Genomic DNA, 144,179 nt, shown 5'->3' on the forward strand with positions numbered 1-144,179 from the left:
AGAATCAGAATCTAGAATATAGGTTACTAGGGGATGGGGTGGGGATAGGGAATGGGAAGTTAAGACTTAAAATGTACAGGGGTCCTATTTGGAATGATGGAAATGTTTCGGTAATGGATAGTAGTGATGGTAACACAACGTTGTAAATGTAATTAACAGCACTAAGAAATTTTATATATATATATTTATTAATTAAAAATAAAGAAACAAAATAAAACAACATACATAATCAGTAATTCACAGTATCATCACTTGGTTGCATATTCATCATTTCTTAGAACATTTGCATTAATTCAGAAAAAGAAATAAAAAGACAATAGAAAAAGAAATAAAACGAACACAGGAAAGGAAAAAAAAAGATTATACCTACCATACCCCTTACCCCTCGCTTTGATTGATTACTAGCATTTCAAACTAAATTTATTTTAGCATTTGTTCCCCCTATTATTTATTTTTATTCCATATGTTCTACTCCTTTGTTGACAAGGTAGATAAAAGGAGCATCAGACACAAGGTTTGCACAATCACACAGTCACATTGTGACAGCTGTATCATTATTCAATCATCCTCAAGAAACATGGCTACTGGAACACAGCTCTACATTTTCAGGCAGTTCCCTCCAGCCTCTCCATTACATCTTGAATAACAAGATGATATCTACTTGATGCATAAAAATAACCTCCAGGATAACCTCTCGACTCTGTTTGGAATCTCTTAGTCATTGACACTTCGACAGCACTAATATTTTTATCGTAATAGATTGAAAGGGGAAATTTTAGATAGTATATATGGCAACAGAATAAAAATTAAAAAGAAGTCCACAGAATTACATTACAGAATTATTGAGCCCTAAGTTAAACCATGGACTTTAATTAGTGATATAATTGTAAAAATGTGTTATCATCAATTGTACTGTTACCTATTGTCCGTGGTTTCACCCATTTCAGGGTGTTGGTGTTGGGATGGTGGATGGGTGCCCTATATTTTATACATGATTTTTCTGGAAACCCACAACTTCTTTAACAAAAGGTGTTCTGGATAATTCATTCAATATTGTCCTAACAATAAAATAAAACTTGGCTCTGTAAGGTTTCTTATTCATGCTTTATAATGCACTGATCTCTGATAACTTTTTTCCTATACTATATTGTTAAAAATTATTTCTTTCCTGATTTTTTTTTAAAGGAATTAACCATGACCCAAATAAATTGGAGCCCTTGATATAACCTTTTAAAAATTGATAATGGTAAAATGGATATATAACATAAAATCTGCATTTAAGACATTTCAAGTGTATAATTCAATGATCTTAACTACATTCACAGTGTCAGACAAGCATCACAACTGTTTTCCAAAATTTTTCATCACCCCAAATAGAAAGCTCTGTATCCATTAGGGAGTAATTCCCCATTAACCCCTGCCTCCAACCCTTGGTAACCTCTAATTTATTTTCTGTCTGTATGCATTTGCCTATTCTAGAGATTCTTTCTATGTGGAATCCTACAATATTTGTCTTCTGTGCTTCACTTAAATTACTGAGCATAATATTTTCAAGGTTCATTCACATTGTAGTATGAGACCAACATTTTGGGGGCTTTTGTTCAAATATTATTTATTGAGTGATTACTATATGCCCATATTTTTGTAGGCTCTGAGAATATAGCAGTGAACAAAACAGCATGGTCTCTGCTTCAAAGGAGTTGTTAGTTTAATAAAGGAATTAGCCAATAAATTCATATGCAAGTATGTCATCAGAATAATCTCAGATGGTGCTGCTATAAATGCTATGAAAAGGCTTAAATGCCTTTCCTGGGGTGGGGGTTAGACCATGCACCCCTCTTTAAGGTTGTGCGGCCGTGATTCTCCATGATTGGGTCATAAACTCATTAATTTCTGCCCACCTGGGCAGAGGCAGGGAAAGCCTCTGTAGCCAATTAACAAAACTGTTACTCTTCTACTTTTGCTTCTCTTTTCCCTGTTAACTCACACTCTTTACTTTTTCTATTCCTTTTCAGCTCATTTCTAAGACTATGTCAATGATGGGCGAAAGAAGAAAGTTCAGAAAAATTTAAATGAAGTTAATCTCTTTGTTCAGCTTGTTTAATCCCTTGAGATGACTGTCATTTAATGCAAAGAATGTAAAATATGAAGTCAGAAAACCTGGATTTAAGTCCCTTTTTTTCCTACTTATTAGCTCTTATTTAATCTGAGTCATTGTCTTCTTGCCTCCAAATATTGTAGAAAAAATCTTTATGACCAAACGTTGCAAGATTTTACATTAGAAGAAATACTTAACAGCAGCCAGCTCAGAGCAGGGGACATACTGCTTCATTCACTTTACATCAGCAACCAAGATCTGATGTTGCCATCCCAGTAACTAAAAAACAACAAACAAACAATAAAATTCCCATTAATACAAGCATTCAGATTCTACAGACAGCACAAAGGTCATGTTTGGATGAAGCAATAGCTCAGGGATAAAATGTAATCGTTTAGTTGGGTGGAGTATGTTCATACTCTGTTGATGAGAAAGTACACAAAAAACAAATCCTTACATAGGAAAAAGTCAAAACACCTTGACTCACTGGAATCTAGGAGTCATCCTTGACCATCTCCCTCCCTTAGCGCCCACAGCCTATGGATCACCAAATCCCATGGATTCTGCCTCCTTGGGGACTCTACTCTTCTTGAAGGCCGTTCTTGCTCACACTGAAACCACCGGATCTGGGCAACTAAGCAATCTCTTCTCGGCATCCTTCTGCTCTTTAATCCCCACATCCTCTTCCTCTTGCCAACACCAAACAAGCAGACATCTTAACCCTATCCCAAGATCGAGTTTGCTTAATGCAAGCCTGAATATGTTATGTTGCTGCCTAAAGCCACATAAAGCTTTTAATGGTAAAATCCATTCTTCAGTGGGACTTACAGGAACCCTTACTTATTTCCACTGCCACTGTACATCTTGGGATGCAGCCAGGATGAGCTGCCGGCTGTTGGCTCTCGTACTTCTGAGCCTTCAGGCATGCACCTCCTTTTGCCTCGATCAGTGCCCTTTTCCCCCTGTTCACTCTCCTAGCCCCTCCTCATTTAGGCAGCTCTAAAGATGATGGTCTTATTGACCCTCTTCTCCTACTTGCCCACACCCCACACAGGTTGGGTGCAGGACTGACTACATAATTTGTAGGGTCCAAGGCAAAATGAATATGGGCTCATTCAGGAGGGTAACATGAGCTTAAACCAAGTGTTTGGCCCTTCTAAGTGCTGAGTCTGGTGCGACTGCATGGTTGCTTGTCTGGAAACCAGCCCCCATTGGGTTCTGTGCTAGCAGTTGCCATAGACTGCTCAGCGCCCTTTACAATACATTTTTTTAATTATCATTTTTTAATGGTTCACCATATCATCATACAGTTGTGCGTTTATCATCAGAATCATTTGTTTTCTTTTGTGTCAAAAATAACATATATACCAAAAAGCAACAAATTTCAAGTTAAATTGCAACAAATAATTGTAGAACAGATTTCAGAGTTTTGTATGGGTTACAATTCCATAATTTTAGATTTTTACTTCTAGCTGTTCTAAGATATCAGAGACTAAAAGAAATAGCAATATAATGATTCAGCAATCATACTCATTTGTTAAGCCTGACCCTCTCTGTATAAATCCTTCACCACCTTTGACCTTTCTCCCATTCTTTAGGGATATCTGGACCATGCCCATTCCAACTTCCTCATGTTGAAAAGGGCTGTTGACAACATGGGATAAGAAGATGGAACTAACTGATGCTCTGCAGAGGCTGGGCCCTCTGCATTTCAGGACCTATGTGGTCAAGGGACCCATCTTGGAGGTTGTAGGCCCCTGGAAAGTCACCTTAGCACATGGAACCTTTGTAGAATCTTATATAATGCCCTGGGTGTTCCTCAGGATTGGTAGGAATGGTTTTGGTTGGGGTTTGGCAAGCCATTTACCACACATTTTAACTATTGGTTTACATTTTTGTCTCCTCTTCTCAGCTGCCCTCCTTTAGGAAAGGAGCTATGCCTGATTAATTCATTCATTCATCTACTAAAACATTTACCAAGGCACTGATTTGTCAAGCACTGTCAGAGGGACTAGAGACACTTGTGAGTGCAGGTTGGAGGTTTACCACAGGAAATGACAGGTGCACGGAGGAAGCTCCAGTAACTGGGCCAAGGAGTAGGTGTGCCAGGATTTCAGGTTAGGCTTCCTGTATGCGCAATTGATATTTGACACCTAAAGCCTGGAGAGGAGTTAAACAATGTCATCCCAGAGTTTGGAATGAGCAAAAGAACGGAGGTATCAAGGCATTTGGTGCTGCTGGCGGTGGTTGGTAGGGTCAGGGAGGGGTGTTTTCCACAGTTTGGAGAGATGAGGGCCTGTGCCTGTCTGGGCTACGATAGCGTAGTACCACAAACTGAGGGGCTTAAAACAATAGAAATTTATTCTTTCATAGCTCTGGGGGTTAGAAGTCTGAAATCAAGATGTCTGCAGGGCTGTGCTTCCTCCCAAGTTTCCAGGGGAGCATCCTTCTTGGCCTCTTCCAGCTACTGGTGGCCCCTGGTGTTCCTTGGCTTGTGGTCACATCGCTTCAATCTCTGACTCTGCCTTCACATGGCCTTCTCCTCTGTGCATGTCTGTCTCTTATTGTAAGGACATTTGCCATACTGGTTTAGGGGCCCACTGTACTCGAGTATGACCTCATCTTACTTAACTAATTCCATCCATAGCAACCTTATTTCCAAATAAGGTTACATTGTTAGGTAAAGGGGTGTGGTGGTTTGCAACTGTATGTACCCCAGAAATACATTTTCTGAAATTTAATCCATTTCTGTTGTTATTAGCCCATTGAAAGTAAGATCTTTTGATGAGGCTACTTTGTTAAGGTGTGGCCCACCTCAATCAAAATGGGTCTTAATGCTTTTACTGGAGTCCTTTATAAGCCCAAAGAAATTCAGACAAAGAGAGGAAAGGCCACAGGAAGCAGGAAGCTGAAACAGAATCTGGAAGAGAATGGGAGCGAAGAGGTGACACCACCATGTGCATTTCATGGAGTTAAGGATCACCAATAGCCAGCCCCAGAATACCGGTCTTTAAGAAGAAGGAATTGCCTTGATGATGCCTTGACTGTGACATTTTCTTGGCCTCAAAACTGTGAGTGAATAAACTCCCGTCATTTAAGCCAAACCATTTCATGGTATTTGCTTGAGCCACCTATGAAACTAAAACAAGAAGGTTAGGACCTCAACATATCTTTCAACCTCTAATAGTCTACAACCCTTAAAATGAGATGGCGACACTGTTTGAAGGATTTCAGAGAAGGGATGTAGAGAAGTATTTCCTTGGGGTCTGAATAATGTTAGTGATGCGATGGATGTTTAGGGTTTTGAATTGTCTGTACCAGTGCTAAGCACTGTATCCTAAGGGAACAGAGGCCCTATGGAGCCCTCAACAATTGTGTGTGTGTGTGTGTGAGATATGCAGATTCCTCCATAGCACAGGACCCAGGAGAAAGGCCTCTCTTTCCAAATCTCCAGGCAGCACTGCAGGGGTGATGAAGTTTTCCTGGTTGTGGAGCAGAAATAGGGGAAGGGGGAGGAGAGGATGCTTTGAACAATATTTACAGAAGGCAAACTCTGTAGAATATGTACTTAGGAGTGAGAAAGAAAAAAGACTCAAGAATGATTTCCTGGGGTCTCTCTTGAGTTATTAAGTGAATGGTAATATCACCAACAAATAGAGAGACTCTAGAGGAATTCTAGCTCTTTTAAGAGAAAAGATGAGCTGCATTTTGGGTATTGGAATTCTACAAACAATTTCTATCAGCTACAATTCCTCAAGCTCACATTTTAGCCATATTCACAGCCTGGTCAATTATGCCAGCTGTCAGAACTTGGTTTATAAACTATGGTGGTAGTTGGTATGCTAATTAATAATCAGCATAAATCAACTGAAATGTGAATTAGAGTTTATTAACAAGAACAAAACCATGATTAAAAGTACAGAGGAAAAAAGGAATGAGACAAGGGCATAACATTTAAAAGAGTTATACAAAAACAAAAACAAACATAAATAAACTAACAACAGAAACAAGCATTCCTGGAAGAATGCTGCCTGTTCAGCTGTGACTTGGCCTTCAAAGCTCCTTCTGATGATGTCATTGACACAAAATTGACTGATTCATTTCTGGCATCTTTACTTCATCCGTGTCAAATAATAGGCACCATGCTAATTATAATTAAGCCAGGGTTTGTATCCCAGGGACGTTCACACACTTCTGTTTTTCTTTTTTTAAAGAATTTACACCGTGCAATTTTGAGCATACAATAGGGATGCATAATCCATAGTTTTCCCTCTTAAGGAACATGGTCTAGTGCACTGAAAACAATTGAACCCAAATAAAAGTAGAAGTGAACTTATGCCTCAATTACTCATTATGGGATTCAACAGGATTCCCAAGTATAACAATTTTCAGTTTAATAAATACTATCACTTGAAATAAGGTTTTTGGGTCATCAGCTCATTCGTGAGGTAAGAAATCTGAGCAACTTTGGAGATAAGCTCCTCTGGGTCATTCTCACTTGTCAGATTCATAGGGAGTGCCCTACTTTTAAATTTTAGAAGACATTAAAAAAAACCTACAAGATTTCTTATTAGAAAAAATGTTTTATACCCTGAATGAAGCAAAATTCTCAATAATCTCTTTTCCTCATGTTGGCAAAGCATTTTTTTCCTTAAAGTATAAGATCTATTTTCCCCTACTTCATTTATTTCACTTTTAAAAATAAACTTTTAGCTTAGAATAATTTTGAGTTTACTGAAACGTGAAGAAAACAGTTTCCACGTACCTCACTCTCTATTTTCCCTGTTGTTCATAATAGTGTGGTGCATTTTCACAATTAATGAGCCAATATTAATACAGTATTATTAGCTAAAGGTCATCCATTATTCAGATGTCCTTGAAGTTTACCTAATGTCTGTCTTCTGCTCCAGGATCCCATCCAGAATACAATATTGCATTTAGTCATCATGTCTCCTTAGATTCCTCTAGCTGTGCCACTTTTCTTATTTGTGATGACCTTGACAATCCTCAAGAGTGCTGGCTAGGTGCTTTGTTGAGGTTCTCTCAACTGGACGTGTCTGTTTTTCTCATGATCAGACTCGGGTATGGGTTTTTGGGAAGAAGACCACAGAGGTGAAATGCTATTCCCATCCCATCACATCAAGAGTACATACTATCCACAAGAATTATCACTGGGGATATTCACCATACTCACCTGGCTGAGGAGTGTTTGTCTGGTTGAGTAAAGTTACTCAACCTCTTCTCTAGGATTCTCTAGAGAAACAGAATCAACAGGGAACACTTGCAAATATAAAATTTATGGAAGTGTCTCATGTGACCGCGGGAATGCAGAGTCCAAAATCCACAGGGCAGGCTGTGAAGCTGATGATTCCGATGGAAGGTCTGGACGAACTCCACAGGAGAGGCTCACCAACCGAAGCAGAAAGAGAGCCTGTCTTTTCTGAATCCTCCTTAAGAGGCTTCCAGTGATTAGATTAAGCATCATTCATTGCAGAAGACGCTCCCCTTTGGCTGATTACCAATGGAATCAGCTGTGGACGCTGCTGACATGATCATGATTTAATTCTATGAAATGTCCTCCTCGCAACAGACAGTCCAGCACTTGCCCAACCAGACAAACAGGTACCACCACTTGGCCAAGTTGACACATGAATCTGACCATGGCACCTTCTTTCCATACTGTTCTCTTTGGAAATAAGTCACTGGGCAGCTCACACTTAATGTGGGGAATTATGTTTCACCTCCTTGAGGGGAGAGTAGAAATTCACAGCTCAAAAAGTGAACCTGAATACATGCAAAGTTTACATTCCAGGATGGAATGTAGATTGTGATGAAAGAATCTAATGGTATTCCAAATGTATGGTATAATCTTACTGAATGAAATGGTGGGAAGTTGCTGACTGAAGTAAGACCTATATATAAGCACTGTACTTTGGTTGATAACGTTGTTTACCATATGGGTACAGGGTAACAATTCTGAAACCACTATGCATGAATACTGGAATTTGAACAATTAAGTAAATGGATGGCAGATAGTGAGAGCCAGCTTCCTCACTGTTTGAAGGAAAGGTTACGGACAAGCAAGGAAAAAAGCCGAGAATGACCCATGTGGTACTGGGTCAGATTTGAAAACATTAGTATCTTTAGCTTAATAGAGATACAGATGGGCACATATAGAAATTCATATATATCACCAAGGACCTCTTGGTTACTGATACCATTTTCCAATAAAAGGAGCCAAGGCTTTATTTCACAGTAAGTTACTGTGTTTCTCAGAAATAGGCACCACACGGTGGCTTATTTTGAAAAACTAAACAAATACCATGAGAGCAACTGCTGAAAAACATGCTTAATTTTTTTGGCTAGGAAAATTTTGTCAGCCTGAGGTGATTGCAATGGTAGCAATGCATTGTTCAATCTCATTATTTTTCCTGGCATGTTCCGTGTCGCAGCACATGTGTCCTGCTTCAGCCCTCCCAGGTGGTGTGAATGACAGCCCTCCCCAGAGGACCTTGTAGGAATGAGAAGGGCATTTCACACCAGCTCCTTTCTTCAAAGAAATGGCAGGTCACTGGGAGCACTTCTATCTGCTGAAGTAACAATCTCTTTTTTTTCCCTTCTTTTACGGATGTAGCAAATGTTAGGATAAATATGAGCCTGAAATAAGGGTAATTCATAAGGAACCCAAATGAGCTTAAATTATATATAACAGCTGTGCCTTTAAAAATAACTAATCCCTTTTTAAAAAGCCAGATAGGGCAGATATGGATTGTCACATAAGATCCACAAAGTGTAGGCATACATAAACAGATCACAGCTGGGTGAGAATGCTCCTTTTCCAAATCTTACTGCCTCTTGGAAGTCAACACTGAACCGATGTGCCTGGAAAGGACCAATGACAAAGATTTTTCAGTGGGTTTAATTAAATAAAAGACCAAAAAATGTTCACATATAAGATTAATTAACCCCTGTCCCTAACCAACATTTTACAATGGTTCTGAAATTGGTAACTATGACAAAATGGTGCAATATTGGAATTAATTACTCTGGAGAGTTTGGATGTGCCACTTTTGTAATTTCCTTTATGTAATGGAAATATTTCCTTTTCCAGGGCCGTACAAACACCTGAAGAAAGGACAAGGTCAGGGTGACAGATTGTAGAATTTAGACTCTAAGCTATCTGGAGTGGCACTCATGGTAACCTTGAATATTTGCACCTGCTCTGGTGTAAACCTACGTCCTTGGGTGCCTTACGAGTTTCAGCTTATGCACAAGTTGGAAAGAAGGAGGCAGGGAGAGTTACTCCCTTCCCAATCCACTCCTCCCTTTCTCCATCTCCTTCAAGGCACCCTGCCCACCATGGCATTTTATTTACATCAATAGCAAAGACATGAGTTATCTTCTATGTCTTATCTGTGAATGACCCCTGACCCACAGCTGTGACTAGCGTTTAAATGCCGACATAATCTTCCCTGTTGTTGGGGTCCACTTCCACATTTTATACTGCTGTGGATGATGGGAATTTGGGGATATTCTTCTCTGCTGGCCGTGAGAATATCCACTGGCTTCTGTTTCTCTCTGTAGAAATATATGTGGTGATTGTTAACTCTATTAGAAATTCTGCTGTTGCAAATTCCAGAAATTAAGTTCTGTATTATTATTATTTTTTTTTGGCACAAGCAGGCACCAGGAAGTGAACCCATGTCTCTGGCATGGCAGGGGAGCATTCTGCCACTGAGCCACCGTTTGCACTGCCCAAGTTATATATTTTTTAAAAATTATTCTTTATAAAAATAATTTTCTTTCTATACTAGATACCTTATAATAAGGGTAACCAGATCTCCAAAATGTGGGTGGAGAGGAAGGGAGAGGTGGAGGGAGGACAAAAAGTGCCAGAAAGGCAATATTCACAAACAAAGGATACAGGTGAAAAATAGTACAAACCAGGATTAACCTCCCCTGCCCCCCGCCCCCCCAAAAGCGTTCTTCTCACCTTGCAAGGATCTATGAAAATTAGAAGTTACCTGGATAGGAACTGGAAATTTAGAGAGAGAACTGATCTTACAATACCACTTTCTGGCCTCATGTAGCCACTGTTTTGCATTTGAGGCAAAATGAAAGTACTCATTGTTTCTGTCCATGTTTATAAAAAGAGAATAACTCCTGCTCCCCAAGGTAACTAAAACAATGATATTTTTTTTTAAAAAAAGTAAAAGAGAAATGCTATATCTGATCATCTTACTCTTTATTTCATACCTTCTTATGACTGAAATTCCAGGGTGAAAAATCAGGAGGCTTGTTTTGTACTGTAATCAGCAATCTGGTAAAACCTTTTTTTACTTATTTCCTCTGTATCATTGCTTCCTTATTGGGATAAAAATGATCACCTACTTTCTAATTTCTAACATAAGACTTAGAAATCTCTTTCAATTCTTCTGGAAAAAATCTGTACTGAAGCATAAAATGCACTTGTATTTTAGAATGAACCCATTTGTGGGTGCCAGTAAAGAATTAATAAAGGATAGTAATGAATGCATCCACAAATATTCAGGGCATTAGTCTTGTACATTTATTTCATCATATGCTAGCAGATCACATGTAAGATTTGGCCAAGAGAGGAAAGAACAGTGAAGAAGAGGTGAATGGGGGTAGAGGATCAAATTAGTAAGATAGCAGAGCATACCAGGACCCCTGTCGATTTCTACCCCTCAAAAATACTCAAAAGTTCTGAAATTTCATGAAGGAATGTCTCAGATTTTTCAGATATAAAATTGTTGAGTATTAGTAGAGAAAAATGGAGGAAAACAGAATAAGGTCTATGGAGTCATTCAAATGTATCCATTTGAATTACAAAGCTCAAGGTATTTAGAAAATTACATTAAATTTATCAAGTTAAAAGTATATCTTGTAGTGCATGATACTAAACTAAGTACATGAAATTATGGGGATCTGAAAGATTTTTGAAGGACTCACTGATTTTTCTTTGGATCAATAACAATGCAGTGAATTGTAGGATTAAGGAAGGAAGCCAGAGAACTGAACCTGGCATTTGGGGATCACTTTTCCCCTTGAGATGATTGTCAATTCCAACAATAGACAAGCCCTCAAAGAGATGGAAGTTATTTTGAATCATCTTAATCCATAATTGGGTTAATACCAATTTCAGATAGCTAGTGACTCAAGGCTAGCTACTTGCGATGAGCAAAAGGAAATCATTTTTGGAAAAAGATGATGTCATTAAGAGCTTAAAACAATTTCCATAATTCTTTGTAGATAATGTCCAGCACTCAGTCAAAAATAACCAAGCACAAAAAGAGACAATACCATATAACCACATACCTAAAAGAAATGGATCATAGACACAAACCCATAAAGATCCAGATAATACACCTATCAGACTTTTTTTTAACAGTTTTATTCACACACCTTACAATCCATGCAAAGTGTACAATCAATGGCTCTCAGTGTAATCACAGAGTTGTACATTCATCACCACAATCCAGACATTTATTTCCAAATGCTATATTTATATGCTTAAGGAATTAAAAGAAAGGACTGAAAATATTGACAAAGAACTATAGAAAAGAACTGAATGGAAATTCTAGAACTGAGAAAATACAATACTTAAAATTAGACATCATAGGAAGGGTTTCTAGATTTGATTAACAGAGGAACTTAGAGGCTGGACCCAAAATTTTACTGTGATTACGAGACTCCATATGTTGTAAATAATCTAGAATATATGTGCATAGAGGAATATTTGGCTTTGGTTTCTTTATAGACAAATGGATAAACAATGCATACATTCAAACAAAAAAATACATAGATATTTCAAGACAAATATAGAAGCCCTCTATTGTGACTTGTGTTTCTCATTCAAGGGCCATTCTAAGTCAACAAGTGATTCACATTATTTTTATCCAACCCAACTGTTAGATAATATAACTTTTTTTTTTACCCTCTGAAGCCAAATCTAAGGAGATCTCAAAACTTGGATTTATTTCTTTCCCTTGGGTCAAATGCTCTAGAGAAAATGCTTGATTAAGAGTTAGGAATCTGTCCAGGACCAGACGGCTTCACATGTGAATTCTACCAAACATTCCAGAAAGAATTAGTACCAATCCTGCTCAAACTCTTCAAAAAAATTGAAGTGGAGGGAAAGCTACCTAATTCATTCTATGAAGCCAACATCACCCTCATACCAAAACCAGGCAAAGATATTGCAAAAAAAGAAAACTACAGCCCAATCTCTCTAATGAATATAGATGCAAAAATCCTCAACAAAATTCTAACAAATCGAATCCAGCAACACATTAAAAGAATTATACATCATGACCAAGTAGGATTCATCCCAGGTATGCAAGGATGATTCAACATAAGAAAATCAATTAATGTAATGTACCATATCAACAAATCAAAGCAGAAAAATCACATGATCATCTCAATTGATGTAGAGAAGGCATTTGACAAAATTCAACATCCTTTCGTGTTGAAAACACTTCAGAGGATAGGAATACAAGGGAATTTCCTTAAAATGATAAAGGGAATATATGAAAAACCCACAGCTAATATCGTCCTCAATGGGGAAAAACTGAAAACTTTCCCCCAAGATCAGGAACAAGACAACGATGTCCACTATCACCACTGTTATTCAACATTGTGTTGGAAGTTCTAGCCAGAGAAATTAGACAAGAAAAAGAAATACAAGGCATCAAAATTGGAAAGGAAGAAGTAAAACTATCACTGTTTGCAGATGATATGACACTATATGTCGAAAACCCTGAAAAATCCACAGCAAGACTACTAGAGCTAATAAACGAGTACAGCAAAGTGGCAGGTTACAAGATCAACATTCAAAAATCTGTAGTGTTTCTATACACTAGTAATGAACAATCTGAGGGGGAAATCAAGAAACGAATTCCATTTACAATTGCAACTAAAAGAATAAAATACTTAGGAATAAATTTAACTAAAGAGACAAAAGACCTATACAAAGAAAACTACAAGAAACTGTTAAAAGAAATCACAGAAGACCTAAATAGATGGAAGGGCATACCGTGTTCATGGATTGGAAGACTAGATATAGTTAAGATGTCAATTCTACCTAAATTGATTTACAGATTCAATGCAATACCAATCAAAATCCCAACAACTTACTTTTCAGAAATAGAAAAACCAATAAGCAAATTTATCTGGAAGGGAAAGGTGCCCCAAATTGCTAAAAGTATCTTAAGGAAAAAAAATGAACCTGGAGGTCTCACGCTGCCTGACTTTAAGGCATATTATGAAGCCACAGTGGTCAAAACAGCATGGTACTGGCATAAAGATAGATATATTGACCAATGGAATTGAATAGAGTGCTCAAATATAGACCCTCTCATCTATGGACATTTGATCTTTGATAAGGCAGTCAAGCCAACTCACCTGGGACAGAACAGTCTCTTCAATAAATGGTGCCTAGAGAACTGGATATCCATATGCAAAAGAATGAAAGAGGACCCGTATCTCACACCCTATACACAAGTTAACTCAAAATCGATCAAAGATCTAAACATCAGGTCTAAGACCATAAAACAGTTAGAGGAAAATGTAGGGAAATATCTTATAAATCTTATAATTGGAGGAAGTTTTATAGACCTTGCACCTAAAGCAAGAGCACTGAAGAAAGAAATAAATAAATGGGAATGCCACAAAATTAAACACTTTTGTGCATCAAAGAACTTCATCAAGAAAGTAAAAAGGCAGCCTACACAATGGGAGACAATATTTGGAAACAACATATCAATTAAAGGTCTAGTATCCAGAATTTATAAAGAGATTGTTCAACTCAACAACAAAAAGACAGCCAATCCAATTACAAAATGGGAAAAAGACTTGAACAGACACTTCTTGGAAGAGGAAATACAAATGGCCAAAAGGCACATGAAGAGATGCTCAACGTCCCTGGCCATTAGAGAAATGCAAATCAAAACCACAATGAGATATCACCTCGCACCAACCAGAATGGCCATTATCAACAAAACAGAAAATGACAAGTGCTGGAGAGGATGTGGAGAAAGAGACACACTTATTCACTGTTGGTGGGACTGTCAAATGGTGCAACCACTGTGGAAGGCAGTTTGGCGGTTCCTCAAAAAGCTGAATATAGAATTGCCATATGACCCAGCAATACCATTGCTAGGTATCTACTCAGAAGACATAAGGGTAAAGACACAAACAGACATTTGCACACCAATGTTTATAGCAGCATTATTTACAATTGCAAGGAGATGGAAACAGCCAAAATGTCCATCAACAGACGAGTGGCTAAACAAACTGTGGTATATACATACGATGGAATATTATGCAGCTTTAAGACAGAATAAACTTATGAAGTATGTAACAACATGGATGGACCTTGTGAACATTATGCTGAGTAAGACTAGCCAAAAACTAAAGGACAAATACTGTATGATCTCATTGATATGAACTGACATTAGTGAATAAACTTGGAATATTTTGTTCGTAACAGAGACCATCAGGAGATAGAAATAGGGTAAGATATTGGGTAATTGGAGCTGAAGGGATACAGACTGTGCAACAGGACTGGATACAAAAACTCAGAAATGGGCAGCACAATACTACCTAACTATAATATAATTATGTTAAAACACTGAATGAAGCTACATGTGAGAATGATAGAGGGAGGAGGGTTGGGGACCTATTGAAATCAGAAAGGAAGATAGATGTTAAAGATTGAGATGGTATAATCTAGGAATGCCTAGAGTGTATAACAATAGTGAAATGTACAAATTTTAAAAATGTTTTTGCATGAGGAAGAACAAAGGAATGTCATTATTGCAGGGTACTGAAAATAGATGGTAATTAATATTTTAAAATGTCACCTTCTGCGTGAGAGTAAAGCAAAAAATGTTTATTTGTTACAAAATTTATATTCTGACTATGCATTTCCTAATACAACTTATGTAGATAGTTTGATTGAATGCCATAAGTACTTGGAATCTCAGGTAGGACATGAGATTTTGTTGGTTTGTCCAGAGTAAAAAAAAAAAAAAAAAGAAAGAATTAGGAATCTGGGTTTTAGCCTTCTTTACCACTGTCTCTGACTGGCATTACCTTGTAGGACCTCAGTTTCTCCATTTGTGACATGAAGGGATGGTTGGATGAGCTCAAGGCTCTATCCCTTTCAGCCATAAAAGACAAGATAAAAATCATGGTAATGGTTATCGAGTTTTCTGTGGAAGGGAGAGCACTTAAGAAAAGAAAGAGAGGAAAAGAGAGAGAGAGAGAGAGAGGTAAAGCAAAAAGATTCTGAAAAGTAAAGGCAAAATATAATCCTTACCATGGAGAGAAGGTGCAAATCACTCAAACTAACTGTGGAAAATAAATAGCCAGATACTGAACCAATTTTAATGTTTTCTGGAAGGAGAGAAACACCTTTTCATATTATGAGCTGCTCAGAAGTTAACCCTGTAGATTTCTGTGTAACTTGTCATAATTACCCTTTTCTGCTATATGGTGCTTTGAATTCACAAAGTGCTCCATATGTTCCATCTACTCTGATACTCATCACCCACCCATTAAATTTGGATCTGGAAGAGTCTGAGGCTGACAAAAATGTTCTGCCCTTTGTCCAGGACCTGAGCTCTAGCTGTGATCCATATTTTGAGGATGGGATGCTGTTGGATTCACATTCTCTCACCTATCTCTATCGTAGTCAAAATAGTTAAGGATTTCTTAATTGTCAGGGGTGTATATTAGGGGCAATATTGGAGCCATTTTCTAAGTCAACTGAATTAACCTGTTGTAGGGTAAAAGTTAGATCATGGCTCAAATTAATTCTTAACACAGTCCTGATATTCAAAATGAGCAGAAATTCCTTCTGCATCCCCAGTATCACGTGTGCTTGTATCTGCAACGCCTTGCCCAACACCTTGCACTCAGTAAGTGCTCAATGAATATTTATTGAAATAGACCCATGAATTAAATTGGCATTCCATACGCATCACATTAAACCTCTGGGAGTTACCAGGAAGGCTGAAGACAAACCTTCAAGGAGTTTACAATGTAATGTCCAGATGCTAAATGAAGAGATTTGGAATCATTCATTTTAGGTTCTGCTTACATGTTTTGTAGAAACATGGTCACTTTAAAATGGCCTTCTATTGCTAACCTATAGGCTTAGATTTTGCTAAATGTAGCTTAAAAAAAGATTTCTCCTTGGATTCTCTTCCGCTTTTCAGCTTGTCACACTGAACTACAGGGATTGATAACAAAAGAAAAGCCATCACCCTTATCTCCGGTGTCCTGTTCCCTTGTAGCATGTACTAAATATAGGTGCTGAGAAAAAATCAAACTTTTCCCCAAGAGCGCGGTGCTAACATTTAGCTGAAGAGTGGGGACAATTTTTTTTTTAGCTGGTAAATAGAATTTTTATTAGGGAGAGAGACTAATTTTTATTAGGGTGAGAATGGGAATTTAAGAGAAAGACAACAAGGTCATTTCTGTTAGAAATAAACATATCTGAACGTCCTCCATGTTGAAAGACCACATTTTTGTTCCTTTTCTCTCTTTTACTTACTCGCATTGTTTTGCTAATTATGAGGGAAAATAATACTTCTAATGTAACTTTTCACCATTCGTAATGCAACGTGATTTAAGTGCTTTATGACGTAATAATGTTCTGTTTGTCCTGCTTTGTATGACTTACGTCTGAGCACCGCAAACCTTCTGGCGGAAGGACGTCAATCACTGTTCCACACAATGTCATCTGCCGTGCCCCGCCATGTGGCGTGTCTCTAGAATGGTATACACTGCTTAATAATAGTGATTCTCATTCAACAGAGAACTTTTAATTCTTAAAATGCCCATAAACTGTTTGTGGCCAGTGACATGCAGCCGACCCCGGCGCTGGCACAGGGGACTGTTTCTCTCGTGTTCCCTAGTGGTTCCCCCTGCAGAATGGACTTATACTAGAAAAAAGGGGGGGGGGGGGGAATTACAAGAGCATATAAAAATAAAATCCAGCCGCCAAGACCTATTTGAGTGTCCTGAACACAGGAGGCCCTCACTCTACAGTATTTACTTGAACCGAAAATTGATCCAGAGGGTTTTTTGGGTGATATTTTGATTAAATGAAAGCATCCATCTATGCACATGTCCACTTTTGGATTAATCAGTTTAAAATAAACTTTTATTTTTTGTTTTTCGTCTCTTTGGCTCTTTTATAAGCAGACCTTTTTTTTTTTTTTTTCTCTATTATCTCTCCTCTCTTCTTTTTCATTTTCATTGCTAATACACAAGCAATACATCTTTCCAGTAGCACCAGAGGCTGACTCTCTCAAAAAGCAATTGTACGGGGGTAGGCGGTGGTTCAGCGGTGGAATGCTCCCCCCGCCACACGGTCCGTACATCTCCCCCTCCACCCCCAAAACGAAGTAAAAAGTACTGTTCCTGTTTCTTCTCTTAGGCCCTTTGCGGTCGGCTGCAGCAGTGACACCCGGCGGGCTTCAGTGGGGTGGGAGCTGGCCGCCGCGGTGCGCCCGCGGTTGTGCGCAGCTCTTCCACCTCCGCCATCAGCAGCCTGCGCTTGGAAGCTTCATATTGGCCACGCTGGGAGTATTCACACCATGGAAACTAGCAACCTCCACAAATGGGGGATTTTTTTTTCTTCTTCTTCCCTTCAGAGAGCCAGTGGTGAAATATTTACCACCACCTTGCAGGCCAGCTATGGAGGCGGGGAGAGGTGGAGAATGGGATGGCAACCCATTTAAAGCATCCATAATAAAAACGAAAGTATAGCCTCATGCCCTCCAGGCCTCAATGCTAACAGACCTCACATTCCTGGGACAGATTCCGGCTCCCCTCAGCCAGGGCTTTCCTTACTGGGGAGGGCTCTGGCCTGGGAAGGGAAGGACGGAGGCAAACGGGTCCTTTCCTGCCCCACTTGCACCTGCACCTCTCCCAGGCTCGTTTTCTCCGCCACAGCACACCCTGGAGGTGGCATGTGACTCAGAGCTCTGCTACTGAAGCAGGAGCATGGGCTTCACCCCGCAGGACTTACTGAAACCAAATCTGCATTTCAGCGACACCCCCAGGTGATTTGTGTGCGCATTTGGAGAGACACTGGTTAGTGGTTCCTAAGCGTGGAGGAGTTTTTGGAAGGATTAGAAAAGAAGGTATTTTTGACCTTCACTCCTAACTTATTGGATCCGGATTTCCGGGGGTGGGGTGAATCTCAGAAATTCTGTTTTTTTAAAAAACAAACAACAAACACAGAAGAGTTCGAGGGTCACCCCATGATAGGCTCTGCTAGCCTAGGTGGCTCCTTCCAGTTCTCATCATCTGGCTGTTATGACAAAAGCTGCAGCCTGTGAGATATGGTATCTTGGAACCCCTTGGCTCTGCTCCCAGTTATTAGAATAGCTGAAAAAATAGTTTTTGAAGGGTTTAGGGGCTACAGACTTTTAAGCCACCTTTATTTCATGAAATATGAGAAGATACTGTAAAAGGATTAGATTTTGGAGTAGATAAAGAACCCTCTAAATATGAAGAAAAAAAAAAAGCCAGGAGAGAGAAATTATTTCAAGGAGTTAGAAGAGAAACCAAGGGGAAAGAAATGACACAGCAAATTTATCTGTCCCTTGAAATCCTAGCTGACTTATTATATTCATGGACACGAAGAGGATTTTCGATGTGCTTGTCTGAGATACTGAAGCTTAATGGACTAAATGTGGCCAAAGGCTCGGATAATCTATATTTAGCTATAAATTATAAAATGGATATAGGTAATTACGTACATTCTATTCTCCAAATTGATCAACTTGAAAGTGATAAAGCACTCACTACCTTGTGAAATAATCCTATGATCGGGTGCATTTTATTTTAAAATTAGCCTTCACGGATGTAACTGTAATATGGGCATCTTGTCGCTCATCCAAGATCCACCTAGAATATCAATCAGGCTGCAAATAATAGAAAATGCGACCTATAGTCAACAGAGGGTTTTTTTTTTGTCACATTGAGGAAGAGACACTGAGATGTCAGGGCCAGCATCTCAGGATCCTCTGGCCTCTCCTTCAGGGGCGAAGATGCTGTCACAGCGGCAAATCTCATGACCGTGTTTTTCCAAGCCTGAAGGATGGGTGAAGACAGTTGGAGCTGGCTGTGTCTACCTCTTTCCACAGGGACAGCAAAGCTTTTGCATTTACCTCACAGGGATCTGCTGACTTGTGGGCCAGAACGAAGCCAACCAAAGGGCTTTCTGAAATAGATGAGTTTTAAGTTTCACACTACACAGCCAGGGCTTTTGCTTTCTCTTCTTTTACTTTTGCTCTTTCTCTACCACTCAGACGGCATTCTTTCTATTTTGCCAAACGACATCTCATAGCTCCTGCAATGGTCTGCCTTGTAATTAGATGCATAGTTAGGTCTTCTGAGAATATGTCCGTTTAATAGTTCCCTCCTTTTCTAAGCATTTGTGCGCCCATTTTATGCCACCGCAGCATGTATTTGTGTGTCTACTATTCGATCGTGGGTCCAGGTTTTTTCCCATTGCTTATCAAGAATACCGCTGTGACTGTCACGCCTACTAAGCTGAAAAATGCAAGCTGTGTATTTCTCCTTCTTGGCTGTGCAGAGGAGCATGTGCTGAGCTCTGCCTGCCACACAAACCCAAAATACCATTGGTGCCTTTGTGTGCACAGTGAACTCTTTCTGACACTTTGCAAGCTTATCCTTAATACAAATCACAAGGACCACAAATATAAATCAGGTCCTGTTACATTTGGTTATCCTTAGTGAAGCGCTGGATTTGAGCAGTTTGTCCAGCACCCCTGAGATTTTCCCAAGGATCTTTGTGATTTCAATGAACCTACACCATTCCTTTTCTAAGAAGACATGTCAGGAAATGTGCATGGGCTGCCACTGATGAGCGTGAATCCTGAGAGTCACAGCCTGGGACTCACAGGGGGCTTCTGAAGGGCAGACACTGGGTAAACCCTATGGCAGGTTGTCACATGTGGGTTCAGGTATGAGGGAAAGAATCAACAAACTAATTATGTTTATTTCCTCTCCTCCCACACCTCAACCTTCTGTTTCAAGTTATTTTTTGCACTCATCTCACATTTTCTGTATTTTTCAGACATGTATTTAACAAATTAGAGAGATGATTCTCACAGGCACTTGCATACTTTTCTCCTGCTGGATGTATCTCTGGAATGTACGTGTGAAGTACATTAGTTTGAAAACAATTCCAAAGGGTGAAATGGTGATTTAGGACTTAAAGGAGAGGAAAACAAGGAAGGAGCCGAGAGAGAACTGAACACCCTACAGGAATAAGACTAAGACAGCATACATGGAGAGTGACAAAAGCAAATTACAACAGTTAAGTTGAAAAGTGAAACATATACCTTCCAGGGGGTGCAAGGATACTTCAGTGGTAGAATTCTTGGGTGCCATGAGGGAGACCCGGGTTTGATTTCTGGTCCATGTACTTCCCCCAAAACAAAAACAAACAAGCAAAATGAACGAAAAATAAGCAAACAAAAATTCAACGAATGGTGCTGCAGTAACAGGATACTCACATGGAAAAATAACGAAATGTGACCCTGCCATACAGCATACAGATATAGATACCTTCCCACTTTCTGCATGGCATAATGATTTCAGAGTACACATTCTGTCCTTCAAAAAATATCCATGTCGACAAAATACGTTTGAGAGGGGATATGCTACCAAAAATAACTCTAGGTAATTATTTTTAAATGCCCTGATGCTCAATTCTGCATGTGATTGAATTTTTCGCTTTCAGCTAGGTGGTGTATAGTCAGGTTCAGCTGTTTAAATGGAAAGAAGCAAAATGGACATCTTCTTACCTATTATCATGCCTCATGTATGCCTCTATTCTTTTATTATTTTTGTTAAATTGTGGAAAATAACTGTATACAAAAAGCAATAAATTTCAAAACACAACCATAACAATTAGTTGTAGAACAAATTTCAGAGTTTGATGTGGGTTACAATTCTACAATTTTAGGTTTTCCTTTCTAGCTGCTCCAAGACACTGGAGACTAAAAGAAATAGCAATATTAATGATTGAGCAGTCATTCTTTTGTTAAATCCTATGTTCTCTACTATAACTCCACCTTCTTCTTTGATCTTTCTCTCTTTAGGGGTATTTGGGCTATGGGCATTCTAACTTTTTCATGTTGGAGGGTTATGCCTCCATTCTTGATCCTCATTGAGAAGAGGTGAAGATGGCTCCCACACGTGGTAAGAGGCGGTACCTATTTTGCAAGTTATGGTGTTAATTTGATCTTCAGGGCCCTAGAGCTCTATCAGGAGATTCATACATGGCCAAACCAGAACATGTTGCCAAGTTTCCACTTTGACCATTTCCAATAGATTAGTAGTTGTTGGATATGCTGGTTTGAACCTGTTATGTGCCCCAGAAAAGCCATGTTCTTTTAATCTAATCTTATGGGAGCAGACCTGCTGGGTGGGAACTTCTGATTAAATTGTTTCCATGGAGATGTTACCCCGCCCATTCAAGGTGGGTCTTAATCCACTTGCTGGAGTCCTTTAAGAGTACCAAGAGAGTTTAGAGAAACTAAGAAAGAAAATGACCCAGGGAGAAGCTAGAAGGACTCACAGGAGCTGAGAGAGACATTTTGATACTAGAAGCCAGGAAAGAAAAAGGAGCACACTTTGCCATGTGCCTTCTCATGTGACAGAGGAACCCCAGATGCCAGCTGCCTTTCCTCCAAGAAGGTATCTTCCTCTTGATGCCTTAATTTGGACATTTTCACAGCTTTAGAACCATCAATTTGTAACTTAATAAGTGCCCTTTGTTAAAGTCAGTCCATTTCTGGTATATTGCATTCCAGTAGCTTTAGCAAACCAAAACATCAGAGGCTTGGAGAAAGGTAGGAATAGGAGTGACTGCAGTTGGGCATGAGGTTTCTCTTGGGGGTGATGAAATGTTGTGGAATTTGACAGTAATGACAGTTGCACAACTTTGTGAATATATTAAAAACCACTCAAGTGTTCCCTTTAAAAGGGTGAATTTTATGATATCTGAATGTTTTCTCAATTAAAAAAATATTAAAAGATAGACCCTTCATATCAAATGGCTTTTAACATAAAACTTATCTTACCACATAGATGTTTCTGAGATGTATCTCCCAAATTCCACTGGTTTTAAAAGGAAAGGAACCAAACAGGCACAAATTTCAATATGGTGAGAATTTTCATTGATGTCCATTCTGTATAGATAGGCTCCTTTCCAGCCAATTAAAACAAACCTACCTAAATTGAAATTACAGGTTCTGTGGTTGGCATGTCTATGAAGAGGGTTCAACAGTCTTAATCCTTCTGGTCTTATGTTGGGAAATTCCTGCCCCTTTCTTTGGAGGGCTCTGCAGGAACCCAGGCCCCTTTTGAAATGTTGCAAGTCTTCTCTCCTTGCTTGCATCTGCCCTCCCATCATCTCTGAGAAGGATGCCTCTGCTCTCAGCTAACTAAAGTTTGAAAGATAGGACTCCATATCTCAGCTGTGCCAGTTCAACCCAAAGACTGAGCCTCTTGAAGTGGAATTTCCAACTCACAGTTAGGTCTTCTTGGACAAGAGGAAGACTCCTTGTGCTTGTCGACGACAGCACATGGGGGACAGCTGCTAGAGACCCCTCTTAGTCCACCACATAGCTTCTCATCCACACTCCAATCTCAACTGGTCATACTCCATAGTCATATGAAAGTCACACAGATATTTCATTGGGATTAAGTTTTTGAAAACTGACTTTTATCTAAAAGCCCAGGGAGCTTTGGATAGCATCAGATGCTGTTCACGAATAAGTGTTGGTTTCAATGTGGCTGCACATTACGTCATGATACATGATCAATTTAAGGGTGGACGCTATACTTTCCTCACAGTCATCCCTTCAACTAGAGTATGAGACCCCATTGGGTCAACCTTCTCTCCCTCATACCCTCTTCCTTTATAGTGCTTCCTGCCTCAAGGGTCCTCAGGCCCTCTCCCTGAAGCAGGTGTAGCCCCCACATTTCCAGGCCGGGGCAGGAAGACAAATGGAGGTCCCACCTCTCCAGACCATGGCCTCCCCTTTTGTCTTCTCACCCTCTGCTCAGTCCTAAAACTTGAGGGTTCTAGCACACACTCACTTGTAGGAATGTGGATATCCCAGCCCAAGCAGAGAGGGCCTGAAAGAGCTGCACCTCCAGGCTAGGGGGTGCAGTGAACAGTTGTGATGCTGCAATTGGATGAAGAAGCCCACTCAGGCTCTGGCTACAGAAAACTTAGGAAGAAGATTTCTGGCCCCATGGTCTCCAAAGCATGGACTAGAAGGGAACACTGGTTCTGGGTAGGCATGTCACAGACTTTGTTCCACCTAAACTGTAGCATGGGACTAAGGCTGGGTCTAAGTGCAGAATTGATTGGAGATCCTATACCACCCACCTTCCAGACAGACCCTGACATGCACATATGTCTTAACTCCTATAGGAAGCAAGCTTTGCCTTCAGCCATCCCTTTACCTACTCCTTCTTTTCTACAAAGACACACATTTAATGTGAATCCTTGAGAAGATAATTCACTCCTTCCAGGAAGCCAAGAAACCCTCATGATTTGGAGTATTCCCAGTGGAGGTGGAGGTTCTGAAGAGGCTTCCTTAGAACATGCAGACACACACACACACACACACACACACACACACACACCCTTGATTAATTGCTGCATTCACTCTTGTTTGTTATCGCTAAGACACTCAGCGGAACTTAGAAGTTTAATAAATCTTTTCACTTTCATTGAGCATCCAGCACTGTAATTCTGTGGGAGCAATTTGGAAATTTTTGTGAAATATAATTGATTTTATAAATATACATGTATTTTATGCATTAATAAAAGCACTTGGATTGCGATTTGTCTGTGCATGTTTCCTCTTTACTCCCCAGTAGTCCTAATGAACAAAGTGTTATAGCACGCTTTCAAAAAAAGTCATGATTATTTGCATTTAAATAAATTATCTGTTTTCTCCAAATGGGAACAATAAAAAGCTGTTGGAAAGATAATTCCCAGAAAGAAAGGTGAAATCAGCTCTTCTTTACGATTGTGCTTTTCCTTCCGACATTGTTTAGCCAAAACTAAGGAACTTGTCAGTTATACTCCTAATACTTTCTCTAATTGGTTCTGGTTTCATATGTATTTTTTTTTTAATATTTAGACTAATTGTTTGAACTAGATATAATTAACCAGTCCTGGTCTACAGTCACTAGAGACTCCCTTCTGAGAAATCGCTCCTTCTCATTTAATCTCATAATTTATTCTGCAGCGTTATCCTTTCAAAGGATCCTTCTTGGATCCCAAAGAAAACCTTCTTGGGAAGGTTTTCTCAGACCAGAAGCACCTACCAGGGGAAGAACCTTTTCCAATGAACCTTCCCTCTCAAAGATTTGGTTTGTGTCTGTAGGTTCCTCATAGCCCTGGAATTCCTTTTGGGTACTGGCTACCTAATTTTGGGAGGCCCAGTGGGAAATAAAAATGCAGGGGCAAGAGCTGGAAAGCTATACATCTATCCTTTCTTGGTGTCTCGCGGTCTGCAGGGTGTATTTGCTGTAACGTTGCACTCTCGGGGCACACTGGCGGATGCTGGTGGGGTGAGCGCAGAGCCTGAAAGGCGAGGGGGCCCCACCCCCCACCCCGGGTCTAAGCACACTTACCTTGGACCCTGCCTGGGGGGTGGTGGTGGAATGTTGCAAGCTCTAGTACTCCCCCTTTGCCATTGGACTTCACTTTCCAAACCCAAGACAAAAGTCTGAGTTCGTGCATGTCCTTGTTCCCCACCTCCTCTCCTCGTCTCCACAACCCAGACAGCTGGAGGACCCAGGATGGACGGTGAATATGTACCCGCTGAAAGCAATTCTTTTCCTGTAAGTTCATCAGGAGACGCTTCACTTTGCACTCCGATCGGTTGGGCTGGGCGCATTTCCCGTGGGATTGCCTACAGCTGATGCCCCGTTAGGTCCCTGCCAGTGATGCCAAAGGGTCCCTCAGGGGTCTGGACGAGAGAGTCATCTGCGATTTACACCTGGGCTCTGGCTTCGGGAAGGACCTCATCCACATCACCCCCTAAGCAGGAGCCTCTCCTATCATTAAAGAACTCCACTGGAGACTCCAATTCTGTGCCCAGAGGACTTGCGCAGGTTTCCTTTCTTTCTGTCCCCAGCTGTCACCTGGGGAATAGTGTCGCCAGGCATCCCGGCTGCCCACCCTGACTGATGGACCTCAGAACTTCCTCTGTGGCCTCTGGGCCCAGCCAAGGGGTGGGAGGAGGGAAGGCAATGGTTTCCAGCCTGCTCCTGAACCACTCCCCACTCCCCAGCACACTTAAAGTGTGTTTGCTTTACTGTTCACCTGGGTCTTGATTTGTGTCATTTTAATTGTTTTCCTGTTTCCTATGTCCACAGGTGTCTACAGCAGAGTTTTCTATCCTTGGGTGTAAAATATAAAGTATCCACTCCATAGTTCAGTGACTTGTGCTCTATGTGCTTTTTGAAATAACGTTGCTTTTCTTATTGAAAAAGTTAAACACATGAGAGAAAATGGGGCAACTATAGCACAGAAGGAAAAATTTAAAAAACCCTAGAATAAAAAAAAAATTCTAGAGTGATTACCACCCTACCACCTTGTGATAGCTACTTGATATTTAGGATAAATATGTACACAGCACATATGTTATTGAGGTAACTGCAAATGTTGCCTTGCAATATGATTTTTTTCCTCTTGATAACATACCAACTTCCCAAATTATTCGTCTAAAACATAATTCTCAAATTTTTGCATGCATAAGAGTCACTAGGGAGTATGTGGCAAATGAAAATTCTAAGGTGCCTCCTTCCCAGAGTTTCTAATTAAATCTGAGGTGGGGACCAGGAATCTGAATTTTGCAGAAGCATTCCAGATGATTCTGATTTAGCTGAGTCTCGACCTGCGCTGTAAGAGACTTCAGCCTACAATGTGATTCTTAACTGCTGTACATTGTGCCAGAATTTACTAACCCAATCCCACCTTGTTCATTTAACTTTAGTTTGTTTCCAGTTTTTCATCAACATGACAAATTCCTCAATGAATAACCAACTATGTAAATCTTTCTGAACATCTTTGATTATTTCTTGAGGAAAATTCTGTAAAATGGAATGATGGGTCAAAGGGAATGCATACTTGTGCCAAGTGGATAATACTTTGGGTGGGAAAGCAACTTTTTAAGCTGCAGAGTACAAGGCCAGTGTAAAGACACCATTTAATGCGGGACTTTCACATGCTAGAATATTACTTCTCAAAGAAGCTGATGCTGCTGGCCTGGATCACACTTTGAGAACTACCTCACTGAACATTCTTCTAGGAGGGTTATATAAGTTATTTAAGCTTCACAGCATATTTTCCAGTTGAGGACTGAGACTCAAGGAGAGTCTGAGGCCCTGAAGTTAATGATGGCAGAGCTGGCTTTTGAATCTCAGTTTGATCATTTAAAGCCTGATACTTTTCTCATAAGGTCACCTGCTTTCTCACTTCATGTCACTGTCCACCAACAAAATATTCTGGATGTCTTTAAGACCTGCAAGGAAATTTTCAGGGTAAAATATCCCCCAATCTAGTAGGGGGTGTGTGGAGGGGGAGGGAGTTTAGGAAGTATTTGGCTAAGAAATTTCTTAGGGGAAACTGGTGGATGAGTTTCACCCTTCCATTCACATTAAAAAGGAGGCTGCTTCCCAGCTCTTCTGGGGCTTCTCTGATATATAAAAGAATCACTTCTCACCAGTTAAAGCTACTACCTAATAATCCTTTCTTGGGAAGGAACTCTTTCCTCTCCAAAATCCACCTCTGGGTTCTCCACATGATGACTTAAACAACATGTTTATTTCGGCAACTTACGAAATAAATCACATCAGTGCAAAAACAAACAAGTCCGGTTAAACCTGTTGGCTGATAACACCCAGTAAAGCAAACACCCATGGGGTTGGTGGAAGGAGAGGCCAATCTGGCCTCTAGCAGACCCAGCTTAAGGGAGGTGAACATTTTCTAACCCACCTCTGGCATCAACAAGTGACTCACACACGTTTCACAATTAAAGAAGCTCTAAGATTTAATTATGCAAAGGTTGGCATGTTCATTATGCCGGACTCTTGCTGCCGCCTCCTGCCTCTTACTGTGTTGTGTTGATAATTCCGTGTCTGAATGGTATATTTGTGCCTCTTTTGGTTTTCATTTATTGACCCTGTGAACCTAGGATTCTGCTAGGCACTCTAAAAAGAAACAGTTGGAATGTTGTATTCTTAAAATGCATTTTACGTGGCATCTAACATGATATCATTGGATGTAGGTATCTAGCAACAATCCATTCTTAGCATTCAGTTGTATAATGCAAAACATTACTTCCATCCACATTAAAAATAAACTTAGTCTGGGATGTTCTGTCATATCAGAGAAGGCAATCCATTTCAATAGCTGTTTGGTCCAGAGGTTGTAAAATGCCTTGCACAGCCTAGGGCTTTATCATAGTGGGTAAGGAAGGGTCTTAGGTAGAGAAGACTTGGGAAGGCTGTTTGAAGGGTGGTTGCCTATAATTGGATTTGCTCTGGGTACCGAAACTAGTATCCAATTAAACCTACTGTTTAGGTGGCAGTAAAATGACAGCAGTTGGAATTGTCTGACAAAGGAAAGGATATCCATGGACAGACAGAAGAAGTTACTGATCAGTGAAATAATTACTATTCATTGGGTTCTCCTTGGCCAGGAATTCCCTCAAAAGCAATTCTAAACTAGCTATGAAACTTGAGCTGACTCTTGAGGCTCCTGTAACACACACTCTCTCTAGTAAGTGGACTTAAGGAGAATTTAAGGGGGGAGGGGGGGAGGCCAGACTCACCCCTTCCTGTCTTCCGGGGAGCATTTGGATGAGAAGTGAGGGGGGGCAGGGAGGAATAGGCGTGCTGTAGAAGCATCCTGCGCTCCATTTTGCAAAGGATGCCTTGAGTCTTTGTGCCGCACTTAGTATTTCTCACTGCAAAGCTTTCTCCACCAAGTAATTCAGGAACTCTGCATTTGTGGGACTTTGGAAACATCAGCATGTAGTCAGACCTTATTAACTGAAATCTGATTAGCTAGAGCCACTTTGAAAATTCTGTTTTTAGGAAACATGAGGATATTACCTAAAACAAACCCATATTAATGATGTAAAAAAGAACATGTTCAGAATGCAAATGTTCATTTTAAATATAAATTCAGCTTAATTTGGTTTTAATATAAAATCAGTTTCAATATAAATTTCAATGTATATTCAATTTCAGTTTCAATATAAATTCAGCTTAACATAGTTAGACAATAATAATTGATATATTTAGTGATTATATAAGATACTCATTCATCCAGAGGTGATCCCATTATTATTCTACTAAGAAAATGAGGTATACCAATAACTTGGGAAATATTTTCAATAATAAAGATGAAGACAATCTTTATGATTGTCTTTATGATATGGCCAGGAAATCTAATTAGTCAGTGCGCTCTAGTTACATACAGTGTGTGGGATACTCAACCTCTAAATTAGTAATTATACCATGAATATTAAGAATTGTTGACAAGATTAAGTGAGGAATTACAGCCCTAAGATTCCCAGATGCCAGGGTTAAATATTTTTTGTTTTTAAGCTATGCATTCTATGCATACAGGTAAGGAGAAGTGAATCAAATTCCTTTGGGAATGCCAGTGTTCTATTTCCAGGAGTCAAACTCACTTGAATTAGGGAGGCAGTGGGCTCCTATCTCTGCCCAGACACTTGAGACTTCCTCTGCCTTCACCCTTTACCCACGGGTTGCCCTTGAGTAAATCCCGCCTCTCTGAGCCTCAGTTTCTCCTCTGTGAAATGGGCGGGGCAGTACCAAGGTAGTAGAGATGCGAAGACGCAGGAGATAGCAGAGTCAGCGAGTTTTCTCCCGGAGCCTGGCTGTATAATTCTTAGATATGATTATGAAATTTCCCTTCAATATTTTTCCATCATGAAGCTATAGTTCTGTGTTCTTTTCCTTTAGAGAGAGTCTAACCATTTATACTTAATGCCTGCATATTCACATTATGCAATTTAGCAGTAAATGTCGAAATTGAATCGGATTAATAAAAACATTTGGTATGAAGATCACAGCAATGCCAAGTTCTATCTATCTTCATGTTTTTAAAATGACGTGCATAGGTGCCTAAAATAACTTCTTTAAAAAGCTTCACAATGTTTCAGATAGAATTGATTGAAAACACTTACCTTGAATACAGAGAAAAGCCATCTACAAGCAGGCTAGAAAACCGAAATCATATGGAAAGTTACAGACTGAAAAATTAAAGTCCCTTTTTCCCTTCATTCCCTTTCCTAATTCCCCTAAAGAGTTTGTGTATCCTTTAGAAACTTTCTAGGTGTCTCTGTGTGTGTGTTTACAAAGCAATCACGCTGCATCTACTATTTTCCATCTATACATTTTTAACTTGAAAGTCTATCTGAAAGATCTTCCCATGCTTTGAAAGGTTGCATGACGTTCTATTACACAGACATTTCATAATTTACCGATCAGGTTCCTAACTGATGGCATTCAGTCATTCAGACATTTAACAAACAAAACTGGAATAAGCACCCTTGTATGCGCATATATACACAAGTGCACATGTATATATATATATGCTAAGTTAACCTAGCAGACTTTAATGGCTCTTGAAAAACAAAGTTAAAATACACGTTTAAGGAGATTATGCTGGAGAAGATTATTATGTTTACAGATTCACTTTGGTCTCCCCCTTTCCTCCTTACTTATGTCTTATAGAGATCAAATGAGGCACAGAGCTTCATAGCTAGAGTTTAAGGGGATTGGAATCGCATCATTCACTTGTTAGACAAGGTACTTAAATTCTCTGAGCCTGGGTCCTTGTTTACTGAGGCTATTGTGAAATCCAATGCGGTACTAAATGTGAAGCATTTAGCATGAGTAAATGGTAGCAATAACTAACTACATATTTTATTAATAATTGTGTATTCATGTTTACTCTTTTTTTATGTCTCCCTACATGCATGTATTTCTATATCTATACATACACGCACAGAGGCAGTTGTGTAATATGTATATCATAGGGAGTTTTGTTCACAAGGTTTTATTTTGGGGGAAGTGGGGACAGTGCATGGGTCAAGAATCAAACCTGGGTGTCCTGCATGGCAGGTGAGAATTCTACCTCTGAGCTACCCCATGTTTATTCTTTTTTTTTTTTTTTTTTTTTTTTAAAGAGAGAGGAAGGAAGGGAAGGAAAGACAGAGAGAAGGAAGGAAGGATGTGAGGAAGAAAGGGAAACATTTTCTTGTATTTTATTATATTTTGTTTGTTTGTTTGTTTTTTACATGGGCTGGGGCCGGGAATCGAACCGAGGTCCTCCGGCATGGCAGGCAAGCACTCTTGCCCGCTGAGCCACCGCGGCCCGCCCCCCATGTTTATTCTTAAGGAACACTAGACCGGGGTTTCCTAAATTTCTCATATTTTGTATCCACATAAACAATTTCAGTTTTCCATTGATCATTTCCTTGGTGTGTGTTCCCTCCTTTGTCTGAAGCCTATTACTAACTTTTCTCTTGAAATTCTTCACCCCACGTCTCACCCAACTTGTCCTTCCTCACAAACCGTTTCTCAAACTCTGATATGATTTTCATTATCCTGCTCCAGGCCTTTACCTTCCGCAGGAAATTTCCTCTGGAACTGAAGGTCGATGACAAACCAAGTGTCTGTTAAGAAAATTCACCTGTTCACTGAGCTTTGGTATTGGGCGAAGCAACGCGTGTGAAAATGTCCCCAGTGTTTGCCGTGAGGCTGGGGGGCAAAGCCCTTGGGGAGGGCCTTTGGGGTTCCCACTCTGGAATACTCAGTAGAGCTCTGGTGAGCCTCTGCAACCTGCAGCCTGGGGACTTGGCGTCAGAGGAGGCAAGTGACAAGCGAAGCCACGCGTGGTACTGCTTTTATTTATAAATTTCTTCTGGTGAAGGTGACAGTGATGGCTGGAGGTTCTGGCAGAGGGAGGAGCAGAGGTCCCTGTGTTCCGTATCCACCTGAGCTCATGTTATCTGTGCCCAGCAGCCATGGCCAGGGTGGGGACATGGCCATGGAGACACCTGTGTGTTGGGGCAGCCCGTGGTGGCCTTGGGGCCTCAGGCCTGATGCCCAGCCTTGAGCTGGTACTCCTGCCTCCGCAGGGCAGGCTGCTACAGTCCCTGTCTGGAATGAGTGCCTGAAACCCCAGTTTCCCCAATCCCCAGACTCCTATTTCATTTCAGTGTGCGGCAACCCTGTCGGGCTGGTGACCTGATTCATGGCATCGTCTCTGACCTGGCTCTTTCTTGCACATCTCACATCTGATCCATTTCCATTGGCAAGTCTTTCCACATATGCATCCCCAGAATTTAACCTCTACCAGCTGCTCTCCATTGCAGAAGCTCTGTGGCTCGTCCCATATATGTTCTCTGAGCCCCAGGACACAGCCTCAGCATTAGAATGGGCGCCACGAAGCCAGGCAGATGCCTCCTTCCCTCCGGAGCACCTCCCACACCCCCCACCTCGCTCTAGGGAGCTCCCCCTTGGTCATCTCTGACTTTACCAAGCAGCCACCCCTTTCTCCCTCCTGCACTGCCCTCCACACACTAAACTCACTGCTACAGCAGCTCCCACCCCTCACCCCTCTGCCCTGCTCCTCCAGCCTCCCGTCTCTCTTGCTCAACTCCATCCAAACACACCTCAGGGCCTTCCCACTGGCTGTTCTGTGCCTGTGAGACCCTCCCTCCAACACACACACTGCCTGCCTTTTCCACATTGCTTACCCCCACGCCCCGCTTCATTCTTCAAATGTCTGCAAAAAGGCCTCTTATCGTGGATCCTTCCCAAACCTCCCTGAGTTCAACAGCCCTCTCCATTCTACCCCTCTCAGTTCCTTATCTCTTTTACCCTGTTCTCTTCTTTTTTTTCCCCAAAACATTCTTTACCATTAATGTATATTTCCTTGTTTATTTGACCATGGACTATCTCTCCTTGTTAGTCTATAAGCTCCGCAAGGGCAGGGATTTTGTCTGTTCCTGCTGTATCCTCAGGGTATGGGATTCTGCCTCATATATAGTGATTGCTAAAAACATACTTGTTGAGTAAATGAGTGAATGAATGAAGCTGGGTGCACACTGCATTCTCTGAAAGTTGCACAGAGGTTATTACCAGTTGCTCCCAGAAATACTGTCAAAGGCAGCACTTGAATAGAGATGAGGCAGAGATTTTGAAGGAAATGCCTGATTTATCTAGTTTCCATTTTAATGGAAAAGAAAAGCATGCTGTAAGATGATTTCTGGTCTGGCTGGATGCCTTTATAAGCTTAGTCAGAGATGTCTGTGATGTGATTTAAGAGGCATATCATGGGGTCATCTGCCAGAGTAACTATTTTCTCTGGTCTACTGTAGTGGCTAGAATTCTCAATACATGTTCGTTCATTTGTCTATAAATATGGCAGTCCCTGTTCTAAGCAGTCAGCAAGTCAAAATCCTATGTTTGTGGAGCTCCCATTTTAGTTGGGGTTGGACCATAAAGAAGGATATACACATATAGCATAGTGTCAGGTGAAAATAAGTTGCAAGGAGATTAAAACAGGTGAGGGAGAGAATGGTGTGAATGGGTGTGGGGGTTTTAGATAGGGCAGTCTTGGGAGGCCATGCTGAGAGGGCGGCAGTTTAGGAGGGCCCCAAAGGAGGTGGAGAGAGTCACGCTGTGGCATCCAAGTCAGTTTTGGGACATGTCATTGGGGGGGCTGCAGGTGACCTCTGGCTGTCTAAGAAATGCAGCTTGGGCCTCTGCCATTCTCTTAGAGTTTCTGTTTTAGCCTAAATTCTATGCACAATGTTGTACTCTCTCTCTATTTTTTTCTTTTACATGGACAAGCCCTGGGAATCGAACCCAGGTCTCTGCCATGGCAGGCGAGAATTCTGCCACTGAGCCACTGTTGCACCACCCACACTCTATAATATTTCAATGGGTTGAACAGTGTCTCCCTCAATTTCATGTCCACTTAGAACTTCAGCATGCAACCTAACTTGGAAGTAAGGTCTTTGCAGATATGATTAGTCTTCGAGATGAAATCATTCTGTCTAGAGTGGACCCGAAATCCAATGACTGGTGTCTTTTTTTTTTTTTCTTAAATTTATTTATTTATTTAAACATAACACGAGGAAGGTGTTAAAACTGGTGTAATAGCTCAATAGAATAAGTATTCCAGATTTTGGGAGGGATGAAGATGGAGATATTCAGAACCCTTCACCAGAATCCCCCCCAACTTGATCATAGTGGATTAATGATGTGCTTTGTGGATGTGGTTAGTCAATGATACCAGCTTGACGGATCTTTCTTTCTGCACCAAATCCCATTGAGTTATCTGGTCCCCTAGGCTGACGAAGAACCATTAGGCGTGGAGCACTGGCATCATCCAGGGTGATGCTCTTCAAGCGATTGACCAACCGATCAGGTCTTGGAGCTGCAACAGCCTTCGGGCCTTCGCAGACTCGCCAAACATTACAGGCGCTGCACTTGCCAGTGCGCTGATTAAGAATCACTGAGAACTCCACCTCATCTCCTGCCTGTAGCTCAATGCCATCCTGAACTTCTTTCACATGGAAAAAGAGCTTCTTGCTATCTCCTACTTCATAGTTAATGAAGCCAAACTGATCTTTCACACACTCCACTGTGGCCCTACGCAGGGGTGTGATGTTATAGGCCATAGTCTGTGCATTTTGGCCCAGGACACACAACTGGAACTTGACACTCTCCCCTTTCTGTAGGCAATCCCCTTTGTTGGCCATCCCAACTATGCCAAATGGATAGACCTCACCTTTCATATCCCCCTCCTCCACGATCTCAATCATTCCTTGGTATTCAGTTTGTGTTGGATCAACACTCCTCAGGGGGCGAATGACTTTACCAGAGTAGATGGTGGGATCAGCTTCCTCAGTAATGCCATTCACTGAGTGTGTTTTGTTCACCTTTTCTGCACTGACTTTGTTGCCTTTGCCTTTGGACAAGCTGTACTCCACCATGTCCCCCAGTTCCAGGCTATCAACATCACCTGAGAACTCACTGTAATGGAAAAAGATTTCCTTATCATGATTGGCTGTTTCAATAAATCCAAAATTATCCTTCAGAGTTGCCACATAACCCAAGAGCCTCTTGGAATTGGAATTACGACCTAAAAGTCGCACACAAGTTGCAATCTGCTGCCCAGGCCTCTGTTTGTCATTAATACTAAATTCAACCTTATTTCCTATTTGAGGAGAAGTAGATCCTTCCACATCCTTGGCTTGAAAAGCAATAGTCAGTTTTACCCCACAATCATCATAAGCAATTATGCCATCCTCAGCCTCCTTCTCTTTGCCTTTATTTGGGCTAGTGGTTTTGGGATTGGAAAAAGTGGCTTCTTTTTCTACAGTGCCCAAGAAACGATGATCTGAATGGGAATGGAATGAAACCGTGCCCTTCGGAAGTTTTTTAATCCTAATAGCATGATTTCTTTGGGCAGAGAGCATATCAGGAACTACAGTAAACTCTACTTCATCAGCAATATGGAGCTGGTTTCCATCAAGAATTTCACTGAAGTGGAAGAACATGCGAGCATCACGATCCACACATTTGATGAAACCAAAACCATCTCTCATGGCAGCAATCACACCCATTTCTCTAGCTTCATTTGTGAACTGAAATGTATTTGACAGAACTTCTATGTTGGTTGCTCGTTCTAGTTTGTCACGTCTGTCTGTTGAAATATTAAACCTAACATGGTCACCTTCCAGCAAGGTCACTTTGGATTTTGTATCTTTGTCTCCAAAGGGAAGTTCTTTAGGAATCACAAAGTCAACTTTGATGCGTCCTGGCAATGGGTCATTCTGATTTTTACTGGGTACTTTTGGGATCACTTTGGTTACAGTTCCTTCAAAATGTTCAATGCTGATATCTTCAAAAATGACTGTTCCTTGAGGCAATAGTCTGACATCTGTTGCAACTTCTTTACCATTTCTGTCCTTGATTGTGAACTCCACATCATCTCCAGGCTGTAAGGTTTCTAGGTCACCCTTAAATTCACTATAGTGAAAGAATATCTCTTTTACTACATCACCTCTTTCAATAAAGCCAAATGCCTCCTTCATGGCACAAACTACTCTCTGACAGCGGGCTTGTTTCTTTTTCAACAGCATAATGTTACGAGCACTTACAGCACCAGTATGTTTATTGTTATCAATTACAAAGTTTATTTTATCTCCAGTTTCCAGCTGAACGTTCCCTTCGACATCTTCAGGGGTGTAAGTCAGATAAAACACTTCTTGTCCATTAATTCGTTCTTCAGGGAGGATTTCTGGTTTTATCTTCACCAGTTTAACAGCAATGGGTTTCCCAGTCCGCCAGTCAGATGATACTTCAAATTCAACATCATCTCCTACTTTTAAGTCCTGCAGGTTGCCATTATATTGTGAACAGTGGAAGAAAAGTCTAGCTTGACGTTCTGAACACTGAATAAATCCGTAAGAGGTTAGCAGTTTTTCGATAACCCCAGTTTCACGCAGTGCTGCTGAAGTACCATTGGGGTACCCATTGTGTCCATTGTTGTGAAGAAGGTTTGGATCAAAGCTCATCTCGCAGTGATAATCAAATATTATTGCACTTTCAGTAGTATTTGCTGATTCTTCTTTTTCAGCACACGTTTGAAAGGATGAAAGTTGCTAATATTAAAAAAAAAAAAAAAAAAAGCGAGAGAAAATGATCTATCAAGCTAATAAAGAATACAACTGCTGCTGCACCGGGCAATCTCACAGTACAGCACTGAAGAAAACAAAGACTACTAGCAGCGTTGGGAAGTGCTCTTTCAAAGCTGTTGAGTAGGCACAAACTTCTTGTTTCAGATCAAGTGTTGTGTCTTCAACTTAAGTGTACTCTTCTTTGGTCTTGTTAGTTGTTACGATGTTTGTTCCTTGCCTGATCTGAACTTGAAGCAGCAGTTTCAGGTGGTAAAGTCTGTTCTGTTACACTTCATACCCAACAGCTCAGCGCCCCCTCTCCAGCGCCGCCATAAGCAGCACGGCCCGGTACGTAGCGACTGGTGTCTTTTTAAGAAAAGGACACAGCACAGAGGCATATGGGAAAGAAAACCCTGTGAGCATACAGGAAAGCCAACACTGGAGTGATGCTGCCATAAGCCAAGGAGCACCTGGGGCCACCTGAAGCTGGAAGAGGCAGGAAGGATCGTCCCCTAGAGCTTTCAGAAGCAGCATGGCCCTGTGGACCTTTGATTTCAGACTTCTGGCCTCCAGAATGGTGAAAGAACAAATTTCTGCTGTTCTAAACCACCAAGATGGTGGCACTTTATGATGGTGGCCCTGGGAAACTAGCACACAAACACACATAGAGGTTTTGCCTTAAACATAATTTGCCACAGCCATGTACAGGTTGTATGACCTTGAGATTCTTCCTGCAAAATCACAAAAGTATGAGGATGCATTCTGCAGTGCCAGCCACAGAGCAAAGTAATGACCACCTATGGGAAGGAGCAAGAGATTGGACACAGAGTCAGAAAGCAGAGACTCACCATTTTGTTGTTCTTGTCGTTAAAATGAAAATTAAAGACAGAAGTGAAAAATACAGCTAGAATTTGTGTTCTACCTGCCTCTGATTTTTCAACTACTGGGCTTTGGCTTACAGTATTTTAGTTTACTGAATAGAACCTTGGTTTTAGTTACGTCCATCCAATGCCAAATTCAAGTCAAGACACAGGATGTTTGGATTATTCTCCTGGCAACATTTGACTCACGGAATGAACAAAATTTCTGTCTAAATCTTTTGTACAGAAAATTGTGCAGCAGTTCCAACTATCCAATCTCTTTACTGTTATTATTTTCATTTACCAAGCATGTGACTTTAAGTAAGCCCTGTAGCCTCTTTGTTTCACTGATGCAATTTGCAAACTAAGGACAATATATGCTGCACCTTCTCTTAAAAATAGTCTGAAAGCACAGTTCATGCTCTCAGAGGGAAAATGACACATTGCGTTTGAAGCATTATTAACCCTATTATCTGAGCATAATTTGTAGATGTCTCTATATGCTTCAGTGAATAGTCTACGAGTATAGGAAAATGGGGAATGTAGAAGTGTCGTGTGCAAACTCTGGGAAGTGACACTGGAGGGAGAAAGTGCAGCCTTCTTTGTCCTTTTTCCTTCTTTTCTTCTGAACATGGGCAGTGCAGTGTGGCTGAAGCGTCTGGGTACCCTGAGCTGACTTGCTGAGGGAAAGGGCGGCATGACCCCTGGTCCCGGACGTTGCCCATCTGCCTTGATTTCCCTGCGCTGGCTATCTCTGCGTGCCTTTCATATGAGAGGCAAACCATTTTCTTTCTAATGAAAGCCTCAATCATTTTGGAATTTTCTGTTATGTAGCCAAACCTAAACCTAACTAACGCAAATCTGGGATTTGAAATAAGGTTTTTGGACTTATTAAGCACCATATGTGTTTTCTCATTTCATTTCTTCAATGATCCCAGGAAGTGCGTAAAGAACAAGAATTTTCATTCCCATTTTTCAGTCAAATAAACTGAGCTTTTAGGAAGTTAAGTGACTGGTGGGAGGGCAAATAAGTTGTAATTAGAGACCAAAAGGAAATTTGGTATGTTTGCATGGACAAACCACACATGGGCATACATGGATTCACAAACATTATACACAGGCTTGGAGGTAAGACAGACCTGGGCTCACATTTTTTCTGTCTAGCTCTTGTTGTCTCAGGCAAATTGCCTAACTTTTTTGACTTTCATTTTCTCATCTGCAAAGTGGGTAAACAGTAACTCTAGATTGAGAAGTCCAAGTGAGATAATATTTGTGAAGTTCCCGGTTCTAGCACATAGCAGATGCTTAGGAAATAGACCTCTTATTCTTGGTAGCTGCTTATCACTCTCAAGATTACTCAGGTGTGAGGATGAAGGAATGGAGGGCAAAGGACAGATTAGGAAGTCTGCTCCAGTTTAACATTCTATGTATCTGTAAATAATTCACCATATTTTAATTTCTTTCCAGTTCAAAAGACTACTATCAGTGAGTCTGGGAGGTTGACCATATTTCTTAAATCCTCTGAATATCTTAAAGGTATTTACCCATGTTTCTAAGTGGGAGGAAATGTCACAGAAAAATGTTCTTTGTTTTTAAGCTCTTGATGAGGCTCAAGAAGAACTCATTCCAAGAGCAATTTTTAAATTTCCCTTGAAGAATTAGGAGTGGGAACCCCTAAATCAGCATGTTGAAATTTTTTTCTCAAATTTTGTTTGAATTCACCTGCAAGTGTGTGGCATCAATGGAATTCAAAAGAGATTTCTGAACTTCTCATCGGGGGGCGGGGGTGGCATTTTAGCTGGAATGGAAGAAGCATCGATAGTTGGTGCTGCGATGAGTAGAATGAACACACCAGGTATTATCTGGTCCTGATTCTCTTTTAAGTTAGATGCAATCCAAACTTCAAACATGCAGAGGCTGAGAACAATATGTGCCCCAGAATTCCTTGCAAGATGCATGCCATTTCTGACACAAGCTTTCCTTTTTTCTCTCTCTTTTTCAGCCTCAACTAGCTAAGCACTATGTCATTTAAGCTCCTCAGACCTTTATGCAAAATTATTCTGATGTACACATAGATGATGCACTTGTAAGGAACTGATGTTTACTTCATTTCTAACCTGAACAGTTGATGATGTCAGGCAATTTATGCTGGTTTATTTACACCAGTATCAGGTTGTACGTTTTTGATGGCAAGGATATGTTTGATGGTGATAAATCATCTAAATGTCCAATGCACGCCTCTTGGTGGAATCCAGCAGAGGAGCCCAGAGTGACAGCTGTGGGAAGGCTGTCCTCTTCCTGACTTGGCCTGACATTTACAAGGCAGTGAGGATTACTAGCTGGCGATATGGAGCGATGGGCAAGAAGATGGGTGCAGAGAGAGGACACATCAGGAGACTAAAATAGCAAAGTGGTGGGGCCACCCGAGTTTCATTCCCCTATTAGGCTGGGAGATGCAGGCAAATGACCCTGCTGGAAAATGTCCCCAAGCCTTCAGAGGATAGAAGTCCCTTTAGACCCCATCAAATCAGGCACCAACCTGTGTGATTCTCTAAAGTGCCCAGCATCTCAGGGAGACTCCATTGAACTATGGGGAGCTTTCTGAGAAAATGAAATGAGAAATTCCAAGCTTATGGATACTTATTTAAGTGCCATTTTGGAGAGTTTTGTATACAAGTCATACATCCTCTCCTCCAACTCAAATTTTATTGCATTTCAGCAGTTATTCAAAGTTTACCACCCTTTAATTTGTTTCCTACCGTCTTTGTTTGTTTTTTGTATGCTGTATGATGGGGGTCACATTTCATTCTTTTTCTATGTGAATATCCCGTTATTGCAGCATCATTTGTTAAATTTGTTGTTTGTTTGTTGTTTCTTTCTTTCTTTGCTTGTTTGTTTGTTTCTCAGGAAGTGCACGGGCCAGGAATTGAACCTGGGTCTCCACATGGCAGGCGACAATTCTGCCACAGAACTACACTTGCACCCCTCCTACCGTCCTTTTCTTTTTGCATGCGCAGACACCGGGAAAAGAACCTCTTACCATCTTTTAAAAAATTATTTATTTATGCATGTATTCCTTCCTCCATTCTTGTCTCTCATGACTAATCACTAAACTTGTTGGTGTATGCTATCTTTATTTTCTCAAATATTCTAAGTACCAAGAGTTCCCTTTTGAAGATAATGCCTAAGAAAAGATAAGAAGTAGGAATAACAATAATAATACATGCATATAATAATATATACATGCTTGTGTGTAATATTTTATAACGTAAAAGCATTGTCACACATATTATCTCATTTAATCTTTGTACAACAACATCCGCTTCCCTTTCTCCCTCCTGATTACTCTGAGCTGGGCAGTGTGCTAAGAGGTTCCCATGCAGGTCTCTGGAGAAGTAAGAATGAAACACAAAAGGCAATTAGGGAATATATTTTGATATACAGAGTAGACCATGAGGTGCAGTTGATCAAACACCCCACTAAACATAAGAGGCCCTAGGAGGGACGGCCACCCTTGCATTTATTTCTCTTCCTCTGGCACTGGACATTTGGACCTTAGGTTGTCATATGCAAATGAGAATAGCACACACCTAACTCTGACTCCCTCTCAGAGTTGCTATGAGATTCATGTCAGATGATATTTGAGAAAATATATTGTCATTTGCTAAATGCAAAATACATATAAGACACTTCTATTGTTCTTTTGTCAATAATCTGTACATCAATTTAAACAAAAGCCTCAGTTTACCTAGGAACAGAAAGATTAACCATTTTAGGACTGTACAAAAATGCTCCAATAGTCTTTTGGCCATTTTACTTTTCTTGTAATAAAAAAAATAGGTATTTGTCTGGCAGCCAGATCCCTGAATTACAATCTAGTGAGAGCTGAGCTTAAGAGGAAACAAAGAGATATGGTCCAGATATCCTAGCAAGACCAGAGTAAAGTTTTGATTCAGAGCTGTCTTGAAACCACATGCATACTTAATTGGTGGCATCTTAGATAAACCTTTCCCTTGCTACTCTATGTGTCCATTTCTCTGCAGCAAATCCTTTAAGACCTTCTATAAATCTATATTTCGCTTTTGCTTTTTCCAAGTGCAGCTGGCAGATAATTTACATCCAAATCACATGACATGATTATAAGTGTTTCTGATTGTTCGACTCTACCTTTATGTGTGATATCAGAAGTTCCAGGATTGGGGCTAAGTATTTGCCTTTTTTAGAAAGCACAACCACTGATACCTAGGACCACTTGCCCAAGAACTCAGAGGTTGCTTGGCTGAACTACAGTTTGCAAGTTGTAGGGGAACATTTGTTCTTAATTCCTTCTCAGTAGTAACTAGACTTCTCTATCAACATTATACTAAAACCAGGTGTGTGAGCAGAGCGTGTGGGTGGTTCAGTGGTAGAATGCTCACCTACCACACAGGAGACCCAGATCTGATTCCAGACCCATGCACCTAAAACAAACAAACAAACAAAAACCCCCAAAAACTAGCCACATGTGCCTTACATGAAGTAAAAGCTATACTTCATTTGAGTGCAAAATTTGACTTCTTTGAAAGCATTTTGAAGGCATAATGTTTTGTCAGCTTTCTTTAATTTGATGGTACCCTCCTAAGAGAACTCTGGGAAAAGCATCCCAGCATTATACCTGGCTTCCACTAAAGAAATATCCTAAGCTGTCAAATTGCTAAGCCACCAGTCACTCTCCAAACTAGAGGAGGCCTCAACTCATTTCAAGCATAATATCAAAATTCTCAAGATGTTTGCTATCTGTCTTGTCCATTGAAATAAGATGGTAGAGATTTTGCCTCTGTTGATCGATGAACATGGGATAATAAAAGGTTATTTCAATCAGCTTCATAAGAATATAAAACTGAAAGAGATTCATCAGGACTTACTCAACATACATATTCTGAGCAACAACTAAGTACTAGGTTTGGGTTAGAGAAATAATGTTTCCCTACCACCATTGCATCTAAATCTAACCTGAGAGACTGAGAAGAAAGAACTTACACAATAATTTATTTGATATTTCTAACATCACAAGTTACGTTAGAAGATGACAGGAACAATGGAAAATGGTTTATTCTGAATATACCTTGCTGAATTTTAAAATTGTAGGCCTGAAAAATTAGGAAAAAATCCACTTAATCACATGCATCCTTGGTTTTCTTTACAGTGTAGTCAGTATATCTCGTTAGGACTGATATCTTTTTCCCAGTGGGGCAATCCCATCTCCTTGTCATTTCCAACCTTCTTTCACAGTTATGCCCTGTGTAATGATGCTCAGAAAAGTAGCCAATCAGGAGATTTCTTATCTGTTTCCTTTGAGCACTTCTAACTCAGGCAACCAAACCAGTCTGAACCCGACAGATCACCAGCGTGTTTCTTGGGACTCTACCCAGAGTGTCAATTTTCAGTTACCTCACAAGGCTGCAATCGAATATGCACGGCTACCAGCCGTGAAACATATTTTCAATATGTTCCAAATTGAAAATTCTGTGGGGGAAATTTCTTGGAAAAGAACGTGGAGCTTATGTGTGACTATGAAGTCCCTATCATGGATGGAAGGGAGCGGGAGGACAAAGATAAATAATAACAGCTGTATTTTTCTTTTATAGCCTGACATAATCTTGCACTGAAGTTGGGAGCCATGTTTTTACGGGACCATATCAGCAGCAGAGAGGATGTGCCTGTTGCACTCAGAATTCGTTTGGCAGGTGCGCTTTGCGTTTGATTTAATTTTTCATTTTTGCCTTACTATTTATATAAAAACCTCCTCTAGGGGAAAATACATGCTAAGATGAAAACTTACACAATACAGAAATCTAATTACCTACAAATTGCAGCCTTCAGCAATTCTTAATAAAGGATGCCACGCACACTGTGTTAACCTGCATAAAGCAATTCCATTTTCAGTTTGTCATATTATTTATGTAATTTCACTGAGTGGTGGTGTTAGAAGAAGAAAAACACCCAAGCAGCAAACACGACACAAGGTGTCGAGCAGCTACTACAGAGGTGGCTCCTCGTCATAATCGAATATGACCAGGAACAAATAAATCAAGGAAAAAAGTCCTCAACTCCTGATGACCTGAGGTGTCGGTTTTAAAACCATATAAAATAGCAAGCAATTTGCAAGAGAGGTTGCACAGCAGCCAACGAGAGGAACAGCGAATCCCACAGTAGCTGGGAACACTGGAATGTGCCAGAAGCAGAGCAACTTTATTTAAAAAGCCAGATGACATATCTGAAGCTATCTGACTTTAATTTCTTGGCAGAGACGTAGCTGAGGGTGCAGAAAGCATAGACAGGCAGCAGCAAAACACGACCTCCTGGCAAGCAATGCACCTTACAACTGCAGAAAAGGAACAGCTTCTGAAGGGCATCCAGCAAGGACGGTGCCAGAACACAGGGGGCATGGTGCTAGGAGAGAGGAAGGGCCATTGAGTTTGTTTATTTGTTTGTTGTCATTGTTGCAAATGGTTTTAAATATAAAGGTGAATTTTTGAAAGTTGGAATGGAGCCCTCATTTTCAGGAAATGGCTAGTGTTTTAGTTTGCTAAACCCTGCAGGAATGCAATATACCAGAAATGCAGTGGCTTTTAAAAGGGAATTTATTAACTTGCAAGTTTACAGTTCTAAGGCTATAAACATGTCAAAACTAAGGCATCCAGAGAAAGATACCTTGGCTTAAGAAAGGCTAATGCATCTGGATAACCTCTGTCAGCTGGGAGGCCTCTCCAACCCTCTCATTTCAAAGGCTTCCCCAGGGGCATTTCTTTCTGTATCACCAAAGGTCTCTGGCTGCCTGGGCTCTAAAGCTTTTTCCAAAATGGTTCCCTCTTAAAGGACTCCAGTACACAACCCCACCTTGAATAGGTGGAGACCATCTCCATGGAAACCACCTAATCAAAAGGTCTTACCCACAATTTGGTGGGTAACATCTCCATGGAAACAACTTAATCCAAAAGATCCCACTCAACAATATTGAATGAGCATTAAAGAACATGGCTTTTCTGGGGTACACAAAAGTCTCAAACAGGCACAGCTAGCTACCAATCCCTAGCTAGTGATCCTGAAAAAATCAAACTAGGGTAAAAATAGCAATTTGGCAAAGGTCCCTGCAAGCTCCTCTCTCTGTCTTGTGTCCTTCCTTTGTCCTGAGTTTGCTTTGCCAAACACTCTGCCTTAAGGTACTGCTTTTAGGGAAGAATCCTTTCGCCCTTAAAAGGGGACAGCTGAAGAAAAGGGTCAGCTCACAGAAGGCAGCTGGGGGCTCTGGCATGCTTTGGAGGGGGGCTGCAGAGTCTTTGAACTTCCTGTACCTTTTAGGTTTAGAGAGAAGACTATTCATTCGATATAACATCCTTTGCTTGCTGCCAGAGTCCGAAAATCTCTGCCTTCATCAGCCAGTTAATTCCAAAGAACTACTCTGACGAAAATAGTGCTCCTGGATCTGTGGCTATTTCAAATTAATGCTTTGGTTTAGTCACATAGAGAAGGCCTTAGTGATATAGAATCAGAAGGGTTTGTGTGCTTCTCAGAAATACATCTTTCCTACATAAAGATGTGACAATTCCATGAAATAAGGACGTTGTCTCACCCACTTGGAAATGCTGAGCAAATGTTGGGCTGGAAGAAACTGTTTACAGTAATATTTACTTAAGTATCATTAAAAAAAGCTTGCATTATTTAAGAGAAAAATTAGGAAACAGAAAATAATTTCATACCCGGTCCATGGCTTTTTTTCAAATGTCTTTTGGCATCTCAGTTTTAGGAGTCTCGCAAGTTTCTTGCCACACTACTTACTGCCTTGGCTTGAATCTCTGATGTTTTTATTCCATCAGCCAAACAGTTCAAATCAGGAGTGAAGTATGTGTGAGCCAGGCTTTTATGTGACCAAGAGGATGATCTGTAAATGCTGGTCAGCTTTTTCATGCAGGAGAGTTAAAGTGACCTCTCAGGAGCAGAGGTCACTTTAAGTTGGTGCAAAATAACCATACAGACCAATCAAACCCCTCTTTCAGAGTGTCATCCCTGACCCCTTCATTGCCTACAGTGCAAAGCTTTTCTTTTCTGATGTGAGCATTGCAAAAAATGCGACTCTTCATAATGGCTTTAGTTCCTAAAACATTAGGAGTCTGGGCAAAATTTGCATAATTCTATGAAAAGGTTTATGTGTCAGGTGTGAAAAATATTTGAAAAATGTGGTTTTGGGGAAACGAAGTCTTATCTTTTGGCCCAGAAGGTGCTTCAAAGAACTAAGCTTGTCACAGTTAGGATTGAGAGAGAGACAAGAAAGGCTTCTTTTATCTGCTTCAAGTCTCCAGGGGTCTGGAGCTTGAGATAGGAAGGATTTTTTTTTTCTTTCACTGTACTGCAGACTTGGAAGCTGGAATAATATTACAGAGATGCGAAAAAACAGGTGCATTTCTGTAGATTTTTAAATAGAATTTGTTGGCTCCTTTCAGTTGAGGATAGTTCATTTTGTGTCATTATGTCACTTGAGAAGTTCTTCCCTACATCCATTTTATGACTCTGTCATCGCGTCTATTTTGATCATTGGTGCCACTTGTCATTCATAGGTTGATGGCCAGCCTGGTGTGCATTTTCCCTAGGTGGATTTTAAGATGGTGCCTTAGGACTATCTTCAATAGTCTAAGCTGCTGCAATGAAAATGCTCCCTGCATGCTGCACGGGGCTCCCGGAAACTATCTGCAGCGTGCAGGTGCTGCACGCTGCCTGTCCAGATGATGGTGTGCTGGCAGGAAAGACGCATGAAGATCATTTTTCATTTGTGCTGTGGCTCCAACCAGAAACATCGAGATCCTTGAAACTTTCTTTCTTTAGCAAGAGCCTTTCCTTTCCCTACTCACCCGATTTGTCTCTGGGGCCAGCATCAGACTTCTCGAACTCCTAGCTACTCGGTACATAAATAAAAATATGGCTTCAATTTATGGAATAGCATATAATTTCTAAAAATACTGATAGGAAAACAGCTTTTTTCCCCCTACATGATTTATTGGTTATGAAAGTCTGTTGAATTCATGAAAGTGAGAGTTTTCTGATATTTATGTTTATTCAGGTCTGCAGGATAAGGTATCCGGTGGCCTTTCCCCAGCGTCATCTTTTCTGCTCAGCACCATAGCAAAATGATTCATACCTGCTTTTCATAGTGGAGATTTCACTGGGTCCTAATTGTATTTCCTATCCAATTAAAACCCTTTTTCCAGGTGGTTTTGGTATTCTCTTTAACCGATCTTAATTTGCAGCTTCTTTTCCTGGCACAGGAACTTCCTTACCATGCCATTCACCCATCTTGCCACCTGCCTCCTAAATCACATCAAACCAGTCTCTAATTTATTTAGATAAATAACATGTAGGAAAGGCTTCATGTCATTATTTATTCAAACAAGTTAGGTTTAACTGGTAAATGCTTTGAGAAAATGCATACACGTGTCTATCCATACAATGTCTATTGGGTTGTGACATATGATCAAATGAGAAGTAAAATTCACAAGCTGAAGAGTGTTTGGATGGAACTGGAACTAAGCCTTTTTAGGATTGATGCCTGAGAACCATGTCCTTATTATGTAATACACAGGCAAAGTTATGTTACTGTGCCTAGACACAGGACAAAAATTTCCAGTGTTCAGCCAAAATCACCACCTGAGGATACAGAGAACAAAGAAACCAGCTCTAATCAGATTAAACTCAATGAACCAGTCTCAGGCCAGTTGCAAATTCACTAAATGCCAAGTCATTCCAGAGAATAAACATTTCTGGAATCACAACATGGAGAATAAAAAGTTCTCTTAATTATTTGCATTCTTTAGGCAGCTGCAATTACAGGCTAGTCTGCACTGTCTGTCACAACTTGCCTCCAAGCTGCTTTGTTTTCAAGTAGGTCTATGTTCTCTGTTGTAAGGGGTTTATAATCACTAACATGGGGAAACGTTTCCTTCTGAAATATCCACGGGGTAAAAGATGTGTATGTTTCCCCCTGACTAGAACTTACAGATGAATGAGAGTTCCAGGTTAATTTTTGTATAACGAGGAACAGCCATTACTAGACTTGAAACACATGATACTTACAACGCATCATTTTATGATTTACGTACACAGAATAAACATATCAGAAAATCCCATGAATAGTATTTTTATATATTGGCCTTTTATTTCTAAGTTTGACTTTTTAAGATAACATTTTTTTCCTGATAGCAAAAATAATACATGTTTATTTTCAAAGAGTTGGAAATTACACAAAAATACATGCGATCAGTAGAATCACTGATAACCCTACGACTCAACCCTGCAACCCAAATATGTAATGCTTTAACTAGGGACACAGATCTTAAATCTAGTCTTTTGCTCTACACATTTTATTCTCCAAAATCAGATCATACTGCAGTTGTCTTATAATTTTTAAAAAATGTGCATTTATTGTGAGCACTTTTCCTTGCCAGTTCTTATTCTTTCCACATCAAATTTCTAATGGCTGCCTAGTATTTTGTCATGTGTATACTACAATTTAAAAAATGAGTCTTACACCTGACAAAGATTTACAACTGGTATTTATAGCTCAAGGCCATGAGCTGCTGCTGGCGGTAGGCTGATTGGGGCTGCAGAGTCTAATTTAGGCTGTACTGTTATTTTAGTTGTTTTTGACTTGCTTTTAGGTGGTCAAACCCTTTTCTATTTGTCCTGCTCACTTTGCAAGTCCCACGCTGGCCCATGGCTTGCATCGACTGACTTCATGCATTTCAGTTTTGCACCTGAATTTGCCACTTTTGGTATAGAATATACGAAGTTAAGGCAAGAGTTAAGGATTTAAAAACGACTGATAATGACTTTCCTGGAAGGTGAATCACAGTTGAAACGTGAGCTACATTCCACCCCCACCCACCTCCCCGCTCCTAAACACAGCTGGTTCATCCCAGATAGCATGGTGGTGACCTCGGTGGTGTAAAATGGGTGCATTTGTGCTATTTTGAAGGAAAAAGAAATTAGGAAAGTGGGCCACGATGGCCTGGGCTTTAGTTCTCTCAACAGCATTGACCCTGGAGTGGCTATTTCTATTTAGGCCTGGTCAGGGTAGCCGTGCTGTGCTGACAGTTTAATGCTGACCCCTCCATGGCTGCGCACAGAAATAGTTTATTTTTGCTCACACAGAGATTGATGGGGCTGGCAGAGTTGCTCCATCCCATGAATCAGGGATGCAGGCGGTCTCCACTGTGTGCTGGTGCCATCTCAGTGTTGGCTTCCACAGTGTCCTAGGCCCCTACAGCCGCTGTAACAAGATAACACAAATGCAGTGGCTTAAAGCAACAGAAATGTATTTTTTCACAGCTCTGGAAGCCAGAAGTCTGAAAGCAACGTGTTGTCAGGGCTGTGCTCCCTTTGAAACCTGTAGGGGAGGACTCTTCCTCACCTCTTCTAGCCTCCTTGTTTGCCAGCAATCCTAGGCATTTCTTGGTTTGCAGCTGAAGCCCTTCAGTCTCTGTCTCTGTCTCCAAATGGCCTTTTCCCTCTTGATCTAAATTTCTTCTTCTTACAAGAGGAAGGACACCCACCCTATTGGATAAAGGGCCCATCCTTCTCCAGTTTAACTTCATTTTAACAGCTAATTTCATTTGCAAATTAGGGTCACATTCACAGGTACCAAGGATTAGAACTTCAACCTATCTTTTGGAGGGACACAGTTCAACCCATATACAAGGTCACTGCTGTAGGGAAAGAGGGTGATGTAGGAGTCACCCCAGCTCTTAATGGCCTCAGCTCAATAATGACATGTGTCACTTCTGCCTTGAGTCCATTGACCAGGACTAGTAACATGAGGGCTAGATAATGTCAGAAATGCCTGGATACTTGGTAAGTGCTGTCTTTACCACTTTATCCTATCTCAAACCACAGAGATAAAATGGATAACTTTTCAATTTTAATGAACTGAAAGATGGTATCAAAAGAATTACTAGTTCCAGAGAATTTGGAGTGAGCAGAGTCCATTCAGACTCAAGAGTGGGAAGAGGCTCAAGAATAGGTATGGTCAAAGAGGAACCCAACTGGCCAACATGGACACTGGGCAGCATTAATGGAGTGAGACCAGAGAGAAGCTTGTAAAGCCGTGGCTGAAAGTCCCTGCTTTTGATTCATTGTAAGTATGGTTCCCAAAGCTGGTACTCATCTGAACCGTTCAAGGAACATTAGAGAATGTGAAGCTCTGGCCCTATCTGAGAGCTAATGAATTAGAATCTCCTGAAGAATATCCTAGAATCCAATATTTAAAAAGCCCTTCCTGATTATTCTGATATAGCCAGTGTACACAGATCCACCCACCAGTGTTTGAAAATCCTTGTTTAGAGGACATGGTGGCCTAGGAGGCTTTTAGGAGGAGGAACCAATGAAATGGGAACTCAGAAAGGGAGTGGAAAGTGCTACACCAGATGGGAGACCAGTTTATGGTCCTGTTGTTGGGTGATGGTAGACATCATTTGCAGAAGTAAATCCCAGCCCCGAGTTTTGATGCCCTCAGTAGATCCACCACGACCAAACAATTGGTCTTAATATATTGATTGTGATCACCCTTCATAGATGTTGTCAGGCTGGAATGGGCTGAGATCTTGGCTACTCAGCAGTCTCTTACACTGAGATGAGTCTTAGGGAATTACTAACAGGAACCACCCTTAGATGTACAGAGGAGTCTGAAAAAGTGAGGGCAAATCAAAATCCAGCTCCACACTGAACACGTGTGGAAAATGTGACCTTTGGTTCATCTTGAAAAGGAAGAATGAAGTTGGGGCACTCACACTTCTTCATCTTAAAACTATCACAAAGTCACAGTAATCAAAACAGCATGCTACTGGCACAAAGACGGACCTATATACCAATGAAATTGACTAGAAGGCTCAGAAATCAAGTTTCTCACTTATGGCCAACTGATTTTTTAAAAAGCAGCAAAGACCACTGATTTTGGAAAGAATAGTTTCTTCAGCAAATGGTGCTAGAAAAACAGGATTTCCATTTGTAAAAAAAAAATGAGGGGGCCAGTTCCGGAGAAGATGGCGGCTTAGTAAGACGCACGAGTCTTAGTTCCTCCTCCAGAAAAGCAACTAAAGAAACAGAAACAATACGAAACAGCTCCCGGAGTCACTACAGAGACCAAAAAGACAGCGTACCCCATTCTGGAACAGCTGAACGGGCAGGGAGAATCTGCTGCGGTGAGATACCCGAGGGGCGCGCGTTTTCCCGGCCGGGGCGGCTGGCGACTGGGGTCCCCTCCACGCACGTGGCTCCCCGGTCTGACTGGGAACGTTGGATAGCGGGGCCCTCCCGTCACGCTTGGCGTTTCGGGCCAGCTGGGCAATTAGGACCGGCACTCTCCCAAGCCGTGGCGGCCAGCGACCCCCGCCTCCACGCGCGGTTTCCCGGGCGACTGCCATGCAGACAGACGAGCACCACGAGCGCCACCTACTGGGCAGGAAAAGAAAAACAGAGCCCAGAGATTTCACAGAAAAAGCTTTCAACCAGCTGGGTCCCACACCCAGGGAAATCTGATCAAATGCCCAGACACCAGCAGAAAATAATGGATGACGCTCGGAAAATTGAAGATATGGCCCAGTCAAAGGAACAAACCAATAGTTCAAATGAGATACAGGAGCTGAGACAACTAATGCTGAATATACGAACAGAAATGAAAAAAGTCTTCAAAAACCAAATCAATAAATTGAGGGAGGACATGAAGAAGACATGGGCTGAACAAAAAGAAGAAATAGAAAATCTGAAAAAACAAATCACAGAACTTATGGGAGTGAAGGACAAAGAAGAAAAAATGGAAAAAACAATGGATACCTACAATGGTAGATCTAAAGAGACAGAAGCTACAATTAGTGAACTGGAGGATGGAACATTTGAATTCCAAAAAGAAACAGAAACTATAGGGAAAAGAATGGAAAAACTTGAGCAGGGGATCAGGGAACTGAATGACAATATGAAGCGCACAAATATACGTGTTGTGGGTGTCCCAGAAGGAGAAGAGAAGGGAAAAGGAGGAGAAAAACTAATGGAAGAAATTATCACTGAAAATTTCCCAACTCTTATGAAAGACCTAAATTTGCAGATCCAAGAAGTGCAGCGCACCCCAAAGAGAATAGACCCAAATAGGCGTTCTCCAAGACACTTACTAGTTAGAATGTCAGAGGTCAAAGAGAAAGAGAGGATCTTGAAAGAAGCAAGAGAAAAACAATCTGTCACATACAAGGGAAACCCAATAAGACTATGTGTAGATTTCTCAGCAGAAACCATGGAAGCTAGAAGACAGTGGGATGATATATTTAAATTACTAAAAGAGAAAAACTGCCAACCAAGACTCCTATATCCAGCAAAATTGTCCTTCAAAAATGAAGGAGAAATTAAAACATTTATAGACAAAAAGTCACTGAGAGAATTTGTGACCAAGAGACCAGCTCTGCAAGAAATACTAAAGGGAGCACTAGATTCAGATATGAAAAGACAGAAGAGAGAGGTATGGAGTAAAGTGTAGAAAGAAGGAAAATCAGATATGATATATATAATACAAAAGCCAAAATGGTAGAGGAAAATATTATCCAAACAGTAATAACACTAAAAGTTAATGGACTGAATTTCCCAATCAAAAGACATAGAATGGCAGAATGAATTACGACCCAGCAATACCACTGCTAGGTATCTACTCAAGGGACTTAAGGGCAAAGACACAGACGGACATTTGCACACCAGTGTTTATAGCAGCATTATCTACAATTGCAAAGAGATGGAAACAGCCAAAATGTTCATCAACAGACGAGTGGCTAAACAAACTGTGGCGTATACCTACGATGGAATACTATGCAGCTTTAAGACAGACTAAACTTATGAAGCATGTAATAACATGGATGGACCTAGAGAACATTATGCTGAGCGAGTCTAGCCCAAAACTAAAGGACAAATACTGTAAGGTCCCACTGATGTGAACCGACATTCGAGAATCAGCTTGGAATATATCATTGGTAACAGAGACCAGCAGGAGTTAGAAACAGGGTAAGATAATGGGTAATTGGAGCTGAAGGGATACAGACTGTGCAACAGGACTAGATACAAAAACTCAAAAATGGACAGCACAATAATACCTAAGTGTAATGTAACTAGGTTGGAACACTGAATGAAGCTGCACCTGAAATATGGTTTTTTGTTTGTTTGTTTGTGTGTTTGTATCTTTTGTTTTTGCTTTTTGCTTTTTCCTTTATATATATATATATATATATATATTATTAGTATTATTATTTTAATTCTCTTCTCTATATTAACATTCTATATCTTTTTCTGCTGTTTTGCTAGTTCTTTTCCTAAATCGATGCAAATGTACTAAGAAATGATGATCATACATCTATGTGATGATACTAAGAATTACTGAGTGCATGTGTAGAATGGAATGATTTCTAAATGTTGTGTTAATTTCTTTTCTTTTTTTTGATTAATAAAAAAATTAAAAAAAAAAAAATGAGGATAAGGACCCTTATACCTTACATGAAAATCAACTCAAAATGGATCAAAGACCTAAATATAAGAGCCAAAATGATCAAACTTCTAGAAGAAAACAGGAAAACATCTTTAGGACTTTGCATTAGGCAATGGTTTCTTAGACTTTACACCCAAAGCAAAACAACAAAAGAAAAAAACAGATAATTGAGACCTCATCAATATTAAAAACAATTTGTGTTCAAAGTATTTTTATCATGAAAGTAAAATGACAGGAGAAAATATTTTGGAAACCATATATCCATAAAAGTTTAAAATCAAGAATATATAACGAAACCCTTCAATATAGCAAAAAAAAAAGGTGAATAACTAAATTTTAAAATGAGTAAAGGACTTGAATAAACATGTCTCCAAAGAAGAAATACAAATGGCTAGAAAGCAAATGAAAAGATGCTCAGCATCATTAGCCATCAGGGAAATTAAAATCAAAACCAAAATGAGATACCATTTCACATCCATTAGAATGGCTGCTATTAAAAAAAAAACAAAAAATAATAAATATGGAAGAAGATGTGGAGACATAGGGATACTCATTCATTGCTGGACACTCATTTGTTGCTGGCAATGTAAAATGATGAAGCTTCTGTGGAAGACAGGTTGGCATTTCCTCAGAAAGCTAAATATAGAACTCCCATATGACCCAGCAATCCTTTACTAGGTATATACCCAAAAGAACTGAAAGCAGGCACTTGAACAGATGTTTGTTTACTGATATTCATAGCAACATTATTCACAATTGCCAGAAGATGTAAACAACCCAAATGTCATCAATTGATGAATGGGTAAACAAAATGCGGTACATACTTACAATGGAATATTGTTCAGCTATAAAAAGGAATAAAGTCTTGATACATGTGACAACATGGATGAACCTTGAAGACACCATCTTGAGTGAAATAAGCCAGACACAAAAGGACAAATACTGTATGATTTTACTGAAATCAAATAATTAGAATAAGCAAACTTATAAAGTCAGAATCTAGGAATATAGGTTAAAGTGGGTGGAGTAAGGATAGGGAATGGGAAATTAAGGCTTAAAATGTACTAGGTTCCTATTTGGAATGATGGAAATATTCTGTAATTAACAGAACTGAAATATATATCAATATATCTGAATGTGATAAAAGAGGAAGTGTGAGATTGTATATATGCTAATAGAACACAGATTTTTTAAAAATCCATTGAACTACTGTATACAAACAGTGAACACTTAGTTAGACCATGGACTATAGTTAATAGTACAATTATAAAAATGTGCTATCATTAATTATAGGGAATGCCCATACCAATGCAAGGTGCCAATAATATGGTGGTATGTAGGAATCCAGTATTTTCTGCATGATTGCTCTGTAAACTCATAACTTCTCTAATAAAGAAAAAAATTGACCTTGGGTTAATGACTGGAGTCAAAACCAGGACTGGACAAAAACAGATGAGTTAGCTGATGTCAAGAACTCAAGGAGGAAATGTAGTCAGACAATTCTAGTGGAAGTCCAGCTGGTTTGTAGTTGCATTTATATTGCCAGAGCATGCCTTTCCCCTCCATATTTTTTAAGGATGCCGCTTGAAGTGCAAGTAACTCTATTATGTGCCCTCTTAGCCTTATCTTTAAAATACCGTTTTCATGCTTTTTACAATGTTAGTTAAAGTCACAGACATACTTCATTAAGATCAGCAGTGGATTCAGAAAGTGATTCATCTGTTTTCCTTTTACTCAGCTGTACTCTACATCTGTTTAGGGGGCCTGCAGTTGACTGGCTGATCCAGCTGGCAGAATAGAGTTTGGTCAATATATCCTTCTGACCCGTATTTCCAAACATGAGGGTGCATTTAGACTAATGGAAAGAACTACAATAGGAGGTGTGCCAATTTGAATCTATTGTGTACCCAGAAAAACCATGTCCTCTTATCCTCATTCAATATTGCTAGGTGGTATCTTTTTTATTATTTCCATGGAGATATGACCCACCCAATTGTGGGTGGTAATTTTTTTTTTATTAATTAACGGAAAAAAAGAAATTAACCCAACATTTAGAAATCGTACCATTCTACATATGCAATCAGTAATTCTTAACATCATCACATAGATGCATGATCATCGTTTCTTAGTACATTTGCATCGGTTTAGAAAAACTAGCAACACAACCGAAAAAGATATAGAATGTTAATATAGAGAAAAAAATAAAAGTAATAATAGTAAAAACAAAACAAAACAAAACAAAAACCTATAGCTCGGATGCAGCTTCATTCAGTGTTTTAACATGATTACTTTACAATTAGGTATTATTGTGTTATCCATTTTTGAGTTTTTGTATCTAGTCCTGTTACACCGTCTGTATCCCTTCAGCTCCAATTACCCATTATCTTACCCTGTTTCTAACTCCTGATGGTCTCTGTTACCAATGACATATTCCAAGTTTATTCTCGAATGTCGGTTCACATCACTGTGACCATACAGTATTTGTCTTTTAGTTTTTGGCTAGACTCACTCAGCATAATGTTCTCTAGGTCCATCCATGCTATTACATGCTTCATAAGTTTATCCTGTCTTAAAGCTGCATAATATTCCATCGTATGTATATACCACAGTTTGTTTAGCCACTCGTCTGTTGATGGACATTTTGGCTGTTTCCATCTCTTTGCAATTGTAAATAACGCTGCTATAAACATTGGTGTGCAAATGTCCGTTTGAGTTTTTGCCCTTAATTCCTTTGAGTAGATTCCCAGCAATGGTATTGCTGGGTCGTATGGCAATTCTATATTCGGCTTTTTGAGGAACTGCCAAACTGCCTTCCACAGTGGTTGCACCATTTGACATTCCCACCAACAGTGGATAAGTGTGCCTCTTTCACCACATCCTCTCCAGCACTTGTCATTTTCTGTTTTGTTGATAATGGCCATTCTGGTGGGTGTGAGATGATATCTCATTGTGGTTTTGATTTGCATTTCTCTAATGGCCAGGGACATTGAGCATCTCTTCATGTGCCTTTTGGCCATTTGTATTTCCTCTTCTGAGAGGTGTCTATTCAAGTCTTTTTCCCATTTTGTAATTGGGTTGGCTGTCTTTTGTTGTTGAGTTGAACAATCTCTTTATAAATTCTGGATACTAGACCTTTATCTGATATGTCATTTCCAAATATTGTCTCCCATTGTGTAGGCTGCCTTTCTACTTTCTTGATGAAGTTCTTTGATGCACAAAAGTGTTTAATTTTGAGGAGTTCCCATTTATTTATTTCCTTCTTCAGTGCTCTTGCTTTAGGTTTCAGGTCCATAAAACCGCCTCCAATTGTAAGATTCATAAGATATCTCCCTACATTTTCCTCTAACTGTTTTATGGTCTTAGACCTAATGTTTAGATCTTTGATTCATTTTGAGTTAACTTTTGTGTAGGGTGTGAGATACGGGTCCTCTTTCATTCTTTTGCATATGGATATCCAGTTCTCTAGGCACCATTTATTGAAGAGACTGTTCTGTCCCAGGTGAGTTGGCTTGACTGCCTTATCAAAGATCAAATGTCCATAGATGAGAGGGTCTATATCTGAGCACTCTATTCGATTCCATTGGTCGATATATCTATCTTTATGCCAATACCATGCTGTTTTGACCACTGTGGCTTCATAATATGCCTTAAAGTCAGGCAGCGTGAGACCTCCAGCTTCGTTTTTTTTCCTCAAGATGTTTTTAGCAATTCGGGGCACCCTGCCCTTCCAGATAAATTTGCTTATTGGTTTTTCTATTTCTGAAAAATAAGTTGTTGGGATTTTGATTGGTATTGCATTGAATCTGTAAATCAATTTAGGTAGGATTGACATCTTAACTATATTTAGTCTTCCAATCCATGAACACGGTATGCCCTTCCATCTATTTAGGTCTTCTGTGATTTCTTTTAGCAGTTTTTTGTAGTTTTCTTTATATAGGTTTTTTTGTCTCTTTAGTTAAATTTATTCCTAGGTATTTTATTCTTTTAGTTGCGATTGTAAATGGGACTCGTTTCTTGATTTCCCCCTCCGCTTGTTCATTGCTAGTGTATAGAAATGCTACAGATTTTTGAATGTTGATCTTGTAACCTGCTACTTTGCTGTACTCATTTATTAGCTCTAGTAGTTTTGTTGTGGATTTTTCCAGGTTTTCGACGTATAGTATCATATCGTCTGCAAACAGTGATAGTTTTACTTCTTCCTTTCCAATTTTGATGCCTTGTATTTCTTTTTCTTGTCTAATTGCTCTGGCTAGAACCTCCAACACAATGTTGAATAATAGTGGTGATAGTGGACATCCTTGTCTTGTTCCTGATCTTAGGGGGAAAGTTTTCAATTTTTTCCCCATTGAGGATGATATTAGCTGTGGGTTTTTCATATATTCCCTCTATCATTTTAAGGAAGTTCCCTTGTATTCCTATCTTTTGAAGTGTTTTCAACAGGAAAGGATGTTGAATCTTGTCAAATGCCTTCTCTGCATCAATTGAGATGATCATGTGATTTTTCTGCTTTGATTTGTTGATATGGTGTATTACATTAATTGATTTTCTTATGTTGAACCATCCTTGCATACCTGGGATGAATCCTACTTGGTCATGATGTATAATTCTTTTAATGTGTTGTTGGATACGATTTGCTAGAATTTTGTTGAGGATTTTTGCATCTATATTCATTAGAGAGATTGGCCTGTAGTTTTCTTTTTTTGTAATATCTTTGCCTGGTTTTGGTATGAGGGTTATGTTGGCTTCATAGAATGAATTAGGTAGTTTTCCCTCCGCTTCGATTTTTTTGAAGATTTTGAGGAGAGTTGGTACTAATTCTTTCTGGAATGTTTGATAGAATTCACATGTGAAATCGTCTGGTACTGGACTTTTCTTTTTAGGAAGCTTTTGAATGACTAATTCAATTTCTTTACTTGTGATTGGTTTGTTGAGGTCTTCTGTGTCTTCTTGAGTCAAAGTTGGTTGTTCATGTCTTTCCAGGAACCCGTCCATTTCATCTAAATTGTTGTATTTATTAGCGTAAAGTTGTTCATAGTATCCTGTTATTACCTCCTTTATTTCTGTGAGGTCAGTAGTTATGTCTCCTCTTCCATTTCTGATCTTATTTATTTGCATCCTCTCTCTTCTTCTTTTTGTCAATCTTGCTAAGGGCCCATCAATCTTATTGATTTTCTCATAGAACCAACTTCTGGTCTTATTGATTTTCTCTATTGTTTTCATGTTTTCAATTTCATTTATTTCTGCTCTAATCTTTGTTATTTCTTTCCTTTTGCTTGCTTTGGGATTAGTTTGCTGTTCTTTCTCCAGTTCTTCCAAGTGGACAGTTAATTCCTGCATTTTTGCCTTTTCTTCTTTTCTGATATAGGCATTTAGGGCAATAAATTTCCCTCTTAGCACTGCCTTTGCTGCATCCCATAAGTTTTGAAATGTTGTGTTTTCATTTTCATTTGCCTCGAGGTATTTGCTAATTTCTCTTGCAATTTCTTTTTTGACCCAGTCGTTGTTTAAGAGTGTGTTGTTGAGCCTCCACGTATTTGTGAATTTTCTGGCACTCCGCCTATTATTGATTTCCAACTTCATTCCTTTATGATCCGAGAAAGTGTTGTGTATAATTTCAATCTTTTTAAATTTGTTAAGACTTGCTTTGTGACCCAGCATATGGTCTATCTTTGAGAATGATCCATGAGCACTATGTGGGTGGTAACTTTTGATTAGATGGTTTCCATCGAGATGTGTCTCCACCCATTCAAGATGCAGTTCCTTACTGGAGCCTTTTAAGAAGAAACCATTTTGGAAAAAGCTTTAGGGTCATGAGAGCCACCAGAACTGACACAGTTAACAGAATGGACAGAGCCCCAGGGAAGCTGTTGAAGAGAACGCTAGCAGATCTTGCCATGTGTCTTCCCAGCTGCAAGAGAAATCCTGAACGTCATCAGCCTTCTTGAACCAAGGTATCTTTCCCTGGTTGCCTTAAATTGGACATTTTTTTAGCCTGGCTCTAATTTGGACATTTTTATGGCCTTAGAACTGTAAACTAGCAACTTAATAAATTTTTCTTTTTAAAAGCTGTTCCATTTCTGCATTATGATGTTGGGGACCAGAGGCTAACCTAAGATGGCGATTGAGCCAACATGGCCACCCCGGCTAATGCAATGGCATCTATATAGTACAACAAGGTTCTTCACGGAAATAGGTTCCCACCGGGACCTTCCCGCCGGCGCGAACTCCCCACCAATTATCTAACCAGCCCTTCCCGCCGGCGCGAACTCCCTCCTATCATAATGCTCCACATACCGTACTCCCTCCCCAAGTCGGTATATATACACCTGGCTTGCTTAATAAAATTTGCAGCTTGATCAGAATCCTGTCTTGCTGTCCTTCTTGCGTCTCTCTGTCCCATAGCCATTCTTCCCTCAGCAGGTGGCGGACCCCGTTGACTGTCCTGCGGGTCGGGACATTATGACAGCTAGCAAACTAAAACAGGACACATGCAGGGAGCTCTCCTCATTATTCAAAGGAACACATTTGCTCTGTGTTGCTCCCAAAAGGCCAGACTTTGGAAATTCTGAGAAGCCAGACTCAAAATGAAACATTCTGGCCAATGACATTGGCTCCTGGGGCACTGTTGGGCTACTTATGCTCACGAGGTCTGAATGTGAAGGCGCTTCTGATTTTAGTTTAGGGCTATCTTCTCTTTCTACTTTTTCTTCATGACCATATCCAGTTCCATTGTTTTAAATGTCTGTGAATATGAGATAATGAACCCATTGTTTTCTCTAGCCAAATATCCTCTCTAGCTTCATAGCTCAAACTGCCTTCATGGCTTTCCACTTGGAGGTTTCATGAGTATCTCAAACTTATTGTGTGGAAAACAGCACCCTTGACCACCACTTCATCATCCTCAGCCCCAAAGTCTTGTGGTCTCCTGTCTTTCCTCCCTCAGCTAATAACACCATCTTTTATTCCAAATTGAAGTATTATCATTGGTTACTGCTTCCATTCTCTCAGCCTCATATCCAGTTGCCTAGGGAAGAAACACCATTCTTTTCATCTCAGGTTTTAAGGCATAATCCATTAAATCAACACTGTTGGCCTCTGCTTTGTCACACTCAAACCATCTCAAAACAGATTTGGCATGGAATGCATGTGTATAATTCATAGGGTCCTCTCAAAACACTGGCCTACAGTAAGTGCTCCCTAAATGTTTGATAAATAAATGAATGATACAGTATGACCATTTGGTGGAAATAACGACTCCTATACTTTATTGCACATTTACCTTGCTTCAGTTGCCTTATTATAATTTTCTCTTAATAATGGCCCTTCAAAGTAGGTAGGCAAAGAAAAAGGCCCATAGAACTAAGAGTTTTGCATGGTTTTGCTTTTGTTCCATTTTCTTGAGCACTTACTATGGCTGAGTACTTTATAGAGCATTTTTCATGGCACATAAAGTTAGTGTGCAAAGCACTTTATATGCAGAGAGTGTATTATCTCATTTAATGTTTACCAAAAACCTAAGGCTAAGTTTTATTCACCATTTTATAGAGGAAGATGAGGCTAATAGTGTGATCGAGAGCTAATGCCAGGAAATGACAGGGCTGGTATGTATACTCCCGTCTGTCTATTTCCCTGCTATGTTATAAAGCAGTTTCCAATAAGAATAACATCAACAGGATGGCAACATTTTATGGAATATTGTAGTACATGTTCTTTGAGTTTCTTATAATGAGAATGTCTATGATTATATTATATAAATCATTCTTCTTCTCTACTGCTTTAAAGAAAACAAAAATAACTTGCTAAATTTCATGAAAAATCCAGAAATGTTCTAAACCCACTCACAAATTGCACCTATGTGATGGTAAAGATCTCCCTCTTCTTGTACCTTTTGGCACATTTCCTATCTCTTTTATACCACAGTCAAATTAACCAGCCTGGCAGCACTTCCTAAAGCCCAGCCAGCAGGATACACAGTGAAGCATGCCACCCTAGGGCTGACTCACAGCACAGAATTCTCAGTCACTCATGGAGTATTGTTCTCAAAGATTTAAATAACTGAGAGTTATTCCAAGTATCCCTTGAATAAAAAGACCTTATAATTAGCATAGCTTTAAAAAGAGAAATGCTCCTACTAAAATTCTCTGGGTACCCTTATATATCTCCTTTGATTCCTTAATTATCTTTCTTATAGTTATACAATTATGTAGGAATGATTTCATGCCAACTCCTCTTCTCCACCATCAGTTTAAAGAAAGAAATTAATGACAGTGGCCCACTTGACCAACTTCTGCAATAGAAGAGAGCTGTGATATTCCAGAAAAATGATAGGGAGAATGGAAGCAGTGGAATAGCAGCGGTGATGCTTCCAAACAATTCAGGATGGAGGTAATAAATCTCTGGGTGAAGTCAGGAGATTGAGGCTAAGGAAAAAGCACCAAGAAATCCCGACTCCCCTTCCCGCTCAGCATAATTGTCTTGGAGCTCTTTAGTATAACTATTAATTCTCTTTCCTATGAACAGGTAGCAGACTCTAAACTCATCATTACATTGCCCTTAAAATTCACAAGGCAACAGCATTCTGAAACATTTCCAGAGTACTTCTAAATAATTCATGAAGTAAAAAAAGAAATCACAGGGAAAGTTGGAAAATATTTTCAATCAACTGTTAATGATAATGCAACATATCAACATTTGTGGACTGCCCCTTAAATAGTGCTTACAGGGAAATGTACAGTTCTTAATGCCTCTTTCAGAAAAGAAAAAGATCTAAAAATCAATGACCTACCTTTCAGGTTTAAGAAATTAGAAAAAGGAGATAAAAATTAAATCCAAATAATAGAAAGAAGGAGATAATAAAAATAAGAGCAGAAAGCAATGAAGTATAATGTGAACAAACAATAGAAAACAAATGTTTTTTTGAAAGGATCAAAAAATTTTAGAGAGCTCCAGGTACACAAGACAATTCACAAATTACCAATGTGAAAAAAAGGAACATCATTTCAGATTTTACAGAAATTAAGTTTCATAATGGAACGCTATGTACAACTTTTGCCAATAAATTTGATAATTTAAATAAAATAGACAAATTTCTTTAAAAATATAGATTACCAAGGCAGACCTAAAAAGGAAATAGAAGGTGTAAATGTTCACATATCCAATAAAGAAGCTGAATTTATAATCATGAACCTTTTTTCGAAAGTCCAGAGGTCTTCACTTAGTGATTCTCATTGGTTGTTCAAGAAAAAAAACAGAAGAAGAGGAAACATTTTCCAACCCATTTGAAATCCTGGGTTGAAAACCAAAACCAAAGACAACACAAGAAAAAAAATCTATAGAGTAATATCCCACATGCACACAGATGTCAAATTCCCTAACAAAATAGACCTATCAACATATAAAAAGATAATAAGTTATGACAGAATGGGTTCTGACCTTTGAAAATAAATCAATTAACTGAGAAAAGAAAAAACATTAAATTATTTCAATTGATATAGGAAAACACTTAATAAAATTCAATGACTATTTATGATAGAAACTCTGAATAAGATAGGAAGAGACGGTATCTTCCTAGATCTGATTTAAGAACATTTATGAAAGCCTACAGATAATGTCACATTTAATGTTGAAAGACATAATCTTTTTGCTAAGGCAAGAACACCCACTTTCGCTATGTCCAGTCAAAATTTCACTGAAGTCTTCACAATGCAAAAGGCAATAAAAAGAAAGAAAAGTCATTTGGGTTGGAGAGGAAGAAATAAAATTATGTTTATTTACATATAACATGGTTAAGTACTTAGAAAATTCTAAAGAATTTATAAAAAGTTATTAGAACTAATAAGTGAATACAGCAAGATTGCAGGAGTCAAGAGGAATAAACAAAATTAATTGTATATACATGTAATAGCAATGAACAATTGGAAAAATTTAAATATTCCATTCATAATTCTATTAAAATACTCAGAGATAAATTCACCAAAATTTGTGTAAGACCACTACACTGAAAACTCTTAGAAATTGCTGAGAGAAGTAAAACCAGAAAATAAATAAATTTATCTCCAGTAAATAAATGGAGATATACAACATGGATTGCCCTCATACCAAAACCAGGCAAAGATATTACAAAAAAAGAAAACTACAGGCCAATCTCTCTAATGAATATAGATGCAAAAATCCTCAACAAAATTCTAGCAAATCGAATCCAGTAACACATTAAAAGAATTATACATCATGACCAAGTAGGATTCATCCCAGGTATGCAAGGATGGTCCAACATAAGAAAATCAATTAATGTAATACACCATATCAACAAATCAAAGCAGAAAAATCACATGATCATCTCAATTGATGCAGAGAAGGCATTGACAAGATTCAACATCCTTTCCTGCTGAAAACACTTCAAAGGATAGGAATACAAGGGAATTTCCTTAAAATGATAAAGGAAATATATGAAAAACCTACAGCTAATATCATCCTCAATGGGAAAAAATTGAAAACTTTCCCCCTAAGATCAGGAACAAGACAAGGATGTCCACTATCACCACTGTTATTCAACATCGTGTTGGAAGTTCTAGCCAGAACAATTAGACAAGAAAAAGAAATATAAGGCATCAAAATTGGAAAGGAAGAAGTAAAACTATCACTGTTTGCAGATGATATGATACTATACATCAAAAACCCTGAAAAATCCACAGCAAAACTATTAGAGCTAATAAACGAGTACAGCAAACTGGCAGGTTACAAGATCAACATTCAAAAATCTGTAGTGTTTCTATACACTAGTAATGAACAAGTTGAGGGGGAAATCAAGAAACGAATTCCATTTATAATTGCAACTAAAAGAATAAAATACTTAGGAATAAATGTAACTAAAGAGACAAAAGACCTATACAAAGAAAACTACAAGAAACTGCTAAAAGAAATCACAGAAGACCTAAATAGATGGAAGGGCATACTGTGTTCATGGATTGGAAGACTAAATATAGTTAAGATGTCAATCCTACCTAAATTGATTTACAGATTTAATGCAATACCAGTCAAAATCCCAACAACTTACTTTTCAGAAATAGAAAAACCAATAAGCAAATTTATCTGGAAGGGCAGGGTGCCCCAAATTGCTTAAAGTATCTTAAGGAAAAAAAACGAACCTGGAGGTCACACGCTGCCTGACTTTAAGGCATATTATGAAGCCACAGTGGTCAAAACAGCATGGTACTGGCATAAAGATAGATATATTGACCAATGGAATCAAATAGAGTGCTCATATATAGACCCTCTCATCTATGGATATTTGATCTTTGATAAGGCAATCAAGCCAACTCATTTGGGACAAAACAGTCTCTTCAATAAATGGTGCCTAGAGAACTGGATATCTATATGCAAAAGAATGAAAGAGGATCCGTATCTCACACTCTATACGAAAGTTAACTCAAAATGGATCAAAGATCTAAACATTAGGTCTAAGACCATAAAACAGTTAGAAGAAAATGTAGGGAGATATCTTATGAATCTTATAATTGGAGGTGGTTTTATGGACCTTACACCTAAAGCAAGAGCACTGAATAAATAAATAAATAAATGGGAGCTCCTCAAAATTAAACACTTTTGTGCATCAAAGAAATTCATCAAGAAAGTAGAAAGACAGCCTACATAATGGGAGACAATATTTGGAAACGACATATCAGATAAAGGTCTAGTATCCAGAATTTACAAAGATATTGTTCAACTCAACAACAAAAAGACAGCCAATCCAATTACAAAATGGGAAAAAGACTTGAACAGACACGTCTCAGAAGAGGAAATACAAATGGCCAAAATGCATATGAAGAGATGCTCAACGTCCCTGGCCATTAGAGAAATGCAAATCAAAACCACAATGAGATATCATCTCACACCCACCAGAATGGCCATTATCAACAAAACAGAAAATACAACATGGATTGTTCATTGATTAAAAGACTCAGTATTGTTAAGATGGTGACTCTTGATAAACTGATGCATAGATTTAAAGCAATACCCATCAAAATCCTAACAGGTTATTTAAAGAAATTAATAATCACTTTTAAAATTTACAACGATAGGCAAAGACCTAGAATGGCCAAAATAACTTTGAAAATGAAGAAAAAGTACAAGGGTTTATGCTACCTAATTTCAAAACTTACTGTAAAGCTGCAGTAATCAAGACAATGTGGTGTTGGTGTAAAGACAGATAATTAGGTCATGAGACAAAACAGAGAATTCAGAAATAGACTCATACTTATATGATCAACTGGTTTGCAATGAAAGTGCCACAGTAACTCAATGGGAAAAGGGCACCAAGCAAAATGTGCTGAAACAATTGTGTATCTTTATGGATTAAAAAACAAACAAACTGATCTTGATCCTTACCACACACAATATGTAAAATTGACTAAAAAATGACTATACACCTAAATATAAGAGCTAAAACAATAAAACATTTAGATAAGTGGAAAAGAGAGAATCTTTGTGTCATTGAGTTGGTAAAAGATTTCTTAAATAAGATGTAGAAAGAGCTGACTATAAAAGCACACATAGATAAAATGAACATTATCAAAATTAAAAACTTTTATTCTTTGAAAGACACACGGAAGGAAATGAAAAGGCAAGTTGTAGTTTGGGAGAAAATACTTGAAAGTGTATATCTGACAAAGGGCTTATGAGCCAAATCTATAAAGAATTATTGCAACCTCATAGTAAGCAGACAAACACAATTTAAAAATTGCCAGGGCAGACCATGGTGGCTCAGCAGGCAGAGTTCTCCTGACACACCGGAGACCCGGGCTTGTTTCCTGGTGCCTGCCCGTGCAAAAAAAAAAAAAAAAATTGCCAGAATATTTGAACAAATTTTTCACTCAGGGATAGATGCAGATAGCAATTTAGCATGTAAAAACTTATTCAACATGTCTAGTCATATTGAAACCACAATGAAATATCATTACACACCCATTAGAATGGATAAATTAAAAAGACTGACAATTCTAAGTGCTGGTGAAGATGTGGAGTAAATGGAACCCTCATACACTGTTGGTGGAAATAAAAAGTGGTACAGTCATTTTGGAAAACAGCATGGCAGTATTCTATAAGGTTAAACATGGCATTTACCATGTGACTACTCAGCAATCCTATTCCTAGATACTGAAATGAGAAATTAAACACATATCCACATAGAGACTTGTAAGCGAATGTTTAGAGCAACATTATTCATAAGAACTTGAAGGATAATCAACTGAATGTTCATCAAGTGGTGAATCCATACTCTGGGATATCATTGAGCACTAAAATGGAATGTCTTCTTCATATGAATAGCATGAGTGAATCTAAAGTTTTGTGATAATTAAAATAAGTCAAACCAAGGACTATATACTTTTTGATTGCATTTGTACTAACCTCGAGAAAGGCAAAACTCTAGGGTGATGAAGAAGAACAGTAATTGTTTGGGGTCAGGGATTGAAGGAAGGTATTGACTGCAAAGAAAAATGAAGGCTCCTTTTGGAAAGATGGGATTGTATATATTTTGATTCTGCATAGAAGTGTCAAACTTTACACTTAGAATTGGTGAATTTTATGTAATCTAAATTATATCTCCAATACTATTGAGAAAAAAATTCAAACTGAATGATTTTTGGGACAAAACACATCAAAATTTGTTGTTGCAGCTAAAGCAGTACATAAAGGGAAATACATAGCTTAAAGGCTTATATAATAAAAGTAATGATATTAAAATCAATAATCTATGCTTTCACCTTAAAATAGTAGAAAAAGGATAATTAAACCTAAAACAAGGAGACAAAAAGGAAAAGGAAAGAAAAGAGCATAAATAAACAAAATGGAAAACATCATAGAAAATTTAAAAAGCCAAACTTGGTCTTTGAAAAGATTTTTTAAAATTGCTAAAGCTCTAGGAAGATTGATCAAGAACAAAGAGAAAAAAAAAAAAACATATTGGGAATGAAAGAGGAGCCTTCAAAAGAGATCCATGCCAAAAAAAAAAAAAAAAATTGTGGCGGGTAATGGTGGCGCAGTGACAGAGTTCTGGCCTACAATGCCAGGAGACCTGGGTTCGATTATTGGTGGAAAAAAAAAAAAGAGATCCAGCTACCTTTCAAAGGATTACAAGAGATTATTAATATAAACAAGTTTAAGTCAAATATATCCACTATCTAAGATTAAAATGGAAAACCATCTTTGCCAAAGATAGTTTCTATTGTGTCAGTACACAAGGGGAAATAGAAAACCCAAATGGTCTAAAATTGGTTTGAAAAGTGAATTTGTAATGACAACTTTCTCATAAAGATAACACTGGGCCTAGGCAATTTTATTGGTTAGAACAATTGTCAAAAATAGATATATTCTAAAAAAAATAAATATCAAGGAAACACTTTCCAATTCATTTTGAGATGTGGGCATGACTCTGATATCAAAACCTTTCAGTGGTGGATCAAAGACTTAAACATAAGAGTCAGTATCAGGAAAATCCTAGAAGAAAATATAGAGAAACATTTTCAAGACTTAATAATAAGAGGCAGCTTCTTAGTCCTTTGACCCAAAGCACAAACAGTGAAAGAAAAAAAAATAGATAAATGGGAACTCCTCAAAATCAAATTTCTATGCCTCAAAGGACTTTGTCAAAAAGGTGAAGAGGCAGCCAATTTGATGGGAGAAAATATTTGGAAACCATATATCTGATGTTTGGTATCCAATACATATAAAGAAATCATACAATTCAGCAACGAAAGAACAAACAACCTAATTGTAAAATAGGCAAAAGATAAGAGTAGACTTTTTTCCAAAGAGGACATATAAATGGCTAAAATCACATGAAAAGATATTCATCCTCATTAGCTATAAGAGAAATGCACATCAAAACCATGATGCCATATCAGAATGGCTACCATTAAACTACAGGAAACTACAAATGTTGGAGAGGATGTGGGGAAATTGGGACACTTATGCACTGCTGGTGGGAATGTATAATGGTACAGCCACTGTGGAAAAGAGTTTTGCAGTTTCTCAGAAAACTAAATATCAAGTTGCCCTAAGATTTGGCAATACCATTATTTGATATATACCCAGAAACGCTGAAAGAAGTGTCATAAACAGACATTTGTACACTGAAGTTCATAGTGGCATTATTCACAATTGCCAAAAGATGGAAAAAATCCAAGTGCCCATCAACAGATGAGTGGATAAACAAAATGTGGTGTATGCATACAATGGAATATTATGCAGCAGGAAGATGAAATCAGGTCCTAAAGCATATGACAACATGGGTGATCCTTGAGGATATAATGTTGAGTGACATAAGCCAAACACAAAAGGATAGATACTATATGATTTCCCTAGAAAATGTAAACTTAGAGTCTTAAAATGTAAGTTATAGGGGGCCTAGAGATAGACAGAAGCTAAAGAAGGGAGAGCATTTACTTAATATGTACAGACTGGTTAATGAGGCTGAATTTAATGGATGGGAATGGATAGAGGTGATGGTAGTTTGTTAGTGGGATTATAAGTAATAGTGTCACATTGAAGGTGAATATGATTGAAAGGGATTGTTTACAGCCATGTGCCTCACGGATTAGCACTACAAATGTAAAGAAAGTTCTTTCATGAACTTCTTCAAAGGTATGACACTTGTACAGAGTTAATAATCAAGGCATATATGGAAAAAACTACTTATGGCATGCTATGGACTATATTTAACAGGACTATCTCACTAGTACCACAATCAATGCTAGGGGTAAATAGTTGGTGGTTGGGCGAGATAAAAGTTGAGGGGAGTTTGAGGTTTTCTCTTTGATGTGGGTATGTCTATTATCTTTCTTTTGGACCAATGAAAATTGTCTAAAATTGAGAATGATGATGATTGTACAACTAAGTGAGGGTACTGTGAGATATTGATTTTTATTTTGGATAGAACATATCTAAAAAAATCTGCAGATTCTAAATAAACAAATAACAATAAAAAACAACCTTTCGGTGACAATAGGCCAAAATTTTTACTGACCACAAACGCAAATTTTCCCCCAAATAATGCCAAATTGAATTCAACAATATACAAAAAGGATACATTACAACTAAGATCGGTTTATCCCAGGATTGCAAGTTTAGTTCAATATTCGAAAAACAATTACTGTAATTCACCACTATAACAGAATAAAGGAGAAAAAAACATATAATTATTTCAATCGATGCAGAAAAAACATTTGATAAAATTTAACACCACCTATGACAAAAGCTCACAGCAAACTAGGAATAAGAACAATTTCCTCAATCTAATAGTAGTCATCAATGAAAAACTCATGGTTAACAGGGTCCCTAATGTTGAAATATTTATACCAAATGGTAAAATAGTCCTATTCTTAAAGAAATTAAATTCCTAATTAAAAACCATTCAATGAAATCCCTAGATGCAGATCACTTTATTGGTAAGCTCAATTAATAATTTAAGGAAGTAATAACAAGCATAATTATTGGAAATGAGGTAGATCTATATTTACAGATGATATGCAGAAAAATTCTAAGGAATATAAAAAACCTCTACTAGAACTAATAAGTGAATACATGGTGATACAGAATACGAGGTAAATATACAAAAACATACAAAAATAAATTCTATATACTAACAGCAAATAATTGGAAAATGATGTTTAAAAAGCAACTGCATTTATAACAGTATCAAAAGCATAACATTCTAAGAGTCGAATTTATGAAAATAGGTATAAGACCTCTGCACTGGCTTCTATAAAACATTGTGAGAAATGCAAAGCAGACCTAAATATATGGAGAGAGAAAGAAAGGGAGAGGGAGGGCAGAAATGACACACCATATTCTTGAGCTGGAATATTTGATATCATTAAGATTTCAATTATAATCCCAATCAGCTTCCCCCACCCCCAAAACTGAAATGCTGTTTCCAAATCTTATATGCAAATGTAAAGTACTTAGCTAGCCAAAGCATTTTGGAAAAAACCTCAACAACAAAAATTGACAGTTGCATACCTTATTTCATGCCTTGCTATAAAGCTATAGTAATCAGAACTCTGAGGTACTGAAGAAAGATAGACAAATGGTATAGCAATAACTCCATACACATAAAGGGTTGAATTATCATGGAGAATGAATTTTATTTTCAACAAATATTTCTAGAATAACTGGATAAATAGAGGTAAAAATATTGAACCTCAACCCCTACTTCATGCTATATACAAAAAATCAATTTAAGATTTATCACAGACCTTAATGTCAAGGCAAAACTATAAAGCCCCAGTAAAATGCATAGCAGAATGCATTCGCAGCCTTGTGGTGGGCAAAGTTTATCAAAATTAAAAGCTCCTACTCATCAAAAAATATAAATAGGTGGAAAGTTAATATATATTAACTTGACTTAATATATATATGACAAATAATTTGTATCCATAGTGTACAAAAAACAACTATAAGTCAATAAAAAAAACAAAACTCCATTTTTAAAAAGAATTGGCAAAAGACTTGAACAGACCCTATTCAAGAGAAGATACGCAAATGGCCCATAAGCACAAGATAAGATACTTTCCTTCTTTCTTCCTCCTTTCCTTCCTCCCTCCCTCCCACCCTCCCTTCCTTCTTTCCTTTCTCTCATTATTGCTCATTAATCTGGAAGAAAAATCTTTCCAAGCTTGAACTGATTACAATGACCTAGCATAGATGTTATGAACTCTGAAATCTGGAGCTAGATGGACAGATAATGCTGTTTGACATTTCCGTGGAAAGTTCCACCAACTATCTCCTTCTTACCACCTTCTGATCTTCACGTGTCTCATGGTTTAACTTCCACAGGATGAGTTACATTCTTTCCCCCAGCTGGCATGGAGATACCACCTCATGGAGAGAAGTTTAAAAATAATTGTAAGCTCATTAGAAGAGGCAATATTTAGGTAGGAGAGAGAACTAGGGGGAGTGGGAAGTGGGCAAAAGAGATTAAGAGGGGGGACAAATTTCCATTTACAAGGGAGGACTTTAACACAGTGCCAAGCAAGGCCACTGTGGGATTGATGTAGAGTAAGAACACTGGCACAAATCTTCACATCTGACTATGACAAAATACTTTGGCTCAAGAAACAAAACTATTCGAATACAACCTATCTGGGAACTTTCAACCAGTGCTCCGTTGCAGTCAACACACGACATATAAATCTGATGAAAAGAGCAATCTAATGGGAAACCAACCATGAACTTCAATTATAGGTTCTCCACTGACTTGTTATAAGAATTAAAAAAGACTTTTAATCCATCTAGTCATCAATAACCTGACCCACCAATGAGGAAAATGATAACTACTACCTCACAAGATTTCATGAAAATTTAAATAGTGATGGCCTTTGTGGAAAGTTTCCCAATATAAATGTATTTTGTTATTATTATTATGATTAAGAAATAATTTTCAGTATCAGAGGGTATTTAATAAAGAAATGAAACTTACGGATTAATTTGTTAAAGAAATGTTTTTGCATAAAATGCTGACCTCCTAAAACTCTTCATAAAAGTGAACATTTAAATCTTAATGAAGACAATTACTGTAACACATTTCCTACACAGATATTCTTTTGGTTTGGCTCTTGTGGAGTCAGCATGGAACTTCACAAGGAATATCAATTAATGAAAATAAATACATGAACTGTGAAAAATAGATTTTAGTTTCTTAAAAGTATCACAAAAAAGTCATTTTTTCCAGCAGGATGAATTTCACTATAGATTTAAGGGTATTGGGCCCCTGCTGTGATGGAATTATATAAAGCATTTTGAAGGTTTTCTTTTTCTTTTTTTTTAATTCAGTTTTTATTTTATAGCAAATATTAAATTGCTGAAAGCAATGTTACTTATGCTTTCATTTCTGTAACTTAGTAATGAAGATCATGATATCTATGCAAATAGAGGCATCAAGGTAGAGAAGGTCATTTAGAATCAAGACCTCTTTATAATTTCATCACCAGATTGTAGTTTTTGCTTCAACTCTGGCAGTGGGTTCGGACAACTTTCACATTTCGGGCTTTGTTAACAAGGCTATTAAAACAAACAAAACAGAGTAAGTTCTGTTTTAAAAATTCAGTATTCCTAAAAGATAGCCTTCAGGCAAGCAAACCTGATTCATTTTAGTGATAAATGAGCCATTATACCTAATCCACATAACCAGACATTACCTCTAGCTGTATCCAAATAGTAACATGATAAATACTAAAACTTTCCCTTTCAGGACGGATGAATAGATCTCACAAAAGTATTGGTAATAAATAAGCAGGTTTAATTTCTTTAAAGCTACATGCAGAGATTTAGTGTTGTTGGTTTTTTTCTCCATAATATATAACAACCTATTGATTGTTTGGCTTACTAGATTAATGCCTGACTTGGAAAGCACTACAACTGATACCCTTTATCATGTAGTCAACCATTTGAAGCAGGAGACAGTTAACTGTAAACCACTCTGCTGGGTTTAACCAGGTCTCTTTAGTAAATACCACAAATTTATTCTCCCTTTGAAGGGCCCAAAGGCAGTGAAACCAACTGCTCCTCTACTTGTCATTGCCATCTGCCAACCAGCAAATCTCATTTAAGAAGAGTGGGTAACTATTCTTGTGTTAGGGATAAAAACAGTCGATTTTACTATTTCTATTGTTATGGGTAAAATTAGTTTCACCATCCTAAAAAAGAGACACAGCAGCATATGATGCAGCCTGGAAGAACATGGGAAAATGGAAAACAGTTGATGTTTGAATAATGGAATCTAGGATGGATTTTTAAAATATATTCCTTTTTTTTGTTGTTTAAATATTATTAGTGTCTTTAAACTCTGGGCTGATAATCAAATGTTATTAATCTAGAACATCTTAATCCAGCATTTTTAGTTATGTGAGCGTAAACTTTTTGTGCTATCTTGAAAGGGATTCGTTAAAGTATTGGTAAAAAATATATATTGTCTGAAGGGAGGGAGGGTGCTTGCTGAATCTGAGAACAAACTATCTGTGAACATCACCTTCATCCATTTCCATACAAGCCTCATGTCAGGAATATGCAATGTTAATTCTTTGCTACAGTAGAGTTCTCAGGACCTGAGGTGATAGTTTTTAATTACAAGATCACACTATTCTAAATACTTGAAAAAGATATATTGATTTGCTTTTAAAATCTTCTATAATTGAGGATTATTGTAACTGCCTGGTAACCTGTCCCATCAATTCTGTACTCTTAACATCTTCTCTCCATCATAGCACCCGCCCACCCACCCCTTGCCTCTAAATCTAGCATTGTTGGATCAGTCTTCCTAAAGCCTTGCTTCCTTATGATATTTCTGCAGAGCACACTTCAGGGGCTCCTCAGAACTCATTAAACACTTTTTCATATTTTTCCAAGGCTTGCTGTAATTTGTCCCCACACTAACTCTACAACCTTCTCTTCTAAACTCCTAACGCAACACGTTAGTATCTCCTACTTGAAAAGCCCTCTTTACTCCTTTTAGCATCTCTAAATCTTACCCAACTTAATTTGGGTACCACTCAACATGAGAAGTCTTCCCTGAGAATTACAGCCCAATTTTACATCTCTCATTTCTGAATTCCCATGAACACATTACATTTTGTTATGCTGATTTCTAATACTTATACTACTTTTTCTTGTACTTGTTTCATATCTTTCCTATCACTCATTATACACACAAGAATTGTGACATAACTGCAGCCTACAGGAGATACTCAACGAATGCTTGCTGAATGAATGCAGGGGGAGAAAAAATAGTGTATCCAGTCAGAAAACAAGATTCTGATTCTAATTGTTCTATTTTAACCAGGCTCTTATGAGTAGTAAGATCTCTGGTCTTTCTTTCTGTAAAAGGAACTAGGTAACATGGGGGAACTCTTAATTCAGGCTTGTTCTCCTTCCGATGAGGACCTATTTCCCTCCATCATCAAGCTTTGTCTTCCTTTAAAGAGTATTCCCTTGACAGTGATGACCTAGGAAGTTCCCTTTAGTAGCCCCTCACCCAGCATTCGCAGGGGAAATTTGCAAGGACAGATTCCTCCTTGTTCTCCTTTAGTTACGACTTTTCTCCTAACTCTGGAGACTCCTTGGGTCTGACTTGTAAATACCTCTGGCAAACTCAGGTCATTGGTATTCATAGTCTGTCTTCACGGTCCTGCCAGCCTGGCTCTGGGTGGCCCTGGTGACCGGCAGGCCAAAGTGAGCCCGAGGTCACATCTGACAGGTGAAACCCCAGGAGGAGGCCCGGCTGAACTGCAGGGGACAGGAGAAAGGTCAGACTTGGAGCAGACAGGGGGCAGCTCCAGGAGACCCAGGGGTCAAAGTCCCTGGCAAAGACAGAGGCGTGGGCTCAGGGTGGGATGTGGGGATACTGAGGAGGAGGCGCTGGGAAGTCCCCCGCTGCCCTGACAGCCACGAGCAAGAACGAAGTCCCAGGGTCTGGGCAAGTCAAGACTCAGGCCCGAGCCCAGCCCAAGGAATCCGGGAAAGCGCGGAGGTCAGGGTGGGGGACTGGAGCAGCAGCTCCAGCAGGCGGGGAACCTACCCCGGCAGGCTCGTTCATGCCTCGGGCTTGTAGACAAGGATTAGGGGGTGGACGGCAGAATTCTGCGGGTGCTGGGCAAGGCTCAGTGCCCTCTCCGTGCTCAGTGGGCTTGACCAGCTTTCACAGATGCCTGGGGGGCTCAATCCTCCCCAAAGTCCTTCGGTGGCTGTTGGCGGGCAACAGCTAGTGGCACGGGAGGTGAAGTGGCCGGGAGTGCAGGCTGCATCGTGCCCACTGCCAGGGCCTCCCCTGCCGCGGGTGGCGGCTCACAGGGCAGGGCAGGAAGCGGGAATTCGGTTCTCAGCAGGATCAGAACTGAGGGACCGGAGACAGTGAGGAGGTGGGGGACATGGCCCGGCGCCTAAGTTTCTTGCCTAAGGAAGCTCCAAACAAGTGCCCATCTGCCTTCAGGGAAGAAAGCATACTTCATTTTATTCCCAATTCGGTGCTCAAGACCAAATTCTGTCATCAGCAGTCTGCGTCTCCTCAGCAACAGCATATTGTCCCCGTGCCCTTGTTCTCAAATGTTCTTTCCATTGAGGACTAAAAGGAGCCCAGATTCTTACCCAAGGACTCTTATTTCCTTAAGGAGCAATTGTGACATTTCTCTGCCTATTTAAATGTGCTCTCTGAGTCAGGTAAAGCCGAAGGTAATAGTTAATCAAAACCAAATAATTCTCGGGTGCTTAGCAAAATTCTCAGCACTTAATCATACTTAAAATAGACTATTAATGAAGCTTATAAATCATTTTGCAACTCTGCAAGTGAATTTCTCTGCAGGCTTAGAGAATATTAAGCCGTTTAGATTTTACCAAATCAATATTATTCAGGCTTTACTTCCTGGGAAAAGAGATTTTTAAAATAAGGTTACAGCTCAGATATCCCTTGCTGAGCTGAGCAATTGCTTCGTCTATCTGGGAAGTTCTGAGCTCATGTTAAACATTCTTCAAGTTATTCCCAAAATTGATGAACACAGTGACCTACTTTTAATAATTCTTAATGAAACAAATGAGACTGCAAGGTGCAACATTAAGAAATAGCTTTGCTTTAATGCTGGCATTTAAGGTAAATAGGTAAGTCTTGTTTTCTTTTTCTCAACAGTTACTGATCCACAAGAAAATGAATTTTAAGAAGTGAGTTATTACATATATATATATATATATATATATATATATATATTTTTTTTTTTTTTTTTTTTTTTTTTTTTTGCATGTGCAGGCACCAGTTTTCATCTCCAGCATGGCAGGTGAAAACTCTGCCACTGAGCCACCATCACACCCACTCTCACTAATTTTTTTAAAGAACTGAATGATAGGACTTATTTAGCAAACCTAGAGTTATATATTAAAAGCCTTGTATTAAATAGCTAGAAAAGATTAAGAAGAGTGTAAAGAAGATAGAAACAGATTTTGCATATTACAGCCCCTCCCTCCCAAGATATTACTAATATTGCTTTTTGAAACCAAGCAATTGTAAATTTAGATGAAAGTTTGGCAAACCTTTTTGGGAAAGGGCCAGTTATACTTTGCATACTGCTTCCTAGTTCATTTTTTTATAACCCTTTACAAACGTTAAAAGCATTCTTAGTTCCTGCCTATACACAAATAGGCGGTGAATAGAATTTGGCCATAGCTGGTATGTTTTGCTGACCCCTACTTTAGATTTTAGCCTGAGGGGTGGGGAAAGGGGAAAGTGGAACCAGAATTTGTTCACTAGCACTTTTATATAAAATCTGCAAATAGAAGTGTTCTCTACATGGGAACTTCCTATTTTATTTTTTATTCTTTTAAATACCAAAAAACACAAAGCAAATGCAAACATTCCTATTTTGATCATTCTGTTCTACATATATAATCAGTAATTCAGAATATCATCACAAAGTTGCATATTTACCATCATAATCATTTCTTGGAACATTTGCATCTATTCAGAAAAAGAAATAAAACGAAAACAGAAAAAAAAAATTGTACATACCACACCCCTTACCCCTCCCTTTCATTGATCACAAGAGTTTCAATCTAAATTTATTTTAACATTTGTTCCCCCTATTATTTATTCTTATTCCATATGTTCTCCTCATCTTTTGACAAGGTAGATAAAAGGAGCATCAGACACAAGGTTTTCACAATCACACAGTCACATTGTGAAAGCTATATCATTATTCAATCATCCTCAAGAAACATGGCTGCTGGAACACAGCTCTACATTTTCAGGCACTTCCCTCCAGCCTCTCCATTACATCTTGGATAACAAGGTGATATCTACTTAATGCGTAAGAATAACCTCCAGGATAACCTCTTGACTCTGTTTGGAATCTCTCAGCCATTGACACTTTGTCTCATTTTACTCTTCCCCCTTTTGGTAGAGAAGGTTTTCTCAATCTTTTGATGCTGAGTCTCAGCTCATTCTAGGATTTCTATCCCACGTTGCTAGGAAGGTCCGCACCCCTGGGAGTCATGTCCCATGTAGACAGGGGGAGGGTGGTGAGTTTGCTTGTTGTGTTGGCTGGAGAGAGAGGCCACATCTGAGCAACAAAAGAGGTCTTCTAGGTGGTGACTCTTAGGCCTAATTTTAAGTAGGCTTTACCTATCCTTTGTGGGGTTAAGTTTTATATGAACAAATCCCATTCAAAATAGGCTCAAACTTCCTATTTTTAATGGAAAAAGAGACATAGTTCCCTCTTGGAAAGTGGAAATCAATGTATAAAATTTCACTTTACCAAAATAAAGGACCTCCTGTGAAGGAGTGGCTTCTCCACTTTGTGGCCTTTAAGTTAGGAAAGCTGTGAAAGCTTTGCAGCACTTCCCTAACTTCGGGAATAAAATCACCGCCGCGTACCTCCAGACAGGTGTGACCTGCAGTTTCAGGACTTCCTGGTCCAGAGCATCGGTTCTTATGCTGGATTCTTGCAATCACTCTCACCCTCTATGAAAATTTAACTTTTGTGCTTTCATTTCTGAAGATAAGGAAACTAATTGATAATATCCACTTCGGGATCATTGGAGTGATCACTTCCTAAATGGGTCCCCTGGCAGATATTTAGTGCCCAGAGAATTCAGGAGCTCTGGCTCCAGGCAAGGATAACAATATCCCAGCGCCGTTTGGAGTTTGCCTCAGTTTGGTTGAAACAGAACATCCTGGGTGAATACAGCCATAGCCTGGTAGTATAAATGAGAAATCAGCACTTAAGGGATGATTTTTGATTACTGAATCATTATATAGATACTCCTTTTTTGCTTTCTGGTATATTGGGGCAGACAAAGGGAGATTCCTGAAATCTCCAAATTGCAATCCAGCAGCCTTGATCTCTGACAGTGGTTGTATAGCCCTTATCTTCTGCCCTGTGATTGTAAAAACCTTGTAACTAACCTTCATTTGTACCCAGTTATCCAGTTTTTCAACTTTAGAGTTTTGTAATCACTAAAGACAGCTCCTAATGTTTATTAGTGAAGGGTTTTGGGTCAGCCCAGAACCAACCCACCCCAAGTTCAAAGTGACCTTGATAACTGAGACTGAAGCTAACCAAACTGGGCCCACCTAGCATGTGCAGTAGCTTAGGCTTTAACCTTCAAGTCACCTGTGCCTCCTTCTGCCATTTTCTTTCACAGGGTCTGTGACTAAGCTTGGACTCAATCTGCGCATGCTCAATAATCAGATCGCCTCCAATGGCATCATCTGGGGCCACAGTGCTCATTATCCTAAACCCTGCTCATCTTTCCTCTAATAAAACTATCTGAATTGCTGCAGATCGGGAAGACAGATTTTGAGCCACTAGGCCATCTGCTCTTCTACTGCCTGCCTAGTAATAAATTCTTTCTCTCTTTGAAACCTGGATGTCTCAGGAATTGGTTATTGAGCGTGTCGGGCAAAACAATCCATACCCTTTGTCCTGTAACAGTAGTATTTGTGTGCTGACCCAAGGAGCTATGCTGGAGTTCAGGGAGCCCGCTACATGCAGGTGGTGATGGGTTAATTCTGCAAAACCACACACTGACCACATGCAGCTATTCTAGCCAACTTGAATTTTATTGAATTTGGGTTATATAGCTAATTTTAACATTTATTTTCATTTTAAATTTGCACAAGAATTATAATTCTAATAATGAAAATAGCAAGTCAGCATACAGGACAGTGAGAATCTGAGCTCTTGAAAAGACACCTATTTCTTACTTAGTTGGAAAATATTCATCACTAATGCACTGTGAATAGTACATGGAAAAATAGTGGCCCATGAAAAAAAGCCCCCAAACCCCAAAAGTATAGGTCAAATACCTATTACAATGAATATATATATATGTATATATACATACACACACATACACACACGCACACAAATGATGATGATATTTTAAGTCAGAGACAATAGCCTATTTCAGGTAATATTCGTCAGAACAAATTCTGGAAAATCAAGCATTGAGACAATCAAGTTGAAATTTATTGTAATTGACAGAATTTGACTGAAATGTAAGCTACCACCTTCATCAAATGTTTTGAAAAAACAGCGTGTGCGTGCTTGTTGCATAACTTTAAAACATTTCACTTTGTTTTTATTATCTGATTATTGCACATTGAGTAGGAGCCAGCAAATAAGGTCTTTTTTCACAACAATAACTTTTGCCATTAAGAAATAGATACATTTTTAAAACCTAAGTAGTCTCTCAATTGATTGGAATTAGTTGAATGAATTTGTGCTTTTAATATTTAAAGCAGTTTAAATAATTATTGCCTTAGTTGAAATACAACCTAAAAGCTGACTAAAATCTGCCTTTATACCCCGTGCAGATTTCCTAACAACATCATCGCAGTTGCCAGAAAGTATTTTAAACACGTGGGTCTCTGCCTATTTCACTTTTCATACAGGAAAGTTAGAAGTTTGGTCTCAACTCTAAAACTAATCCCCTTTGGGCATTCTTATAATTTTTGCTTCTGGCTTTTTTTTTTTTGACATATTAAAATAAATGCAGTTCCTTTTTAGTTTACTTACACATTATATAAAGGAAGGAGATAAAAGCAGTAACAAGTTTGTTTACTTTATGTCAGCAGTTCTCAAACTTTTTTGGTCTCAGTTACCCTTTACCATCTTATAAGTTATTGTGAAACCCAACAAACTTTTATTTATGTGGAATATTTCTATTGCTGTTTACCATATTATAAATTAAAATGGAAATTAAAAAAATATTTATTAATTCATTTACTAATAATAAACTTATTTCATGTTAACGTGTTTTCTGAAAAATAACTATATTTTCCCAGACAAAAATGCAAGAAGAGGTGCGACTTTATTTTGCATTTTTTTGAGATCTCTTTAATATTTAGCTTGAAAGAAAACACCTAAACTCTCATATCTGCTTCTGCATTCAATGTGTTGTATTATGTTGTTTTGGTTTAAGAAAATCTGGCTTTACACGTACATATGTATTTGGAAAAGGAAGGAGTATTTTAATAGCCTTTTCAGATAATTATGGACATTCTTCTGTGATGCTATACCAAAACTCAACAAGTGGTAGTTTCTTCAAGTTAGTTGCAACATGAAAACTGAAACTCTATTGCCGAAATTCTCATACTGTGGAACATTAAAATTCGCTGATCTCTCCTGTACTTTGCATGAATGTTTTTTACCATTTACCAATGGTTTTGGTAACACCATGTATCAGCCAGTTGGAAAATATTGGTTCACCGAGATACGTATATCTTGCAAATGCTGACACATCATTATAACAATATTTAAAAATCACATCCGTTAATACCGCCACCAATCTCCTTAGAAAATTTAAAAAGTGTTTAAGTTTTTGGAAGCCTTCAAGCTCACGATGGCAGCTACAAGTTTTCCAAAATTCTAAGTTTCACTTGAAAGCTCAAATTTTAGCATTGACAACAAACCCTGCAAGTTTTTTAAGTGATAGACTCATTTTGTTCATTTTCAAGAAAATGTCTGCCAAGTACCAAAATACCAAAGTCTGAGTAACCAGTTTGTCTTTCAGTTGTTGTTTCAAGCAAAAATAGTGTTCCATGGAAAAAGCATCAGTAGCTCTACTGCTTTTCTCTGGAACACCATCATCCTCCAGTAAGCCAGAAATGTGCTGTATGCACACTGCTCATTGATTGGGTCACACAGGATGTTGTCCTCATAGGTGGAGGTTTAATAAGATGAATAGTGTTTATTGCCTCATCTAGGACATTCTTAAGCAAAATTGGCATTTTTTTTTTTAATGTGGGGGAGGATGCAATGATAACTAGTGCCAGGGTTTTTATGCACTATTGCTTTTGCACCACCATCAGTGCATATGTCAAACAGTGAAAAAAGCAAATAATAATATATGTAAATAATTTTGACCTCGCAGAACTTCTCAGAGAATCCCAGGGGTCTGTGACCACAATTTTTTTCCTATAGGGAAATAAAAGTTCAAACTAAGAAAAAGAAGGTGGATAATACCGAAGTACTAAGAACTTTGGAGGGTCTTCCCCTCCAAGATATTGCTAAAAATTTGAAATTTCTTTCTTCCCAGGTATTTTATGAACTCATTCAGGCAACAAACATTAATTGAGCCCTTTCTGGGGGCCTGGCTCTGAGCTAGTTGTTGAAGTTACAGAAGTATATCAGAGTTCTCTGACTGAAGGAATTTATAGTCTAGGTAGGAAAGGAAAGTAAGTAAATAAATCCACACAAAGGCATGCTATCAGTTGTGCAGTTAAAATACAGCATGGGGAAGAGAGTGGATGACTCAACTTGAGGGCAATGAGTAAAATTATGTACAGGTGGTACAAGTTGAGGCTTGATGTAAGCGTAAGTGTTTGCCAGCCAAGAAGTGGTTCTCTTAATGGTTCCTTTCTTATCACGCCTCCTTACTCTATCCATCCTCCTTTGTGATGTTCAGTGCCTTGAACCCAGTCCCAGATGCCAATTTGAACTCAAGTCACCTGGCAAAAATCAGCCAGATTTCAGAAGAATGTAGATGTCCAGAGAGATGCAGAGGCAGGGTGAACACTTGAGAGGCTGACGCCAGGGAAAACTAATTAAAAAAAAAAATTGTACTTACCCTTACATTAGCAAAAACTAAAAATTGTTTGTGTGATTATATCTGGGCGCAACCAGAAAACAAGTAACTTTTCATGGTCCATTATAGCCCACGATTCTGTAGTTATTCACTTGTTCTCATATATTACATATCCCCAAATAATCCAACTGTCACCTCGCTTTCAGATCTATTATTTTCTCCTCTCATCTGTTTTACAAGTAATTTAGGTAAAGCATTGCTTCACTGATCTAGCATTTAATAGAAACGTTCATTGAAATGTAAAACTCGGATGGAAAGAAGATCAAACATTTAACTACGCTTAACTACATCTCTCAGCTGCAGGCATCACACTGTTGTAGTGAAAAACTCCATGGTTATGTTGGAAATTAGTATAGAGGTTATTGTTAATTTAGATTTTTAATCCACATTCTTGTCCCCGATATTGAAGAAGAATAATTCACTAATGTGTTATTTGCAAAGTTTGAAGGAGATACAGGGGAGGGTAATGATGTTTGTGACTGAAGAGGCTTTTATGCCATCACATATAACATGAGAACATCTCCTCAACTATTAACGGAGCCCTCATCCCTGCCTTGTGCTTATTGAAATGAGATTATAGATGGGCTCACCGGGAACTGCAAACTTTTCAGCTAGTTTTAATAAAGACAGAGGCAGACAAGAGCAGAGCTCTGCATCTTAGAATTTGGGATTTGGATTTGCCATTTACCGGCCACGGAGGTATACATGACAGCACAATCTCTCTGTGCTCGTTCTCTTCCCGTGTCACACCGGAGTGATGCTCGCCTGGCAGGGTTGTTACAGGGTTAGAGATAATGAGACGTGTGTCAGCCCCCAGCACACGGCCAGCACACCTCGCATTGCTATTTGGAGAAGTGCTGGGGTAAGCTGTTTACTTTTGAACTGCATTGGCATTCTGTGAGTTTGCTGTGGCTTGAAAGCCTTCTTTCCTGCCTGATGGCAGACTTTCCCTTTTCTTATTGTTCCAAGAATACTTCTGCATTTGGCCCATTGTAAATAGTAACAATTGTTTGGTTGTTCCTTGAGAGGGAGAAGCCTTCCTGGTGCCAGCCTGACAGGGCTCGCTGTCTGATCTGTCCAACAGCTTGGAGCTTTATAACCAGAGACAAAGCCCAGCGCTCTCACTCCCTCCTCTGTGCGAAGAACACAGTCCCCAACCAAAATAGACCTTCGTCCTCTTGCAAACACCACCCAAAATAAGTACAAAGGAAATGAGGACAAAAAAAATCCACTGCAGTGGCTGTTGAGGCAGAATTCTTTCCAAAATACAAAGTTTCTCAAACTTTGTAGGAAGCAGTAATGGGTATTACATCATGAATCAGTGTTGTGTCAATTTCAGATTATAAAGTGAGCAATACTCTATGTGCAAAAAGTAGACTCTATTTGTATATGTTGAGCACAGATGGGAATTACCTAGAGAAATGTGCTTATGTAGGTTCACTTACAAACAAAGCAAAGTACCCCAATCGCCCATGGCGGGGGGGGGGGGTTAGTGGGAATTTAGCTCATATCATGGCATTCAAAGCAAAACAAGTTTCAGCTCGTTCACATCCATATCAAGCTTCAAATAAAAATCATGAGATACATTCTATATGTTTACAATCTTTTAAAATTAAAATTGGATGCAAATTAGTGATACAGATTGAGGGGGAAAATAGCATCAATGTAAAACATTGTACAAGAAGCACAATTACTTAAGCACTGACTTTCATGTTGGAGTTTAAGTGTTGGCAAATTCAATTGTTTCCATTCAAATGGTCTTTATTGGTCCTAAAATTTGTTGTGATTTCCCCTTGATTAGCCAATTTTCCTATGGTCTGGACTTGACAATGTCTAAAGCTGGAGAAAACGCTAACTATAATCCAAATTCAGGGTCAATTCATTGGTAACATTATTTGATAAACAAAATTTGAAGGATGTCAATTTGTGTAAGTTTTAAGACTTAAAATGCTTACAATCCTTAAAAAAACAGTTACAATCCTTTATTTATGAGAAAAACAATTTACAGGAAGGCGGCATCTTGGCCTACTGGGATATTATGAAATATCTGGAGAAGAAAAGTGCCTAAAGAAATTTATAATACTGCTTCAAAATAGGGAGGTGAACATCATTTAACAGATACCAAAACTCACTATAATGCTACTATAATCCAAACAGAATAGAACTAATATAAAAACAGATCAATGGGAAAGAATAGGGTATGGAAATAGATCCAAATATATCTGAGAGTTGAAGTCACTGAGAAAATATGTATAATATTAAAATATAATACAAATACATAGAATAAATGGAGTTGGGATAAATGGCTAAATATCTGCTAGAAAATAACATTCAACCCTCCTCTTAAAACATAGCCGAAAGTAAAAGTCAAATGCATTAAGAAACAAAATGTAAAATGAGGAAACCTACCAATATAGTCAAAGAAAATTTAAGATAATGTTTGTGTAACTCTGGAAGGAGGGGAGCATTCTTAAGCAAGATAGGAAACAGTGCAAACAATTGAACGTATTTTTAAAGAACTGAAATCATAGTTGAGGGTACTATGTAGCTACAAAGGACAAAAATGGATGGTGAGCTGATTAGATAAAAATGGAAAACTTCTCTGTAGTCTACAGCCGAGAACTATTTCCAGGAGAAAATATCTACAACACATATTAGGATAATGACTAAATATCCCTAATACACAAAAACTCTTGCAAATTAATTAGGAAATGGCTGACCTGGACACATAATTCGCAACAGAGGAAATGCGAAGATGAATAAGCATAAGATGCTTGATTTTAGGTGTTAGTAATCCAGAAAGTGGAAATGGGGACAGCTGGATATCATTGGAGGGGCAGGAGAATATCAGAATGATTTAACTTCAAAGGACTCCTGAGGTTTGGGGGCAAGAGATAACTCTTGCACATTGTGGATGGTTCTATAAATTGCATCAGCCCCAACGTAATCAGCCAGCACCTGTTAAAATATGAAATATACATATATATTTTTCCTGCAGTCGTAATTCTGCTCAGCTATCTGACAGTGTACAGAGATGCTTATTCAAATAAGGAATAATAGTTGAAAGCATGGCTTCTGAAGGCAGACATGCTAGGGTTCAAGCACCAGCTCCGTATTTTACCTGGCCTTTAGTCAATAATTTAATCATATGCCTTGCTTTTTTCATCTGTAAAAAGAAGGCAACAATCATACTTATTTCATGTAGTTTTTGTGACACTTAAGTTAATACATGCAAAGTGCTTAAAACAGTGTCTAGTACATATTAGGCACACAATAATTATATCAAAGTCTGTAATAACAGAAAGAAACAACCTGAATGTCTAACACCTGGAAAAAGAATTGAATGAATTATACTATGCAACCATTAAAAATAACAAGATATATCTGTACGTAGGTTTTGTCCAAAATAAACTGTTAACTGAAAAGTTATGCTTTTAGCATAGTGTGTAACTCCAATTTTGGAATAAAAACACAGCTAAACAATTATCCTATAGATATGTCTATCGTTGTACTAGAATAATAATTTGAGAAATTAACTTTTTTTTTCTTCCGGTAGTTTTCTTTTCCCTCTTTCTGCCCTTACCCCATTCAAGCCCAAGGCTGCTCTGTGCTTATTGTCCCCAGTGAACCAATGACAAGAGAATGATCCTAGCAACTGTCTTCCAAAAAGTCAATCTTGCAAATGTTCTAGGGTTTGAGAAGAGAGGTACATCTTCCCAGCCTGAGTTGAGGAGATTCTCCCTAGGTTGGGGGCAGATGAGGGTGCAGTGGGAGGAAGGCTGTGGGTGCTGGAGGTGAGCCTGGATGAAAGGAGCCTGATGCCAAAAGACACAGATAGAGTGCACAGAGGTGGGAAATTCTAAGTAGGCTGGTGAGACTAAGCAGAAAGGAAAACTCGGTTTTACTTTCCCCATGGAGGCCAAGGAAGCTGGCAAGAGCCCACAAAGGAAATGGCTCTGGAGTCCCAGGGCAGACAGGGCCTTAGCCAGTCGGCAGAGACTGCCATCCCCAGACATGGCACAGAAACCCCGTCCCTACAGGGTCTGTGCCAGGACATCCCTGAAGACCAGTGGCCAAGGCCCAGATAGGAAGGAAGGTGTCTCAATATTTCTAAGGCCATCAAGGAGCAGACGCTTGTCATGCTCCAACTCCCACCCAACTCCTATGCATGCCACAAAGCCCTGGAATTTAGAAATAACCAAGGCAAAAAGAAGATATTGCCAATTGACTGAGCATGAGTCTCTCATCTTTTTGATGGGAGGGAGCTTCAAATTAGAAATTAATTTGAGTTAAAGAAAGATTGCATTCTACTTTTTCTTCATTAAAGCTGTGGAGTTATACCAGTTACCTGCAATTTAATATATTTATATATGGATAAATAAAAAACAAATTATTGAGAGTGGCCACCCAGGGGAGAGGCCATTTAGTTGAAAGGGCAAAGAAGGGACTATTCCTTTCACTTTAGAATTTCTGCAGTGTTTAAGTAGCTAAAATGACTGTTATGTTAATTGACTGAAATAGTACACCATCCAAAGACAAAATAGCAGGTTCAAAACAGTTCTAGAGTACACGATAAAAATCGAGACTCAAAATGCCTATGTTGGGCAAATTGTCAGTATCTCTGAACCTCAATTTATTACTTTTTAAAATGAGGGCATTGGCATAAGTTATTCATATCATCCCTTCTTTTTCTAAAACTCTCATAAAGCATTGTTTCCTGTTGTTGAAAATGTACAGCCGGATATGGAAGAAAAGAGTCATGTTGGAGGAAACTTGCATGAGTAAGGAGCCTTCTAATTTCATACTCTAAAGCTCATGGATACAGAAGCCATAGTGGAAAAATTGAACTGTCCCATGAAACAGGGACTTGGTTTTCAGCCTCAGCTCTGCCAATTATTTTCTGGGTGACCTCGGAGCAGGCTTTTTAAAATTCTTTAGGTTAAGTTTTGTTTCCACGGCAGATGTTCACAAACTGGGCTGTATACTAGAATCAGTTGGAAATTTTAAAAATGTACAGCTCATACATAGGACAGAAATGTATACATATGTCACCAAAAGACATGTATAAGAATGTTCTCTGCAGCGCCATTTGTTAATACCTCAGTACTGAAAGCAATCCAGGTGTCTGTCAAGAGTAGGACAGATAAAGAAATTTGGGTAAGCTCATACAATTGAATACTATAGAGCAGGGGTCAGTAAACATTTTTCTGTAAAGAGCCAGAGAGAAAATAATTTTGGTTTTGCCAACCATGGGGTCTGTTGCAACTAAACTCTTCCATCGGAGTGTGAAAGCACCATGGACAATAAGACACAAATGAGCCTGGTGGTGTTTCAATGAGACTTTCTTACAAAATCAGAAGTTGGATGGGATTTGGCCTGCAGGCCATAGTTTACTGATCCCCTACTCTTTAGCAGTGAAAAAATAAGCAAACTATAACAACATGGAATGATATGGATGCATTTCACAAATACACTGTTGAGTGATAAAGCCACCTACTAAAGAAAACATACTGTGTAATTTCATTTATGGAAATTTCCAAAATAACCTATGATGTTAGAACTTTGCTAAAATGGTCATCATGGGAGCAGATTGCAGTTATTTGGGGTGCAAGGGGAGTCTTCTGGAGTACTGGGGTCACTCTACTACTTAATTTGAAGCTGTGTTCACTTGTGAGGATTAGTTGAGCTGCTCACTGACAGGGCTTGCTTATTTCCCCCCCTGATGTAAGCTTTACTCAGTTAAGTTTCTATTGAAACTACAGGGCCTTACCCTCTAGAATCTGCTTTAGGAAGTTGGGAACATGTCTTGAGGCTCTGTCCTAAAACAGCCCTGAAAAGTGAAACGTCCCTTTCAAGGTCACTTTATCACCGGCAGAGCTGAGACAGCGTCAAGCTTTACTCCGAGCAGGGCGTGGGGAGAGTCAGTTCTGGAGAGACAGAGGACATGCCATCTGCCCTTGGGAACAGACTGGCAATTAGCTAGAGGAAGCCAAGGTTGCATTCCAGCCCTTGGCCTAGGGTGATATTTGCTCTGTCACCTGCACATTCTCAATGACTTCTGTGACCTGGCAGCATCCCCGTTCCCAGCTCCACAGATTGCTAGAAGAGCTGGGAGGCTGCCAGAGGACTTTGAGAACACAGCATGAGCACAGGAGCCAGCTCTCCGCATGGCCAACCTCTGAGTTCTTTCTATTCCCTGCCCCTCATGTCAGAAGGCTTGGTGGTGCCGCAGGCATGACCTGAGCTTTGGGTTCCAACAGATACAGCTAAAACATTCTGCTTTTATGACTGGGTGGCAAATTACTGAATCTTACTAAACCTTACTTTTTCTCATCCTTAAAATCAACATAAAATATCCATGGCATGCCCCCCTGCTACAACAACATATACATATATATATATATTTTTTTTTTTTTTTTTTCTGTATACTATATGACGGGGTCACATTTCATTCTTTCTCCATGTGAGCAGCCCACCATTGCAGCACCATTTAATAACACATATTTTTAAAGCAGTTTTATCGAGAGAGAGTCACATCCATTCAAAGTGTGCAACCCATGGCTCACAGTGTATTCACAGAATCACAACAGTACATTCTTTCTCTCTCTTTTTATTCAATATTTATTGAGCCAAATTTTTATGTGCCCAGCATTGTCAAACCTTTTGCGAGGATGACCTCATATAATCCTTGTCAGTGATGAAGGATCATTTATGATCTTCACTGTACCCCTGAAGAAAACTAGGAATCAGAGAACTGAAATGACCTGTCCAAGGTCACACAGGTAGTAATAGCCGGATATGATTTTCCATAATGATGATCTATCCTGGAGTCTGAACTCTTCACCACTGGATGAAGTCTGGGATCTATTATTAGTCTGGCCCGTGGGAAATTTAGTAGAAGATAGTTCTGTATTTCCTCTTTCCTCAGAGATCTATGAAGCAGAGCTGAGGCCTGGCAGTCAGAAAACCTGAATTTTAGTGGCTCAAATAATCATCAGTTCGGTCTGACAAGTCACTTCCACTTCCTTACCAGCATAACGAAGACATTGGCTTAGGTGAATCTTAATGTTTCTCCTAGGCTGCATGAGTTTGCTCTCTTTCTGGGATTAATTTGTGACTCCAAACAGAAAATTAAAATGTTTCCATCCTAAACCTTCATGAAAATTTTGCATTTGCTTCCATAATCTGAATTTGTTTGGGTAAAGTGTTACTTTATTTACTAGCTACATCTCTCTTTCTTTCACACATACACACACACACACACACTCATGCACACCCTTGTTTGTCCCTTTCCATCCTGTAGCTCTTATTTGTCCCTTTCCTCCAGCACACTTAACTCACAGCTGCACATCTCCAGAGTAGTCTCAATGTGGTTTGAGAGGCAGTGGTTCTAGTTGATTTCTTTGTGCCTCTCTACCTACAACATTCTATATCATGTAGATACTTATACCACAAAAGTTCTCCCCAGACCTGACATCAGTCCCCCCAATTCATCCAGAACTGGGCCAGCTATTCCCATTAAAATAATCAATGCACTTTTGATGTCTTGCCAACTTGGCAGATGACGATGGATTTTCTACAAATTGAAAAGTGGTGATGGAGCTGAGAAAATATGACCCCATTCTCTGTGTGGGGAGGTTTTGTATAAAGGCAAATGAAAATTATCTGTCAGATTTGGAAATTGTTGAACCGACAAGTACATGTGGGGGAGAAGAATTAATAAATTCACAGAGCAAACTGAAGATTTTTTTTTTTATTATGTACTTCCCAGTCATTTGCCTAAGACTCAAGGGAGTCTGAGAAGTCAAGGGAAAACGAATTTTGTTTAGCCAGTTACAAAAGTAAAAACAAAAGTTAAATTGAATAAAAAGTCAATAGTTCACCTCTTGCATAAGGGCTATTAGAATTTGGGGATAACATTTTTAATACGTTGTTATAAGACATTTAAAAAACAAACCATAAAAACACTTAATTTTGGAAAGCCTGGTAGCCAGTAGGGTGAAAGATTTAGTGTTCCAGTAATAGGATTTGGAATTCCAAAACACAGAGAAATGGCCATTTTTATTGTTCTGTTTAGTTTGATCCTATTCCAGGAAGTAAGGAGACAGCAGAGATGACAGCCGCTGATGTGGATGTTTCCTACGCGACAGGAAATGCCCTCAGACCCTGTACATGACTTGCCCCCCTAAATTTACCCTTTGTTTTCAGTACATCCATTTGCTTCTTTGTGCTCGATTCTACCTATTGTGTCTAGATGAGACAGAAAGAATACTGTGACTATAAGACAGTATGCTTGCTAAAGAAATTGCTGTTCTAGTATCAAGAAAAATTTAAGATGCTCACTACTGATTTATGAAGAGATAGTTAGAATAAATTGAAAGATTCGCTACAGTAGCCAAAGAAAGGATTTCATAACAGAACTTTCCAATTCCCAAATGCTAATGATTTCAAACACACACACACACAAAGCACATTCATATGTGACTGGCTTTTGAGTGATTTCAGAATTTTAAAAATATCCACAGCAATCACTAAAAATCAGTTTCAACAATGAATATAGTTTGAGCTTGTATTTCCTAAGCTTTTACCATTTTGGTCATGCAGAATTTAGGAATTATGACTGTTTTTCTCCACAATTTCGACACTGATTTATCCTGCCTTTCTGTCTGCCCACCTGGTAGTGCCGTGTAAATTTCTCCTTAAAGACTGGAGCTGGCAGCAGTTCAAGTAGAAGGTTCCATACAGAGTGCCAAAGATATGCTCCTACTTATGCAAAGAAGAAAAGGAAAAAATATGGTGCATTTAAAAATGGTTGAACAATGCTAGCTGAAACTTGCAAATTCATAGTGACAGTGAGCACAAAATTACAGTAAAATGAAATTCTTCTTCCCTACAAGTATTTCTGGAGAAATTACAGCAGTATTATTTCAAACTAAATTACAGGAGAACTGCATTAATATAATATGCTTTGGCCCATTTGCTTTACAGCAGATTTTTATTACAAAAATCTAATTTTCCTTTCATTTCATTATTAAGGTAGATATTAAGCTGCTGGTTGAGAGTGTAGAATGCTAGCCATCACCGCATGAAGAGAGAATATAAAAAATATTTTAAAATTAGATAATTAAAACCTAATATTTGACTAAAAGTGTTTTTCATCATGTTCATCATTGCTTAAAACCCAAAGCAAAAATGCAAATAGTTCTGTATTATATTTATTCTAAATCAAATATATTAGTGTCAGAATATTGTATGTTGTAATCAACTGCTCCTCTATGCATAACATTAAGCCCCTTATCAAGCCCATTGAACGTCTATTCCTACATTTAATATCTTAAAACAAAGCTATTGCTTTATCTAGCATTTGCCTTTCATTCTCTCTCTCTCTCCACCCACCCCCTTCCCCACCATCTCTTCCCAGCAAAATGTCAGCAGTTTAGCAGAGTATCTATGAGCAGGTGGTAAAAGAAATAGGAAATCCTTTCTAGAATCCAATGAAGAGTAAAAGTATTTGCCATTTAAATGATAAATAAATAAGAGGTCTGTGCTTGCTCTTCCTAGGTTGGTTATTTCTCCAAATGTCTTCTGAGCACTTATAATGCACCCAAGTGGCGGGCAAGCCCCTGGTGCCTGGCAAGAACTGGCCCAGATGTGCTCACAGAAGCTGTATAAGGAAGAGAGGTAAAGAATAAGACAGACAAGTGGGAAGGACATTACAAAATGGAAGTACAGACGCTTGCAGTGCATGTAACAAACCCATTTTGAGAAATGGGAGAAACCTCCCTGAAGAAGTGTCTGTGAAGAGGAAGCCTGTGTTTAAGAGTTGAAATTAACAAGCAGAAGAACATTCTAGAAAAAGCAACAGCATGAGCAAAAGATCAAAGGGAAAGAAAATATGGCAAATGGCACTTTACGTATGCTAGTCAGCAGTAGTTTTAGGTGCCCTTGGTATATCCAAGCCTGCCTATTGGACCTAACACAGGACCGAATTAAAAGTGTATGCCCAAAATGAATGTCCACCTGGAACCTCAGAACGTGACCTTATTTGGAAACAGGATCTTTGCAGATGTGATTAATTAAAATGAGGCCATACTGGATCCAATGACAAGTGTTCTTATAAAAAGGCTATGTGAAGACACAGAGACACACAAAGAGAAGAATTTGTTGCGATGACAGAAACTGAAGTGATGTGTCAACAAGCCAAGGAATGCCAAGGAGTACCAGCAACTGAAGCTGGGAGAGAGGCAGGGAACAGATTCTCCCTCAGAGCCTCCAGACAGAACTGGAATCACTGACACCTTGATTTCAGACTTCTGCCCTTCACGACAGTGAGAGAGCAATTTTCTGTTGTCTGAAGTCACCGAGTTTGTGGCAATTTGATACTGCAGCTGTAGGGACTGAACACAAGCGCAATTAGGTATTAGGCATAAGGAGTGGTACCTAGAGCCTCACCTGAGAGAGAAGCTTACCTGTGCTGGGCCACGAGCTGCCACCAGGCACTTGCCAAGCACTGTTCTGGGTGTCAGATTACAGTTTGTACTCTCCAAGTGTGAGGAGCACGAAAACAGAAAACAAGAATATCAGCTAACGATAAGTGCTGCTATGTAGACAATTACATAACAGGGCACCCACTCGGACTGGGGGTCAGAAAAGTCATCCTAGGGTGAGATTGAAGCTGAGATGGCAAGACAAGAAGGAAGCAGCAAAACGGAGAGAGGAAGATCCCAGGGAAAGGCAAAGGAAACAAAGGTGCCAGTGGGAAAGGGCCTGCCCAACCTACTGCTCTCAGCAAAATCTGTCGGCACAAAGAATTTCTTTTCTTTCCATGAATTTAAGTATTAATTCTCAAGGTATTTGCCTAATTTGGTGTTTCTGGTAGGTAATTTTCTGTAAAGTTATGTATAGGTAGACTAGCAATTCAAAGGATGAGGTTTATCAACTCTAAAGAAAAGTCATCTTTAGTTTGAAGATGACATGTCATTTACAGATTATGAGGCTATTTTTATTGCTTAACAGCTATGCTCAAATGTAACTAAAAAACTATTGCAAAAAATTGTAGAAAATACATGGAGACATTAGTGGCTAGATAAGATCTACTCATATCTCTTTAAAAGACGTTAGCATCATTTACAACACAATCACACTCAAATTTATCTTTAAATTAGATGAGAATTAATGGATAAGTTATTACGATGAAAAATGGTTGCATCCAACAGAAGCCACATTTTGCCTTAGAAGCTTCCCCTTCTTTTTTCTTTTCTTTCATTATTTAGGTGGCTTAGTACAGAACATAGTGATTTAAAGCTGGAATCTACGTTGTTTAATATCAAGGAAAATGAAAACATTGCATAATGCTGAAAAAATCACAAAGATTTAAGCGCCGGTATCTTTTGTACCGTTTCTATGCCAGGTTCAGGTTTGCATTTTTCATACTCTTAGGAAGATTCACAGTAAAAATAGGGCACCTTTCCTCATCTCCGTTGTTTGCAGGCATAAGCATATTTTACTTTCTGAATTATTAACATTTCCTTATGCCTGTCAATTTTTAGAAAAGAGACCAAGAACTTGTGAAAGAATATGTCAAAATGTGTGATTCTGTGAGAACAAATGCATCCAGCTCCAGGAATAACCTCAAAACTGACCCACTTGTGTCTTAAATAAGCAGCTTTCTAAGAATATGGTTGCCTTCCAATAACTTTCTATGAATTCTCACCAACAAAATTTAACAGGGGCCAAGACCTCTCTTAAGATAATCAAAATTCAAAACTGCGGTTTTCATCCCTTTGCTGGAAAAAAAAAAACATGCTAGAAATCCTTCAAAATTAATCACATAAGCAAAACCCTGCCTAAGAAATAAACATTTCAAGAAACATAAAAGAGTTGCTCTTTTCTGTTGACTTATATTTCATATGATTCGTTAGAGGAGAGGCAGTAGGGGATTAATCGCAAAGTCAATTCTGCTCTACCTGTCTAGGTCATATTAAACCAGCCCAAGTCCCATTCCTTTATTCACTGTGATGGTGAAACCATCTCCCCATCCCCACCTCTACCCCCCATGCTAAACCTGGCAGCATTAGACTCGGGCACCAAGCATCCCATTTCCTACCCCAAGGGACCACGCCATGAGCGCGCATTTCCCAAGCACGAGGCTCCTGAGCAGCAAGAAGGGAGCTAGTTTTCCTTTCCATTGCTCTGTAAAGGTTCACAATGACCATTTTCAGAGGACTAAGGAAATTACTGGTTCCCTGGAAGAATGAACCAATCAGCTGTGAATACTGTATTAATACCAGTTCACCAAATACTTAACTAAGGTGGCAGAGTCAAACCTAACATATGATAGGCCAATCCGAGCATGCTGTAGTTGCTGAGAATTAAGATCTAGGATAAGGTCTGCTCCAGCGGAAGACTTATATGTGAATATGATTTCAGAGATAGGGAGCTGTGAATCCCAAACAAAGCAGGTCCGTGTATCCTTTTTTTAACCAGCTGTAGGAAAGCCATCACTTCCTTCTTCCACCTTTTAGGTCAGAGTCAAAATGAGACTCATTCCTTTGCTTCTAGAAGTGGATTACAGAGAGGTATGAAAATCTGTCAGTCTTGGGTTGACACTGAATTCCCCCTGTACCTAGGAGGGTGCCCCAAGAGTAACTGGAAACTAAGGTCTTGCAGAAAGAATAACTTGCTCTTGAGGTAGTTTGCAGGTCGCAGTTTCAAGGAACAAAACAAATGTCAGCATAGGAAAGGAAATAGCAACTTAGTATCAGAAAAAAAGCAGTCTGCTGTTTTGGGGGAGGAAACCTGTTGGTACAAGTGAGGGAGCTCTTTCTTGACATGGGAACTGCACTGTCCTGGCAGGAGTTTGAGCCAAACAGTCTGTGGTGGGGCGTTTTCCACCTGCAGCCTTTCATTACACCACTATGACTTGACATCGAAGATTGCCTGGGCATGCTGATTCCAGTGGGTTCCAGGTTTCAGTAGGAACTGGGATTAATGTTAAAGGAGGGAGGTGGGCGAAGGGGGTGTGTGTGGAAATGCTATCAGAGCAAAGCATTAGTGATGTGAGTCAGAAAGACATGAAGTTCCCAGAAGCTTTGCAGACTCAGTTTATGTGGTGAAGCACACATTTTCTTCTTTCTCTGCTCTTCCAGACTCCTGCTTGGCTCTGCTTCCCACTTGGATGCTTCTGCTGGACTTTAAAGTGATGATTCTACGAGAGGCTGCTCTGTGAGTAGCCTGTTCCATGACCCGGATTGACTGATTTGGTTGTGGTAGTTGCTCAGATGTCGGCCAGACAAATAAGAGTAACAAATGAGATCGATTTAGTGGAAGCGGTCTTTTTTTCAAGGGGATCTTTGAGTGAAGAAGACTTATTGGGGCAAACAGACCCCACGTTCTTTAAACTGGTACTCTACTTGATTCAAATCCATTGAATATCATTTATCTCTACTGCATATGGCCACAGAAGGCTCCACCACCAGGGTTCAGAGAAAGCTGCATGGGATCGAAGAGCATTGATCACTGTCATCATGGGCCAGTGAGTCAGTGAGTAGGTATGGGGTGGGGGGTAGGAAGTGGGAGGTGGTGGGGGTGGTGAGGCTCTACTTTATATAGTCCTTCAGAAATCCAAGGTCCTTCCATCTAGTACAGGGGTCAGCTAAGGCCTCAGGGCAAATCCATTCTGCAGCATGGGCACGAAGAAAGCATTTTAAATTTTTCAAGGATTGTAAGGAAAAAAAAGAAAAGGGGATAGAAACCATCCAGGCCAGCAAAGCTAAAAATATTTATTGTCTGTACCTTTACAGAAAAAGTTTGCCGACCCCTGATGTGGTGCTGCTTCTCCCTAGGGCTTGGATTTGCTGTACTGGGTCTCCTGTGAGCAGTCCCTCATGAGGGAAGGAAGAGCCTGGGGCCGTCTGGGGGAGGTTTTAGTCCTGGTATCTTGTGTGTCTTTGGCATCCTTTGGGCAGGCCTCAGTCAGGTGGATGGAGCTACCTGCAAGGGAGGAGAGGTCCAGCTCTGCGCTTAGGAGGGACATGACCTGGTCAGGAAAATGCAGGTGTTGCACACAAGGTTAGCTGCTGGAGGAATTAAGTAAAGAGTTCAGGAAAGGGACAGGACGCTTGAGATGGAGGTTATCAGAGTGGCTTCCCAAGAGAGGTCAAACCATGCAGGAGGGCAGGAAAGGCAGGTAAGTGGAACGGTGGAGCTGAGTGTAAAGATTGGAAAGGTAAGGCTTGCCCAGGGATCATATTTAATCAGGAAAGAGGTCCCACAGGGATCTCTGGGGGTACGCTTAGAAAGAGATGGCGGACAGCACATATGCATGGCAACTTTCAAAAATCTTTCAACTAAGGGTTTATTCTGATATTTATTTGATTGTTTTTATTTCTTAATGGCAGCATTGTCTATGAGTCTGGAAACTGCATCTTGAGCTTCTTTAAAGGTATCTCAGAGTGAAGTCTTCCCTCAGAAGAAAGATATGTTAGCATCTGAAGAAATGAAAAGGAATCACAAAATGTGATCCCTCTTTTCTTTTGAAAGAAAACGAACTTCTAGATTATACAGTTATGAGAATAGACGACAATATTTATGTTCAGTTTAAAGAATAATAGAATGAGCTGAGCACTAAGGCAACCACCACCAAGTAAGGCAGCACTGTCAGAATTTGTGACACCCCTATGCCCCCTTTGGTCACATCTTTCCTACTTTTCCTCCACCCCAAGGGATAGCAATCTTGAATTTTGTTTTAGTCATCTATTGATTTTCTTTATAGCTTTATCCCCCTATGTTTGGGTCATTAAAATATACATTGCTCAATTTTACCTGCTTTAAACTTTTGTACAAATGGAATCACAAAAAAGTGACTTTTATATCCTTCTGTGTTTTTTTTTTTTTTTTTAATACATGGGCAGGCACCGGGAATTGAACTCGGGTCCTCAGGCATGGCAGACAAGCATTCTTACCTGCTGATCCACCATGGCCCACCCTGGTTTTTTTATTTTCTTTGCTCAAGACTATGTTTAAAAAAATCTAGCATTCTCTTTCTTTTTAAATTGGAGAAAATCTAGCTCTCCCAAATAACATTTTAAAATAAATAAGCAAAACAAGAAAAAACTCAGGAAATCAAAGATACTTCTTAAGGATGCATTGCTCTTTGTAGAACATTTTACAAATAGCATTTTGCTCCTTGGAACACCTTGTTCCTAAAGGAGTGTTATAGTTTGCCTTATCATGTTCAGTTTGATTTGCTGTACTCTTTTCAGTGTTTGTGTTTACAAACAGCCAGTTTATGCATGGGATTGAAGGGCTCTAGCGACTTCAGAGACTGCCCTCTTTCCCTGCCCTTGCACTGCCAACAAGAACATTCAGGACACTTTTGAACTAACAGGTCTCAGATTCCATTCCAGGGCATTTTGCACAAGGGACTTCACAGGAGAATTTCCTTGCACACCTCCAGCCTGCAGACGTCACAACACTACTTGATTCATCTAACCCAGTTGTTAGGAGCATAATGGAAATTCAGAGGGGATACTTTTACATTATTCATAGTCATTGTTAGATGTTTGTTCTTGAGTCTACGAATGGCTCAATTCCTTAAATGAAATAAGCCATTGTCTCCTGCATATCTGGAGCCTGGCTGAGAGGACGTTGCCCATTCACTCATCCAGCCACTGAAGGTCTGGAGAACTTGACGGAGCCCCACAAGATGGTCCATTATCCGACCATGAGAGAATCTCAACTGTTCAAGTGTCACTATTATAATTTGAATAATTAATTAACTCTGCCGCTGGGCTCAGAGCACACATGTCTTTCGGACCATGGCCTTAGAGCCAAATAAAGGTGCTGGCCTAAGGACAGCCTTTGTATTCAGCATCTAAACACAGCTCAGCATTGGTCAGTTCTTAAATACGTCATCACCTGCTGAGGCTTAGTTTGGAAAAGAAGAGCAGAAAATAAACAGAACTCTAGAAGGACCATTACATCTCTTCTCTTCTGTGTTGTTGTTTTGTTGACAGCTGGATTTGAGATAAAAGAAAAAGTCATCAGTGTGAGAAATTAGCAGGTACTAATAATGGTGAAGAAGAGAATGTTAAAATTCTGGTCTCTTTCCTTCTTCAATTTTAGATATTTTGCCTTGGCATATCATATTAAAAGTGGTTTATTGGTAAGACTAATGAAACCACTAAAAATTTAAAAAGCCACTCAATATTTGACTCGTAGACTGACCTGGGTTTGATTGCATTCCACTTAAGAAAATTTACAAATTATATAGCTCTTGATTTTTTTTTTAACCTTATACGTTTTTTGATCAGCATGAAAATCATATTCTTGCTCTTTATTCCTTATTCCTGCAGAAAAAAAATACCCACATTATTTTAACAAAAACAATGTTGCAGATAAAACAGATCTCCATAGTGGTTATGTGAAATTATAATTTCTCAAACTCAGTTCCTGTAGCCGAGCCATCCATTGCTTCTATGCCCCATTCACTGAATAACAACAACTACAAACAGAAAGAAAAGAGAGAGAGAAAGGGAGAAAAAAAGGCGGAGAAAAGGAGAGAGGAGGAGAGGAGAGAGTAGAAAAGGGTATTATGAATGTTATTTTAGGGATTCTGGTGGAGAAGAAAATGATCATCCTAGCAGGGAAAAATCATTTTCTATCAGGCTTAGCTACTGAGACCGCCAAACTTGAAGCTGGAACTGTATAAGTATTTAACCAGAGACGTGCTGAATTAGAAAAATGCATGTACCTTTCTTTCACAGAAGTGGCTTGGTGTGATGAAAAAGAAAAAATAAAAGCAAAAATAAAGGAGCACGAACCTGGTCTCCTTGGATTAGCTTCTGATTACCTCACTGCAGAGCAGCCCACCCTCGGGCACGGCATGCCTTATTTCCTCTTCTTTTATCATATAGGAAATGGTGATAAGAGGAGCCATCCACCCCACCCACCTCGCAGGGTTATCTGAGGATAGGATGAGACTGTTTTTGTGAAAAAGCTCTTTGGAAGCTATAAAGCACCAATGTAGAGTATAATGTCGGATCCCAGGTGAACTGCTTGCTGTTTCTTCACTGGCCAGTCAGAAAATCAAATAGAAAAGATTACCCACAGCCTGTTTTAAGAGCACCTTTGACGTTTTTTGAATGCTTTATCTGAGGCAAAACAACTCAAGCAAATTGTTTCAGTACCAGGATCATAACAATCTACATATATATATATATATATATATTTTTTTTTTTTTTTTTTTTTTTTTGACCAGTGACTCAATGAGGTGTTGGGGGAAAGACATCAGGCACTCAGCTTGGGATGCATTCAGGGACTTCGGCCCTTTGGTTCCCCTTCTGAGCCCTGGTGATGATTGTGAGACAAAGCTGATGAGATGTACACATCTATGTCTCCCTGCCGTCTACGGAAGTGACACTGGGCAAACTGTAGAGCTCGAGGGACAGCAGTGGTGAGCACACATGCCTGGGAGCTCCTCCTGGGACTACTCAACTAGTGCCTGCTCTCAGAGCCCGCTGGTTGGCGGTGGCAAACGGCCATGGGCAGGACAAAGGCGGACAAGGGCTTACAGCTGCTGAGACACTGCACCTTGCTTGTGACAGCACCACTTCTGGGCTCCAGAAAGGAAACAGACATTTGGAAGCAGATTGTTTTCTCCCTCAACTTCTCAGCCAGTGGCACTGAACTTTGGAGGGTTAAAAAAAAAAAAAAGACCCACTTTCAGGATTTAGCAGGTTTTTATTGCATTTTTATAAAATACAATTTCACACCAAAAGCTTTGCTTGCATGAGGGTCTGTCCAGAGCATGCGTGGCAAATCTCCATAATTCTTTCCGCTCTGTTCGGTGTTCAGGGTCAGCCCATGTGACCCTAACATGCACTAATCCTAAGAATCAACTTTGTTGGAGACTTTAAAGCTTCAAGGACCAAAATGGTGGGAGTGGGTGGGGAAGGGGGAGGGGATGACTCCGAATTCTTCTGCAATAGAGTAAAATGTCAGCAACTATCCATGAGGCGTGCAGCCAGCCTGCCTTCCTTTCTCATTTAATGGTAGATGGTTATTTAACTGATGCTATGTCAAAGATAATGTCATGACACTTTTTCACTTTGTTTTAGGCCTTCAATTAAGTGGATCAACTGGGATGGCCAATTTTGCCACTAAAATGTTAAAACTGACCACCTACTTAGGTCTCTTTCCCATGGGCAGCTTTATCCTCTTTCTGAGTCTGAGACAGGTGTTGACAGTTGTCTAATTCAGTGGTGGACATTTAGAAACACCAGCAGGGTTTCTGCTCCTCTGATTGAATACTGATTCGTACAGTATTTTTGCTGAATTCTTAAAAAAACAAAAAAGAGTTGTATTGAAATATAATTGACATGCAATAAACTGCCCATATCTAAATCATACAGTTTGCTAAGTTTTGTCGTATGCACACACTCATGAAACCATACTATACTCAAGATGGTCAATATCTTCATCACCCTCAAAACTTTTCTTACGCCCCTTTGTAATCCCTCCTTTCCTGTCTCCTAGGCACCCACTGATGTGCTTTTTCTTACTATGGGTCAGTTTGCATTTTCTAGTTTTATATAAATGGATCCATACAGTATAGCATTCTATTTTTTGTCTGGCATCTTTCACTCAGCAAAATTATTTCAAGATTGATTTATATTATGTTCATTCTAGAGTAATGTATTCTAAAAGATTAGATCCTTAGTGAACAATATTTCATTTAAGTATAAGTCAATTGCAAGAATTTAGATTCAGTGTGAGAGGGCATAATTCAGAGAAACAAGGATCCAAGTGACCAGAAATGATATCCTAGGATCATTCTCTTACAGCAGCTGGATTTAGAGAGAGTATCGTTCCATCAACCTTACCACTAAGTGATGAAGCACAGGCTTCTCTAGAAAAGGGCTGCCAAGGCTGGACTCTGCCTAAAGCAGAAATCTAGATAGGTAGAGGCTTGGCTGGTGGAGCAAGGCTGGATCACACCACCTGCAGAGGTAAATGAGGAGCCCTGTTGTGTGTGTGTATCTGTGTGTGTGTGTGCATGTGTGACACCACCCACTGAATTTTAGTGTGGCATATGTTGAGAGAGATGTGCAATGACATCTTGTTCTTATCTTTCTCCACACTGGTGTGGATCCAGCAGCCCACACAGTTACTCTTTTTTCTGTTGTTGCTCTAGCCTTGTTTGCTTTCTCATTGTCCAGATAAGTCAATAGTAACAGATTGCTCCACAGGGTGCCTTCAATCTCCAAATATGGGTCAGAGAAAGCAGCATTATGTAGTGGGTGGTTTATTAGATTTTTAACCAGATTTGTCACTTATTAGCTGTGTGACTATTGATAAATCAGATTCTTTCTCTGAGTTGCAATTCCTCAACCACAAAATGAGGAATTGGATTATATGATCTCGAAAATCTCTTCATTCTATGCATCTAGTCGAATTTTGAAAGTCTAGGGGATAAGCAGGTGTGGTCAAGCCAGGAACTATGTGTACAGCTTGAATCAAATCCCCATCTGTAATTGTGCTAAGCAGTACAGTATAGGCATCTGTCTTTCCATCTACCCACCCACCCATCCATCTATCCATCCATCCATACATCCATCCATCCATCCATCCATCCACCCATCCACCCATCCACCCATCTATCCATCTTTTCAGTCGATATTTATTAAACACTAATAGGTGCCAGACCTTGTGCTGAGCTCTGGAAATGACAAGATGAATGTGATCAAGCTCCTGTTCTTGAGTTATTCAGTTCCCGGAGGGAAGACAGACTTACCCAGAACTAGTTACAATGTCCAATAATTTCTTATAACAAATATATTAAGAACAGAAATGGCGTTTGGGTAATATCTAGATCCCCAGATCTTGTACAGAGTGAGAGCAGAGTAATTTTGTGTGGCTGTCAAAACAACTGAATAGGAGGACACTGAGGACAAAGGGCACGTCTGGAAGGACTGCGTGAGGGACACAGGTGGGAGAGAGGAAGCCTTGACCGCAGGAGCTGTCATTCACCCTTTCTTCCTGACATGGCTTATAGCCAGGTACATACTTCTTCTACCTATTAATTGCTGCACCAAAGAAGAAGAAAATCTAAATCCTACTTTCTGTATAGCTGACAGATAACCGTCACTTTCTCTTATTGGAAGGGGCCCAAGCCAGAAAGCCTTGAGTTTTCTAAGCAAAGGAGACACTTTCTAGAACAGGCCGAGTATAATTAACCCAATGTTACAAGCTTACTCTTTTAAATATAAATGTGATTGATTTGAAACCTTGAGATTCAGCCTCATAAAACCAGTATCTGTTTTTTAGGTTTATGTCATAGCTGCTAAAATGTATTTACATATTAGTATGTACATCCTCCAAAGATGGTTCCAAATCATGAAATGTCGATTTTCAGACTATTTCTCCCAGATTCTTCTCAATTCTATCACAATCAACCAGCTTTGGTAAATTGATTAAAAACGAAGAAGAAACAGCTTTTATTACCAGAGCAGATCATGGACACAACCTCCATGTTTTGTTCTCAATTTGAACAGCTTGTCAGTTATATTAAATAAACTACATGTGTGGATATTAATAACTAAACATTAAATGGTTAACTGTGGGGCAGGCCTGGGTGAAGTTTGCTCCTGTATTTGATTTCCCCGAAGCCAGAAAGAAAGGTGGGTCACGCGGCTGGCTGACCTCGCAGCCACCTACTTCCACTCCTGGGGAGGTGCCGTCAGATCCCACCCAAAGGAGTCAGGCCGTGCCCTGAAACAATGAGCGATTCTTACAAGACACAACTGGCGCTCTGTTGCTGTGGCACAGGAAGGCCTGATAAGATCTCCCAGGCGCAGCAGTCCTTTGTGTCCGCAGACGCAAGTGGGATGTTCCTTCTGCAGCCCGCTTGGAGCAAGAGGAAGCAGCCTTGAAACACAATGTTCATTGAACTGGGCTTTCATCTGTGGAATCCCAGTGAGGCTCCCGCTCCACTGCGCGTGTTCTATCTGCAGCTGTGCTCTCCTGATGCATTTCCGTTGTTTGTTCTGCAGGGGAAGGCAGCACCTTTGTGAGGTTCGCCCTTGCACTAGGTAAAGGGCATCCCATTGTGCTAGGCAGAGCTTTATGTGTCAGTGTGTCTCCAGTGAGTCTGGAGCCAAGAAGGAACTTTAAAACTTAAAATAAAACCCAATCAAGCCCTCCGCCAGCCTGGTTCATGGCTGAAGGGCCGGCCGAAGAACACATCGGCCACCTGTATGGCCTGGGGCCACGTGCTTGCCAGAAGACCTAGGGAGCAGAAAGACTTCATTGCTTTAGCTACAACTTTGGGCACGGTACCACAGACCACAAATAGTGCTGTGGGCCCAGCAGAACCTGAACTGGGAGCAGGCTGGGCCCTGGGGTCCACTGTGGGACACTGACTTTTGAAGATCAAAAACAGCGAGGGGAAGTAATCACAGTATGGGATCATAGGTGAGACCTCTCCTTTGTCTTTGCCTCTCCAACTGTCTTTGCTTTGTAATTCACAAATCCATCTTCTTTCTGGGGAAAACCATTCTGGATCCAATAATGATTCTCTTCGATGGTGAAGAGGTCTAAATTGGTACATGGAGCAACAAGTCAATACTGAGTCTACGTTGTCTCTTTCCTGGACATCTCCTCCAGCTCAACACTGTCCTCCATTTTCTGCTTTCTCCCATCTGGTCTGACCAGCCTGTAATATAAAGGAAGACACCTGTCAGCATGGATAGGAGAGTGAACACGATAATTTTTCATCTGCATGGTGCTTTTAACTGTCTGCAAATAATTTTTCTTTGACCTCAAAGTAAACTGACCTCATTCGGTAAGAAAAGCCTCTTTTTAGCAATAGAGAGTCTGTAGAAAAAGGGAACAAGGTTAGGGAGCCCTGTTCTCATACAGAGTAGATCAGGAAAAAAGTTAGGTTCCTGGTCAAGGTCCTGTTCATCAGACAGGGTCCCCTAAGCATGTGAGCTAATGACCAGTCTCCAAGTTGACCATAAATGCTGGCATTCACCACCACCAGAGGGTTAATACCTTACATGTGTCTGTGTGTTTATGTGAGAGTAGATGTCACAGTTCTACAAAGATATGTTGATACTGAAATTCCTGAAAAACCTGGAAGTTGGTTCTTGGACCCATTGTAGTTGTCCTAATCTAAAAGGAACAGATGTCAATCTTGTAGCTGACACAGGACATTGATGAAAATGACAAGCCATCCTATTAACATTCAAAAGAATACAATGAATCCACAGAAGTACTGGGAAATCAAAAATCCAGCTAAAACCCATAAAGAGGACCCCAGTCTACTCTCCAAATGGCTTATCTTCAGCTGAGTTTCTGAGTAAAAAAACTCTTGAATTGTTGGGAATTTTATGGAGTCATCTTTGGGATATTATTGGGAAAGGATTGCCTAAACCTAGGTCCAGCAAAGCTTTCTGAAAGCCTTTCCTCTACCTATATCTTCAGGTGCTTAACCCTGATTGCAACTGACTGCTGGAGAGGAGAATTTATGTTTGTGATTAGCTTTCAACAACAACAACAAAACTATTTCTGTGAAACTGTTTCTTTCCCATCATTCCCTTGCCCCAACATTGGTTCAAAGAATAAAATGAAATGAAATGAGAAAATAAAGGTGATTCTTGAATTAAGTGGGACATTCTCAGGCTCTTTCTGATTCTAAGAGTCTATGACTTTAAAAATTCTAGAAGATGAATCCTATTGTATATGATTTATGTACATATGTTGGTGTTCTCTGAGTTGGGAACCCATAAGTCATATACAGAAGATGTGTCACATCGTAGGCTGGGACATATCCAATTCAATTCATTTTCAGGCAAAAAAAGTTTCCAAATATCTGCTGTGTGCCCAAGGTTATACCACTTGCACCAAATGAAAGATGTATGCCTACTCTAAAGTAGATCACAGTGTGCTTTGAAGACAATGATATAAACAGTATATTTATATACTGTTCAATATAAGAAGTATGTTTGTGACAGTGATATCTAGGATAGCATAGAATATAGAATTATGACCCTAGTCTACCTTGTGAGAGAATAAGAAGGGCTTCCAGAGGAAGCAATTCCTGAGATGACACATAAAACTTGAAAAGTATCTAGGGGATAGAAGACAGGGAAGGAGACTCAGGCAGGACTAAGATGAGAAAAGGTGACAGAGCCTAAAATACAAGGCAGATTTGAGAAGCTACAAGCACATTCAGAGCAAGGTAGAAATAAGGCAAGACGTGTTAAAGGTTGACTTGTATCCTCCCAAAGAAAAGTTGAAGTCTTAACCCCTAGTACCTCAGAATGTGACTTTATCTGTAAATAGGGTTCATTGCAAATGGAATTAGTTAATTGAAGGTCATACTAGAGCAGGTTGGGCTTGTAATTCAATTTATGACTTCAGTCCTTAGAAGAAGAGAGAAATTTTAACATGGGGCAGATAGTCACAAGGGATAAGAAGGTCATGTGAAGGTGGAGGCAGAGATTGGAGTGATGCATCTATAAATCAAGGAACAACAAAGATGGCAGGCCACCACCAGAAGCTGGAAGAGGCAAAGATGGAGTCTCCCTTACAGTTTACAGAGGGAGCATGGCCTGCTGATGACTTCATCTTGGACCTCTTCCTTCCAGAACTATGAGAGCATGAATTTCTGTCTTTTTAAGCCACTTAGTTTGTTGCACTTTGTGGCAGCTGCCCTAGGAAGCTAAGACAGCATGTGTGCAGGTACCAGGCATGAAGAACTTCCAGAAATTTTTTAATCTTCTGTTAAGATATAAATAAAGGAAATCAGAACAGGCTTTGGGTCTTGGCACTTTCTGATACTAAGACTCAAGGAATTATACAGTGTGAGGTTGGGGCCAAGGAAATTGAAACAGCAATGCTGATATCATACTAAGATGGAAAGATTTACTTCAGCTGATGAAAGACAACTAGCATTGAAGACTGAGATCAAACATTACTGACACCTTGGAAGTTAGCTATGCACTTTTGGGAGAATTTTAGAAAGCACCAGCAGTATGAATCTTCTTTTTTTCTTAGAAGTTACCAACAGGATAGCTACAAAGATCTGTATCCTAACTGCAATTCTGTGCACCTAAAATAAATGAGAAAGAAATCAGAACACAAGAGAAAAAGGAGAGAGGGGATACAACTCTGCAAGATATTTAGTGACCTCAAATTATGGGATGAAAAATGAAATGAAAAGAAAAAGATTTTGAAGGCAGATAATTGCATGCAAGTGCTTGAATTCCTTCTATAAGAAGTAATTCTAGCGAAGATGGCTCAAATTTGCCAAAAAGCAAAGTGTATTTAGAAAATCAGAAATCGGAAGAAACATTAGGGCCATTCTTTGATTGGAAAATTCATAGAAGCTACAATTATTAAAATAAGTTCAAAATAAGTCAGGAAACGCCTTCATTAAAACAATAATTAAGAAAGCGTACAGGAACTCAGGAGGAAAGAGGCCTGAGTTGTCCTTAAGGCCTCTGTTTCCCTCCATTTGTTCAAATACCACCTCCTAAAGACAGCAAAGTCAAGAAGCAGAGGCTTTTTGTTTCATTTCTCAAGACACAAAAATTCCACTAACACTGTCTATCTTAGGCTTACTGATGGGCAGGGAAGGACTGAAAAGAAATGTACCCATGTGCATCCCCTCTTTACATTTCCTTTATTTCATTATTTTTAGCATATATGGTTGGTTAATGCAGGAAAGTAACATGAGTTAAAAGTATATGATAGAGTTCCTTGGTTGTTATTATTTCTTAGAACTCCATTGCTTCTTCACTGAAAAGGAGAGGGTAAATCTGCTCCCAACTTACTCAGTTGTGGACCTAACACACTTTCCTTGTACTGGCTTTGAGTGTCAAGGAACTCCCTGTGCCCACGGATCATGGTAAATGCATTCATGCATGTCATGCCTATCTCTTCTGCTCATGAACATGCTTCATTGTCCCATTAGACTTCACTTAAGAAACATGAGGCCAAAAATAAAATTATCAAGAATGTTAAGGTGACCACAGCTGATCATGAAGCCCTTATGAGCACTGGGCTCCATCTGACTGCCCAGCTCACAGGCTCAGATGACTAGCAGTTAGATACTGCTAGGGGTTAGATACTCCTAACCCTTTCTTAAATATTCTCTGGTGAAACTACTTCTTCCCAATAATTATCAACTTTTTTTGACCACGAGTTATTACAGAAAACCTCTTGGGACAGCAAATTCTCTGGCAGCTCAATTTATAACCCAGCTTCCTAGAAACTAGGCAGTTAGACAAACCAATCATGGGGAAACACATCTGGAAAAATGATTCAGCTGCCTAAGGCAAAGACTTTTGGTTAAATTGGAGATAAAGATTGAAATAATTTGAGCTGAAGTCTTGATGACTATTTCTAATTTTAACCTCACTCGCTAGAGATCCTATAACTAAATCTCATTTCAATTTTTAGCTCGTGGTCTACTTTTAGTGTTGGGCAAGGGAAGAGAAGGCTCCTTTGCTAACCAGGAGGCAATATGGGACAGTGCAGGAGCCTGGAAGGAGGGATAGCTAAATGTCAGCCTTGGGGCCTTCAATATAGAGCATGAGACCCTGAGACACTTCAGGGCTTTTCTAGAAATATATAAAGATTGCTTCTTTTGCCTTCTTTTGGAGAGCACTACTCAGAATGTAGAAATTTCCCAGGGATGATATCAGTATCTTTTATAGCTTCCTCGTATAGGTCACTTAGCATCTATGATTTTGTTGATGTTAAATCAGAATGTCCTGAGGAAAAAGGGTTAATACTGAAGCACCCAACATAAGGCAGGCTGGGCACATTTCCTTACCAGAAAAAATGAGAAGGCATTCATCCAGGAACTCATAAAAGACACTGCAGGGAACGTTGATTGGCAGTTTCAGCCTCTGCATCTGGAGAGTTATTTATAGCCAAATCTTGATAATCAGTGGTAAAGGAATAAAAGGAAAGAATAGATTATTGAAAGCATGCATCATTCACAATCTTTGTTTGAAACAGTAATTTTCAACTGTCGCTTTTCTATCAAAACTTCAACTGGACTTATTAACAAAGAGCCGATTTACAACCTAGTGTTTAATTTTTTTATGCCATTTGCTGACTCTCAGAAATAAATGTCAAAAACTGGGTTACAGAATTGTTGGGTAGACATAAACAAGCAAAGGATCATAAACAAACTATTGCTATGAAAAAATGACTGATCTGGTTTGACCCTGCATGATTACATCATATAACTAAAAGATCTCATGAAGAACAGATTTTGAGGACTGAGCCTTATTTGAGAAATACTTTTATTACATAGCACACATCTTTTAAACTCCAAGTCTTACTTTTTAAAGACAGAAAATAGGAATAGAAATGCAAGTTCACGCAATGCTAGCAAAGAGTAATAGACTAGAAAATGACTGATTCTTTCATGTTTTGATTTTTCCGAATCAAATATGAAGCCAAAAGGAAAAGTCTCAGTGATCTAGAAGTTTAGAAAGATCTATTTTTTTCTAGTCAGCCTATAAGGAACAGCTTCATAAAATGGACCCTCTCTTTTTTGGACTTTATTTGATAAAAGTCTTGGGAGCTCATGTAAGTGGGAGGAACTCTCATTGGGATGTAAATCTGTTTTTATATTTAAATTGATGTTAAGAAGGCCACAAACTTATCTGATACCTTAGACCTAATGGATTTTTAGGGTATACAGCCTATCAGAATTAGAGTAGGCTTCTCTTCTGTGAGCTCTAATTTGTGGCTTGAAGTCCAAAAGCTGTCCGCACAGCCCATGTTCTAAGATGCATATTGACTCATATTGATCTCAAACTCCTCACCCCATCCAAGGAAGCACTTAACCAAAGTGTGGACACTGCATTCATTTCCCTTCCAGCTTGAGGAGATTTGCAATGTCATTTGTTCATCTTTTCTTTTTTTTTTAAATTGTAGCATTTATTGAGTGCCTACTATATGCCATTCTCTCTGCTAAACACTGTTCATAGAGGAAATCATTTATTATTCATCCAAAACTCATGAATCAAGCTTCATAATTAACCTCATTTTCAGGTGATCAGAAAACAGAAACCTAGAGAATACATGTGTTTTGGTTTGTTAAAGCTTCCTGAATGCAATGTACCATAAATAGGTTGGCTTTTAATGATGGGTATTTACTAAGTTAAAAGTTACAATTCTAAAGCCATGAAAATGTCCAAATTAAGGCATCAACAAGAGGATACCTTCTCTGAGGAAAGACTGCTGGTATCTGGAGTTCCTCTGTCACACGAGAAGTCACATAGCAACATCTGCTGGTCCTTTTCTCCAGGTTCTGGTGTCAATCACTTCTCCAAATGTCTCTGGGCATTTCTCTTTCAGCTTTTCTGAGTTCTCTGAGTTTCAGCTGTCTTTTTTCTTCTCATAAAGGACTCCAGCAAGGGATTAAGAACCACCTTGAATGCTCCGAGGGACATTTCTGTGGAAACAACCTAATCAAAAGGTTCTCACCCTAAAATAAAAAGTCTACCCAGTAGTAGGTCTGCCCCTACAATGATGGATCAAGAGAACGTGGCCTTTTATGGGGTATATGAGAGTTTCAGATCAGCACATCATGGGCTTTGCTTAAGAACACTCATCTATTAAATGGTGGACAAGGGACATGACCCCAGGGTTTCTCACGTTGGAGTCTGAGTTCTCACTCCTTATTCTATATCGCAGCCTACTTAATTGCTCCAGCAGACATTGTATTGATAACATTAAACAGACTGCAAGTAATGCATCTTCAACAAACAGATCACTAAACTATATAAGCATCTTTAGGTGAACCCTACCCTAAATTGTTACAGGATGCCACAACAGAAACTAGAAAAGAGCAAAATCCCTAATAAGAAGGAGAAGGAAGCAAAATTTTAGCTCTGAAGAGTGACACACCCTTGTTTGGAGGAGGTGAAATGAACTGAAAGAGAAGAAAGAGAATAGCCAAAGGTCCTCAACAAAACCTGGAATCCTACTACATAGGTGCTTGAACTTGACACCAGCCCCATTTTTAGTAACACATGAGTTGGTTATTGCTATAATAAGTTCCTTGTTATCACATCTGAGACTGGATTACCAATATGAAATCATCTTCCTCAGAACTCTAAGAAAAATCAACTCTATTTCCAACTTCTCTTTCCCCATTCCTTCTTGTGGTGGTTTGAAGCTCCCCAGAAAAACAGGTCTTAAAGTTAATCCATGCCTGTGGGTGTGAAACAATTATAAGCAACACCTTTTGATGAAGTTACTTCAGTTAAGAAGTAGCCCGCCTCAATCAGGATGTATTAATCCTAATACTGAAGTCCTGTACAAGCAAAGTGAAATTCAGACAGAGAGAAAGAGAGAAAGCCATGGAAGTAAGAAGATGAAATCAACAAAACCCAGAAGAGCAGCTACTGTTTACCTTGCCATGTGTCAAAGGAGTCAAGAATCACCGGCAGATAAACTTCAGGAAGAAGGCATCACCTTAATTCAGCCTTGATATGGACATTTTTCCAGTCTCAAAACCATGAGTGAATAAAGTACCATTGTTTAACCTGACCTATTTCACGGTTTTGGCTTGAAAAGCCTAGGAAATTAAAACACTTCTTACCCTCTACTTTTGTTCCTAGTCTACTCAGAATGAAATTAACCTCTCATTTAGTCCACTGTTAAGAGTTGACAAAGCACTTACTGAAAGTAGTTCATCCCAGTCTATAAATTCAGAAACTTACTGTTAGACCCCTCATCATCATGAAATTGAATATTCTTATCAAGATTCCTACCAAAAGCTTTGGGTCTCTGTTCGAGGGGAGAACTGCACATCAAAATGGCACCATTATTTCTGGCATTGGTTCCTCTCATGATAACAAAGTCTTAGTGTCTAGGATTGAGGGCTTTCTCTGGAATGATATTTTCAACTCAAACCAAAGAACAAAAGGAAGACACAGCTATAGGTGCTGAAGTTTTGATGAGATTAACAAAGCTTGAAGCAGAATATTTAGTAGTATGAGAACCTTTGAGAAGACTTCATTTTTACTTGAGAAAGGATAATAGAACAAGGCTAATTCCTGATAACTGAATATAGAAGATATTTTAATTGTTCTTACCTCACTGCACATGGGTAAAATCCCTCTATTTCTAAGCTGCTGATTTGGGAAACAAGCTGTAAAGTGGGCGATTTCAGTACATTCTCCCACTCAAAAACTGTTGAAAAAGAAATAGGGAGATTTGGGGGTGAAAAGCCTGGCGTCCATATAGTAAGCTTCCAGTTTCATCATTGAATTTTCTTTTATTGACTGCATGAGCTCTTTTAAAAATCTTAATTCACATTTGCTGCAAATCCTTAGCTGTTGAAAGTATTTTCAATAAAAGAAATTAAGCATCTAAAAGAATTGAGTCAGTATACATGAGAGACTGATTTTGTTTTAGATGATGCTTTGAACTATAAGACAAATATACCTCTATGGTTAGAGGGAGTGAGTCTGAATTATTCAAAAGAATTTGAATACCGGACACAGTATTTCAACACTGTTTAAAGCAATGTTATAATGTAAATGTGGTAAGAACTTCTTTTGAATTGTCCCAACCTCAACATTTGCTGTGAGTTGTTTTATTATTATGTCTTCCATGTCATTAAATGTTGATGCTTAATAAAGTCCATTTTCATTATAGCTGACAATATTTATGACACAGAGTTTAATGAAATGGAACTGCAGTAAGAATTTTGGCATTGTTTCACATTTCTTTTCCTTCCCATAATTTGTCCACTTATTACTTGCAAGGGTGGAGAGCTTTTTGATATAATTTAGATTATTGAATTCATTTTCCGTTAGTAACCATTTACGTCAGAATGAGTGAACAAATAACATTATAGTTCTTAAGAGTAATGAAGTAGCCCATCTAAAATAGTGTTTACTTCATTCACTTTTGGAGTAAGTTAGACTTAAAATGTCTTGTTATACTAAATTATTTGCCTCAATATATTCTTGAGTTTTGACTCAGAAATATGGTTCACACCTTTGTTTTCATCCATTCTACTTTAAACCAAAGAGTTCCTATTTTCAGGATAAAACTTTCGACACGGTAAAATAATTGTTGAAGGATTATAGTCAACAGAAAGATAATTGTTTTGCTAAGACTTTTCCATTTTCTGACTTAAAATGGATTTACTAGATTTTAAAGTGTGAGTTTTCCACTGACATTGAAAGTATTTATGGAAAAATAACACTCATGAGGAAAGAGAAGAAACTACTCAGTGTTGCCCCATCATCTCTATACAGAAAGATAGATTAGGGGAAAGAATCACTCCTTAGTTTTCTGGTAAAAATCAAGGAAATTAAGAGAATTTTAATGGGTAATATTTATTTTTTAAAAAAGAAAAAAAGGGGCAGGGCTTGGAAACATTAAGGATGACTTCCTGTGCAGAAGCCAGCTGCAGGCACACAATAGCTCCCTCCTGGAGCCAGACCAAGGTCATGGATTTCAATTGTGATTTCTAACTTATGGAAAAATCTGGCATATTTAATTCTGGCATATTTAAAGTTCAGATATATACAAGCCCATCAATTTCTTAGCAAAATCAGTGCCCATTTTGCCATACTTTTTTCTTTAAAACTAAAAAAAATAGCATAATTGGAGAAATTCTAAAATTAAAATGAACTAGAAAGGTGCACACTCTACTCCTAATTCCTTTTTTCCTGTATCAAACCAATGAGCTCCTTTGGACATCAAAAGAAAAAATCAGCAAGATCCTAATAAAATTTAAAAAGATATGTGAGTATAAAACAAAAATCCATTTGTCTTCTGGAATCAGTTCTTTTTTCAGACTTTGTCCAATATCCAGCAATTTAGGATTTTATCTCACAGTTGTGTTCTTAAATTTAAAGATATTTAGAAATAGTATTTACATAATTCATATACCTTATTAATGGGGAAATAAATTGGTAAAAATGCTTTTCAGATGGCAATTTAGCAATATTTATCAAGATTTAAAATGCACTGCTAGGAGACCTGAAGTTTCAGCTGCCACATGTAAAGCTATAACATGTTGGAAACTGTATCTCTCATCCTCACAGCAAAAAAAAAAACCTGAACAGACTGGAAATCAATGACTTTTCTCGGCCTGATCAGCAAACTAAGGTCACACGGCAAATATGCACCCCCAAATCTCGAGAGACAGGCAAATCAGAATCACATCTGATATTTGCCTTCCCAGAGCAGGTACATCTACAGCCATAAACTAGTAGGAACTCTTAAATGGAAAATTTGATAAATTGCTGGAGGTGAACTGTTGATACTTGAGAGTGAAAAACGTCTCCATACCTCAGTCTCAGGGCTATAAGGCACAAATTATCTCTGAGGAGGAGTATTTAGGGAAGCCAGAAGTCAAGAGGGAGGCAAAAACAAGGAAATTAGAGGAATTTGAAGCCTCTTTCACCTGCAGCTACTGTAAACATTAAACAAGGCCAACTTTTAGCAGAGTAGCATAAAACTTCATACTTGAGGCCCATTTCACTGGTCTTATTAGCTAAAGAAATGTATCTTGCTTTCAACAACGACAACAAAAAATTAGAAGCCATGCCAAATTCAAGAAAATCACAACCTGAAGAAATAAAGTAAGCATTAGAACCAAATTTGGTTCTGACATAGGTGTTAGATAAGGAATTTAAAGTAACTACGATTACTATATAAGAGCTTTAACAGAAAAAGTAAGTACCATGAAAAAACTGCTGGGCAATATAAGCCAGGATACAGAAATTCTAAGAAAGAATAAAAACTAAATTCTAGTCATCAAAAACACTGTAACTAAAAGGAAGAATGCCTTTGAGAGGTTATCAGTAGACTAGACACAGCTGAGAAAGGAAACAGAGTGCTTGAAGATAAGTCAAAAGAAACTTTCCAAACTAAAATGCAAAGAGCCCACAGCATGAAAAAACAGAACATTTAAGAACTGTGGGACAACCCGGAACGCACAGCACATATGCGTTTGGAACACCACAAAGAGAAAAATGACAGTAAGGAGCAGGAAAAGTATTTGAAGGAGTAATGACAACGAGATTCAAAATTTATGAAAGACACCAAATCACAGATCTAGGGATCTTGGAGAATGTCAAACAGGATAAATATAAAATAAACAGCAGAAGACAAAAACAAAACAAAAAATTACACCAGCTATATCAGATTCAAACTGTAGAAAAGCAAAGGTATATAGAAAATGAAAGAACAAGGATAAAAATTACAGTGAACTTTTCTCAGAGACGACACACACAAGAAGTGGAATGAAACTTTTAAATGTTGAGCAACAATAAAAATGCCAACCTAGAATTCTGTGTCCTGTGAAATTATTCTTCAAAAGTGAAAGAGAGGGTGGGCCATGATGGCTTAGCAGGCAGAGTTCTCGCCTGCCATGCCAGAGACCCAGGTTTGATTCCTGGTGCCTGCTCATGCAAAAAAAAAAAAAAAAAAAAGTAAAAGAAAGATATAATTTTTTTTCTCATTTGACCATACCTGAGGAATTTCATTACCAGCAGAATATCACTGCAAGAAATTTTAAGAGAATTTCTACAAAGAGAAGGAAAATACTGTAGATCAAAAACTTGGATCTACTAAGAGCAAGGAAGAGCATCCAAGAAGAAATAAACGAAGATAAAATAAAATATATTATTTTTCTAATGCTTCATTGAAGTACAATTTATTGTTTTAAAGTAATAATAGTAACAGCATATTAGGCGATTATGACATCACTCATTTCATATAAATGAAATGAGTGACAGCAATGTCATGAAAGAAGGAGAGAGGAATAGAAGTATTCTGTTACAAGGCATCTTCATAACATGTGGAGCACTACAGTGGTATTTGAAGGTGGACTAAGATTAATTAAAATCTAATCTTAATTAGATTATTTAAGAATGTATAGAAAACTGTAGGGCAATCACTAATTTTTTAAAAAGTATAATTGATATGCTAAGAATAAATAAAATAAAATATTGGCATGCTAAGAGAAGAAATAAAATAAATCATATAAAATGCTCAATTAAAATCAGAGAAAGCAGAAAAAGTGGGGAAAAAGAAACAAAAAACAAATAGGACACAATTAAAAATATGAAAGTACATAATACACCTACATCAGTAATTACTCTAACTGTGAGTGGTATAAAAATGCTAATTAAATGACAAAAGTTATTGAGAGTGGATAAAACAAAGAAGACCCAGCTGTATGCTGTTTATATGAAATGTCCTTTAAATATAAAGATAAATGCATTAAAAGTCAGAAGATAGAGAAAGATATGCCACGATAACATTAATTAAAAGAAAGCTGGAATAACTATATTAATTTCAGACTAGACAGACATCAAAACAAGAAAAATCATCAGGGATTAAGAGATTCATTACATCATTACAAAGGCTTTACGTCTCCAAGAGGTCAGAGCAATCCTAAAAGTGCATGCAGTAAAGAACAGATCATCAGAACATATGAAACAAAAAGTGATAGAACTGAAAGGGAGAAAGGAGAATCCACTATTATGGTTGGAGACTTCAACACCCACTTTTCAGTAACTGAGAGTCCAGCAGGCAGAAAATCAGCAAGGATATAATAAACTTAAATAGTACCACCAGTCAACCTATTTGAATTGATGATTATAGAGTAGCTTATCTACCATCAGCAGAACACATGCTCTTCTCAAGCTCACAAGGAACATTCACCAAAATATGTTATATTCTTGCGGAAAAGTTGCTCTCTAGGCTTGCTACTCAGTTTTATTGTGGAATTTGCTTTCACCATTATTTTGGAACTTTGTTTCTTCTCTTTTCCATGTGCCATTCACTATTTTATGAATCCTGTATCATCTTTAAAATTTGTTTTCTTTTCTATCCTACAATAGCTACATTGAAAAGAATTCATAGGACCCAATTATCTGAAAATCTCTTGATATTACCTTTATAAATGAATAATAATCTAGCTGGGTACAGAATTCTAGATTTGAAATGTATTTCCCTGAAAACTTAAAAGGCATCGCTCCTCTGCATTTTAGCCCTCAGTGATGCTGAGCGGTCTGTTGTCATTCAATTCCTCATCTTTTGCACCTGAGTGTATTCTCTCTAAAGCTTTCAGAACCTTCTTTTTATAGCTGGTCCAATGAAAATATGTGACTGTATATACATCTTTTTGATCATTATGTTGTACACTATAGGGGCCCTTCAAATTGGGATTCACGTTCTTTAGTTTTTTGACTTTTTTAAAAAAATATTTCCTTTGATATCTTCCTCTCCAGTTTTTTTTTTTTTTTGGTAGAGCGGGATGCTTTCTTTCAAGAGCTAATATTATTTGGATCTTAGGCCTCATGGACTCATTCTCTATATCTTCTTTTTGGCACATTATCTTTTTGTTCTAAAATCTGAAAAATGCCATCTAATTTATTTTCCAAACTTCTAAGTACTTCTTTTTCATTTTAATCATATTTTTATTTTTCTAGAACTTCTTTCTTTTTTCCTTAATTTTCCTATTTAGCATATGCTCTTGTATTATATATATGCAATATTCTTTCCCTCTGAAGGCATTTATTATGCATTTTGTTGTTAAATTTTTTGGTTATTTTCAGTTTTCTTCTACATGTATCAGCTCTATCTCTTCCATTTTTTTTCTCTCAGTTTCATTATCTATCTCTAAGATTAGAAGTCTCCCTAAAACACTTGGTTATTCTTTTATTATTTGTAGATAAGGAACTAAAATGTGATTTTTAGGTAGCACTTGTTAATTGGTTGGTTTCGTTGGAAGTGTCTGGGCTGGCCTTTGATTGGGTGTGGGGATGAGCCAGTACCCAGAGCACTTTTATCTTGAACTAATGGTTTATTTCAAAGAGAAAATCTTCAATCTTATGAGAGTGTATTTCTGGAGCCAAGAATTGAGGAGTAAAGAGTCTCCCACTCAAGACTATGCCTGTATCTCAGACAGATCTGGTTGCCAAAGTCCAATGTTCTTTTGCCTTAACCTTTCCAAGGAGTAAATTTCTCTACTCTTACTGGTTTTGGGGAGGGGATCTGGAGTGTTTAGCTCTTCTTAAGCAGACTTCAATCAGGCTTGGTTTCGGCTTCATATGCTCCTCTGTTTTCAGATACACCTAGTTTCTTCAAGTCCTGAGCCTTTTGGGGGGGGGGGGGGGGCGGTTATGTATGTTTATTTGTTTCTACTACCGGCAGCCTAGGTTTTAGCTCATTCTGGCTTGCTAAATAATCAACCAGTTATCCTTCTGCTTTCTAGTTTTCACATTTTATTCCTGATTTCTTTTCTTTTCTCTTGTCTTGGGACAGATCCAGGTACCGTGAGGACTGAAGTTTATCCAATTTAAAATGATACAGGGTGGGCCATGGTGGCTCAGCAGACAGAGTACTCGCCTGCCATGCAGGAGACCGGGGTTCAAGTCCCAGTACCTGTCCATGCAAAAAAAAAAAAGAAATGAAGATAAAATTAGATCCAAAAGTGAATATTTACTTTGAGTAAGAAAATAAATCACAACAAGTTGCAAATTTTTAAAAATTAACAAATATCACAAATATCATAAAATAAAAAATCATAATAATTGTATTGATTAACTGCTTGAAAAACTCTATAGAGTTTTTTCCCAGAATTCTTTGTCTTTTCATATGAAAATAATCTTGTAATGCCATTTTATTAAGAGAAAGTAGACAGATAGTTCAGCCTTTTTTCTAGCATGATGTTGGAGATTGAATCATGTGCTCCACAAAAGGCATGTTCAGGTACCAACCTCTGGTCCTGTGGCAGTGAACCCGTTTGTAAGTCAGACTTTTGAAGCTGTTATTAGATAAGGTCGGCCTTAAACCAATATGGCTAAAGTCCTTAAAAGTAAAGGAAATTAGACATGGGAGAGAAGCCATGAGAAATATAGGAAACCAGAAGTCAACTGAAAGCACAGGAGAAAGGAGAAGACATCATCATGTGTTTTTGCTATGTAACCTAAAAGCTTAGGACCAAGGATTGCTAGGAGCCAGCCCCAAAATGCCACAGTCCTTTGGGGGAGAAAGCATCGCCTTGCTGACATCTTGATTGTAAACTACTCCTAGCCTCAGAGCAGTGACCCAATAAATTCCCATTGTTTAAGCCAATCCATTGTGTGGTACGTGTTTTATCAGCTGAGAAACACATGGCTTAGCTTTTTTTTTTGAGAGTGGGGATGCACAGAAAATGTGATTTTATGCACAAACACACTCAAAATTTGAAATGCATACCCAATTAAACCTCCCTTAGCTAGATCTCAAAAGTGACCATCATCAACCTTCCAAAGTAATGGAAGCTGTGATGAAGGAGAAGTCATAGTGGAAGTAGACTGATCATGGTTTAAAAGTCTTACCTTTGCAAATCTTACAAAAATATGAGACCAAGTGAATTCATTGCTAGAGTCCCCTTGAAGCTTCAGTAGCTTCATGGTGAATCCTCTGGAATCTTTCTTCTTTGCTCCCTTAAACATTACTTTATTTTTGGCTATTTTTTTTTTTTTTGAAGGAAGCTGCTATAAACATTTATGTGAACTTAAATTTTTATTTCTCTGGGATAAATGCCCAAGAGTGCAATTATTGTGTTGTATGGTAACTGCATGTTTAAATTTGTAGGAAACTGCTATACCCTTTCTCCAAAAGAATACCATTTTACATTTCTTCCAGCAATAAATGAATGGTCTTCACCAGCATTTCGTATGATTTTTTTTTGTTAGCGGTTCTGATATATCTATAGTGATATCTCATTTTGACTTTAATTTGCATTCATTGTTGCACATTTTTCATATATTTTTTGCCATTTGTATATCTTTCTCAGTAAAATGTCTGTTTCTGTCTTTTGCCCATTTTTAAATTGTATTGTTTGTCTTTTTTCTGTTGGATTTTGAGAGATTTTTATATATTCTAGATACAAGTCCTTTGTAGGATATGTGTTTTGCAAATATTTTCTCCCAGACTGTAGCTTGTTTTGTTATATATTTTTTATCCTTCTCACAGGGTTTCTAGGAGAGAAAAATACGCATGTGTGTTTTTATTTTTGTTTCATTTTTAAAATTTTGCTGGAAACAATCCAAATATACTTTAACAGATGAATAGTTAAACAAACTATTGTATACCCAAACAATGGAATACTACTAAGCATTCAAAAGGAGTGAACAATTGACACATGTAACAAATTTAAAAGATCTCAAGGACATTATGCTGAATTTAAAAAAAGTCTGCATTTTTTCATTTATATGATATTCTTAGGATAAAAAAATTATAGACCTATAGAGCAGAGTAGTGATTGCCAGGGATTGGGGTGCAGTGGGGAACAGAGAGCAGTGGCTGCGGCTATAAAAGGATACCACAACAGATCCTAGTGATGGAACTCTTCGGTATTTTATGTGGTCACACAAATCTACACAGGTGATAAAATTACATAAAATTAAGCAATACACACACACAAATGAGTACAAGTAAAACATGTCAATTTCAGTTATGTGAGTTTAAGGTAAACTGGAATTATGAATTTATGGAATTTTTCTTTTTCTTACAACCTCATGTGAACATACAATTATTTCAAAATAAAAATCCTTTGGTTGTCATTTTTGAAACATTTCAATAGAGCATAGAAGGCAAAAGTGAACATGTTTGCACTACCAGGCTCAATAGGAAAACTATGCAAAATTTATTTTATTTATTTAATTTTGGGAGCTGCATGGGCCAGGAATCAAACCCAAGCATCCTGCATGGACCGCTGACTTCACCCATGCAAACTTTATTTTGAAGGACTATATTTAGCATCTGGAATATTCAGAAGGCTAGATAAAGTTTCCAAGGAATCTTTAATAGTGGTTAACTTTACATATAAAAATATATGTAAAATATAGTAAAGATTCAAATAATTCAGACAAAAAAAGATAGCGTGTTTTAATTCAGCCACATAAATAACCACATTAGACATACATGGCCTAACTGTACCAATTAAAAGATGGAGACTGTCAGATTGAATAAAAATCAAAACCCAACTATATGGAACCCCACAAGAAAAGCTGCTTTAATTATAAAGAAACAAAGAGATTAAAAATAAAAGGGTACAACAAATATGTCATGCTAACACTAGTCAAAAGAAAGTTGGAGAGGTTATATTAATATCAGAAAAAAGTGATTTGAGAGCAAAGAATATTACCAGAGATGATGAAGTCCATTTCATAATGATAAAGGTATCAGTTAATCAAGAGGACATGCCAATTCTATACATTTATGCACCTAACAACAGAGCTTCCAAATATATCAAATAAATGGATAGAATTGCAAGGAAAAATAGACAAATCTACAATATACTCAGAGGTTTCAGTACCAAGATTTCAATAATCGATAGAACAGGTAGACAGAAAGTTTAGGTCATTGAATCAATTCAAGTTGCACAGTTTTGGGTCAGAGCCCTTACTAGATATGTAAGTGTTAGCTGGGCCCATGAAGAATTATGCTTGTATCATTTATACACTTTGTTGCTGCTCATCTCTTTTTATTTGTGTGGGTTTCTTAGGGTGGGGTTCTGTGATCAATTGATCATCAGGAATCCAATACTGTTATTGAGCCTGCAGTGACCTACACCTGGGCTACGTTTATAGCTTTGTGGGTATCTCATTGCCTGTAATCTCTGCAAGACTAGGATCTGAACCAAGCAATCCTCCATGATTGTTTTCCCCAACTTTGGTCATCTATTGCCCTTAGGATGACAGAAATCTTCAAACTCTGTAGGGAGACGTTCATCACTGTGAGTTAGAGTAAGAAAAAGACCTAAAATATCTGTGTAAAACACTGATTAAGAGAGATTAAAGGGGGGGCCGCGGTGGCTCAGCGGGCAAAGTGCTTGCCTGCCATGCCGGAGGACCTCGGTTCGATTCCCGGCCCCAGCCCATGTAAAAAACAAACAAACAAACAAAATACAATAAAACAAGAAAATGTTTAAAGATGTTTCCCTTTCTTCCTTCCATCTTTCCTTCCTTCTCTCTGTCTTTCCTTCCCTTCCTTCCTCTCTCTTTAAAAAAAAAAAAAAAAAAAAAAAAAAGAGAGATTAAAGGGCACAAGAGAGGATTCATCAAGATGTCAGAGGTGTTACAAATCAGGATCCTAAGGATCGAGTGAGAAACAGGGGGCAAAATTCAACACATTTAGAAACAACAAAAAGAGGATTTGATGGATTTGTGTGATCATGTGGCAGTCTTTCTTTACCCTGACAATCTCACTTAAGAAATCTTTTAAGAGGAGAATTCAAATTATTTTAGGGAGTCTGATGAGGGACCAATCTTTATGTGCTCATCACTCTACAGTTTTTCAGAAAGTTCACAATAGATATCAAATGACCCCATTTACAACAGGGTGAGTCTCTGTTTTTCAAGAGTCCCTTCTCATTGTACTGTCTTGGACAAGTTATCTACCCTCATTGAATCCCATTTTTCTTGCCCATAAAACAGGAATTGTAATCCCAACCTACTGATGAGGTTGCTCAACGTAAGATATCAGAAATAATAATTTATGCTATAGAGTAACACTCTCTATCTCACTTCTATAGATAGAAATTCCTATCTATAATTTATGTTGTCCAGTATGGTAACCATATATAGGTATTGAGCATCTGAAATATGGCTAATAACATGGAAGAACTGAATATTTAATTTTTTAAATTTTAATGAATTACTTAAATTTAAATAGTTACCTATGGCTAATGGCTATCTGATAGGTCAGTACAGTTACTTTATTTTTTAATTCCTGTTTCCCAGGGAACAAGGAATATCAGAAACCTATAGCCCATGGCTTGTATTAACTTCCATTTGCATCAAGAAACAGAAAGATATCTGACTATTAACTTCCCGATTTCATGCTTTGGAATGCAACACTAAAGATTCCCTTTGGAATGATTCTGCATTTTTCTACTCCGTGCTATGGTTAGCATCCCACATCCAGAAAGTAAGGTATAAAATGCATTCTCATGTGGCCGCAGGTCAGGGGCTTTTAGCATTCTTCTTATAGCTATCAGGCCACAATAAATATCTTGGCACAATTAACCTGAGGGTGGCTCTCAGCAGGAAAAAGTGGTTGGTGGTAGGCTACTCCTTGGAGTGGGAACTCACTTCTGAGCTGGTCCCTAAGGGAGGAGATGAGCATCCTTCCTTAACAGTGTTAAATCTACCCCCATGAACAGTTTAGGAATAGTCCTAACTTAAGACTAGTAAATAAAATTATATTTATGTACTCCATATTTCCAGAAAAGCTAGAATTAAAAATTTGTAGACATCTGCCCTTGCTTTGATTGGAATGTTCTTTTGGTAAATGTATCTTTCACCTCTGTCTTCAATTTGTAACCATTTTTGTGTGTGTGTGTGTGTGTGTGTGTGTGTGTTCTTATTTCAGATCACATTAGCTGAAAAAATTTCATAGGATTTAAAAATTGTCGGCTTAGGAAAAAGAAAGGTAATGCTAGCAAGGATAAATTTAATTGTTCAGCCACTCTACTGTGTTCCTTTTCTTCTCCTACCTTAAAAGAAAAGTAGGAACTAGTGCCCTCCTTTGACCTAGTCATCTATAAATAAAATTTGAACAGACATTTTTGCACGTGTAAAGGCCTCTAAATAGCCTTTCTTGTGGCACTACTGGCAAAATTTTAGTTTGTGTGTATGTGTCCTTTCTTACATGTCTGATGTCAAGTAGCCAAATCATTTCAATCCACCAACTCAATTTTCAACCTTTTATCTAGATAATAGAGAAAGAATCTCTCTAGGTTTGATTGCAACCTGAATTTCTAAGCTTTAAATTGTTGGTAAATTATTCCATTTACTTTGATTCTTTCATACTGGGAAAGAAAATGAAATGCGCCTTCTCTCAGCTTCTTCACAGATTGTCACTGATTATTTGTGTTTCCACCTTCGCTTTCCAACATTCTTACTTGTTGCATTGAAATCAATTTTTAAAACATTCAAGTAGGTTTTTATCTACAAAAGTTATTTGCCAATTGTTTTCGGTATTACTTTATTCTTTTTCCTCGTTAAATAACTAAACTGTCCTCTTGCTTGCTATATTTCTGTAATAAAAAAATAGCAATGTCATAAGAGTTGGAGAGGCAATGATTAAGACATGCAGTTTATAACTAAGTTAGGTAATGTATTGTTGATTTTTCTTTGATTATTTTTTATTAAAATATTTTTCTTCTTAAGATGTAAACTATAACTCAGTCTTTTTGTCGCCTTTTGTGAAAATGTCACCATATTCTTTGAAGATTCACTGGCACTACAGTATTTTGTTTCTCTCTCCTCTTATAAGATAAGAACTATTCCTGACTCATTAATATGAAAGTAGAATGTTGTAATACTTCATTTTTAAGTAATGTAATAATTTCCAGAAGTGCTTATTTAGACAAAAACAGCTTCAGGTAATTGGCCCCCATTCTTAAACTAAAACTCTTTGTTTAACCAAACCCTCATACTATTCTACCAACACATATACTCATTTGTCCTTTTGGCATAATGGGCAGGAAGTGGCATGCCTCTGACAGGATCCTATTCTTTTCCTTCCAAGACCACACGCAAAACATAATCACAATTGATTGTTGGTTGAAACCTATGTCTCACATCTTCTTTATTGGATTCACTTTATTAAGTGTGATATTGGGTAATCAACTATGAAAAACATCTAAAATATTAAATACTAACTTTTCACATTTCTTTACTTTTCTTGTGATTATGATCAGGCCTTAGGTCTTGCCCTAAGATGTATGGTTAAAACTTACTGTAGTACCTATTGTGTTCCAAGCAAATTCGATAATTTGTGACCAAAAGTAGGACTCTTCAATCAGTCAAGTATACCAGCTGTACTGGGCTCTCCTTGTTTTTGTGTCCTTTGCCATAGATGCCTAAATTATTCTATCTTGAGACACATTTAACCATAGAAAACTTTTAGGTAATTTCATCAAGGCATCCTTGAGGAAGTAAGCTACTGTTGGGAGAAAAAAGAACCACGTTTGTTTGGGTGAACTGAGGCTACGGAATGGAAGGGGACACTAAGTTCTTATATTTTGAAGAATGGCCCACAGCAAGCAGAGACACTGGGTGGAAGGGATGGGAATGTGGTACGTAGAAGGAACAAAAACTAATAGCCATCAAAGTATTTTGATAACAGCTACATTTTGCATTTCCTGTGTGAGGAAGAGCCTCAGCGGAGTCTTGCTAATCAAGAACTAAGCCAAAAAACCTGGAATTAATTAGAATAAGACCAATGCATTTTGTGAGATCTATCAAACCTTATAGAATGACATAGAAGCTATAGAGGAGACAAGTCATTGATGGCGTTAATCTGTGCCTGTCATAGCCTAATGGATCCAGTTGACTTTATAGAATGACCAGGGCTCACAGACAAAATGAAGCTACTTTTCTTTCCTCATACCGCAGATAAAAGGAAGCATTTATTGGATTGTGTATACTTTAAAAATTGCAGTCCACTGTAGAGAACAGTGGCTAGGCATTTTGTTATGCTACTCAAAATAATATATGAATGCTCTGTGTGATGGTTAATCTCATGTGTCCACTTGACTAGGTTATGGTGTCCAGTGTTTGGTCAAGCAAGCACCAGCTTGATTATTACTATGAGGGTATTTTGTGGATTTAAATCATTGGTCAGTTGATTTGATAAATCAATTCTACAATTTGATTATGTCCACAATCAACAGAACAAATTTCTTTTAGCAATGAGAGGAGTCTCCTCATCTAATCAGTTGGAGTTCTTAAAGCGAGAACTGAGGATTTCAGCAGTCAGAAAGGAGAACGTGTATCTCTATGTCAGCTAGCCCGTTTCTCTTGGGGGATTCAACATCACCTTCATCATGTTTTCAACTTACAGTCTGCCCTATGGAATGCAGATTTGCCAATCTCCATGGGCACGTGAGCCAAGTCCTATAATTTCTAAATATCTCTTTATGTATATATAATATATATATATCCTGTTGGTTCTGTTTCTCTGTATTCTCTTGACTAATACAGTCTTCTACTGTATTCATAATTAAACAGGTTGGGCCCAGTGGGAAATTTGCTGGGCAGTGAGCTAAGAGTTCTAACTAGTCCTTTACAGATTTCTCCTCTACAAAAATAGCCAGCAGCAAAGAGGTGTGGTCTCACCTGAGTTCGGCTCCACATCAGCGAACTAGTCATAAAAGACATATACTCTTTGGGTATCAAAATATGTTTACTTGAGGTCTCTTTTCTTTAATCCAATATAAGTATTGGCAAAGTGTTCGGTGGTTGAGGCATAGCAGTGGGAGTGTTGTCACGCTGTAACTAAAGATGGTGGGAAAACCAGTTTGAATAAAATGTGATCCAACTTGAACCTAGCCCAGGCCTGGGACTGAAACCAAGTCAACCCACTGCTAGGTGTCAAAACGCTGAGTCATTAGCCTCCTTTTTGGTTAATCTGTTTGTGAATATCTGCGTGCATCTGTTTTTTTTGTTTTGCTTTGTTTTCTTAAAATTCTGGAGAAGTAGACTTGTTTGCCACATTCAGAATGCAATTCCTAGCTTACCGCATCTGTAGGAAATTTAAAGGGATGAGTATTATATGGAAATTCTTATCAAAATATATTTAGGAATTCAGGTGTTTATGTTTGACTCCTGATACACTCAGTAGGACTTCTCTTTTGGTTTTTCATAGAGATTCTGAAATGGCCAAGTGCTTTGGAATCTGCTGCTGATTTCATTTGTGAGAACACTGGAAAATGGAGTATATGAAACATACTCAAATATTCATCCAAAGCCATTAATCTTTGAGTAGCATTTGATTGTTCAGCATTGCAGGAATAGTTTTTTTGTTGTTGTTTGTTTTAATCCATTCCATTCTAGTCCTCTCCTGTTTACATTTACATGTGGACACTATTCTTTGAAATTTTTGGTTCCTCTTTTACCACTTTAGAGACACAAACTACCTCTAAGATAACTATCTTCTAAGATAACTATCCTCATCCCAGATAATCACTGCTATTAAAACTCTTACCAGAATTAGTGGAGAGAACTGAACTGTATCAGAGAGGACCTAAAGAAGAAAATAATTCATGTAAAAAACAAAATTATAGATATTGGCAAATTATATCTTTGAATATAGTGAGTAGCCTATCCGTGAATTCAAGAACCCCATTTGAGGCCAATTTCCCATTAGAAAGAAGATACATCTTCTGGAAAAAGGAAACTATAAAGGTTTTACGGGGATCAGAGTGGCCCAAGGCATTTTATAGAAAAAGAACCATATATGACCACTTTTGTTTTAGCAAATTAGGATATCTTTAAATGCAAGTATCCCACCCCCAACTCCCCAAACTGATTTTTTTAATTTTCCTTGGTCAACAAGGCTGAGACAATTGTTTGTGAAATGTTTCCTGAATGCCCCAAGCAGAATTTTCAGCTGTGCTTTCTTACTTCTTCAGACATACCTCCACTATGGAAATTACATTTTTATGTTTTGCTATTCAAATAATATATTTGCATTTGTCTCCCTTCACCTCCCAGAAGTAAGGGCCATATCCTGTTCAAATTTATCCTCAATAATGCACAATGTGTTATGCACAATGTTTGCTGCATAACAAATGCATAATAAGTGCTCAATAAATGCTTGATGTTTGTAACTTGTCAATGAATGCATTAGCAGGACTCTCATTATCACTTTTCTTTTAACTCCTTACTTGTGAGTCAGAGTAGCTACACCTGAGTTCTCTTGAAAAATCTTCCAAACTACCCAGGCTGACATCTGTGATGAGTCTACGGCTGTCTGCCTGTAGCTGTTATCATGAAGCACTGCCAAGATATGGCACCACCTGGGGTGTCAGACTCTCCTCTGTTAGGGCCGTTTTGCCTGGCTACCCCAAAGACAGCCAATGGCTTCAAGCTGATAATAATAACAATTAATCTTCATATTTTACCCAGCAAAGGAGAATTCCTTTCCCCTAATTCCTTTCCCCCCAAACTAAGTATTATTAGTTTTTTATACATGAGAAAACTGAGATGCAGAGAAGTGAATTTTTCCCCCCAGACTCCATAGCAAGTGAAGATAGAATCATGATTAGAAGTCCGGTCTTCCGCCTCCAAATCCCATAGACTTTCTCCTATGCTGCTCCACATCATCTCAGGAGGGAAAAGGGAAAGCCTCAAGGATGCTTCAAACCCAAGACCAAGATTGTCACAAAAATCACCCAATTGGTTCTAGTAGACTCAGGAAGAGTCAGGTAATTTAGAGTCACTACAATCTGTGCATGAATTTCTAAGCTCTTCTGGAAATAAAGAGATCTATCTATTCATTCTGCCTTTATTAGGAAGGCTCCTAGAAAGGCTCATTGCTATGCAATCATGTCACACCTATGCATAGAACTTTATTAAGTGGAATTCTGACCCCTACACTTCAAGAAAGACATAACAGAGCTTTCAAAAATCTGAATCACAAAAGTGGCCAAGGGAATGGATGGCTTCTAAAAAAATGGTAACTGTGGGGCTTATTTCCCAAATTCTTTCATACTAGAACTTTGAAGTCATGGTTTCATTAACATTGAAAGAAAATTCTACTTTATATAATAAGAAGCACTCAAAATGTGCAAGCTGAGGAAATTAGCTAAATCAGATGTATAAAGAAAGGGGCTTAGGAAGAAAATAGTAATTTTGTAAGTGATTTTTGTGATGCCAGATTATGAAGGAAATCACTGGGGATTCTGCCTTCATTCTTTGAGGTCAGAAGGAAATTGCAATTGTAATATGGTCCTGCATACCTCGCATCCATGCCCCAGTAGAGGGAAAATACTGAGCTAAATGAGTTACTGCTTTGACCTAGGGCAAGATTTTTCAAGTTTCTCTGGTCTCACGGTCAAGGTTTCTTGTTGTGCATTGCCCAGATTATTCTTCTAATGGAAGAGGAAGAACAAGGCAGTAAAAGCCACACATCATTTTCATAGTTCTGAGTACCTATGGCTTCTCAAATACATGGTGAAAACCAAAAAAAACTAATAAAAACAAAACGACTATGGAAATAAAAGTGTTTTTGAAAGAAAAATCCATAGTTTTTTTACTTTGTATTTCCTATACCTCTTGACCTTTACTTTTTGTTCAGGTACATTTTTCAAAGTTCACTGACTTCAGGAAAGGATGACACAGCAGAAAACAGAGAGTCAGGGGTTCAATTCTTGGCTTTTGTGTTTCAAAAACCAGGTAGTATATTTGGGAGAATATTTAGTGCCTACGTGCAAAGCTTTTTAAGTCTTCAGAATTCCAGTGAAGGTCTGTGGTTAAGGGATAGACATAGTGTATCCCAAGAAAGATTCAACCTGTGTTTGGTCTCCTGTCAAAAACCATATCCTAAAATGATAGCAGGAATCCAGGTAGGTTTGGTGTTTTTTGAGAATGGAGAGGCCTGTGCTTTCTTCCTTCATGCAGCTCCAGAGAGGGAGCAGGACCAGAGAGAAGATAGAGCTGTAGTGTGTGTAGGAAGAGAAAGTCCAAAACCTGTAGGCAGCCTAGGTCCAGCTTGGTAGGAGTGACATAATCTGAGAACAGCATGAAGCAGTTCAGGGTTTAGCCTCACCCTCCATGTCCTAAATTCATCAACTGAGATTTCCTCTGCATGTGTGATGGGTAATTGTGTGTGCCAACTTGCCTAGGCTATGGTGTTCAGTTGTCTGGCTAAACATTGGCCTCATTGTCTCTGTGAAGGTATTGTGTAGATGGGGTTAGCATCTATAATCAATTGACTTCAAGTAAAGGAGATGACACTCCATAATGTGGAGGGGTCTCTTCCAATCAGTTGAAGGTATTAAAAAGTGAGAACTAAGGGCTGCAAGGATCAGAAGGGATTTTGCTTCAAGACCACACCCTCTACTCCTCTCTGGTTTCAAGCCTATCAGACTCCCCTGTGGATTTTGGACTCAAGACTTCAATATTACACCGACAGGAATTTCCAGCCAGTTGGTCTGTCCTACAGAATTCAGACTTTCCAGCTCCACAATGTGAACTTATTCCTTAAAAATAAATCTCCTTACACACACAGATCCTGTTGGCTCTGTTTCTCTGGAGAACCCTGACTGATAGAGCATATTCGAGTTGACACAGAGGTAAACAGACCTTAGACAGGCCCAAAGAGTTTCTCCTGGCCCAGTGTGGCCCAGGAGCAGCCAAGTGACCACTGTGCCCCTAGAGGGACATGGAAGTATCTAAGAGAGAGCTGAATGTGATGGGTCCTTCCCCTCAGGAACATGGGGCAAAGCAGTACCAATCTGCATGGACAAGTGAGGAAAGGCCAGATGGGAGATGCCCCCCTGAGAAATTGGTCCCAAGACCAGATGTCACAATCCTCTTGAAGCCTTGGACTTGGGAAAGCTCTCCAAGAACGTAATCACAGCCTAGGAGAATGAGAGCTGGGAGTACACACTATTTCATTTCATTGCTATGGTAAGATTTTTCTTGTTCTTATCCACCATATGCCATAAATAACATTTCAAAGAATTGTGTCTTCTCCCTTGGTGCTGGTTTCAAAATCTCTAATCAAACGTGGAGAGAGAACTTGGTAGCTCATAAATGTCCAGAATTACAGATATTCTTCTGAGTCTAACGTTTGATATGTTTACCGATTACAAATGGCAGCACTTTCTAATACATCTGCGATGGTATCTACTATTTTATTTTATTTAGTTTGTCTTCTAAAATGAAAACTTCTTTTATTTTTTAGCAGCTGATCCTATTATCCCAGTAATCAGAGAAATGAGAGCTACATCTATTACAGGCTTTTTTGTCGTGTGTTGCTAGAGATTTTACTCTGTACGTGGGGAATAAGATTTGGCTTGCAATAAACCAAATCTGTGGTAGGGAAGCACATCGTACAACAAAGTTGCATTGTATTCAGAAACAGAGCTCCCTAAAAAAGATAGCAATAGAAACTATTCAACCTCCCGTTTAAATATTTTCTAAATTGTTGGTCTCTCTGTGAGTACATTTTCTTTGGTATAAGCAGTGGCCGTGAATAGGATGAGTGTTTGAACAGCACAGAAGTACCAGGTTTCTTCCTGTTACCCAAACAGCAATAAACACCAATGGAATAGTGGCCCCATGCCACAAAAGCCTCACCCATAAGGGGCTGAGATGTTTCATTCTCCAACAACATGCATGCTTAGGCCCAGTAAGGGAGTCACTGAGAGCCAAAGCTTACTGTGGCAAAAGGGCCATTGAAGAGAAATGGAAGGACTGCCTTTCCTTCCAGAGCCCTTACAGTGTCGCAACAGAGCACATCTGGGCATGGGGAGTGAATCATGTTATTATGTAGGGAGCCAAGCACAAGCTCTGTTACCCGTCCCCACCCCACTATCAGCTCCCCAGGAAATTGTCCCATTGATTTATCTTATCAGGGCCTCTTGTGTCTGCACATGCCACTGTCAATGAAGGAAGGAAACAAAGAATGCAGTTCAGAGAAAGAAATCTCTGATTTTCTTTAACTTTGACGCACTAACGGGCAGAAATGATGATTTACCTGACCTTCAAAAGTGTTAAGCATTTAAATGCTTTTTAAAAACGGAATAATGTGAATAAATTTCTGTGGTAGCTATCATTATTTTCTCCATTTATCAAGCAAGGAACCTAGCCACGGAGTGGTCACAAAAATGACCAGGAGTTTTGTAACTGGAATGCTAGTCTCAGTGTGTCTGGCTCCTGATTCTCCCTGTGAATTATAAAGAGATAACTATAATGGTTACTTTAGGATTTTTTTGTTTTACTGCAATCCATAAGAAGAAATTGATTTTATACTGAGACCCAGCACACAAAGCATATGTGGTATTGTGCCCGCACATGTAACAAAAGTTTCCTGAAATCAATAATGAAATAATACGTACTTTTCTTGGAGGCCCAGAACTCTAATATTCTCTTATTCAGTTGGAAGAAAAAATATGTTGCCAATAGCCCACTAAATTGGGTTCATTTTATGACTCTCAAATAGGTCTTGAACAAGTTTGATAAACACTTAATGCATCTCTGCCAAATGGTCCCCTGGCTTTTGTTTGAACAACACTCGTACTGCAGGAACCTGAATTGTCCTGTAATTGTCCATTTCATTCTTGTCATTTCTATATGTGGAGGCAAGGTCTGTGTTTCTGTTGTTTCTATGGCAGTCCTTTGGGCCCTGGGAATGACCATGAAAGCTCTTTTAAGTCATCTCTCTTCCAAACTGATTTTCCCCACATCCATTCACTGTTCCTTGTGTGATCTGGTCTTCATTCTGTCCATTTATCTTAGTATACGTACCATCCTGAGATACTCAGCTGTGTAATGGGGATTGGAACTCCAAGCCTAGATTTTTCTACCCAGATCTGGAGATCTATTTACAGTTTAAAATCACATTAGCCTTTTGGGAGGAACATTCACAGTGTGGTGCTTAATGAACTTATTAGCCACTAAAACCAGAAAGTCCATTTGTTTGTGCCAATCAAACTCATTCTCACCTGGTGCCAACCCGATAAATTTGTTTATCATCAGAAGTTAAATATTGACAATTCTGAAAGCAGAAACTGTGCCACAGAGAAGTCACAATATGTGAAGGACAATCCATTATTCCCTTTAATTAATGGTTTTATTACTGAGGCTAAATAATTCCATTTTGGGTTGAAAAGGTAAATTTCATGCTGGTTGTTTACATTATTTCTTTGTAAGTCAACTATGAGTTACTTCTTTCAAATAAATGTGCCCTCAATATGCTTTTTTGACTTGAATTTGCTTTTTCTCTTTTATTAAGAATATTTTATTACAAAGGCAATTTTACCAGCCAGTTGCTTTCATCTTGACATTCCAACATTGATTAGAGATTTCACTTAGGAACCTTAATTTTGTATATATACACAGTTCATTTATTACAATTTATTTTCCAAATCCTGTTGAGATTGTTTTCCAAGATAATAGTCTCTTTTCTCTTTCTAGTATAATAATGTCTGTAATAAGGGTTGAGGCATAGTTATACTTCTTTGGGTAGACTTAGGAGTTTTGTGAAATCCTTCTCTTTAAATCAGAACATCAGGATAAATTTTCTTGATGTGGCCCCAAAGAGCACTGATGGATAGGCATTGCAACAAAACAAAGCTAGTGCAAAATAAGGAAGAACTCGTCAAAGACTGCGCTGCTTCAGAGAATCAATCATTTTCCTGCAGGCAGGCAGCCTTGTGACATGGATTTTAAAGATGGGGCTATGAAGTTGGTAGCTGGACTAGACTGGCAAGTTTCAAACCGTGTTTTCTGAGCAGGGAAAGGAGATCTTGTAGGAGTGAGAAGCAAACTATCACAGTTTCAGGTTCTCTGTTTTCATGTCCAATAATCGACCTCTTTCTTCATCCAAAGCAATTCCAGTTGTGTTTGTTTTATGTTTTTTACTTCCATTTACACAAAGGACTCCACGGTTGTGATGTAACCTTCATGTGTCAGCTTGGCTGGGATGTGGTGTCCAGTTGTTTGGTCAGGCAAGCACTGGCCTTAATGTTACTGTGAGACTGTTTCCTAGATGGGTTTACATCACGAGCCAGTTGATTACATCTAGGGCTGATTGCATCTGCAATCCTCAAAAGAGAGTCCCCTCAGCAATGAGAGGGCTCTTCTCATTCAGTTAGCTGGAGGTCTTAAAGCCAGAACTGAGGATTTCAAGCAGGCAGAAAAAAGAAATTCTACTTCAGCCTGTCCATTTCTCCTGAGGAATTTAACATCACTTTCATCAGAGTTCCCAACTTGCAGCTTCTCCTGGGGAATTATACTTCATCTTTATTGAGTTTCCAATTTGTAACCTACCCTATAGAATTTGGACTTGTCAATCACATGAGCCAAAGTGTATAATAAATCTCTTAATATTTACATACATACACACACATGCTATCAGTTCTGTTTTCATGAGAGGACGTAACTTATATGGGGTTAAGAAAATTCTCCAAATAAGTGGACAAGACAGTCTTTTAATAGCTTTCTAACCCATTCACTCACCAGAATGGAAACGCTTTTTGTTTAGGCACAATTTGTAAAGGGCGTATTTAACTTGTTTTAGTAAAGGGATAAGGAAAGTGTCTGCAGAAATGACTTGCATTTTTAATCTATCAATGCCCAAAAGAGTCTGGAGAAAGGGCAAAAAAAGTGAATTGAGAAAAATTAGTGCCATATAATAGGGTGGATTAGGCTGAGTTTCCTAACAGCTAACTTAAGCATAAATAATTCAGCAATCAGACTGTATATATATAAACAATATAAACATATCAGCTCCCAGGGCCCCCTTTTGCCTCTCTCCTTTGCTTTTCTGCCTTCCTAGTTTCCCAGGAGAACAACTCTTCAGTTGTTCCATTTATACTCTGAGGCCTTAGTATAAAATGATTTTTCTAGAACTGTGAAGTAAATTTCAGCTCTTATTTGTACCTTGATTTCCTTTTCTGCCAAGTTGACCTTGACCTAGGACCCACTACTGACCACTGGGCTCTTTTGTAGTGGATCTCCCATCCTACAAGCACCTTTCCATGGACTGGATCCCTTCCGAGTGACTATTTCAGATCCTAGGCAAGCCCTGCAAGCCCTGTTGTCCCTGACCCATTTTGGAGCTGAGACTCTGCCCTGTTCTTGCCCTGCCTTGCTCCTTGTGGAGGGGGGTCAGGTCACTGGGCTTCTAGAGGACATCATCCCCGGACCCGTGGTGCTGAGTCCAGCCTGGCTCTGGCTGCTGTGACAGGGCATCCCTGAGCACTGCTCTTTCTCTGGCCTGCTGTCCACGTCCCAGGCTGGTTGTTCTCTTTCCCTGGGAGCAGCTAATGGCACTCTCTGTTCTCTGAGTCACTAAAGAATTCTGTAAAAAGTTAGATCAAAGGAGAGATGAGTTGTTTTTTATCTGTTTTTGCTTTTTGCTTTGCTTTTTCTTAATCTATCAGGAACAGTCAAAAGAATGTTTCCAACCTATCTTGGGTTCGGTTGCAGCTCGTCATTTTGTTTTTCTAACCTGGTTCTATCTGTGGTCTGATTTCACTGCTTTCTCATCCCATGTTCTGTTACGCAGACACTACCTGAAAATGAAATTCTCCCACATCTCACCTTTTACACACTAACTTGAGTCCCTGTCAGGCATGGCCTGGACAATTTACATAGGCTAACTCATTCACACCTCACCATGAAATCCTGAGAGTAGTGTCATTAGGCCTATTTTGGGGATAAAAAGACTAAGTCTGAGAAAGCTGAAGTTATTTCTTCAAGGACACACAACTTACAGGTGGTAGAGTTAAAATTGAAATCTACATCTACATTTCACTGTGTATTTCTCCAATCAAGAATAATGCATTTCCATTTTAGAATGCTTGAAACTTTAAACCACCAACATTTTTACATGCTTTTATTTTATTTTACTTTTTGTGTCCCTGATGAACCCAGCTTTCCCACATGGCAGGCAAACATTCTACCAGTGTGCCAAAGCTTTTATTTTTTTAGGCAGACTAGTGCCCAGGAAACCCAAAATTTTGCCCCCCTTCCAAACTATTCTGGAAAAATGTAAGAGAAAAATATAATCTTCACAATTATTAATGGTAGAACCCCCTGAGTGGTTATGTTTGGGCCCTGCGGGTGATACCAAATCCCCACCTCAACACCACCACTTTCTCTTCTCCTAAAACTACCTCAGGCTGGTATGACATTATTGTGGTAATTTGTTAACAAAAAAAAAAAAGAGAGAGAAAAAAAATTCCCAAATTTTCTTGTCATGCATCTCACAGTTGATGGCAACACGGGAGTTTGTTATGACATTGAGGTTGGAAGGTTGGGAGATACTGAAATGATTATTCAGAAGCCCATATTTTTATGCTTATTTTTTTAAAGCAGTTGTAGTTTTATATAAAAATTGTACAGAAAAGACATAGTTCTCAAATATACATCCCCAGTACATACATATAGTTTTCCCTATTACTAACATTTTGCATTAGTGTGGTGTATTTGTTACAATTGATGAACAAATATTAATGGAATTATGTAATTAACTAAAGCCCAAGTTCACATTAGAGTTAATAATTGTGTTATAGAATTCTTTATATATATTTTTATTATGGTAGCATGTATACAACGTAAAATTTACTATTTTAAACTTCAAACATACAATTCAGGCACATTAATTACATTCACAAAATTGTGCCACCATCACCTACATCCATTACCAAAACTTTTTCATCAGCCCACACAGAAACTCTGTACCCATTAAGCTCCCCATCCTGCCCCTCGAAGCTCATCCTCTAGTTAAGCTCTATGAATTCGCATATTCTAGTTATTTCATATAAGTGAAATCATCCAATATCTGACCTTTTGTGTCTGACTTATTCCACTCAACTTGGGATCTTGAAGGTTCATACATGTTGCAGCATGCATTATAACTTCCCTTCTTTCTATGATTGGATAACTTTACACTCTGTATATAAAACATTTTGTTTTATCCATTCAACTTTGTATGGCTACTTGAGTTGCTTCCACCTTTTGGGAATTGTGAATAATACTGCCAAGAACACTGGTGTATGAATCACAGCTCCATTTTGACCAAGGGCATTGAGAACCTGTGGGAGAGCAGGCATTGCACTATTCTCAGCCCAGTGTCAGTCCTGGCTTGAGACTCAGAGACCCAAGGTCTCTGCCTTGAGTGCTGGGCTTTAGAGACTCCTTGTTCTAGTTTGCCAGCCACTGGAATACAATATACCAGAAACAGAATGGCTTTTACAAAGGGGAATTTAACAAGTTGCAAGTTAAAAGTTTTTAGGCCATGAAACATCCCAGTTAAAACAAGGCTATAGAATTGTCCAGTCTAAGGCATCCAGGGAAAGATACCTTGATTCAAGAAGGCCAATGAAGTTCAGGGTTTCTCTCTCAAGTGAGAAGGCACATGGCGAACACAGTCAGGGTTTCTCTCTTGGCTGGAAGGACACATGGCACGATGTCATCTGCTAGCTTTCTTTCCTGGCTTCCTGTTTCATGAAGCTCTCTGGGAAGCATTTTCCTTCTTCATTTCCAAAGGTCACTGGCTGGTGGACTCTCTGTCTTGTGGCTATGACATTCTTCTCTGCTTTCTCTGAATCTCCTTTTCTCCAAAATGCTTCCTTTCTTATAGGATTCCAATAAACTAATCAAGTCCCATCTAGAATGTGTGGAGACATGTCTCCAGCTAATACAGTTTAACAGCCACTCTTGATTGAGTCACATCTCCAGGGAGATAGGGATTAGAAGCAACAGCTGCCTTTAAAAAATGGGATTAGGATTAAAACACAGTTTTTCTAGGCTAAAGACATCCTTTCAAACCAGCATACCCCTCCTCCAGCCTCAGCCCTCCCCTTGGGGTAAAGGGGACTCACTTGCCCAGGGCCTACCCTGGCCCAGATTATGCTCCAATACTCTGGATCTAGAATTCCCTGCCTAGGTGACCCAAGCCTCCCATCCTAGGCTTTATGTAGCCTTGCCTGGGCCCATCTTCTGAGGGTGGATGGCACCAATGGAATGCACACTCCAAGGTGGCCAAGAGGTTACCATTCGCAGGGTTGGAGGTAGAAAGGAGAAGGGAAAGAAGGAGGGAAACTGGGGGAAGAGAAAGGGAGAGGGTAAGGTTGTGATGGTGCCTCCATTCCTCCCGCTGCTCTGGCCCTGGGCTTCCAGGAATTCAAAGATGATTAAAGATCTCTGCTTGCACAGAGATTTCAATCAGGCCAGAGAGACAGGCATGTAAAGAGATAACGTGAGAACAACACAGTGGATGTGATGCTTCCCATTCTCTGATATTCCGGATGAGGTCCCATAGACCAGCCTGAGAAATTGACTGGGAAGGATGAACCTTAAAGGATTAACAGGGTAAAATAAAAAAGATAGAACGGGGCGAGAGGGAGGGCAGGAGGGTTGGGATGGCAGGAAGGGAACTGTACCGCAGAGGGCACCGAGGCAGGAGCAGGAGGCTCTCTTACCCTGCAAGCTTGGACTGAAAGCCTCGTCTATGCTCTCACGACTCACATAAGACCCCCCCCAAAGCATGTGGAAAAGAGTAGAAGCTGAATGCACGTGTGTCTAATGACCAGGTTGTGGCAGGGGAGAGGGAACTTCAGTGTTCTTGAAATAAAGGTCCAAGGTGGAAAGAGGGACAGGAAGCGGGGTAGGGATGGAGGCACTTATTAGCAAAAGTTGCTTATGACATGAGGGAATTTTAACCTTGCTTTGCAGGTGTTGGGATTTTAAGCAGAAGACTGGTGCATGATTAGACTAGCTTTTAGTTTACAATGTGGAGAATTACTTAATGAGAATTGAAATCTGAAGGCACAAGAACCGGTTGGGAGGGGGTTACTATAATCCAGATGAGAGATGATAAAGTCCTGAGCTACACGGAGTTGAGCTTTCAACATGGGCGTGGCTACATCCCTTGTCTGGCACATGGTAGATGCTCAGTAAGTAATTGTTGAATGAATGGATGACATCACTGGCAACAGCAATGGAGAGAAAGGATATTTTTAGAAAATAGGAAAATCTGAGTAGGGATTGAATGTGGGGATTGGCAGGTTGAGAAATCAAGGAGAACGTCATTGAGCGTTGAAAAGATAATGGTGGCAATAACCAAGAAGGGGCGGGTGTCTTTTCATGGGGAGATGATGGCAATCATTTGGGACAAGTTGAGTTCTGGGTGCTTGAGGGTTAGTCAGGTAGCGATGACTCAGAGGCAGTAAACAGAAGCCTAGAAAAATATTCACAAAGTTTAGTTTGTGTCAGGATACCTGAGATGTTTGTTAAAATGCAGATTCCTGAATCTCATCCACAGATATTCTGATTCATGAAGTATGGGGTGAAGTCCAGAATCTACATTTTGAATAGTCATCCCAGGTCATGTGAGTAAAGGCTAACTGAGGACTTTTTTTTTTTTAGGGAATTTGTTTAGATCCAGAGCTTTGGTGAGGATGGAGACATAGATTTGGAAATTGTTGACATAGAGATAATAATGATCTACTTTAACCATTTCCTATGTTCTAAGCACTTTTCTGTATTAACGTGTATAAACCTCACACACCTCTATAAGGTGTTAATTCTTATTCTCTGCATTTTTCAGATTAGAAAATGTAGCCAGGAAAAGGATGATGAGGGGCAGAGATGAGCTCTTATCTTAGGCAGCCCTAAGTTTTTGGCCAGAGCCTCTTTTCATAACATGATCTCCTCCAGCCACGTGTAGATTTATTACTTGTTAAGAGTCAGCAACAGAGGGAAAGGGATTGATTCAGCTAAGGAAGGTGCTGTCCATGGGGCTGAATCCTGAATCCTGGAGCACATCATATCTGAGTGGGGGATGCAGGAGAAGTTCAGAAGAGACTGAAAAGTATTCCAACCCATACTGGCTTCTTTTAAGGAGTACAGTAGTTCTTAACACTGAGCACAGCACAGAGCCCATTTTCCTAAATACTTATTACCATCAATATTTTTGGTCATAATATTGATGATGAAAACATAAGTAGTTCAGGCATCCTGAAGGACTACTTCACCAAGTTATCATTTACGGCATACTGTGAAGTTTCTTCATAACAGTTTAGACTACACAGGAATTTTCAATTTGCTGAGGGTAGGGGATCTGACTTAAAGGCAATGCAATACATGTTAAGCTGCTATTAAATATGAAGGTGTTTCCCAAGTAAATGTTGCAAGGTGGATACCGACGCGAAGGACTGCATCTGTTGCTGTCCAGCCATTTAGTTTCAGCAAAAATAAGCATCAGAATGGGAATGTAAATTCTTTCTTGTGCAAATCATACTCAATGTCTCAATTTGACCTCAAATTTAAAAATGACTTAATATTTGCAAATGCTGGGGGCTTACTAATTCTTGATGCCGACAGACCTTATATATAGGGGCACATTTTAGTCTTTTAAATTTCCTCTATTTGTCTGTGGATCAAGTCTGATAGAGCTTGCAGGTCTATGTTGATGTAAAAACATTAGGAGATAGAAAACTAAGGGCCTTCAATTTAACATGTAGGACACTTTTCTGACAGTAATTTAGTCAAGCATGGAAATAAATTTTAAAGGCAATGAACTCATTTGCTCCAACTGCGTATTCCCTGGCTGTCTGAAATGCTTGTTTTTGTCCAAAGTAATTCTCTTTTACCTTGTGGGTCCATGAAAACCTAGGTGTGCAAAAAATTTGAAGAAACAATGGATTTCTTTCCGTTAACCTGTCAATAATCAATTACTGAATAGTTCTGACCTACTTGTTTAGCGTAAAAGAATCTCTTTTTCCTCTAGCAGGAGGTCTACCCTGAAAGGATATCTCTTGTTATAACTTTGCTGGACATTCTTACATGTGATCTTATTCAAAAGGTTGAGAAGTGATACTGGACCCTTTTAAACAAAGGCATGAGAAAATACTTGCAGTAGGCAGCTGCAGCAGGACCTCTAGGAAGAGAATGTGGCTGTATAATGTGCGTGTGTAAAAGCCTGCTCCAGCATCTGCTTCTGTCCCCCCATGACTTATCTCGTTCTGCTTCTGCCAGGGGATTGGACTGTGAAGACTGAGTGGCTTGACCCAGAACAGGTGGTAGGAATGCTGGAAAGGCAGGTGAATGCTTTTAAAAATAATTTTGAACAGGACCTGACACTCATTGGGGGTAGGAGGGAGGGGAAGAGTGTAGGAACGAGATTACCATGAGAAGCAAGACCCTCATTTCATCATAAAGATGAGGGGAGAGCTGCAGTAATTTGCAAATAACATGTAATTAGGGATAGTTTTTGTAATGCAAAAAAAAAACCCCTGTAATTATATAGAGAGCTGATCAGAGATAATGATAGTGATCTACTAGGAACAGATGAAAGAATTGAGACCGTTTCCCCCCCTATCCCATTCAGACACAAGTTTTCTGCATAGACCTGTAGAAATGGCATTCATGGGATGCATGGAAGAAGGAGCCTCTGAGATGTTGCTAGAAACTTGATTTACAGATTCCTCAGAAGCTTCTTTGTCGGGAGTTTTTAGAATGTGATCATTCTCAAATTCCCAGCAGGCCCATGAGCCAATCAAATAAACGAGAGAATGATAAAGTCTTGTATGGTACCAGTTTTCTAAGGACTTTGGACACTTAGTAAACTTTTTTAAAATTTTTAAAATTTTTTTATTTTTTTTACATGGGCAGGCACCGGGAAACGAACCTGGGTCCTCTGGCATGGCAGGCAAGCATTCTTGCCTGCTGAGCCACTGTGGCCCACTTAGTAAACTTTTTAAAAATTGTGGTAACATACATACATATATTTAGATATATATTTCACTTTAATCACCTTCAAAGGATAGAATTCAGTGGTATTAATTATATTCAAAATGCTGTGCTACCATCACCCCCATCTATTACCAAAATGTATCCATCACCCCAACCAGAAACTCTATGCCCATTAAACATTCACTGCTCATTCTCCCCTCCTCAATCTGTATTTTGGCTTCAGTCTTTATGAATTTGCATATTCTAGTTACCTGATACCAGTGAGATCATACAATATCTGTCCTTTTGTGTTTGATTTATTTCACTCAACATGATGTCTTTAAGATTCATCCATATGGTAGCACATAGAAGAATTTCATCCCTTTTTATAGTTGGTGTGCAAATATCTATTCCAGTTCCTGTTTTCAGTTCTTTGGGGACTATACATAGAAGTGAGACTGCTGGGTCATATGATAATTCTAAGTATGAGTTTTTGAGGAATCGCCAAACTGTTTCCACAGTGGCTGCACCATTTTATGCTGCCACCAAAAATGGTCAAGGGTAATTATTTCTCTGTAGCCTTGTCAACACTTTTTTAGTTTCCTTTTTAACATTTTTTTAGTATTGGCTCTTCAAGTGGATATGAGGTGACATTCATTGTGGTTTTAATTTGCAGTTTTGTTATGTCTAATGATGTTGAGCATCATGTGCTTATTGGTCATTTACGTATCTTTCTTTGGAGATGTCTCTTCATGTCCTTGGTCATTTTAAAATTAGATTGTTTGTCTTTTCGCTGTTGAGGGGCAGGATTTTTTTTTTACATATTCTGGATTTTAAACACTTATCAAGTATATGGTTTCCAAATATTTTCTCTCCTTCTGTAAGCTGGCTTTTCACTTTCTTGATGCTATCCTTTGAGGAATAAAAGGTTTAAATATTGATGAGTCCAATTTATCTATTTTTTTCTTTTGTTGCTCATGTTTTAATATAAAGTCTAAGAATCCATTGCCTTATACAAGGTCTTGAAGATATTTTTCTGTGTTTTATTGTAGGGGTTTTATAGTTTTAGCTCTTATGTTTAGGTTGTTGATCTATTTTTTCAGTAAACTTTTTTTCACTCTCCCTTGCATCCTTTCTCCTCCTCACTCCTCACTTTTCTCTTTTTCCTGTTCTGCTAGTTTGAAGTTTTAGCAGGTGCTTCCATTAGATCTTTTTTAGTTGCAGACCTTTGAAGGATTCTTGAGTATCATCACCTCCACTGGTTTAGGCTTCATTCAACACATGTTTGATTGGCCTCTTGGAGCGTTGGTCCTTAGCAGTCCCCTTCCTTGTTCTATCCACTGTTATATGTGTACATGTTACTCTTTCTCTTGAACTGTAGACTCCTTCCAGGGCAGGAGTAAATTAGTAAATTCATTTATTCACTTATGTATTCAATACATATTCATTAATTTTCTTCTACATATTAGGAACTGGAGCTATGAAAATAACCAGGACCCAATTCCATGAGAACAAGTGTGTAACTTTTGCCTGTGTGGGTATATCTTCATACTGATTCCTGCCACAATACCTAGCAAAGGGTATGGTGTGTAGTAGAAGTTAAAAATGCTTATTTAATTATCTGCTTCAGGATAGTTGTAACAAATGTAATCTCTAGCTGCAACTAGAAAATCTAATCACAAAGTACATCAATTTTTCCACCTACTCCAATTAACAAATAATAACTACCATTTCTTCACACCCTACCATGCAAGAACTTGACATAGACTATTATTAGTTTTTAACAAATTAGCAGCTCTATGAAGGTCCATATTTCATACAGGAGAGCAATAAGCCTGGTGGAAGCTAGAGGTGTTTTATACATTAAATAACAGAACTAGGATTTGAACCCTGCCTATCTGAGAATGAAGCCCATGATTTTACTCACTGCAATAGATTTGGCTTCAATACTTTCTTGAAATTACTGTCTTTCCAATCTTAAGTTCCAATAGGTAGGTCCCTGATTTCAACAGCTCTCTTCTGGTTCACTGACTCCAATGACCTTTATTTTTTTTTTCTTTTAATGGTTTTAAATTGTGAAATATTACATATATACAAAAAATAAAAACGCCAATGCAGTTTCAAGTATATTTTAACAAGTAGTTATAAAACAGATTTCAAAGTTTGGTGTGGGTTATAGTTTCACAATTTCATGTTTTTCCTTCTAGCTGCTCTAAGACATTGGAGATTAAAAGAAATATCAATTATCAGTAATCATACTTATTTGTCAAATCCTATCTTCTCTGTTATAACTCCTCCTTTCCTTTGTTTCTTCTCCCATTCCTTAGGGTTAGGGATATTTGGACTATGCTCATTCTAAACTTTTTCATGTTGAAAAGTGGTGTTGGCAATGTGGGATAGGAGGGTGGAACTAGTTGATGTTCTTGGAGAGGCTGGCCCCTCTGGGTCTCAGGACTTACCTGGCCTAGGAACCATGTGGAGGTTATAGGTTTCTGAATAAACTTAATGCATGAAACTATTAGAGAATCTCAGATAGAGCCCTAGGTATTCTTCAGGGTTAATAGGAATGGTTTGGGTTTGGGTTTGGCAAACTGTAGTAATTAGCAATATCTAGCTGAAGCTTGCATAAAAATAGCCTCCAGAATAGCCTCTTGACCCTACTTGAACTCTCTCAGCCACTAGTACCTTATTTGTTCTACTCTTTTTCCCTCTTTTGTTCAGGATGGCATTGTCGATCCCACGGTGCCAGGGCCAGGCTCATCCCTGGGAGTCATGTCCCACACTGCCAGGGAGACTTTCTCCCTGGATGTCATGTCCCATGCAGGAGGGAGGGGAATGATTTGCCCTGTAGAGGTGGGCTTAGAGAGAGAGAGAGAGAGAGAGGCCACATCTATGCCTCAAGAGAGGTTTTATGGAAGTAACTTTAATGCATAACTATAGGTAGGCTTAGTTTCTCTGCCACAGAAATAAGTTTCAGAAGAGCAAGCCTGAAGCTCAAGGGTTTGGCCTGTTAATTTGGGATTCCCCAGTATCAGGGGTTTCCCAGGTATGTCCCTTAACTTTTGACAATAGCAGCCTGATATCCCAGGCTCAATATAACCTCAAAGGTTTGACAATGTTGGTAACCAAGGATCCTTTGCAGTGAAAGACTGCATGTTCATCTCTCTTTGTAATAGATGTGACATTCAGCCACCATTGGATAAGTTCTATTATGCCTTTACCTATTTAGGCTCAAATACTCCAAGAGGAGCCTTCTGTTGGTAGAGAGTCTCGGGGCCTCAGGCAGGTAATCAGTCAGTAGGCAGAAGCCGTTACCAACATGATCACCTACTGAGATGGTAACTCCATTGTCGTGCACAATAGGCTCTTTGAACTCTGAATGTTCATGATTCTTCTCTCTCTTTGGAGGGTCAGGTGTGTAAGCACCAGCAAGAGAGCTTTGTTCTCATTGTTCTTGTCCACATACAATACCTATATCCTGCCTTTGTTCGTGAAACCTATTTCTGTTGCATGCTAGCACATCCTTACTGGGGCCTTTGCCATTTTGAAGTATTATCTCAGTGTTGTCGTGGCAGCAGATTCAACTGAAAACTAGGCTTATTCCTAAACAGTGTAAACACGGGCTCTGAAGCCTTGGTTGCTAGGCTATGAATGCAATGAAAATATTCACACAGGGTTTATCACCAGAAGATAATAAAGGACTGAGGTGATGGGAAAAAAAATCAATTGCCAGGGATTCCACTGAGAGGTGGTCTCTGAGGTCAGCTTCAATGAGCATCTTGACCATCGCCTTTTTGAAAAGGTTAAAGTTTCCCAGTCCATATGTGGGAACAAACAGATAAATGTATACTCGGGAACAATAATATGCAGAGACCAGACAGCGCCAGAGAGACAACACCTGCTCAGCTGTGTTTCCTGACAGCCCTGTCCGCACACTTCCACCTCTGACTGAGCACAGGCATTCTACTGAATAATTACACTAAGTGATGACGGATGGCCTTTTTTCCAGTGGCTTCATGGCTTATCTTTTGGGACAGAGAGTTGGGGAGATAGCAGGCTGTGAACTGTTGTCACAGTCTGATGGGGGGAAAATACAACAGGCCAGTATTGGGTTCTGGAACTCACATGGAATGACAGGGTCTGAGTTCCACCTTCTGAGTCCTGTATTAAAGTCAGCCCCATATTACTGCTGCCCCATTGAGCCATAGTTCTTGATATATCATCAACTTCACTTCTGTGTGCATGTGTTTACCCAATGCCTTTATTGCACTCACTAAACATTAGACAATGCTCCCAGCACTTCACATCTATTTATTACTTTAATTTTCATAACATCTCCATAATGCAGGCAGTATCACTGTTCTCATTTTGTAGATAGCAGAGTGAGCCCAAAAGGGAAAGACACAAGCCAGTGAGCAGGTAAGCGAGGACTCGAACTCAGGCAGTCTGACCCCAGGGCCTGCCCTGAGCTTCTCACAGAGCCGCCTTTTATGGTGGTTCTTTAAAAATTATTATTATTTTTAATAGATTTTTAGGCACAGCTTATAAAAACAAACCATCAAGTATTTCTTAAGAATCATTCAGAGTCATAAGCTTTTATTATAAGGCACCATCAGCCTAATAATCATGTTTTTATTTTAAAATCACATGTAACTATGCTTCAATCATAGGTGACACAGTTTCTTCTTTAAAACACGAGCAAAAGAGTCTATCTCCTAATTTTCTTAGCTTGCACTTCTCAAACTGTAGTTTCTGCACAAGCCCAGATTTGCAGTCAGCTCACGGGATGTATCAGGTCCCATCCATTGGGTGTGTCATATTTCTATGAAGATATGGAGGAAGCTATTTATACTAAATCAAGTGTATTTATTGTAAGGCAGAATATTAAAAATTCAGAGATAAACCAGAGACATCCAAGAAATTTTGAGCTTCCAGCAGGTTTCTTTAAGCTCTAGT

At 38.9% G+C, this 144,179-nt stretch overlaps 2 long non-coding RNA genes and 1 pseudogene across 2 annotated transcripts; 1 reads left to right on the plus strand and 2 right to left on the minus strand.

Annotated features, from left to right (window-relative positions):
• The first annotated feature begins 7,976 nt into the window (after positions 1 to 7,976).
• LOC143669068 (uncharacterized) lies at positions 7,977 to 98,886 on the plus strand. Its single transcript, XR_013168676.1, has 6 exons — positions 7,977 to 8,003; positions 9,210 to 9,239; positions 10,377 to 10,421; positions 42,425 to 42,523; positions 94,110 to 94,507; positions 98,222 to 98,886. It is a non-coding gene; the product is annotated as an uncharacterized LOC143669068 (long non-coding RNA).
• Positions 33,359 to 36,292, minus strand: LOC143669337 (cold shock domain-containing protein E1 pseudogene; annotated as a pseudogene).
• On the minus strand, positions 38,534 to 44,635 carry LOC143669069 (uncharacterized). The gene is made up of 3 exons (XR_013168677.1): positions 44,537 to 44,635; positions 43,155 to 43,229; positions 38,534 to 38,595 (listed from the first exon to the last, which is right to left on the minus strand). It is a non-coding gene; the product is annotated as an uncharacterized LOC143669069 (long non-coding RNA).
• Positions 98,887 to 144,179: the final 45,293 nt, after the last annotated feature.

This window comes from Tamandua tetradactyla, chromosome 25, assembly GCF_023851605.1.
Source record: "Tamandua tetradactyla isolate mTamTet1 chromosome 25, mTamTet1.pri, whole genome shotgun sequence".
In the NCBI taxonomy this organism is placed as follows: Eukaryota; Metazoa; Chordata; class Mammalia; order Pilosa; family Myrmecophagidae; genus Tamandua; species Tamandua tetradactyla.